Genomic DNA, 116,118 nt, shown 5'->3' with positions numbered 1-116,118 from the left:
AGGCAGGTAGAGTGGTCTAGCCTGGGAACAGATACATCTGACCCATGGATATACAGTTGAGGCCAAAATTATTAGCCCCCCTTATGAAATTATACACAACTCTTGATTTCTCCATGGAAATTACTATTAACAACAAGTGTTTATAGTGTATTTGTTTCCTATGTAACAAAGACTACATGTCCACTAAGTTTGTCTATGAAGATTCTCAGTCATCCAGGTCATAGTTATCCAACGAAGGTTAAAGTCAAGGGCAACTGGACTTGGTTGAAGATACTGGAAGACGTTTCGTCCCTCATCCAAAGGACTTCTTCAGTTCTGACTGACTGGCAGGGAAACTCAGCTATTTAACCTCAGTGGGGTCGTTGGCCCGGGTCATCGATACCGCTGGCCCCCAGGCCATTAATAGTCAGTAGTGTACCCTGAGCCACAACTAACAATAACCTCTTAGAGTAGTTCTTTACTAGGTTGGCACAGGTCTCCTGAGGGAGTTTGGCCCATTCTTCCATTGCAGATTGTTCCAGCTGGTCCAAATTGCGTGGTTTCCGAGCATGGACATTCACTTTGAGCACCCGCCACATATTCTCAATAGGATTGAGGTCTGGGCTCTGTGCGGGCCACTCCAGGACCTTGGTATTGGTATCCTTCAAGAAGTGTTGGACCAATTTCGATGTATGCTTTGGGTCATTGTCTTGTTGGAAGACCCAGCGACAACCTAAGGATAGACTATGAGCAGATTTCTGCGTATATGATGCCATGCACCCGAACAAGGCTCCCTGTGCCTGAGGCTGCAAAACAGCCCCACAGCATGATGCTCACACCACCATGGTTAACTGTGGGAACTGTGTTCATAGGGTTGAAGGCCTCTCCCTTTCTTCACCAAACATAAGCAACATCCATGTGCCCAAACAGTTCCAGTTTAGTCTCATCAGACCAAAGCACAGACTTCCAAAACTCATCTTTACCTTTCAAATGTTCACGGGCAAACCTCAGCCTGAAACATCAACTCCAGAAGAGGCCAGGTCAGCAACAATCATCTTGGCAGATCTCCTTGCTGACATCTCTGACTATTTTCCTCTCCAGAGTTCTTGAAATCTTGCGCTTACGACCACGCCCAGGTTTGTTTCTTACAGAATTTGTCTCCTTGTAGTTGGCAATGACGCAACGTACAGCAGTTCTAGACACTGTGAAATGCTTGGAAATGGCAGTATAGCCTTCCCCCCCTTATCATGAGCCTTCACTATCGTCTTTCTGAGATCAAGACTGATTTCCTTTGTCTTTGGCATGGTGAGCAAAAGTAGTCTTTTCTCTTAATAATGTGTCCAAGTGCTCTGTTCCTTGTAGTCCCTTTATGCTGATTGAATGCTCAGGTGTTGTTTGAAAGCTGATTGGTTAATTAGGTGTGTTTTGAAAGCAAAAATTCACATGGGGGCTAAAATTTTCACTGTATTTGATATAAAGCAAGCCTAAAAATGTATTTTATATTCCAAAATGTACCAAAAGCTACAAAATAGCATTGGTGAAGTGGTTGTTGCAGTGGTGCAAACATTTGGATAAATTTTATTCCTGTGGGGCTAATAATTTTGGCCTCAACTGTACAAGATCTTGTTGAATGATCCAACATACCCCAGAAGTAAAAGCTACAAACTTTTAGGGAGTATGTGCCAGAGCAATTCTCACTGGACTGTATTAAGCCCCAGGAAGTCAGCTGTGATTTGAAGCAAATTTTACATACTGTAGTGGCCAAACCGTATAACTACCACTTCCAGGTCTGGCACGTGATGCAAACTGGCCCAAAAAGTGAAAAAAGCAGCTGTTAAACTCTGGATACAACCCCCGTGAAATGACTCGTTTCACTATCAAAATGTTATCCATTCGGTCCAGTAACTTTGGAAAGTTGTATCCAGATTTGATGACACCCCTTTAGCATTCATAATGAACTGAGAGGTTCCAGACAAATACAGTACACATTTGCGGATCAGTCTGGTGATTATCCTTAATAAAATTCAAAATGAGCTGAGAACATGATGATATTGAGAGATGGTTTAATGTGAGCGGTTTGAGAACAAACCAGCCCAGAGCAGCAGGAGACAAGCCTGTTACATAGAAATAAAAACACTTGATGTTAAACATTCAAAACGAGTATCTTTTCATGTTCAGGTCACCTGTCTGCCTGAACACTGATTTGGCACTTGAATGGTTCCAAATGTGAAGCAAGACAGAAAACAATGTCTGTCTTCATCAGTTGAGACATAAGGGAATCAAAATACTTAAGGAGTTTCTTGTCCAAATCAGCAAAGGAAACCTGCGATGATCTTACCACCAATAGATGAAATAGTTTGTCCTGACGATGGAGCCAAAGGGACCAAACCGTGTAAATACTGTGCACATTCTATAGAAAACTATATCCATTAAATGTCGATTTAATGTCCTTGAATAACAGACTTGTCCATGTTTCAGGTAGTTCTGTATTATTAAGCTCCAGGTTGAACCTATGCTTTTTAGAATTTCACTCAAATTTTGAATTGGATGTTGTTGAGAACAGTTTCTACAAACTGGAAAGTTGTAATCACAGTAACTCCCAGACGATGTTAACGCAGTATTATCCTCTGAGCTGTGGCCATTTTAGGACATGTCAGCTTGTCTGGCTCAGCTCCCAACACCGTCTATCCTGCCTCAGCGTTCCTCAGGCTTAGCTGCACTCTGTCAGGTTCATCTGTACTGAGTTGAACTTAATGCTAAGTGGTAACGTGATAATTATAGCAACTTATCATGCCAACAGTTAGTAGGGCGGGTTATTGTTTGGAAACTTTGGACATTGGTACCAGTACAATACGTGAGTTTCTGCACAAATACCAAAAATAAATTTTTTCTATACTTAAGTTTGTGAAATAAAAACATTTTAACCTATTTTTTTCTTATAAAAAATATGCCATATTGCTCATTGCATCAGTGTTGAATAAAGAACTTATTCTAAATAAATAAGTTGCCTAAATAAGTTATGGTACATAGTTACAAAAGTTTACTTATTTAGAGGTTTGGCACGGGACATGTTTAGCATGGGGATATGCTAAATATTTCGCATTATAATAACACTGGCATGTTGAAATGCTAATGTAAGCATGTTAATGTGGCAACAGTTATGGTCGACATGTTAACGTTAGCACTTTAAATGGTCCAGTTAGCATGCTAACGTCAATGATTGTTAACAAGTTACATGTGAAATGTGATAAACTAAAATGAAGCAGGTTAACATGCTACCACATTTTAACAGATGCTTGAAGTACGTAGAATGATGATGACATCTGGTCATTTCCTCTGTCAGTTTGAGACGGACTGTCCTTAACATCGCTGAGACGCAGCACAGCTTCATTCTCATCTGGCATTTAAAGAGCAACGTTGTGACATTAAGAGAAATCCTCTTCTTTCTCCGTCTTCCAGAGTCAGACGAGAAGACGGATAACAGGTTCATCTCTGTGTCCAATACAGAGAGAGGTCCTGGACATTTGAGCTTAGAAACCATCCTCCCATCTGAATCTGACCTTTTGGGAAATCCTCTCGTCTGACATTTTCCCAGACTGTCCCACAGCTTCTTTCACTGTAATACTTCACAGAACTTCAACACACATTTCAGACGTTCAGACAAACTGGAACTTTTTATCTAAAATACAAATCCAGAACAGACTTCATCCAGATTCATCAACACCGTTTGCCATTTCCTGTTGCCACTGGACGTGACAGGAAACAGTCAGAAGGGGACAGTGAAGCTGACAGGAAGTCCCTCTCTCTGATTAACAGGCCTTCATCTTTAAGTGGGTTTCTGCTGAGCGCAGATGAGTCGGTCAGCAGATGAAGAGGAGTAGCGTCCTTCATCTTCGTCCTTCTCCCCATCTTCCGCTCTGTGTTTCTGTCTGGGTTCTTCCACCAGCACCTTCAGACGGCTCAGGTGATGCAGAGCCCTGAGGTTGGAAACATACATCAAAGACACAGCTTAACATCACAGGTAATTACCTGAGTTACCGCGCCATCCCTACGTCCACGCTACATAGGGAGCTGCAGCTACACAGTAACTCTGTTAATCGTGAAGTGAGAAATCTGATGTGTGATGTGAGCGTCAGTTACCTCTGTAGTGACGGTCCACCAGGAAACGTCTCCAGCTCTGCTTCACCTTCAGGCCTCTGCAACACAAACACATCTCCTTATAACCTGAGACGCGTTCACATTCCCTGCATACAAAACATGTAACAATTCAGAGTTCTCCCTGACCACACAGCTGATGTTGACAGCAGAGTCCTGAGATGTGTTCAGGAACTCGGTCTGAATAATGAATGGATAAAATAAACCCGATTTAGTGTTTGTTAGACCTCAAGCACGAGCTCTATTTTCCAGTAGCACAGAGTGTGTTATGTGTCTGTGCATGGGTGAAAGGGACGCGCTGCTGCTGTTACTGCTTTCCATCACAAGTTTCAGTTTCACAAGTCTTAACATGTACACTTGTTGTTGTAGTTACTGAGCTAACCCTGGACACACTTCTGTTCAGGCTGGTGACCTGCAGAGTGACTTTTCAAACCTGCTTCACTGGAGTCTCAGCCTGCAGCCTGTCAGTCAGTGTTGGAGCTACTGATGCCTGTTGTTGTCGCTGCAGCTCTGCCTCCACTGCCTGCAGTCTGAACAGCATCTGTTTCAGAGCCTCAACTGGACCAGGCTGCTTAAAGTCGCTGTTTCCACGGCCCTGCAGCTTCATTAAAAACACAGAAAAAATGTCGAGCTCTCCTAGAGGTGGTGACATATGGGCCTATTCCACCACAGGAACTCAATGAGTTAAGTTAACAATGAAGGTATGCAATGGACCACTGACAGATGAGGAGTGCAACAGAACAGACTAACGCCTACCTGAGCTCCTCGGTCAGTCACAGCCTCTGTGATGCTCCCTGCTGCTGCTGAGTCCCTGCAGGTTTAACACATTGTCACATAACATTCAGTGTTTTTAGTGGCGGTGCATCCCAACTAACAATGAAGGGAATGTAAATACATCTTACACAGTGAATGAAAGCAGCTCCTCTGTGTTCACTGGGCTGACAGCTTCTTCAACAGCACGAACTACAACAACAGGAACAGTTATTCAAGAAGAACAAGGCTGGACAGTGGAGGAAATATGTGCTGAACCTCTGATGCTGATGCAGTGATGACAGAGATTTCACTTTACGGTCTCTGATTGTGGCAGATGTGCAGCAAATGATTGTGGCAGATGTGCAGCAAATATGGAAAATGAAATGTTTGTCTTTACTGTGTGGTCTAATCAAAATCCTTTTCAGCATTAACATAAAAACATTGATATTTTCAATATCCAACATGCGTATGTGTTCAATAATATTGTAATCTTATCCAACAGAGCTTCACAGTAAAAACATTTCAGATATTTCACAGTGAAGGAAGACTTTTTTACTTGTGCATTACAGTGCACACGGTCGACCCTGAGCCATGGTTCTGCTCGAGGTTTCTGCCTCTTAAAAGGAAGTTTTTCCTTGCCTCTGTCGCCTAGTGCTGCTCTTGGTGGTAATTGTTGGCTTCTGTAAATATCTTCACAGAGTACGGTCTAGACCTGCTCTTTTGAAAAATGCTCTGAGATAACTGTTGTTGTGATTTGGCCCTATATTAATAAAACTGAAATGAATTGAAATTGAAAGTTTAAGGTGGTCCTGCTCAGGGCTGGATGATAGGACCTAAAATCAAAATTATGATTAATTGAACACTTTACCTTGATTATGATTAGGGCTGAACGATTTGGGGAAAAAAAATCTAATTGCGATCTTTCTGCCACGTATTGCGATTCGATTTGCAATTTTTTTTTAGTTTTGCTAAAGTTCAATATTCATTGCCAGTCTATTTTTGCCTAAGCCGCATCAAGCAGCACACAGCAGATGAACCGGGCAGGAAGTCAGACACAGAACGGCATAGAGAATCAGGTCGATTTTCAAAATAAAACACCCCGAGACTCCCGATCGTACATCAACAATAAACACAGTTAAACAGACGAAAAAGACACAATTTAACTACGTAGCCTATTTAACCAAGGTAAAAACACAAAAATAAAGGACAACTGAACAAATAAGCAAAATCTGAACAAGTCAGCAAAATCAGACAGGCAAAACGCTCTTATTCTGAAATGCTCTGTGTGGATATGTAACGTTACAGCAGAGCGTGGAACGGGCACAGAGAGAGATGTTATCTGTAGTTGAAGCACACAAAATGACAAATTAACAGGTTAACAACGTGTAGGCTTAAAAACAAAACCGCAGCACAGCCGCTGCCTGTGTCAGTTCCATTATCCCACATTTTCCACCAGTTTCGTTTGTTGCTGTAAAATGTACACGCTGTGCTCGCACTGATTGAATGGGAACGTAACAGGAGGCACGTGTCTCTTGTGATTGGTGAGCAGATCTGTCAGGATCTGGATGACAACGGAATGAATTTGTAACTGCACGACTGTTTAAAACAGGGTCAGATGCGCTGTATAATTAACCTACATTTTTAACCGCCGTCTTCACGATTAGCTATTCGCGTTCTTTCAAATCGCAATTTCGATTTGATAACGATTAATTGTTCAGCCCTAATATGATTAATGAAAGACTATTTATTCCAGCCCTACATAAAACCAACTTTGATGTCTTTGTCAACAGATTAAAATTTGCTGAGAACAAACTATACCTGAACCCTCACGCTGTCCCGAATAACAACCTGTTTGTGATTTCCTGACGTTAACTGTCTCTAACCATTAGCTTTGCTGCTTACAACTGTGGGAGGAGAAACTGAGAAACCTTGTGTGTTGGGTTCAGTCCTGGTCCCACCTGGATCTGCAGGACTGTCTACTCCTCTAGAACTCTGAGAGAGAGAGTTCAACACCTGATCTGCCTTCTGGATCAAAGACTCGATCCTGTTGTCTGACAGGAATAAAAACACAAAAGCAAAAACATCATTAGGGGTCTCTAACACACATTAGATGTGGTTTTAAATCAATACTTTGTCTTATTACCTCTGAACAGTTGCATGTTGTCAGAGCTGTTTCTATGTGCTGCGAACAGAGAAATCTGTTCAGCAAACTGAAGCCTCAGATCTTCCAGAATCTGCTGGCTGTCAACCTGACAACACACAAACACATAACAAACACACAGAATATTACTAAAATAAATGAGCCTGTGCCACACCATGTGACAAAATAATCTATTTTTAACCGCATCTCACGGTCTTCTTCATTAAATGAAATCTCAGTAATGGATCCCGCTGACTGATTAAACTGAAAGTTCAAAAGGTGTTTGATGTGGTTCTCTCACCTGTGCAGGTGTCTGGTCAGGATCATCATCCTCCAGCTCTGCTACCCAGGACGGAGCTCTGGTTGTGGGAACTGCAGGTGGAAGAACAACATATTATTTCACCAAAAACATGATGATCGTTTGAAGCTGAAAATATTACATATTATTATAAATTAATAATAATAATTATAATAACAATATTGTTAAGAAAGCCATCTGTTTAACGGGATTCATAATGATGATTCATAATAATAAGAGCCCAGCCCCCGTTAGTTACTGCTGCTACACCTGTCTAACTTTTCCATTCTCAAACAGCAAACATTAAGTTTACATGATAACAGTGGTGGATTTACTACTCAAAATTGTAATTGTAATCAAGCTTTAATAGGAAGAAAATAGTCTACACTTCAGCAGATACTGCAAGACTGAATGCTGCACAACAGAGACCTTAATGTGCAACTGAGAGCCGCAGGAAGAACCGGTGGAACAAAATTTATTTAAACCTGAAACAAAGAAACTGTGGGACTCAATCAGAGAAATTACCAACATGGAAGAGGAATCTTGTGGCGCCTACATGAAAATATAAGGGCAAATTAACTTTAAAAATTTTTTTTATGAGGTTTGAAACAGATACTTTTTAAAAAGGTGCTATGTTTAACTGAGACTACTCTCCACCTGTGAAATGAATCCTCATTAAATAAAATAGGGGGCAACATATCAGGTCATAACAGGGACATGCAGTATGTGTGAGCTGTGGACCCTGGACGTGTTGGTGGACGTGTTGTACCGTGGTGCCCCCACAGCTCCGACTCTGTGGGCGGTGGCAGCTCGCTGATGTCACATCGTTGGATCCAGGCTGGGTACTTCAAGTCCGGCACGCTGGTGATTCCAGAACAGTCCATGTCAGTCTTGTTACTGGTGAACCAGCGAGGGAGGTGGAGTGATGAAGACTGCTCTGCACACTCTGTTCTTGCTGCTCTGTGTGCAGACTGATGGAGACGGGGGGGGGGGGCGCAAGGAGGGTCACTACAGCCCTACTCAGAATCACACCCAAAAACACAGAATGTTCCAAAACTTAAAGAGACTAATAAAAATGTGAATGATCACCCTATAGTAGCTGACTGAGGAGATGTCAACTTCTGGTGGCAGCGTGGCTGTCCCTTGTCTTCCTCTGCACCTGGAGAGGAGAAAGTACTGAAATCCTGAATGTGATGTAGACCTACAGGACAGAGATCTTTCAGAAAACATCCCAAATGAGATACAGAAGTGGAAACAGCACAGACCTGGAGCTCCTGAGCGTGCTGGTTGGATGAGGGTGGTAGTGGTCCGGTCGGGGGGCGGGGTGGCTGCTGCTGAGTCTGTCCCATGTTCTGTGTGCAGGTCTGGAGGAGGAAAGGTGGGGCTGGGAGGCTCCAGACTGGGACAGGAGCCCTGGATCAGCAGATGAGATGAGTTAGAGGAAGTGAGACATGCAGACTGACAACAAAGACTGCAGCTAATCAATACTGTGGCGTTTTAGTCTTTGGGTGAAGCTGGGGCTGTGGGTGATGCATCTAAAGACCTTGGATGTAGGCGGAGGTGTGGGTGACGGGCATCGAGCCGTCGTGAGGGATAGCCAGCAGCTCGTCTGTAGTCATGGAGAGTCTGTCTCGGTTGACACGGTGATGGAGTGAGCTGACGGGGAGGTTCAGGAAGTCTAGCTCCCTGTCGGTCAAACTCTCCCTGAGAACTAAGAAACAAAGAAAAACAAAGATAATAATATACAGATCAACTGAGACAGTCTGCTGCTACATTATTTTTAGTTTATTTGGTGAATTAATGATAATATGGTCATTATAATAATAATATAATTATAGACAGAGATGGCTCCACGTGGTTTAGTCATAAATTTTTTTTAAATATTTAATGAATAGGCTTTTAAATTGCTTAAGATTAATTAGGGCAGAACAATAAAACAATAACATTAATAATTGTGATATAATTTTTTTTCAAAAACAATGTAACAAAAGCACAAAAAACTGTTTGATTTTATTCACTTGAATCTTACACGAATTAGGACTTAATTTTTTATTTTTTCAAGAAGTTTATTTTGTTGAGAAAGGACTGAAAAAAGCTTTTTTACTCGTGCATATTTGTTGACAAAGATTTTATTGTAATTGTTTTGAATGTTCTACTACTTTTGAATGTTTTATTTTCACATGATTGCCGTTCATGTTTGTTTTGATAGTTCACATAAAGGTACACAGATCTGAGACCAGCAGCAACACAAGAGGATCCGATCAGACCAGACCAGATATGCCAGAATATAATTGTACCTGAGGGGACCAGATGAGAAAGCGATGTTGCTTTTCAGTGACAGCGCTTTTGTGTGGTGACCTACCATCTTTGTTTCTGAGCATGCTCACTCTGGGTCTGCTCGGCGTGGAGGGTGGACTGTGCGGCAGGACTAGCCTTCCTGTCAACGATTCGCTGTTCTGACGACTCCTCTCAAAGTCTGTGATGTAGGCGTCCAGCGCCGCCGAGGCGGAGTCATAGTTCTGCAATCAATAAATTAATAAGCATGGGTGATTCATTTTTAGTACGCCCAACACCATCAAGATCTTTTGAAGAAAGCAAGACACAAATACAGGAGGCGTCACTTCAGAGCTCTTAGTGAGGAAGCCAGATGGCTTTTCAGTTCAATTCCATGTTGGTCTACAAAAAGAGTGACATCTTTGTTTGTCAGGTGGGATAAATGGCTGCCAAAATTGGCTCATAACAGGACAGAGGATAAAGACAGGCAGATTTCCTCCACAGTGCCCCATCAGTGCTGAAGAAACAGATTCCCAATAGAAAGAGCAGATGCACAGTGAACCTTGTCTCTGTATCTGAAGGTGGTGTTGTGTTCAGGAGCCAGAAGGCTGCTCCTCAGGTGGCCTGAGCTGGACAGCAGGGAGGTCACCGTCGACTCCGGAGACACAAAGTCATTGACCAAGCCGAAGGAATCCATGCTGTCAAAAACAACAAGTTCATTCTGAGGTTATAAATCACAAAGAGAACGCTGGTGTGATGCTGGAGAGAACAAAAACGTTCACAGTGGAGGAAGGTGTGTTTAAAATCTAAATTGATGAATAACAGTGTTATATCCTTTTTTCCACGGGCAGCATTTGGAAATAAAACTCACTAAAACACAGGCAAAGTAGTAAAGAAGAGCTCTTCTTCATTTGCTTGAGAGTTAGGCCAATGTAGTGACCCAGTCATTTGGAAACAACGGTTATCAAATCCTACAAGTGGCATTCCATAAGGTGGTGTAACGTTAGCCACACAGCTACTAGTGAAGAACATTTGTCAGATTTTCCCTTCAGATGTAAGGTTAGCAAATTCAGACAAACTGGCGTTAACCTAGCTAAGTTAACCATCACCTGACAATCAATCAGGATAACGTTGGGTGTGTGTTGTCAAGTGAATTTAGCCCGTTCTTGTCTTAAAAACGAGTCAGGATCGTGCTTACGTTGTTGTAATGTCAGAAAAACTGGCTGACGTTAACTAATTTGGCTTTAGCCTAACGTTACATCTAACGTTAACTAAGTTAGCTAGACAAACAATAACTTACGTCTTAAGTATTTTACGCAACGATAACGTTTGTTTAATGAATGTCGTTATACAATGTTTAAGTTACAAGACTTGTCTCAACTGTCCTGACTTTTCACAACGTTACTGACAAAATCTCAAAAGTTAGTTAAACTCACTAACGTTAACGTTACTGACCTTCAAACTCCACTGCGCTAAACTAACGTTAGCAGGTTAAAAACAAACTCCAAAATGTCTCCTTTTCAGTGCATTCCGTGTCCAGTCCGCAGAGCAGCTGTGCCTGTAATTGCTCGAAACAGAAAATTCAGGTATTCAAGTTCCCCGGTAAAGCTAACTCACTGTTAGCTGGTCTGGAATCAGTTTAGCCTAGATGTGTTCCGCCCATATCTGTGTAATGCCAGAAACATTAAGAACAACCAACATTCAGAAATAATTGAATCTAATCATGACAGTAAAGTGAGGCATATACGTATGGCCAGCCCTAACACATCTTTTAGGATTACGGACGGGCTCAACTTTACCAACCTACTGTTAACTATCGCCCTCCATGGTAACGTTAACTGAATACGACGGGTAACGTTAGGTGATAGATGTGGTAACGTTACCGAAAATAAAAGTTGAAATTGTTTTCAAATGTATTACATTTGCTGTATTGGACTTATGCCGAATTAAAGAATGCATCCTCCTGGATTGGGATAACTATAGGTCCGGTTGTGTTGTGTATTGTGTATTTGCTAAAACGCAACGCAAACTTCTGATTAGCAGTTTTTAAGTGCGCTTCAGCGTGCTAGTGAGCATGTTTCTCTGAACAGTTTCGACAAGTCCCGCTCTACTGTGCTGTGATTGGCTAGTACTCCTCTTCTTCTTGTTTTTACTGTCGACTTGCAACCAGATGGAGCGTTATCGCCACCTACTGTACCTTAGTTACATCTGCCTAAATCCTTGTGTTCAGTCCGGTTTGTTGTAATAAGATGAGATGTGTTTAAGCACCATCTTTCCGGAGTTATTTGAGAAAATAGTTTTAATGTCCATTTGTTTAAGTCCTTCATGTTCCAGTCCATTTCTTAAAGCCAGTCTTTCGTTTGAGTATTTAGTGCACTCAAACAGCAGTTTCTGGTTGACTGCATACCTCACAATTTCCAGATGGATGTTTTCCAGCAAGGTGCAGAGATGCATTTAACTTTGTGAGACCTAGTCTAATTCTGCTAAATTGACACTGTACTCTCCTGCTCTTCCCCAGTGTCTTTTCCTCCCCCACTTTCTGCTCAATCTTGTATAGATGTCTTCCTTTATTTCCATTATCCCATAAACTCTCATATGCTTTGATCTCTACTTTGCTAACTGGTACTGCCACCTCTACCTGATTTACTTTCAACCCATTTTTAGCTAATGTGTCTGCCATCTCGTTCACTTGGATGCCAATGTGTGCTAAGACCCAAAGAAACTGAACATCAATCCCCAGACACCTAACTCTGTATAAAGATAACAATATTTCATACAATATATCCTCCCTACGTTATGACATTGTACATTTGATTTCCTCTATCCACTGTAGTGCAAACAAGATGGCCATCATTTCTGCATACACCAATAAATGATGGGTTAATATTTTAAACACCTTAATTTTTAATTCTGGAATGTAAAAAGCACAGCTTGATTTCCCGTTCTCTGGGTTTTTAGAACCATCCGTAAATAAATGTATGTAGTACCCATATTTCCCATGCAGCATGGTGTTCACATAAGCTTGCATATCTTAAATGTTTTTACTTGAACGAACCTGTTTCAGTAGAGAGATCAACTCGAGGCAATAACGGCTAGTACTCGTCACTTGCACACTTCCTTCTTCTTCTTCTTCTTCTTATGGATTTACGGCAGTTTAGACACTCCTGTGTATTAATGCCCTGCTAAGGAAGTCACTACAACGTTAACGTTATTCCTTCAAATTTATGTAACTCTGTATGATGTAAGAACTGCAATCAAGCGATGGTTCTCATTTTGACCCAATATAGATTTAACTGAAAATGATCAAACTCCCAAATCTGATAATGTTTTGTATAAAATGCTCCTTTCTATATTATATTTGTTACATTTCAGTAAAACATCTCAACTGTTTCAGAGTTCCCATACTCAACACCTGCTCATTAGGATGCTATCCTATAATGTATAAAGACTGATTCAACCAACAATGCGAGTCACAACCTACAGATTTTAAACTGAATCTCTTCTGGATCTATAACAATGCCTGGCTTTTTTTAAAACCTGAGATAGCAAAGAGTAATAATGTCTCCCCTTTATCTAATTTTCCTATAATGTTTGCCATTCCCTTTCAGTACCCTGTTTAATTTTTTCTCTTAGTTTCGCTCTTACCAATGATATATTTATACCTGGGCCTAAGTGTGCCTAAGGTCCAGTTGAGCTTGATACACCACAAAAACCTGCTCTCCCACTCTGTGGTTCCCTAGCACCATCTGTAAAAATTTTCAGATATGATCCAATACCACTGTTCAGATGTTGTTCCACTTCAGGCAACCTCATGTTTATTATTTTCTTGTAAAGAAGTGAAATCAATATCCAGTCCTTGAATTAACCAATAAGGAATAGTTGAATTGTGTAGTGTGCTGTGTTTTCTTGCTCCAGTCTCAGTTCTCTTGTCCACTGACTTATGCATTCAAAAAATTATCTGTTTCTAATCTTTCTGCAAGAATCCATCGCCCCTTGCATAAGGCACCTAGCTGGGAGTGCTAAATTAGATCCACTCAATTTTACCAAATACTGCAGTCTCAACCTAATGTGCCTTAAACATAAAGGCATTTCACTCGTTTCAATAAGCAGAGCAGGAATTGGAGAAATCTGAGATAGCAGTGAGCGCGGCACGCTGCCCTGCTGTCCTGTGATTGGCAAGTACTTGTCGACACTACTCATAGTGAAGATAATGGAACAATAGTACAAATACAAATGTTTTAATTTTTTATATCTACAGACGGAGTGCAACACATTTTAACCCTTTGTTTATGCGACATTTGCATCTCAGCAAATCATGTATTCACAACCATACCTTTTTTCAATGAATCTTACACTCAGTCTTGAACCATGTGTTCCCATTGAGGAAAACAAAGGCTTAGGAAACTTTTTAAAATAACAAAATGATTTAATGGCATTAAGTCACCAGGCCACACCATCATAGAAGAGATGACCCGAGGTAGGAAGAGAAGATCAACTGTATTAACTATATACAAATAACTCCAAAGCTAATGGGTTGAAGGGCACAGTGGTGAAGAGTCCATTATTTTGGGTTGCTGCAACACACCTCTACACCTTAAGACACTCTGTGAGTCTAAGACTTCACCCCTTTTGGGTTGCTGTAGTGATCTTCCTGTCCTCCCAGCAGTGAGTCGACGTCAACCCAAAAGCTTCACCTTTGGGCAAGCGACAGAGGTGGGCTGTGCGGCTGTGCTTTGCCCAGCACAGTTAGTGGCCCGCCGTAGAGCTTGTACTTGCTTTGAAGCCAGGCTGCTTACACCATAGGGGCCAAACATGTGCATCGCTGACTGCAACGAGGAGGGACTTCCCTTCAGCCTGTTGACGGCCTTAAAAAGCTAATTTCAGATTCAGATTCAGATTCATTTTATTAGCCATTTGCAGTATAAAACCACATTGGAATAGAATATGCAAGAAGCTCAAAGTGCAATGTCAACACATAAAAAACATAAGAAAACATAACATAAAACAGACAAGCAATTGCCACAAAAACTCAGTAATAAAACATTATTCAGTAAAATCCATCCATAAGATATAAAATGCTTAATTTAAGGTGCTTTATTTAAAGTGATCACAGCTTGGGGAAAAAAACTGTTGAAATGGCGATCGGTAGAACATTTGACAGAGCGATACCTTCTCCCTGAGGGAAGCATCTCAAAGAAGGACCCTGCAGGATGGCCTGAAGCATCATTAGCAAGTTTTAAAGCTCGATTCAAAAGTCTAGCTTTATATGTAACCTCCAGGAGCGGCAAAGTACAGCCAATGATCCTGCTGGCTGAGCGAACCACTTTGTTCAAAGCCTTCTTCTCTTTCAAGGTGAGATTACCAAACCATACAGTAATACAACTAGTTAGGACACTCTCAATTACACAATAGTAAAAGTTCAAAAGAATCTTAGTGTTTTGAGTGAACTCTCGAAGCCTACGTAAAAAGAAGAGGCGCTGTCTCGCTTTCTTAGCAATTTTAGTCGTGTTAGAGCTCCAGTTCAAATCATGCGAAAGGGTCACACCTAAAAATTCACATTTCTCAGTAATCTGCACATTGGAGTCATGGATAGTAATAGGCACATGATTCCTATTGTGACAAAAATCAATAACAAGTTCACATGTTTTCGAAGTGTTCAAAAGCAAGTTATTTTCCTTGCTCCATTGAACAACATTCTCCACCTCCTCGCGATAATGAGATTCATCGTTTGAACTAATCAGCCCAATGATAGTTGTGTCATCGGCATATTTGATTATCACATTATTAGCATTGGATGCTTCAAGGTCATGAGTATACAATGTGAACAATAGGGGGCTCAAGATACACCCCTGCGGTGAACCAATGCTAACATATAACTCATCTGAAATACAACCATTAATTTTGACCCTTTGTGGTCAACAAGTGAGGAAATTAAAAATCCATTTACAAATGGCATCATCGAGTCCAAGAGATTCCTAATGAGTTTATGGTCTCAATCACTAGTTTCAAGTCTTCGTCATTACAGCATGATGTTCATTTAATAAATTATGGCCCCATTTAGAGGAAAATAGATGCTAAAGCAGCTTACGCTTTAGGGTGTGACTACCTTGATATGACAAGCTACTACCACGGAGACCTGTCAGTCAGGATAGAGGCAAATCATGTCCAATGCACTGTGTACATTTACCAGCCGCGAACTTGTTTTGGATGATGTCTTTGTTTTCATCTAAGAACTCTGACCCTTTCATAAGTTAATTGTAACATTTTGGTCACCTAAAAATGTCTTGTTTAGTGGTTGGGTGTACTGAAAGACTTGAATTACGAATGCACCTTACTAACCAAGCCAGCTATAGCTCCTTGTCCAAATGCCAAATGCCAAACTCGATGCTTCCATACTGTATTCCACAAACCAATGGGTAACGTCACGGTAGCTACGTCAACTTCTTTTATACAGGTCTATAGTCCTAATTAAGGTGACCAGACATACCTAAAAATTTGAATAATCTAAAATCCTGTCCTGTTTGATATTGGTTAAAGCTAGTATAAATACTGAGTGTTGTGAAACATTCTTTTGGTCTTCCAGCTTTCCATTGGCTACAGCAGGGACTGCTGGATATCGTGATATTGTGTCAACAGCATTGTTATAGCCACAAAGTAACAGATGTGCACCCTTTTTATTTTTCACTGTAGATGAAGATAGTGGAAGTTGCATTCGTAAGGACAAGAGGAAGTGTAGCCGCTGAGAAGGAGAGATCTGACATAACCTTGACATTTGACTTTCACATGTTTTACTGTTCGTTGACACTGACCATGCCCACCCCCCAACTCCCTTGTCCTGAATTTCCCTTTGTCTCATCTGGTCACCCTGGGCCTGATGTAATGTTTATTGAAAGCGAAAACCCTTCCACTATAGCATGACTAAACATAAGAAATCTCCGACATCTAAAACTCTTCAGTTAAACATACCAGAGACTGCGAATAGCAAAATGTTGCTGCACCCATGGAAACTGCTAACTCCAATAAATGAGACAGAGTAGAGGAAATGGCAACAAAGCAAAAGATACGTTTGAGGCCACATCATTAGAAACCATACTGAATGCTATAGGACCTGACCTGACAAGAAGACTGGCTGTCCAAACAGGCCAAAAATTGAGCAGGTACGGAATGAAGGCAAGGCAGCGGGTTTTAGGTGACCACTGTTTCATCAACGGTAAATGCATCATGGAAATGTCTGCAGGCTTAATTAAACTTGAAGTCAATGCACACAGTAGAAATATTCTAATTAGGGCACTCCTAAAAACGTTTCTACTAACAAGTTACAGTGTTCCTTATGCATTCTGTGTTCCGGCTGAAATCTGATATGTCTTCCTCTTCTTTTAAGAAAAGGGGAATCAAGAAACTCCTTCAAGAAACACACTCTGATGTGGACTGAACAATGGGGTGACAAAATCCTTTTTAGCCATGGCACAAAGGCATTTAATGACAGACACTGGGTAGCATGTGTTCTTGAGAATCATAGCGTTCTTATTATTTTGGTTAATGTTTATGCATATAACAATGATCATAAAAACAGGAATCTGTTGCATCAAGTGACAACAGCTATTAAAGAACTAAACACAAACTTTCCTACTGATTATATACTAGCTGGGGGTGATTTCAATTTGACCCCTGATGAGTAGATGGATAGATGACCATCTAGACATTTGCTAGAACATAAGAATAAAAGTTTTCTTTACTTGATTTTAAGCCTAATGTAGAATTGATTACTGGTAAATATCACACTCAATTTTAATGCATGCCACAGACACCAATGTTTCAAATAGTCACTTGAGTAATAATAGAATAGTTGATTTGAAACTAACAGAACATAATAAAACTAATAAATCCAAAGATTATAGGAAATTTAATGCTTACTAACAAATAAGGAATACTGTAATAACATAAAAATAACTGTGGTTATTAAAAAATAATTATAGATTGGTTACAGAAATGTGAAAAAATGCAACCGGGGATGGGTCACGGGGTAGCAGCTCCAGCAGGGGACCCCTAACCTCCCTTTCCCGAGTCACATTAACCAACTGTGGTCTCAAACTAATTTCTAGTTAACAATATCATTATTTGAATTAAATACTACACGTAACTAAATCCCCCCATCGTGGGATGCACTTAAAAATTAAATATCTATGGAAAACAAATCTATAAGAAAATTAAAAAATGCCCCATGCCAGAAAATTCTGTTTTATTTTGGAATATTGTCTGATTTAGCTCCTTGTCCAGTTGTCAAAGGTAACATCAGCTATTTGTGTTACTATTTCATATAAAAAATTGTTTGGTTTGAACTATAATGAGTTTGTCATTGTACTTTGTACTTCTTTTTTTTATAAATCAAGATGATTAAAAAAAAAATCACTGCTCAATCCGTTGCACATGCACATACTTCTTACACCATTTGTACCACACGTGTGATCACTGCAGCCAGTGAGTTTTTTTAAAAACCTTTATTAACGTAAGATTATACAAATACACTACAATCCAAATAACAGTACAGGGATTAGCATAAAGACTGAAATTGAAAGTCTCAGCTGCTCAATATGTTCTTGTTTCCACAAGCTAAAAGTTGCAAGGGAAGGTAATTCAAATATACAATTGACGTGAAAAATATAAATAATGCAAATTCCTGCCATTAATACTAAATAAATGTCATGCTGCCACCCTGTCATGAAGGTCTGGAAACATTTTTAAACTTCAGTCTTCATTAGTATAAATAAGGACGAATGGGTGAGCATGTTTCCACACCAGTAACAGGAGGCTTCAAATTAGCAGTATTAGCTAGCAGTACTAACAGTTAACAGTCCCATTGTATGTTGTCATAGTAAGGTCTCAAGGTTGGCAAGTATGGTCTTCAGGCCGGTCTCTAGTTTGGCATTTTGCCCGTAGCAATCTTGGACCATATTTGGATAAGAGGGTGGAGCTTGTGCTACACCTGACAGATTGCCGTGGTAGCGACTTGGCTTGGAAGCCGACTCCTTAGAGTACCAACCGCTGATCAAGACATTTATAAGTGACCAAAATTTTACAATTAACTTTCATGAAGTTAAAACATACAGTGAAAGGGTCAGGTTCATGGCTGGTTACACGTACACAGTACAGTGGATACGATTAGACTCCATCCTGAGTTTATTTTACTCTAATTTACAAAATGAACATCGTGCTGTATTGAAGAAGACTAATTATTTTGCAACCTGTCCTGCAACCTAAACAACAAAATAGGTTATTTTTCTATGCCTCCCCAAACGACACATATGAGTATTCCCCGTACCAGTTCAACGACAGGCAGCCAGTGGTCATATAATGCTAATTTTCAGGTTCATAATCTTATCTAGGGGTTTAGCAGAACAGGTTTATATGGTTTCAGTTTCAAAAAATACCATATTATTGTCATAATGCACATTACTACAGCTCCTCTTTTCACCCTGTATGTTGAAGGCTCTGTTTCAGCTACAGAGTGAGGCATTTCACTTCTATATGATCTTTGTTGGGAGTACAGACACAAAGTAGGGCGGGTCCTGACAAGCAAGTTAGTGTGATCCAAAATAAAGCCCTCATTGCTCCAGAGGCGTGTGACCTCTGACATATATAGCAATTATAAGTTGCTTCTATAAAAGCATCAGCTAAATGAATAAATGTAAATGTAACACGGGCAGAACAACCCGAACCAGCAAGACGTTTCAGAGTGGTAAGGTATTAATTTGGAACATATGTGTCTTTGTTACATAAACTTTTAACTGTGCATTCTCTACAGTAACAACTTTATGTCCATGAACTACCTGGAGAATATGAAACTTTAATTTCATATTTAGCCAAGAAATACAAAGGTAGGTATAGTTAATTACAATGTTGTGTAGCAAACATTAATAGTAGCACACACCTGATGTTCTAAGCGATTGAAGTCATGCATAAGTTGTTTTTATTTTTTTTTTAAAGTGGATAAGATTTTAACTTGGCGAGCATTATGACAGAGATTTCAGGTTTTGGAAGCGAAGGCTGCTACAGTCCAGCTGTTTTCAGGCAGTTCAGGAGCAGTGTATTCTGTGGGAGTGGACTTTGAGCTTTTTCACTTTGCAAACCTATCACATGCACAGAAAGAACACAATAAAGGAAAGGGAAAAAGCCAAAAAGCAGATCACATGACATAAACACTGGTTAACATTGTGAAATTGTCGTAGTTAGGTTAGGTTTTGGAAAACATTCTGGTTTGGGTTAAAGCAAGTACGTTGAAAATATCAAAAGTAAATCACATGACAGAAGTGAGTAATGCTTTTTAAATAATAATATATCAAAATAACTCAACATTTACTTAGTTTCAAATGTCCTGCGGTGCAATTTGGACACATCCCGTTCAGAATAAACTTTGAATAAACTACAGTACAGTGCGAGTCCCTCCGCTCTGCAACAGCGAGGGTGGGGTAGGTTCGCGGGCTTGGGGCTTTTAGGATCTGATGTGGTAGTGAAATGTTGAATAGGAGTTATTGTCATGACGCAGGTTTGATATAAATTAGCAACTAATGTGTTGAAACTGAGTTGTAAGAGTTTTATGAAGTTCTAAGGAAGCGCAGAATATCTACACATCAGCCCTTGTGAACAGGCATTGCACTAGTGTATGTAAAAATGACCAACTACAAGTATCAGATTTGTCACGTAACTCAGTTTTATTATTACAGTTGAATTTAGTAATGTCTTTAGGCATAGTTGTTAGAGAATGTTCAGTTTTGTTATAAACAAACTTCTCTGTCCCTCCAAAACACAGACGAGGAGGGGCAGTGACAACGTAAATGACTCAGGGCCACAAAAGTGCATTTAATGTCTACGTCAGTACATTTGGACAGGCGGTGGTGAAACAACAACATTCTGAAAATGGACACATCAGTTTTTTTTCCCGTGAATGGCGTCGCTTTAAATGTTGAAACGACAAGGAATTATGGGACAGAATTATCTCCTTTAGTTTCTTAAAGGATGGTCCAGTATGCTAGGAGATAAGAAAGGAAGCACTGCAGCACCTTATCTTAGCTTTGAGAGATTTCGTCCAGTTGTAATAATGGCTGCCACTTAGATAGTTCAGTGACATTTCACTCAGTTGAGAACCTTCCTAAGCAAAAAGATGTATTGGACTGCAATCAACGATTCCAACCTTCTGAAATGATGAGCACTTCTGCTATCCAAGGTCCCTTCTCCCAGTGTTCACGGCTGCTGCAGGCCCCTTTAACCCAGAGCCCGTGACGTCAATGGTGGATTGAAATAGAGAGGTGTGAGGAAAGAAAGTAGCGAGTGATCACTCTGCCACAAAATCCAGGCACCAGGAAGATCACAGACACAGAGAGCAGCCTCACAATGAAAAGCAACAAAACATACAGCCTACTCTACATGTTCCATATTACCAAACTGGTTTGCAACCTTTTGAAAAGTCAAGGTTGCTTTAGTGTATTAATTATTTAGATTTTCCATAAATAAAAACACAAGTATCCCATATTATCTAGAAGTTAATATATCCAGACATTTCAATTAATTCATTAGCCTAATTCAATAATTAAATCAATTTTAAGTAATTTTTATTTTATATTTATAAAATCCTAGTAAATCAAAAGTATTTTTGAAAACAAGAACAAACTATTATATTGTTCTTAAAAATGAATTACAAGTAAAGTAATTGTTGTGCTCTGTTTAGCCTGTTTAATGGGCAGATTTAAATCCCAGCTAAGACATGTCCCAAAGGCCAGTTATTTAATGAAGGTGTTTTTTCGACATTAACAAGATACTTATCCGGTTGGCTCAAGAATATTTAACTTGGTATTATAAAAAATGTAGCCTACTATGTTATCCCAACATAACAACATAGACCTACTTAATGTATGAGCTGGAGGGTAGCCTAAGTTTTATTTAGACCACCACTAGTGATTCATCTTTATTAATAGACGATCTCTGAGAGCGAGAGAAAGAGAGAGGGTGTGTGTGCGCGCGCGCGGCGTGTGTGTGCGTGTGTGTATGTGATATCGCAGACGTCACAGACTACCGTTGGTCCAGTTCAGTTAGATGAGCCGTTGGTTCTCTCAGGAGGTAAACTGAACTAAATCCGGACAGTTTAACCCGGGACCCGGGACCAGTTCACAGTCTGAACCGGGAGACCTTTTATTTTTTACTTAGGCCTAACCCGAAGTAAGCACCCTAAACAGCCGGGGCGGAGAGAGGGAGAGCCGCCGTTAACGTAACGTCTGTGACGTCGGCCCGCCCGGGCAGCCGCTCCGCTGGGTTTCCTAACTTACCTCGCCGTTTGACAAGGGGGGTCCTCATCGGCTGTCACTGACTGAACGATTGATCCGATCGGAGCCTAACTGTGGGAAGATAAGAGTGTGATGATGGAGAGGAAGAGGACGGACTGTCCCGCTCTGCCGCCCGGCTGGAAGAAAGAAGAAGTGATCAGGAAGTCCGGACTGAGCGCTGGAAAGAGCGACGTCTACTACTACAGGTACTGATCAGTCCGGTCCCACACTAAACCGGTGATCGATTAGTCAACCTGTGGCTGTTGGTCCCAACTCTGACCGGCATCATCAGTTGTGCTGATAAAAGCTGATCAGACAGTGTGGCTCAGTTAGTGTCAGAGAAGTTACAAAGTAGCGTTCACTCTAATGTCTGTGTAACGTTAGGTGTGTCTGTGGCGCTCACCACGGGCGCCGTTTGTCTTTTTATAACAGCCCTAGAATATTTTAATAATGTCCCATACATATCGAAATAATGTTCCTGCAGCGGTTTGACAGTGGCTCTGTGGTTGTCATCCAGCTGTTTCTTCAGGGTGGTAGACAGGATTTAAAGGACTCAGGTCAAGACCTCCCCGCTCCTGTTATACTGTCTGTAAATTTCATTCCATCAGAAATCATTTATTTCTTCATTGGCCTACGCTGAGATAGAAGAGTGGCTGATGGTGTGCCGCTTGTTTCACCTTGTTTTAGCTTCACTCACATACCTGCCACTTTTCATTAGCATATGGGCCTAGTGATGATATGCCTTTCTTGTTTTAGTGTCATATGTTGTACATATGCCCCCTTAACTATTTGTATGCCTCATAAAAATGGCATGCCACTTATGTTCCACGGACAAGTTTTCATCAGCAGGTATTGTTTAACACTGGTAGCTTATAAAGTAGTACCAGAACGTAAGCACTCAGTAAGCAGATGTCACAGGTTTGATAAGCAGATGCTTTTCTGGTGGCAAAGTTAGTGTGGGTTTCTGTAGCTACATATTAGTGCTGTACAGCTAGGATAGCAAGTGCAGCCTTAGCCAAGTTAAACCATGAAACTATCATATCATATCTAGCATAAAAAATACAACCCCTTTTATTACAGGTATTATAATAGATACATAGCCTTGAAGACAGGGACTGTAGATGTACTAAATGATTCCATGGATGCTCAGTCAAATCAACAAATTGGCGATTGCAGTGATTGTATTTACTTTAAAGCTGTCAGTCCTGGTTGAATTGGCAACATACGTGACTAAGAGCTGTTTAAAATTTCAGCATACCTTCCTTGAGCAATTACTTTGTGAGAAGTACGACAGGAGAGCACCTGGCGTACCTGTTTACAGTCTGTCAAACTAGCTCATGTTTTAAAAGAAGTACGTCAATAACTGCCAACTGATGAAAACTACTGTACAGAGAGGTCATTACAGAATATTAATGCATTGAATGGTTATCACAAATTCATGTAAATTTAAAACATCATAATGTTAATACAGCTAAAGTATTAGGTAATTAATACATTTTGGTTCTTTTTTTGTGATAACATTTGCATTATTAGTGTGTTCCTTTGTTATTATTATTTTTTGAATAAATATAATTATGTACACTCAGTTGCCAGTTTATAAGATAGCCCAGCTAACACTAATGCAGTCTAATGCTATAAATCCTAATTTTTTTAGAGACATGTTAATTCAGCTGTATGGTCATTTTGGAGGATGTTGAATTGCATTGTGCTATGTAGACCGGCGTTTCTATTATTTTGTCCACCCCATTAAATATAATATATGAATATTGTAAGATAACATTCTGCAATCTAAGCAGTCATAAAGTTAACTTGGCATTCTGCACTAATGTAGGCCTATACTTAAAAAGAAAGAGATTATGGACTCAAAGCCTGGACTCTGGAGATCTTGGCCTCAGCTGATTCTGACATTTTTCAATGCATCTCTCACAAGTCCCCCAACTCTATGGAGGTGCAGTACTTATTCACTGGAGCACTCCTTTAATTAAAGAAAAACAATGTGTAAGTTGCAGTGTCAGTTCTGTTTCAGTCTTCCTGCACATTAAATTACTTTACATTTTGTCAAAACGAAACTTTCATTCAGATCGTAGAGGAAGAAGAGCTAGGCAGCAAGGTCTCAGCTGTCTGGCTGTTTCTCTGCCTCAGTAACCATCACATTTCAGTTCCTGATTCCTGATTTTGTATCTTCACTAGCTACTGCTGCGCTAGATGGCAGAGGAAATGATGTCACTCCCAGTGCAGGTCTGTGGTGGGGCTGTGACCCCGCAGAGCCGTCGGATGTCTTCAGAGGCCGCGTTCACTTCCTGTTGATCAGCGGCGGAGGCACGGCTCGATTAGATTAGCAGCTCAGAGTCAGAAACATCTGAGCCCTGTCACGTCCTGAACCTTTAACATGAAGGTGATCAGCACTTCAGAGCTGAGGCTTTACTTTCAGTTTGCTTTGTAATGTGACTCATCAGTTCCAGTAAGGAGACCAGTCAGCGGGCCGACTTACTGGAAGAGCAGCAACAACCTGCTGGGGCCTTATTTTCAGTTCTGATTCACAGGACATTCAGAATATTTTCAGGAACAGTGCAGCCAAAAGAACATGGAGTCCGTGTGAATATTTCCCTCAGTGTAAGCATCAAATGGCTTCCATGAAGAGTTGGATTGTGATGAAACACATAAATGAATCTGTCAGACAAACACACACACATGCACACAACCTCTGATCTTTGCTTTGTAGCAGCTGTCCTACATGTCAAACACAGCTGAATGACTGTGTGTGTGCGTGTGTGTGTGTCTGTGTGAGGACCAGCTACTCTTTTAGACCTTTAGAGGACATTGGTCCATCTGGTCCTCACTTCCTCAGAGGCCTGTTTGAGGCTTACAGCTTGGTTTTAGGGTTCCGGTTAGAATTAGGCCTAGGTTAAGGTTTGGGGCTAGGGGATTTATTATGTCAATGAGGGCCCTCATAAGTACTGAAGTGCAAACGTGTATGTGTGTTAGTGCGGAGCAGTGAATGAGGAAGTGTTTGACAGTTGCTGCTGTTGTCAGATGTGATGTCATAGCTGACTGATCTCAAGAAGAGTACAAAGTAAATTTGAACTTGAATCCTTGGGAGTCTGTGCAGGTGGCCTGGGCACTGTTCAGAGCCAAGAAATTGTCTGGCACATAATTGTTTTTGCACAGATGCAATGTACTGTGTTTATTAGTGAGCTTTAGAGGTTCTAGTAGAAGTGTATTTCCCAAAATGTTGAACTATCCCTTTAACTTGTGTTCAAAGCAAGAGATGTCCTGAGCCAATCAAAGTCAAAAAAAGAAAAAACAGAAATAAAAATAAAAATAAAGAAGACCAAATGCAGATCCTTTCTTTACTGTAGTGGTTCTCAACCTTTTTGGGGTCAGCGCCCCCTATCCATTATCCAGGTCCCTTACTACCCCATCAAATAAGATGTAGGGTAATTGCCCTGAATATTAATGATGATTGTTATTATTGTTGTTGTTAATATTATCATCAAAAAAGCACAGCATTGAATGAAAAACAGATTTGTTAGTTTCCCAGGGAATAAAAAAGCTATGTGAATATAAATTGTATTTACAGGTAAAAAAATGCAACAATTTGACATTTGACTTAAACTAGTTAACAGAAGCCAGTCAGAACTGCTAGCTATTTAACATTCAAATATTCAAATTGTAATTAAACAACAGCCAATCAAAAATGCCAAACAATAGTCATTATTGTTATTATTGTAAGTCATAAGACTTAATTTCCTGAATTCTGGTGAAAATTTGTAATGTTTTTATTTTCATAAATTTGGGCGGCAGGTGACAATTCAAAATATAAAGATAAATAAGTAATAAGTAAAGTAAAGTAAGTAAAGTAATAAACTTTAGTAGCTCCTGTATTTCTCTTCATGTTCAAAACTTTCTGCACACAGAAAAAAGCAGTTGGCCAATATTACGAGACTAATGTCACATACAAAACTAACTGTAAACACAAATCCACACGTGAGCTAAAGCACCTCCGAAAAAGTGCAGCTCACTATCACAAAGCGAGCAAGGTGGCGCCTCAGTTTTAACGTTACATTTTTATATTTAAACATTCTACTAGTTATGTTACCGCTCATTCACATACTGGCTGCAACTCACTCCACTTGATTACTATCACGGCACATCTGGTGCTGGATGCTAAGTTGCTTTCAGGGGAGGTCCGACAGTGGAATATCCTTCTTGTAAATGTGTAACCACTGCGATAACAAGGCGTTCATGATGTATCCCTCAGGAAAAAAATGAGCACTTTTAAGAGAAATACATTTTTTCACAGTTAATACCAAGAAAGAGAGCATCCATTTTCCTAAGTTTACACAGCAATCGCATGTGGGAGAAATTTTATAGGTGATCGTCAGCACGGAGCTGTGCCACAAGAACCTGACAGAAACACAGATGAGAAGAAGAGTTAGGAAACACACCGTCCCGCCCAGTTGCAGTGCCATAAACTGGCAGGTTTTAATGTTGCAGATAACATTTTTTGGCAGGTAGTTGAAATTTTAAATACGTATTGTTGTGAATCTTTTGTGTAAACATGCCTTAAAACAAACGCCTTCCAAGGGCACCTCAACACCCCCCTTTCCAAAATACTGCTTCCAGCGCCCCCCGTCGTCCACTGAACGCCCCCTGGAGGGCAGTACCTCCCCCTTTGAGAAACACTGGTTTACTGTTAAAATGCATTCAATGACCACATCTTTAAGATTTCCTGGGGAAATGATTCTTTACTTTAATTTTGTGCACTTGGAATTACTCTGCAGAAACGGCAAAGACTACAAAGTCTAAATAAAAAATAATATAAATAAAAGATAGTTTTATAAAGTGCTACATACTGTTTCCTTCCTTTCCTGTCACTTTTATGGTCATTATATTAGTGACCAAGTGCCGACAAATGTTGTCAGAGTTCTGGTAGTCGAGTTGATCCTGAGATGTGTATCAAGTGTTTTGGTTGCATCACTGCATTTGGGATGTGAGATGAACTGTCATGCTGAAGTATTTGTCACTAATGAGAACTGTGTGAGTTAGGTTTGGACCAAAAGCATCAGCCCAGAAACTTCTGAAATCATATCTTATCTCTGTTTAGGATGACATTTAGGTGATGATGAATGATTTTTGGTATTACAGAAACATGTTTCTTGACTGCATTTAGGAAAATGTCCAAACTTCAGATCCATCCTAACTAAAGAATTTCCAAAGTTTGGATGACATAGACCTTGTCCTATAGTGGTGCAACAGATCACAAAACACACAGTTCGGATCATACTGTGGTTTTGAGTCACAGATCAGATTATTTTTTGGAACAGCAAAAAAAAAAAAGGTTAGGGTTAATTACTTTAATAATCTGATGTAGCTGTCTCTCTGTCTGTAGTCATGACTCTGTAGTCTTGCGTAATGTCCCGCCCACAGAACTATCTGAGCCTATAAACACTGAAGGCTGCTGTGCCATACACGGGCAAAGAGGCACGAGCTGCTCCAGTGACCCAGTAGAGCTGGTTGTTGAGGGGAAGGTAGCAGATATTACTGAAGCTGCAATAAACATCACAATCTTATCAATCAAGTCACAGCCTACAGGGTTTCAGAGTGACGGCTTTCACGGCTCTTCAGAATGAAACTGAGCATGCAGCTGTCTTAAAAAAGTAACAGTGGCAGTAAAACACTTTTTCACACAAAGCTCGTTAAACCTTATGGATGAACATTATGAACAAAGAAATATTACAAATGAAAGGACACTCAAACCATATGACGCTTTAAAGTTCCCGGACCATGTATTCATGGATATATGTCCACTGCCATGACCATTCATTTTAAATTTGATCAACATGCTACGTCCATTCAAATCTTTATCCTGGGCCAATAATTTGGAAGAAAGCTTCCCAAAATAGTTGGGTTTCCTCTTTCCGATATTAAGGCAATTTTAACTAACTCACTATCAGAGCTAAGATGACATAAAAACTGTCTCTAGAATCTGCACCATTCCCATTCATTGATTTATTTGTGGCGATACAACGCGCCACAATATCAACGCTGACCGCCACATACTATATGCTATTTAACATGAGTTAAATCAGAATTCATTGTGGAGCTGAGCGCAGCACATATATCCGCTCAGTACCACCGCTTGCTCGTGTTCTCTCTCTCTCTCTCCCTCAAACATATTGTAACGGAGCCGTGTGTTTATAGAAAAACTAAAGCATTCAAGTTAACTCTGAGTTAGTCTGTTTTCTTAACACCACGCTGTCAATGTCAGAGACGGATATTAGAATACAGATGGGTTGTCGAGGTTGACACACTGTATATAGCTGCTATCGATTGCACCCTCCTTCTCCCCGTCACAGTGTCACAGTTACACGGTAATTCTGTGGGAAACACTGTACGGTGCATTTACAGATGTTTCTGGAGGTTTCTCTTAAAGTTAATAAGCCTGTTTCTTCCATACATTTCACTGACTTGCTGCAACGTAACACCGCCCCAGGCGATCAGATCGCCAGTCTGTGATCTCAAGTAGCCATGAACAGACGATATGAAAATAGAGATCGCCCAACCCTAGCTAGGATAGACACCAAGTCTTTCCATCAAAAATTAAGTCTATCACATAACCGTCATTGTTACATTACATTTAGCTGACGCTTTTATCCAAAGCGACTTACAATTGCTATACATGTCAGAGTTCGCATGCCTCTTGAGCAACTAGGGGTTAAGTGTCTTGCTCAGGGACACAATGGTGGATGTCACAGTGGGAATTGAACCCAGGTCTTCCACACCAAAGACAAGCATCTTATCTATGCGCTGCCACCACCACCCCGCCGTTATGAATGACAGTGAATAAAATGGTGTAGCGGTGGAATAACTGTATTTGTATGTAAAGAAAATAATTTTACTATAATAAACCCACACTCTACTCCATACACTGGAGACAGACTCATTTTTCAAGTGTCTAATAGGCTAATGTGTAGAAAAGTTGCAATGTTTACAATTGCATTTCCTAAGGGTGGCGCCAATGTTAATGAAAAAAGTGCATGAACGTTCACTGGTTTTCATCAGTCATGACTGGACTGAACATAGTCTAAATGTGTTTATCATATGCATATGTTTAATAAGTGGGATGCATGGCATTTAATGTTAGGCTTACAGTTTATGATAGTCACCTTATAATACCTCCGGGGCATGGTGGATTTCTTAAGGATAGCCAATGACCTCATATGTTTCTACTTCTTTTCTGGCTTACGTCCTCCCTGTCCACTCTTTGTGGATTTATCTTCCTTACTCCTCTTAAGGGGTAACTTTGAAATTTTCAACCATGACAATTTCCCCCCATATTTTTGTGTGGGAAAATAAGGTCCAGAAACAGTCGCTATTCAGCTCTCGTCAAAGTCACCAGATTCCATTTACAAAACGAGTAATTGTACCTCCCTGGTCTCCCCCTGCCTCAATCATTTAGTTTGTGTTATTGTGTGACCTTGGTGTTTTTAACCCTTCAAAACACGAAAGTCACATAGTAACACAATCAAACAAAAGGTTTGTTTGTAACAAAAAGTCATGCAATAACACACACAAACTAACCAACTGAGGCAGAGGCAGCTCCTGTGATCTGCGAGTACAATTGCTATTTTTACCAATGGAGTCTGGTGGCTTTGACGAGAGAGATACAGTGATTGTTTACTCTTTAAGAAAAGGCTATCTCTGTAGGGACCCTTTCCACAATCTACACTTGTAATAACAATGTGAGCCTGTCAGTGGCATAAACAAGCACTTGGCTATAGTTGGGGCCGTAATTTCCTGACTCAATACTGGACCATTTTTAAAAAAACATTGTGCCAATTAGTCACATATAACATGGAAAATTATGGTCTCGGTTGAAAAATACAGATGTTACAGCTCCGGAAAAAAACAGCATGGCGAAATCCAAAAGTTTCGGGCTCAGCGTGTATAGACTCGTGGAGATAGATGGGCTCAAATTTTTCAATTGATGTGCACAAATTATTTGCGTTAGGTCTGAAAAGGCCTTAACTATCACTATAATTCCTTTGGTATCCAGGTGTTTAGTTTAGTTAAGACATTTAGTTTTCTACTGTTCAATTTGGACTGTGTGAAACATGAATAGGAATCTCCACTAAATAATATTACAACCAAAGTCAAATTCTCTAATTCTGTCTCAAATTCAAGATATCATCACTTTTCTGAGTAGTCACAATGCCAATTAAGATAACTTTGAATCCTGACATCTGTAAATTATCTTTTTTTAGATATACACAATTAAGACTTTGATCACTCTCTTCCTTGTTACCTTTTTTCAGTCCTACAGGCAAGAAGTTCAGGAGTAAGCCTCAGTTGTCCCGTTACCTTGGAAACACAGTGGACCTGGGATGTTTCGACTTTCGGACGGGGAAGATGATGCCTGGAAAACTGCAGAAAAACAAACAGAGACTCCGACACGACATGCTCAGCTTGGCCAAGGTAACGCTGATGGATCACACCTGTGGGGGAGGGCTGCGATTGTGATTTGGCTGTTTGTGTGTTATCAGATTATCAGATTAACACAGCTCTTCCTGTAACAGGTCGAGAGTTCAGCAGATCAGTCGACAAACACTCATTTACCGGAGAGTGTGTCGGTGAAGCCCCGCCCACTGCTGAATTTTTTGTCCATCGTCTTCTGCTTTCATCATTCTTGAGTCCAATCTCATAACATTTTTCTTGTGAGTGCTTTGACTCCGCCCTGTTTAATTCTCGTGAGAGTTTTGACTCTGACTTGTCTCAGTCTTGTGGGTATTCTGACTCAAGCTTGATTTATACTCCTGTGTAGGGTCTACGTGCATAGCTACGGCGTAGGCTATACACGTAGCCAGGCATTTATACTTGTGCGTCGGTGGTGTAGCCTTCTCTACACCGTCGATTCGACGCAGGAGTATAAATTGCACTTCAGACGTCTGTGTTCCATGGGTGTTTTGACCCATACTTTTCTCGCTGTTCTGGGTATTTTGACAGGGACTTTTTTTTAGTACTCAGTGTTTTGACTTTGACTTGTCTTAAAGTCATCAACATTTGACTCTGACTTGTTCTGTAGGTGTATTAACTCTGACTTGTTCTGTAGGTGTATTAACTCTGACTTGTTCTGTAGGTGTATTAACTCTGACTTGTTCTGTAGGTGTATTAACTCTGACTTGTCCCTGTGTTGTAGGGTGTTTTGACTCAGACTTATCTTTGTCTTGTAGGAGTTTTGCCTTGGTCTCATTTCAGCTAAGACTTGGCCAGGTCTCATGTTTTTTTTTAAACTCAGACTTGTCTTGGCCTCATTATGAACATGATTTAAGTGGTCCTGACTACAGCCCTGGTAAATCGTGTGTTTGTTCTGTAAATTTGTCCACAGTTCTCTAATCACCATTTTCAGCTGCATTTTCCCCGACATCTCTGAACAAACCCTGTTATGAGCTGACTGGACTCGTTTACATGTTCTGGAATCCATCTAATTAAATTTGAATGATCATCCAACCTGGGTCAGCTGGAACACACACTCTCCTTACACACACACACAGGACCAAATCTCACTCAGAGAGGATAAATACTAAAGTAATACTAACAAATCCCAAAAGCATCAGTACTCTTGCTTGGGTTATTAGCAATTTAAAATATCTTGAGCTCTAGAACTGTGGTTAAACTGATCCGAACTACGATGGAGGTGTCGACCATCCCAGATTTGACAGACTCCTAACAGCCAATAAGAAACCAGGATTTTCATCGGCGGTGGTTTAAGCTATGCTAACAGACAGACCAGTGTTTCTACAATAATAAGCTCCACCCACACAGATCAGACTGCTGTGTGTGTGTGTGTGTGTGTGTGTGTGTGTGTGTGTGTGTGTGTGTAAGAGAGAGACAGAGGGAGAGGTCAAGGGTGTGTGCTCGCATGCCTCTGCTCACGTACGCATGTCTGTGTGTGTTGTTTTGTGTTTGTGCTGCATTTTATGAACTTTGGTAACCTGTGAAAGGAGCTATCAGTGCTGATATTTAGGAGAGCCCCAGATTGTCCTGCTTAACAATAATATATATGGACTTCTTTTTTGGCCCGCAGAATTGTTTGTAAATGTTTACCGTGCAAACAGCTTATTGAATGTCATTATGAGATTCTAAGCAAGTGTTGGAAAAGTAGTAGTTTTGCCGCTACAGCCTTACTCAGTTGGGTATGACAATGAGGTGGTTAATGTTAGCAAATGTCAATGATGAGGACCCTAAGATACGGCTGAAAGCTCAGAAAAGCTAGTAAGTGGCCCTTGAGTTGGAGTTAAGATTAGTTTGCCACACACACTGATCCCAAGGCCAAGAAGGAACTTCCAAGCTCCAACGTTGGTCACTGACTTGATGACTTCATGTGTGATTACTCATGTCAAAGATTTTAACACACAAGTTAAACAAGTAAGTAAACACCTCACCAGGAACCTGTGCTACAACGGTGCTTCACTTTTTACCGGTGCACATCAACTACGGGTGCATTTGCTGAACGGCTAACCTGCTCCGGAGCAGGTTATGTTCAAGATAAGAGCTCAACAAGATCAACACAATTAAAGCACCACCTACTGACCAATCAGCTCTCTTGGACAAAGGTGGAACCATTATGTCCCACACACTGTTTTAAAGGGTGCTTTTACGTTTACAGTGGGTGACGGAGATACTTTTATACCGATATCATCCTACAACAGAGACTGATAAAAATAATCTGTTTATTATAACTTTAGGTTGCACTTGTCTCATTTTATAGAGACTGGTAATGTCGGGCCCCACCATTTGCTCTTAGGGTGCAGGTAAGGAGGTAAGTTGTCAGTATAGGCTAACTGTTGAGATACAGTGTTTAACCATTATTTGAGCACTTTCTATGAGTTTTTTTTCTTTTTGTTGCTTTATGAAGTCATTGTTATAACAATGTTTGGAACAGGACTAATCACCTAATCTCACTAATTGCATTAAATAAATTTATCTGATTTTTTGAAGAAGTTCTTGAAAGCGAGTTTGAACGACCACTTTCACACATTCAGTGCGGGCCCCTTTAAATGAAGCAGCTGTGTTGCTTTTAGTCTGGATGTGTTTAACGTCTTCGTATCTGATATTACAGTCTGCTCTTCGTTTGTAAAATATGCCGCTCTGCTGCCAGTACACTTGTCCATGTTTGCAGCTGAGTGTGGTGACAAGGAGATGTCACACTTCTGCTTAAAGCTTAAAGTGTTATCTTCTCACAGAATTCTGTCCTCCTTGGACTGGACTGGTTTGAATACTGCTTTAAAAGAAATAAGAAGTGTGAGATGAAAAAGATTGATTTCAATACGCCCTTTTCACAGCAGACATTGTGACTTACTTATTATAGTGTGACAGTACAGTTCTTACTAATAACATTTACAATGTTTCGGTTCTATCTAAGTGTGACAATGAACCCACATGAATAAAACCAAGGCCCTGAAACTGAAACAGCTAAATAGACATTCATTTGATTATTTACAACTCTGCATTTCATACCGTCACTATTGTAAAAAAAGGAACATCTCACGTCTGTGTGAGTACTGAGCTGGAGTTAGGATGTGGTTAGCCTAGCTTAGCAAAAAGACAGAAAGTAGGCTGAACAGCTAGCCTGACTGTGTCCAAAGGTTAAAAATACTTACTACCAACCCCTCTTAAGCACACTAATTAAGCTGGTGTATCTTGCTTATTTACTATTGACGAACAACAGAGTGACACAAACTGAACTATTGTATTTACATTTCTGTTTGTGCATGGATTGAACAAATGAGGTACTGACAGGTAAGTTAGAGGTGCTTTAGGAGTGGGGTCAGGCTAGCTAGCTGTTTCCTCCTGCTTCCAGTCTTCATGCTAAGCTAAACGTATCACCTCCTGACACCAGCTCTTGCAGAGCAGTACATACTGAGAAATGTTTTTTAAATATGACCAACCAACAGTATTGACACGGTTTATAACTCTGTGCTGCTGCTCTTCACACATCATTACTGGGGCGTACAGATGCACACACACACGCGCGCGTGCGGACTGACACACCGCACACACAAAAGTACACAAACACACACACACACACTTCCTGTTGTTGTGCCTGTTGTTGTCTCTAAAACCTCAGTTTAAAGTTAACCCTTTAAGCTCAACTGCCACACACATATGCACACACACGCAAGGAAACACACACAGTCCTATTACCTGTTATCACTATACATCGCCTGATGTATAGGAAGGTAAACCAGACCAGAAAGGAGGAAAGGAGAAGATGACCAAACAAGGAATGAAGGGAAGAGCAAGGAAAGGAAGGAAAGGAGGAGGAAGAAAGGAATGAAGGGTGGAAGGGAAGGAATGTAGGAACAAAGGATGAAATTAGGAAAGGAGGAAAAGAGAAAAGGAAGGGAAACATGTGACCAACACGCAGACTCTGTCTCTGTCTCATCCAGGGAGGTAAACCGGACCTGAACACAGCCCTGCCAATCAGACAGACGGCGTCCATCTTTAAACAGCCCGTTACCAAGGTTACGAGTCACCCCGGCAACAAGGTGAAAACAGACCCGCAGAGAGGGGCCGAGCAGCCCAGACAGGTGAGAGCCCGGTGCACACACACATACTGGTGACGCAGAGCCTGAGAGCAGGGTCAGGCTGTTACACAATGGATGATGGGAGGAAACCAGGTTGTCCTGGTGACCAAAGTCACGAGAGGGTGCTGAGGCATCATGGGAAAAGCCCTGTAACACAGTGCTCTGCAGAAGGAATGAAAGATAGTGTGATGACAGGCAGAGGAAGAGAAAATGGCAGGGAAGGAGGGACAGAAGTGTAGAGATGAAAGAGGGAGGAGGAGGATGAAACTGATATGTTTGCGACAACTTGTTTTTCTTTCATTATAGTATACTTTTCTGTGTAGTGATGTAGTAAACAATAGTGTACTATGTAAATTTATATCAGGCATAACAATGCATAACACGCAAGTCATTCAAATTAATTTAAATGCAAACCATGCAGCCACATAGCTAATAAGTTGAGATTATTTTGTAGCACATACACAAACAGCAGTTTGACTTTTGAATAAAAAGTGACAGCCCTGGTCTGTAGTGTATAGTGTGTACTAGGACTGAACGATATTATCCGATGTGATAAAATGAGATTTAGAGTAAAGAAGTCTGCAGAAGCATCAACTTCGCACGTTACGCTGTACCTTGACTTGTTGTTGTACAATGGCAACAAGCTGGACAGAAGCTGACACTACAGAAACTTTTGTGCCACACAAGGAATGAAAGTAGCACCTGCCACCCGTGGGGAACTTGGTGGAGGTGGTGGGTGAAATTGTCGGGCCATCTACGGCTTTGACGGATAGGAAAAATGTATAACAGAAAGCCACGTGTAGTAAGGTAAGCGCATTGTGGCGATCTGTGCCAGCGTCCCACACACAGCCACCAGTCAGCTCAGGAAATATCTGTGAAACGGCGTCTCAAACCAAACTCACAAGTGCAAAAGAGGCCCAGTCTGAGTTACAGCCTGGTTACAGCCAGTGCGCTGCTCACCAGCATCAGAGGCTGTGGGGGAGGAGGGGTGGAACTCCAAGAAGGGAGAATTGCTAAGCTTGTCTATTAAACATGAGAGGCGTCACTCGTTTTTTTTTTTTTTTCACTGGCCAACTTTTGAATTGGACCTCAAACTGAGGATTTTTTGTTTTCTTACTTGGATGCAGAAAGATGGACTCCTGGGAGATCTGAACTGAGATAAGGACGCATTAATTGGTGGTTGAACTGTGGGTTTTGTATTGAGCGCTTACTGTATAACACACTGTGGTGAACTTGTCATAAGGTCATGTTTTTTCTTGACCTTTGGGAACAATACAGGGTGAAAATAATCTGAGCTCAAAGTTCTACATGTGACTGATCTGAAGCTTTTAACTACCTCTTGTGGCCTTGATTCACTGAGTAGAGCTGTCTCAGGTGTCGTCACATCACGTTTCTGGACCTCTGAGCTTAAACTGGATTTATAGTCGACTCAAGGGGTTACCGGGAGTCCCTCTGTAGATACCTATCTCTTAGGTTTTAATGTGTAGTTCCTTCATGCTACACACGCAACATATAAGTAAGTGTATATTAAAATATGGTAACATATGAAATAAAACAACACAGTTATTTATACATATATGTTCATAGTTTTCAGTCATGTGACATGCGCGGTGACTCCCCCATAGAGACGCCGCAAAAGCATTTTATTTGTATCACCTTTCAACTTAAAGAAAGATTTGAACACAAACTGCAAGTGTTGGGCATATCTGATCCATATAATGTTACAGCATCTGATGCCACATTTCTACCGTTAAAAACCGCTCTGACTGCAGTAATGTTTACTTTTACCTTCTGGGGAATCCCTCACCTGACACAGCCCAGGCTTGTCAATGCAAAAAGTAACAAACTCAAAGTAACGGTGTATCATTTCCATATTGGTTGGCAGGCAGCAGAAAATTATGTGTTTTTGCCCTCCAAGGGAGCGATTTTCTTGGAATGTGACGTCACATGAAAACTATGAATACATACATGGAGACACCAAGAACATTCCGCAGTGTATTATTTAAATTTGCATCTGGGGTGAATGTAAACAGCAGCAACCAGATGATAATATGAAAGTTTTATCTTTACAATAAACAGTCTGACACTTAGAGACAGAGTCCATCTTGACTGCGTTTGAGAGTCCACCTCCTCTCATCTTCTCACGTTGACACCTCAGAACAAGGACCACCTGCCAAGTGCTTGATCCGGGATGTTGATGAATCAGGTCTCTGTAAAGATGTGGGCACAACAGTCTCTGAATTCCGTTGCTTGGTCAACATGAGTCCCATTTTGTCCAGACTGGACCTTTAGGAAGCAGAATTAAGTTCAAGCTGGGCCAGCATGGCTCCTCTCCTGGCTTTCTTTCTTCTCCTCTGAGCGATCATCGCACCCGCTGTGGCGCCTGGTCCGGCTGTTTGGGCCGGGTGGATCGTGGTCTGCTGCTCTTTAATCCAAAATCCCCGTCTTCATTTTCCAATGAATATATTTACATCAGAGGTAACATGTTTCGACAATAAAGCCGGAAAAAACAGATACAAAACAAAAGTGTAGCGAAGTTTGAAGGAGCTACCAGCTGCTGCTTCTACAAGCGCTGCCGGTTGCCATAGCACTTGGACAGCATCCTCCTCTCTGACACCACCAACAGAGAGTCCAGCTCCACTTCCACAAAGTCACTGGCCTTGCGGATCAGTTTGTTGAGTCTGTTGGTGTCCGCTACCCTCAACCTGCTGACCCAGCATGCAACAGGAAACTGGATAGCACTGGCCACCACAGACTCATAAAACATCCTCAGCATCATCCTGCAGATGTTGAAGGACCTCAGCCTCCTCAGAAAATAGAGGCGGCTTTGGCCCTTCCTGTAGGGGATGAGTGTTCTTGGCCCAGTCCAGTTTATTGTCCATGTGTACTCCCAGGTACTTGTAATCCTCCACAGTGTCCTCACTGACCCTTTGGATGGAAACAATAGTCATTGGTGCCTTGGCTCTCCTTAGATCCAAAACCAGCTCTTTTGTCTTTGTCACGTTGAGTTACAGATGGTTCGGCTCACACCATGTGACAAATTCTTCCACCACAGCTCTGTACTCAGCCTCGTCAGCCTGCTGATACATCCAACCACAGCAGAGTCATCAGAAACCTTCTGAAGATGGCAGGACTCTGCGTGGTAGTTGTAGTACGTGGTGCAGAGGAAGGGAGACAGGACTGTCCCCTGCGGGGCCCCGGTGTTACTGACCCCGCTTTCAGACACACAGTGTTGCAGACGTACATACTGTGGTCTGCCAGTCAGGTAGTCTAAAATCCAGCAGAGGAGCAGGGGCATCATCCTGCAGCGCTGACAGGTTCTCACCCAGCAGGGCCGGCTGGATGCTGTTAATGGTATTCATTTTGTTTGTCTGTCCAAGCTGCCTTCAACTCCTCTCCTGCCAGTTGGTCTGAAGCCAGTGATGTTCCTCATGCCTCTCCAGACCTCCCTCATGTTGTTCTGCTGGAGTTTCCGCTCCAGCTTCCTCCGGTCCTTCTCCTTAGCCTCCCTGATCTTCACTTTTAGTTCCCACTGAATCGTCTTCACCTCCTCCCTATTACCTTCTCTGAAAGTCCTCCTCCATGCATTGAGGATGTCCTTGAAGTCCTTTGATACCCACGGTTTGTTGTTTGTGTAACGATGGACAGTCTTAGCTGGGACAGTGCAGTCCACACAGAAGTTTATGGAATCTGTGATGCACTCAGTAAGCTCATCTATGTCCTCTACGTGGCCCACAGAGTGAGGCAAAAGAGTGAGGCAGTGTGGGAGGGTGGAAGAGCTGTATGCATCCTTAACGTTAGCATACAGCAAGTCCAGAGTCCTATCCTCTCTAGTATGACAACCCACATACTGGGTGAAGTTGGTTAGTGTGGAGGCCATGGTGACGTGGCCACAACAGTAGCACCTCAAGCGTAGCCGCATGTATTATGGATGTATTCCCCAGAGTAACTGTTTACAATCTTTAATTGTAGACAGAGCAACAGTGGGCTATACCCACATACTTATAGAACCAGATTGGCATCCAGGGAACTTATGAGGTTATTTCACCTCATCTCATCACTGAATGGGAGACTTCTGTGTTGCACTCACTCATTCATTCATACAGAGGATCTTTCTCCTGTTGTCTACACAACACTGTAGTCTAGGGAGTGACCTCGGGAGCTACACATGTAGGTCCAGTGTCACACCTAAATGCAGAAGTGTATGCAGCTTTAGAGTCTCTTCACCATGACATGTACTCGTTTTTTTTTGATGGCGAAGGCATGACCCGCCCTACTCTGCCTCTGATTGGCTTACCCTTTTGTTCTTACCCTGACTCTAAATCCTACCCTACCCTAAAACTCCTTCCTCTTGCCTAAACCTTACCGACCCAACCAACGAGGGCAACAAGTACTAGCCAATCCAAGGCAGAATGGGGCGGGGCATGACTTCACCATCCTAGGCAAATAAAATTGGCCTCTTGTACAGCCTACTAGAGCCTACAGTCCACAGCCGATATAACTGTCGGACGTCTGTCTGTCTGCAGCTGTTTTGGGAGAGGAGGTTGAAAGGTCTGCGGTCATCAGACGTCACAGAAGAAGTCCTGCGGACCATGGACCTGCCCAAAGGACTGCAGAGTAAGTCTCCATTATGAACCAGAACACACAGCACGCTCCAGTTTTGACCTCTGACCTCTGCCCTCTCTCTCTCTGCAGGTGTTGGTCCAGACTCCAGTGATGACACTCTGCTGTCGGCCATCGCCAGCGCTCTGCACATGAGCTCTTCTCCAATAACTGGACAGACGTCTGTGGCTGCTGAGAAGAACCCGGCCATCTGGCTGAACACGTCCCAGCCTCTCTGCAAGGCCTTCACCGTCACTGATGAACACATACGGTGAGAGACATTATTTCTATTGTCCCGTAGTATCAAGGTAATTTATTTATTATTATACAACAAAATTAGTTTGTAGTCTCTTCATGCTACTCACACATAGAATGGAACTTGAGTGTTGTGCGCACTGTATGTCCACGAGCATGCAATGGGTATTGGAATAACTAAATATCTTAGTGTTTTCCCTAGGTTAAGCCTTGAGTAAGCCTTAGGTGCATGTATTTGGTGGGGGACGGGGATTTCCATTAGAAAGATATGCAATTTCACATCATTTTGGCCCATTATTATTATTGCCAGATCTGTGTGCAAAAAGTTAGAAAAGCTAAAAACCTTAATGACAAAACTTGTTGAAGTCCACTGGGGACGAACTACAACCATTAGTACCCACCCAGCCACAGGCTGTTCACCCTGCTGCCTTCTGGGAGGAGATATAGAAGTTTCAGCTGCCGCACCACCAGACTGCAGAGCAGCAAAAAATGATATCTTGATGTTTTCTGGGAGTTTGTCGATAAAGATATTTAGACAATATTTTTCATGTTTCAAAACTGAGTTGTTGTGTTGTCCAAGTCTAAGATTGTACTAGCTTGTTAAAAGGATATTAATTAGGGGTGTAGCGGTACACAAAAATCTCAGTTCGGTATGTACCTCAGTTTTGAAGTCACGGTTCGGTTTATTTTCGGTACAGTGAGGGGAAAAAATGCAAACATTAAATTGCTGCTGGTTTATTATGAACTTTTGTAAACATCCAAATTACTTTACAATTTTTTAAACAAACTTTCAAATTACAGATAATAAATACATTATATAAAATAAAAAAGAATAAGAAATAAAATACTGCTGCAAACTACTAACAAGTTCTCCACTAAATAAATATACCACATATAGCTAATAAAATATAATAAAATATATAATAATATGGATTACAGTGCAGCATTCTTCTTATTCTTTTATTCCATCTATGAGCATTATCAATCCCAGCTTGAAGGCCTACTCGCATAAAAAAAAAAACTTTTCCGAAGTCTAAAGTCTATTTAAATGCTGAAAGGCGTTTGCACTGTGCTCGTTTTTGTTTTTTTCCCTTGTCGCAGTGACATTCTCATTCGTGTGATACCATTAGTGAGTTAGCAAGTTTGACGTGTTGCTAGAAACATACCCGATCACTAGAAATGTCGTCCCACTGCTTTCATCTTATCAACTTGTCCGTTGTTGTATTTCAATAGCAAAGCGAAGTGTTCCCAAACAGAAGACCTTAACAATAAGGGGTCTTAAAGCTGCTGCTTGTGTAGCGCCACAAGGCAGAGATTCATGCATTCGGTGCACATGTGCACCGTTCCAAAAGTCCTGTACTATCGTAGACGGCTGACTCCCAAAGCTTTTCATATTCTTGATATTCCGTGCGATGGTTAGTTCTTGGTCTTCAAAGGCAACCGATTTTCAACATAATTTGCAGATTGACGTTTTTGAGCAACGTCCATCTTTTCAAAGCCAAACCCCCTCCATGCCAGTGAGGCTGATCCATGTCGAGCAATTCAATGTAACGACGTAGACTGCGAAGCCGGTGGTGTCCAATCATGTCTGACTTCAGTCATGAATATTCCGGCAGCTATTGCTTGTTTAACTCTAACACACGTGTACTGCAGGCTGAACGCATCACTCCGTGACTGTTGGGAGGAGTTTTTTGCAGTGAGTGAATCAGCCTACTTGATAATGTCTGCTCACACATAGTTAAAACAACAACTAAGATACCATCGTCTCGTTGTTATTAAATGCATTTTGGGACGGTTTGCTGCTTGTGTTGTGCCTATTTTTGTCAATTTTGGAAATAACTGGAATTAATAAATTTAAATACTGCTACTCCTTTTCTGAGTCATAAATATATATATAATATATAAATAAGTCAAATCTGGACTTTCCTAAGAATCATCATGTTTTTAAGTTTTCTTCAGTATCAAAGTAATCCAGTAATAATTATCTGTACAGTCATGTGTACACTGCAAACAGGAACTGCTAGGAGCTTATTAGCAGCAGTGACAGTGGTATTGTTTGTCTGAGTGTCTCTGTGTGTGTGTCATCATGTTCAACATGTTTATATTTTACATTGATTGTTGTAAAGCACTTTGTTACCTATATTGAAAAGTGCTATACAAATATTACAAATATTTTATTGTTATGGAAGGGGCCAGTGGCCCCCCCACTTAACCGCATGGGGCCACATTTATTTTAAACTCACTTCTCTCATGTCATGTGTGGGTAGTGGGAATAATACGATGTAGAGAGGAGGATGAGCGGGTCATCCGAGAGGAGACAGATGAGGAGTAATGAAGCATGAAAGAGGAGGGGGATGAAGAAAAGCAGCCGCCTCCACACTGAGAAATTTACACCAAAAGTCTGATTCCAAATAGCATCCAGGTATCTGCTGACAGAGAGAAAAGGCTGTTCAGCCAGCCATCAGCTAAAAATGATCATCACCCGCAGATACATCCAGCTCACCTGCTCAAACAGACTTGTAAAGCTAAAGGTCACATACATCGTCATCCAATCAGCTTTTAGATGCATTCCCTTTTTCCAGGCAGTGTGATCTGGTGATAGGAAAGGAAAAAACAGATTCCACAATGATTGCAAAAACCTAAACTTTTTGGTCATGTTGTCAGGATAAAGTCCCTCCCTGTCCAGACTTTGGAACTAGGGGTGTGCCTTATCACATTGTAGGACAAACACTACTTTAATAAGCACTCGTCTGGAGAACCACCCTATTAATAGAGAAATTAAACCAAATTAATTACAGGCTTGAGGCCCCCGTGCAGCAGGAAGTATAGTTGCGATCCCAGGTGATATAACAGTATTTGGTCATCGAGCAGATGAGGTGTCCGTGCCAGTCCGGCAGCCTCGTTGCTGGCACTGTTCTCAGGAAGATGCAGCACTCAAAGTTTCTTCTGTTCTAACCCAGAACACAGAGCAGGCTTCTTTCAGAAAGTTACTGTCTGTGGTTACACCGTTGGTGTAGCGAACCTTAGTGGTACTGAGGCATTCAAAGGCGTGCTTTGAAAATTTAAATTGTGCGCTGACTTCACGTGAGGCACAAAAGAACTTCAGTTTTCAGACAATTAAAAATAATTAAATATATGAAATCATATAGATTAAAACACAATTTCCAACATTGATTGATAGGTGGCATCAGATTAAACAACACAGATGGACACTTTTGACTACAGAGGGGTGAAGTCTGTTTGTAGATCTGGAACTCCACGGGGTTCTAAACAATGCTGCTTGTGAGACATTCAATATGGTTAACAATATAGTGGTATAGTTTAATATGATTTTTAAAAATTCATATCATAAAAATATTCTGACTGAAAGCAAAAGTAAAATTGCTACCGGCTCCATGGTGGAGGAGTTAGTTCCAACAAGGGAAGCGACTTCAGTAGTGCGGAAGTGGTTTGATTTCAAAAGATCAAATGTACAACAAACCACAGTAATATGTAAGAAGTGCAAGAAGACTGTAACAGCCAATTTATTTCACCACCTCAAGTTGAAGCACCTGGTTGATTAGTAACAGTATTGTGAGTCCTAAACTAAACATATGTTTCAGTATTTTGTTATATCGTCAAGAATATCATATTCTCAGAAATACCCTGATATTGTGTATGTATACAGAAGTAAATGTAGTCATTGTATGTGAATTTATGTGAAAGGCGTCACTAATAGCGATGCAACCACACATACAGTAATTATCACCTGACTGTGTAGTTCTTATTGGCTCTATGGAGCATGTCAGCCTCTTTCGGTTCATTGTTTTAGTTGTTTACTCTCACCGCTCTCACAGAGTTGTTTTCAGCTGCAGCAAGCAGCTGTTTTCAGTGAAAAAGATCTAAAAAGCCACAGTCCACTACCTGCTCAGCAGCAAACAGCAGGCAGACACAGAGGCAAGCTGGAGAACATGGTGGAGCATTTAGCAGCTTAAGAGCCAGATATTTCTCTCAGGAGCTGGTAGATACCAAAAACAAAGCTAAAAGAGAGAGAATATTGGACTTCCATTCACCAGGTGGCCAGAAACATGACTCCAAATAATTGTTAATTTGCACCATAGCTGCTGGATGTGTAAATGAGCCATGGTTAGCTAAGAAGTTCCCATATCATGTCAGTCCCCATAGTCCCCCATGTTAAAATGCTCAAATTTAGAGCAGAAAGAAACGACCTGGTTAATAAAATGCTTTTGGTCTCTATAGCTATAATCTCCCTTCATCACAAATGTTTAGGGAGGGTTACATAAATCACCTGTTTCAATCATAGTAAGGCTTAAAGTTATACATAATTAAGGGTGAGCCGCTTTTGTAGTGAGAGGTTTGGCTGCTGAACAGCAACTTGTTAGTATGATTACAATGCTTACAACAGGAGTTTAGAGTTTTCCAAGCAGTCCTTGCTCTCGTCTGCCTCACCACGTGATCATAGGGAATAGCCTTGTTTAAAATCCTCTGACGGATTATCGCCCTCTGCTCTTTTCGTTTTAATTATCATAGAAATGAAACTAAATCAGTGGCAGCTTGAAGGAAGGAAGCTGATCTAAAAACTGATGAATGATTGATGGAGGGAAAGTGAAGTGTTTTTTTAGGGTTTACTAATCTAATAATAAAGCAAAAAACCAGCAGCTTTGATCAGTCAGCTGGCGGAGTCTGACTGTGAAGTTTTCATCTTCCTTTTTCTCAGTTTCATTTTTATTGGCAGCCATGGGATTTGCAGAGGTGCAAATATTCATTTCTCACCCTGTTTTTACAATTATATGATCAAATCAAATAAATGATATATTTAAGGAAGAAGGAGGAGAAGAAGAACAAAAAAACAACGGTGTTTGTGTCCCCTCTGATGAGGAGAAATGAAGGAACAGCTGACGTTTCAGTTTCCTCAGAGTTTAACATCTGATGATCCTGGTTGTGTGTTGTTGCTCTCTTCTTGTGGGTGAATGAATAACAGATCAGTCCTCAGATCAGAGTCCCTGTAAACCAGATGGACAGTAATGGAAACCTGACAGCAGGGGGCACTGTGGAGACACGCACACACAGAGACAGTCCTGTGTGTCCAGTAGTAAACAGAGCAGAGAACAGCTGGCCGAAGCCATTACAGCAGAGTCACTAGAATACATCACTCTCCCTTTACTTTCCTGTTCTTCCATTTCTATTTCCTTCTCTCCTTCTCTAATCTCCCTTTTTCCCTTCTTCTCTCCTTCCCTTTTCTTCTCTCGCATGATTTTTTCGCTCCTTCTTCTTCTATCATTTCCTCCTCTCATCATTCTTTAACAATTTCATACCTCTTTATTTATTGTCCTTCCTTTTTCCTTCTCTCAAATTGTGTCGTTCCCTTCTTCATCATCAGGCCTTTCTTCTCCTCCTCCTCGTTCTTTACCCTGTCTTTCCTCTCTTCAGTCATTTCTTTTTTCCTTACCCTTCCTTACCTTTCCTCCTTATTTTTCTCTTTCATTCACTCCTTTTTCTTTTCTTCCATCATTTACTCCTTCCTTTATTTTTTCATGCAACTTCCTTTCATCCTCATATTTTCCCATCTCTCTCTCACTGCTCCATCCCTCCAGTAATCTGTTATTGTGTTTTTCATTCCTTTGTTTTTTCCATCTTTCCATTTCACCACCCTCCTCCTCTCCCTCCCCGTGTCTCCTCTTCTCTTATATCTCCTCCTTCCCTCCAGCCTTCCTCCCTCCTCTCCTCCTCCTTTTCTTATCTCTCCCCTCCATTAATTTCCAATTCTCCCCCCCCCTCTCTCCAGTTGAATGTGCTCGTCATCCTAAATCGCTCTCATTCCTATCCACTCCCTCCTCCTCTTCATCTTCTCTCGTCCTCTTCCTCATCTGCTACCTCACACTCACACAGCTCTCCTCTCTTTTTTGTTTACCTTCTCATCTCTCACTTCTTTTCTTTCTTTTGATTTTGTTTTTCTTTCAGTTGTTGTCTCTCTTGTCTATCTTTCTAATTTAGTTTTTAATCACACCTTTCCTTTTTTTTACCCTTAAAATGTTTCCCACTTCTTTTTCCTTTAACAGAAGCAAAGCGTGTTGTACAGCATGTCAGTGTCTGATCGTATCTCTCTCTGGCTGTTAATCCAGATTCAGTCTCAGCCGATGGAGCTGATCCCTGTCTCTTCTCTGTGTTTCTTTATGTCTTTTGTTGGTTTTGACATAAGGCGGCGGACATCTTCTATGTGTCTGACTGCAAAGAGAATCAAACACAGGTCTACTTTAAAGAGCTGACCTCTGTGTGTTGGTGTGCAGGGAGCAGGAGCTGAAGGTGTACCAGGCCAGGAGGAGTCTGGAGGAGGCACTGATGGCCGACGGTTTGGCGCGGGCCGCCGAAAACACACGACAGCTGCTGGTGGGGAAGAAGGCCTGAAGACGGACAGGGGAGGTAGGTAAACTGTGGCATTAATAATCATGTTTATGAACGCGGCAGAAAGGAAAACAAAAGAAGTTTGTAGTTTTACAAAAGAACCCAGCAGTTTTTTTATCTTCTATTTTGGGCCTTTACTGCAGCACTTAAACTGAATGCTGACCAGACAGGTGTTCCTCAACATTTGATTTTCTTTTGTTTAGCAATTTTAGTATCTTTAATAATTCATCATTTAATATTTAATATATTAATATTTACATTTTTATATTCCAGTGACTTCTAAGTGGAAGTACCACACAGCTTACCTGCACATTCAAGAAGGGTCTTTAATGATAAAGACCCTTCTTGAATGTGCAGATGAGCTGTAGATAGGATTGGAGGGATGATAGCTAATATTAGCCAGTTGTCATGGTAACGCAGCCTGCTTTCAGGCAGGCAAGATGGGTCCACATCAGTCAGATGGAGAATATGTCAGGGTAAAGAGGGGAAAATGAGAGTCACCGTGAAGTGAAGAGATCGTTTCAAAAGTCCGCAAACATCATCATACGGCAAAAACAAGTTTTGGTTTTATTAACATTATTATCACAGGAACTGACAACACAAGTGACAACACGCCACACACATCTCCTCCACCTCCACACACAGCAGCTTCCTGCTCGGACGGATTTAGTCCCTGGATATTTGGAGTAGAGGGACGTTACTGAAGTATGTTGACATGCTGTACTTCATAGCTCTTAACCTCTGACAGGAGATTATATTTTCACCTTCATGTTAGTGGCATGTTCAGTGATATTTTGACTGCTGACCAACATAAAGATAAACTAATGTACCAAACTACTAAACTATTAAACTATTGAACTCCTAAACTACAAACCTGCTAAACTGCTCAACTATAAACAACTAAACTACTAAAGTACTGAACTTTAGAACTAATAAACAAGGACTAGTGAACTTCTAAGCTACTAAACCACCTCAACTTTAAACTATGTAAACTACTGAACTACAGAATTAATGAACTATTGAACTACTAATTGCTTACAATTATCTAGTAAACTACCCAAGCACAGAACTAGTGAACTACTAAAATGTAAAACTAGTGAACCACTAAATTAGACAACTAAACTACATTTAACTGCTTAATTACTAGAATACGACTGACATGATATGAATGACTCTGCTGTTCAAATGTGAGGAGAGTTCCAGATCGCAGCTTTAAATGTCTTTGAATGCAGAAACAGATCTGCTCTGTCAGAAACCCTGTCTGTCTGTCGTTCTGTCTGTGTGTCCGTCCGTGTGTGTGTGTGTGTGTGTGTGTCTGTTTTCGCGTGCACGCATATTGAGACTTGTTGTGAATGCTGATGGGATTCTCTGCGTCTGATTGAAACTTAGCCATGCAGCAGACTGTGTGTGTGTGTGTGTGTGTGTGTGTGTGTGTGTGTGTGTGATTGATGGGCTGTGGGCTTGTTGTTGGAGTGTGTGTTAATGGTTAATGTGATACGTGTGTGTGAGTGTGTGTGTTGTATTGCAGTTTGTTTGGTTATTGGTTATATCTCACTCTACAGAGGCTGTAAACAAAACTAAATTAAAAAAACATTTACTTTCAGAAGTTTACACATTCATCCATCATCCCTCTATTTCCCAGCTCCTTATCCAGGTCAGGGTCGCCCTGGCAACAGGGCAGCACAGCATAGTAGAGACTGCTTTTGGTGTGAAAAGGTTTAGCTTGAGATCTGAGGTGTTTTTTTCACAAAGGAGTCTCAGAGAAAGGAGCTGAGTCTGATCTGATGACTGCCGACTGGATCAGTTTAACCTAAGTCTGTCTTATGAATACAGACCAACTGTTGCTCAGATGATTTAAGAAGTGCAGTTTGTCAATAAAATGTTTACACACAACGAGGAAGTTCATTTGGCATATTTGAACTAGCCTCGAGTATAGTTGGTAGGGGTGGGGGAAAAAATCGATACAGCATAGTATCGCGATATTTTAGAAGCAATATCTTATCGTAACACAAACGTCAAGTATTGATCTTTTATTATATAAATTGTACATGAGAAGTTTGTATTTTGGCACTAATAAAATTGCTTTTTCAGTCCACTAGAAAAAGAATTTTCCTTTGTGGATACAATCTGAAGTTGGGAAAAAGATAAAATATTGCACTAAATTGCAATATGTTTAAAATCGCAATAATATCGTATTGTGACATAAGTATCGTGATAATATCGTTTCGTGGGGCCTCTGGTGATTCCCACCCCTAATAGTTGGTGCTGCTGGTGGTAATGCCGTGACAATAACAATATAGTGGCAGTGATCTGCATGTGTTCATTCCTCATTCATTCATTCTTGTCAAAGCTACCCGCGGGACTGTCAACACGCTGATGTCAGACACACGTCCGAATAAGTCTAGTATACACTATAGGATTTTTAGCCCGATTTGCCGCTCGGTGAGCTCGGCGACCGTCAGGCTGGGATCAGGTGTAAATCAGCGATCAGAGCAGGCAGCTACTTTTTCTCTGCAAAACAACTTTTTACTCCCCTCCAGCTCCAGTGTGTTTTCTTGACAAAACGTGTTTTGGAGACCAGCGTGGGGTGACAGAGCCGCGGTCAACTCGTGTAGTGTCAGATCAGTCACGTAGTGTGAACGCCACAACGAACCGGAAAAATACAGTGTGCGATTAATTCATATTAGTGGTAAACTGTATAGCAGGGGTCGGCAACCTTTTCTGCGATGAGTGCCAATATGCAAAGATGAAGACATCCAGCGTGCCAGCAGCGTTTGTTAACGCACGTCATTTATTTTTAATTTATGCACTGATAGTCAGATTTTAATTGAACTTTGACCTTGTTAATAATAATAATAGAAATAATAGACATATAATAAACAGGGCTGTCAAGCGATTAAAAAAAATAATCTAACTAATTAACAGTTTTGTAATTAATTACTAGAATGAATCGAAATCAATCACATATATTGATATTTGCTTTGATAAGCATTTAAAATATTCTAATTCATTTTACCATAAACAAACTTATTTAGCTAAACATCTTTATTTCCCATACATTCATAAAGTTTTTTCACTGAAAAAATACTAATTGCGTTTTTGTGGTATTGAAGACCTCCAAGAAACTTTAGGATGACACCTGCCTCCTATGTTTGTATAAGCAAGTCACCACTGCACTGAACAAGACCAGGTCAAGCCTGAGCTGGAAAACTTAAGTCACAGTATAGACCACTGGCATGTCATGTGTACAGTCAGTCAGAAGGCTTCTTGTGCCAACATTTTTTCTTCTAAATTCACATTTTTTCACCTCACCATATTTACCGTCTCTGCTGCACTTGCACTCATACTATCATTATCTATCATTAACCCTAATAATAATGTCAAAATGAATTCATCTTGGTGGTTGCGTGACTGTTTTTTCACTAACTTAATGTAGCGGCATGTCAATATTGTATTGAGTTTGCTTTCTCACGTGCCACCTAAAATGTCTCTGCGTGCCCACGCTGGCACGCATGCCCACGCTGGCACGCGTGCCATAGGTTGCTGACCCCTGTTATATAGTTTGAAACATTTTATAATTAATGTATTAACATTATACAAACCTCTGCAGTGGACAGATGTAGATTAAGCCAGTGTGCCAACATGTGCTCCTTTTTTGCCGCCTTTCCCTGTGAGCAACACGTTCCCCATGTTCTGTTCCCCATGTTCTGTACTAAAGTTATTGTTATAAATATTGTTCAGTAATCTTGGCGTGGTTTGTGTGGGTGGTGCTGGAGACTTGTGTATATGTATCTACTTCAAAAAGTCCCTATGCCACAAGCTCATGCGCCAATCACAGTAGTTTTCTCTCATCATGTGATGAGCAATCAAAGCTCCTAAAATTTTTCATTTGGGAGCACGTGCTCCTTGGCAAAGGTTAGTGTAGAGCCCTGCCTTGGTACGGTATTCCCTGTCGTTAAACTCTCCTCTGTCGGTCTCAGAGGCTGTATGCGGTCCGGCAATGTTCCAGCTCTGGTGCCCATTCCAGACTCATTCAGTTAAAAGGATCGCTAAGTTGGCTGCATGGCTAATTGAGCTAACTAGCAGCAGAAGAGAATGACTTTGACAGGTGAAGAGTAGTCTCAAGACACATTATGCCTTGTGAAAATGTGTGTGTGTGTGTGTGTTTTCAGAGGGATGGTATGTGTGTGTCTGTGCTCTCTGATGTTTTTCCTAAAAGCAGACAGATAAGGAGGCGTTTTTTAAAGCACATTTGTTTTCTGTGGAGGTAAAATCGTCCATTAATGCAGATTTATGCAGATTGGCTGGATGGAAGTCGTTTGGGCGAAAAGAGCCGCTGAGAGTCGAGGAGTGATTACTAATGGGTTTTTATAGCTGGACCAGAGAGAGAGGGCAGCGGCCAGCCTACGTGTGTGTCTGTGTGTGTGTGTGTGTGTGTGTGTGTGTGTGTGTGTGTGTGTGTGTGTCTCCTAGGCTGCTTTCTAGCTGTCTAGCTGTAACAACCATTTTAAATCTTTGCAGAATCTCAGACGGTTCAGTTTGTTTCCTCCTGCTGTGACCCTCATTGGTGCTTCCTGCTAATTTATTTATGTTGGTTTTATGGCTGAGTCGTTTTTTTTCATTCTCTTTCTCTTCTGTGACTCTTTATGGTCTGCTCTTTTATGCTACAGAAGGTGGCAATGGGGGGCAATGCCTTCCCAATCCTGATCCAGAGCAGGAAAAAACACAGTGATAAAATTGCCTAAAATTTTTTATAGTTAATATATGTATATATATGTATATATATATATATGGTTCATCAGCAGCAAGTTCAGCTTAATCTGCGCGTTCTATTGGCTACATCAGCAGCGGAATAAGACAAAATGATGCTTGCTGTAATGTATGTCCACCAAGTTTGACTTAGCAGTAAGTATCATTTCATGAACCCAAGATTCTTTATTATAAATTCGACACGATTACTGTGAGCACCTTCTTTTTTATCAGCATGTGATGGCAGTGCAGGCTGTTCTTTTGGCTTTCCACATGCTGTACCACGTCCATACTGTGTTCTCATGTCTGGCGAGAATTACCTGGGTCATTGTCTGCTGGTAGATTTCAGCCAGAGCCTTTCTCACAGATCTGATTGTGCGATTATCATGCTGTTTCCTTGGCAGGCTTAGCTATCAAAACAAAAAAAAAGGCGCACCAGAGAAAAAAAGCGTTGATATTTTCATGAAACCTTGCCAGCACCTGTCGGCTAGTATAGGGATAACTACCAAAAACAGCACAAACTCTGTTGGAGCATGCAGAAAGTCTCAAGACATAAATTTTGTTAACCAATGTTTGACCCAAGTCAGTGCCAGTGGATGGTGGCAGTAACACACTAATGCTGCTTCTACTCTGCAGAAATAAGGAATCCAACACCATTATTTTATTGTTGCAGTAGTAGAAGTGTTCAGATCCTTTACTAAAAGTTGCAGTACAACAGAGCTAAAATACTCCATTACTTGTAATAATCAAGTATTTTCTTTTTGCAGGTAGCAGTGTGTATTTTTTCAGGTACCAGGGTGTATTTGAGAAAAAATAACCTGCTCTTGATATATCTGTATGTTTTACAGGTTTTTTTACACTAACGCATAACAAACAAACATTTTTGATAAAGATGCAGATATGTAGTGCGCAGGCCATTCTACAGAGCCATATGCCTCAGCAGCTAGCGTGGCTGTAGACTCCTAGTCCAAATTAAAAATATTTTGTTTGGGTGAGGGTTATTTTTTCAACTTATGTATGAATTAAATAATAATTTGCCAAAGTGACACACACAGCTTGGTGAGAAATATTCCTGAAGCTAGACATTAAAAAACACCTTAAAAACAATGTGTTTGCCGTATGATATTCCTTGTTACATTCTTACATTACGAGTGCCAAAGGAGAAATAAAGGGCTCAGTCCTAAAACCTCCACCTTTCTCCACCACTCCTCTGTTTTATAAGTTTAGGTCACGGACAGAGATGAAACCATTACCCGTCTTCTCATCTGACTCTAGGGAAGATAAGGAAGAAGGGGATTTCACTAAATGTTGGACTAGTCCTTTAAATGTGCAGACTGGGGTTTTTATCTGATCAAGACTAAAGATTCACTCTGCTGACTGAGAAAAGACTGTGACCGTTTGATATGGATGGTGTGTGTGTGATTATTAGCTGTGTATCTTGTAATTTCCAGAGGAGCTGATTCAGGCTCCTGCAGCATTTTTCAGCTGCTGGTAATTACTGGGTGTTGAGACACAGAGAATTATCTGCTTCAAAGTCATTCACAAGGCTGATAACTGCTGAATGTGTGTGTGTGTGTGTGTGTGTGCTGTCAGTCAGCTGAATTGCCTCGATTAAGCAGCAGATTATCAGGATTTTCTAATTATTAGGGAGTAATTAAGACTGAGCCGAGGATTATCAGACAGAGACATTAAAATACTGAAACACTGAAGGAAGAAAACATTCAGATACAGACACATTAATACGCTGAAACAGTCAAACAATGAAGCACTAAGACAAAGAGTTCATCATAAATTCTGTTTGGTGGATTGAGCAACAACTGCATTCTCCTAGTGGAAGTCTACGGGATTCCCAATGGCATAGTGAGGGATTGAAAATGGAAAGATTGTGTGGATTCAGCACAGATGAAGTGATCCTAAATGGGAAGCAGGGATTCTAAATGGCCTAACGAAGGGCTCAGAAAAGAAGGATTTTTTCAATGCAGCACAATGAAGGATTCAAAATGGTAACAAGTGGGCATTCAAAGCATTTCATTTTAAAGGAGGGACTCAAATGGCACATGGAAGGACTCAAAGTTAAAAAAGAGGAATTTAAATAGAAAGAAGAGGAACTCAAATTTACAAAATAAAGTTTTAAACGGAACAATTTAAGATTCAAGATGGGAATATGGGAGATTTAAAAATGGAAAGGGGTAAGTATTCAAGTGTAATAACAAAGACTTAAAATGGAAAAGGAAGGATTCAAAATGGCATGACAAAGGATTTACATGGGAAAATGGATTAGATGGCACATTAAGGAATAGAAACAGAAATACATACAGTATAAATAAGGAGGGATTCAAAATTACACAATTAGTTATTAGAAATATGGAAAGGAGGCACTGAAAATGGCACAATGATGGATTCAAAGTGGAAAGACGGGATTCAAAATAATACCATGAAAATGGAAAGTTGGCAAGATTTCCCAGCAGTCTAAAGGAAACCTCCCTTGTTTTTTCTGTCGATTCTAACATTTTCATCATGGCGCCATTTGGTCGAAATCTGGGAGTCAGAATGTGCTGGGCAGCTGAGAGGACAAGGAGGCGCAGCAGGAGACAGAGAACATAGTAACATTTGATATCAATCCTGCTCTCCTGCTGTGTGAACGCCTCACTCTGGTGTTGTATCATTAAAATGATTTCTGTGCAGGTGAAAGGCCTCCACAGACCAGCAGTGTTAATTGTAGCCCCACCCCCCTTGTTAATGCAGCAGGAGGGAGGCGGTGTCGAGGAGGGGTTAATGGAGAAGCTAATGATTAGCATGGAGGATCTCCGCATTAATTGGACATGTTTCTGTCCAGAGGCTGATGTTTACTGTTTCACAGGAGCTGGAAATGGAAATGCAGCAGACACAGCTTGTTCTGTAGATTGTTTTTATTAAGTGGGTTTTATTAAGACAAGCTTAACGAGTCAATTTGGGTTTAATAGAGGAAAGAGCTAGGAGGGGGGGGGGGGTGGGGGGGTTGTTCAGAGGTCTCTGCAGGGAGTCTCACAATTATATTCACACTTTGTCTGTTAGAAGACGACATGAGTGTAGACCTGAGTGCTCATTAACACACTCACACACACACACACACATACACACACACACACATGCAGGTAGTTCTTTACTTATTAGGGCCCTATTTAAAGGGACTATATGTAAGTTTTTCAATGACATTAATCAAATTTTCATTGCCTTATTGTCAATGGGCTCAAAACTCACTTAGAAATGAAGCGCACGCCAGTTTTCTCCGTTGCTTGCATCAGCCACTATTCTGCTTTTAATGTGAGGTCTCCGGGTCGGATTCAGCCCTGTGCGTGCTCCCGAGCCTGCAGTCCACTAACACCATAAAACAACCGGCTCACAGCAAAACACAGGCTCCACTAAGGACAAAAAACAACAATAAAAGTGCTGAAGCCCATCAGACCAAACAGGTTCAGATGATGTCGAGTAAGAACAAAGTGAGCCCAAAACATTTTCTCATTTGTCAAAAATGTCACAATAAGTTTAGACAAAGAAGATGAGACCACAACACATGCCTTGTAAAGTAGAATAGGTTTATTTTACAAAATTCCTCATTTCAAAAAATGTCAACACTTTCCAAAAAGGCCATCACGATCAGTGTTTCTCATTAATAAACAAGACGACCACAGGCTATTTTGTTCCGTCATAGTTTCAAAATGAACCGAAAATATATTAATATTAAAGACTTCAAGCTAGCCGCTAAATTTGGAGTGTACACGTATTAGAGCCTTTATGGTAAATGCAGTTAAAAGGAGCAGAGCGAGCTGACAGGCAGGGTTAGCGACTTTATTAATTTTCATTTTAGTCATTTTCTCACTTTGTAACAAGTGTTAGAGTGTGAGAATGTTACCTAAAGAGAGGCTATTAAGTCTTAATTGTACGCACTATGAGCACAACATACAATATAATTTATCAAATAGCATCGGACTTGGTGGATGTAGCGCCAGGATGGAGGATACACATGTGAATGAAGTCCAGTTTTCAAAATAAGGTTTTAACACAACATATACAGTGTGGAAATAAGATTAATTGGATTATATTTACAGAGTATAAGACATGCTACATGTGTCCATTAAAAGTAAAATAAAATGTTGAGTGAAAGTGTCTCCACACTGAAAACATGCCCACTCCACCAAAACTAAGCCTAACCCTTTCTATATTATCAGCATATGTAAAGTTAGGGTGTCCATACGTCCTCTTTTCCCCGGACATGTCGTCTTTTGGGGACCTAAAAAATTTCTAAATTGCCCAAATGCCCGGGATTCGGCTTCTCCTTTCTACAGTTGGTATTCATTGTGTGTGTTTTTGCATTGCCTTGCCCTTTCTCTTAAGGTCCCTCCGCCACCATTGGTTGGTCATGTAGGCCTACATGTCCTTCACGCAAACATTGATCAAACTGCATCTCAGTTATTACCCTCAACACCACAGCAACAGCTTGCTTTGTCAACAGAGGAACGTGGCACCTGTACAGAGTAAAAAATGCCCAAACGCAGTTCTTGAAGTGGGCCGGTACTCACAGGAACGCAGTAGCCTACCGGCACTTCTACATTTTACTCTTTGACATATACTGGGCCTTTTTTGTTGTGTACCTGCACTTCTCACAAGCTGCTGGTACTCTTTTCTGTCCTCTCCACCAGCGTAGATGGAGTAGGAAGAAGATCAGGTATTTTTTTTATCCAAGCGTGTGCATGAAGTTACTCATCAATATCACTTTTTGTGAATCAACTAATCACAGCCTGGATGGGGCAGGACAAAACGTTAGAACTTAGCATTACCAAATTAGAGACTAACCACCATGTAGAGCATTTTTCTTGCCCAATGATTTTATGAATGAGAACAACGGACCATAATGAAACTGCTATAATTGGAATTAAGATAATACTAGTGGTAAGCTATATAGGATGCTAATATCTGGAATTATAATGAATATGCTAACATTAGCCCTAAACAAACCTGAACAAGACAGAAAACAGTTTTATTTGTGAATCAGTTTAATTGTTAAATCTCAACTAAAAAGCTGTTGAAATGTTACAAATAGGCCTACTATAAACAATCTGCAACATTAACCAAATAAACTGTAATCTATAATTATCTTAGCATTATACTAACATTAAACTTTTTAATTAATGTTATAATATTGTACTAATGCACCAATTTCTACTAGTTACTCCTCCAGGTGGATAGACCCTCTGCAGTGCACATTACCACGGTGCCAACAATTGCTTGAACCCCCCCCCCCCAGCTCCAACCTGCAACCACAATTATTTTGTTCACCTCAATGCATTTTATTTGCGTGAGGTCATATTTTTTTATTTCTTCATACTTTTCTTTTTCTTGAAAGTAAACTTTATTATCAAAACACAACAGAAACCTAAACATTAGTGAGCAAACTTCGTCAGCTGATGAAGACCATGCATACAGTTTAAAGCTCCAGAATAAGCTTGTAAGCAGGACTGAAACCTAAACCTGTTTGAAGAAACCATTTTAGACAGTCAGCTGAGGCAAAAATAGAGTGAACATCAGATTGTTAAAATGATCGGTGTTCATTTTGCCAAATAACTTTTTATCTGTCTGTCTATCTCTCCAGAGTTCCTGTGTTCACCAGCCTCAGGTTTATCATCATCTTCATCTTAATCCAGACAACAAACCAAAAACAGACCACCCACAGACTGAGACAACGCCTGCTCTCATCCATGGCCTCAGTGGGCGATTGCTTCCACCTTCCTCTTAAGGAAACCTTTTTCAGAATGACATCACACTGGACATCTAACAGCACCTGAAGAAACTGAAGTGATTTTCCAGAGCAACAGCAGCAACAATGGCATCAGCAATAACACAAACACCAGCAACAACTACATTATGGCAACTACTATGGCTGCAGAAGCAACAGTTGCAGCAATAGAAACTGCAACATAGGAACATGAGGAGCAACAAGCAATAAGTTGAGTATCTACCAGCTCAAAGCAACAACCGAAGCCTTTAATCCTCTCTGTGCGTTATCATCTGTACAAACCTATCCTTTCAAATTCAGATATTAGTTTTCTTTCTTTTTAATATAAAGCTGATAAAAACTTGTTTTTTAAATACTGAAGAGCTACACCCTCATCAAACCCAAAGTCAGGTTGCAAACTGCTGGACGGCTTTTGCTAACTCTACTAACTCTTATTGTGCTCTTTGATGATTTTGGTTGTTTATGGTGTAACGTTGTCAGTTTTAAAGAAGTCTTCAGGGGATTTGATTAAATAATGAGAATTTACCTGAATATGAAATAGAACCATTGCTTATTTAAGACACATTTTATACCTTGAGAGAACATATATGCACATTTCTTGGACTGGAGTAAATAAATGATTATCTTCACGATTGTTTATTGGTGCTTTTTAAAAGTGTGCAATCAATCCTCTACACACACTGCTGACAGCGCAACCTGTAAAGCAATAGTACAACATTTTATGGAAACACTCATTTGCTCTCTTTCTGAGAGTGAGATGAGAAGATCGACGTCCATCTCGTGTCTGAACATGGAGCTGGAGTCAGTGCATGGTTAGCCTAGCTTAGCATAAAGACTAAAGTACAGGTCAAAAAAGCAAGATGCAACTTGTTGAGTCTCAGAAGTGTGGGTAAATGAATACTAGAAGTTCGGACAGACACTTTAGACATTCCACATAAATAGAGACTTAGTGTGCATTCAGACCAAACCCAAACGCAAATTTAATGCTCGAGTCGCTTTCCTCACGTGGATTTTATTGCTGGACTAGTGCTGAGTGTTCACACACAATGTGATAACGCGAATAAACACGACCCACGATTACTACAGCGGTATGAATGAAATGGAGTTCAGATCGATGGATGTTAATGACAGCTGGAATAAAGTAACAGACACATATTTTCTGAACTTACCAGGTACTTCATCAGTGATGTCCAGAAAATCTCAACGTTGAAAGACTACGGCAACAACAGAAAGTCGCATCTTTCCGCGTCTTTGCATTGACTTTGTATGTAATCGCGCCGCCCCAAACCCTCACTTCGCTTTTGCGCAGTTAGGAAAAATGAAACACCATAAAATTTTTATAAATTTAAATAAGAGTAAATAGAAAATTACACCAAGGCAATAAAACAGGTCTTGAGGTTAGGAGCCACAACCTCAAAGCCTCCTTTAGTTTTCAACTGACCCTGATCACAGGACCTTAGAGACCTGCTGGTGATACAGGGTTGCAGCAGATCTCTAATGTAAGCACGTGTGTGGTCCTGCAGAGCTCTGAACATGATCACAATAACAGTTTGGAGGACTTGGTCAAAGGCTTAGCAGCCGCATTTCAGGCCACTTGTAAATTATGCAGGGATGCTTTGCTGAGGCAGGTGCGGGAGGAGTTACAATAATCTAGACAGAACGAGATAAAAGCATGAATTATCATCTTGACCCCTGCTTGAGACACAACGGGCCTGAGTTTAGTTTCTCATGGAGGATTTAAGAGAAAAGGAAAGAGATCCAAGATCTTCCATAACCTTAAAAACAAGACTTTATCTAGTTTATCTAAATTTTGATGCTTAAATGAGATATACAGCTGAATATCATATGTGTAGCAGTGGAAGAAGATAACTTTAAAGTGTCATTTAAGGGGAAGCACACAAGGCACACCACTAAACAGTTTCCAATGAAGAGGCATAAGCCATTGCCCTGGATATCGATCTCAGCAAGCCACCTTGAAGCACATCCTAAAATCCGAGGGGCGCTGCGGCACAAATTGGGATATGAGAAAGTCCCCCGTTTGCCAACAGCAACTGAGAAGCTCCTAACAGAGAGGAAGGAGGAGAACCACTTCAGGGCTGACCCAGAGATACCCACCCACTGCCTTAGTCTGTCAGTTAGGATACTGTGGTTCACAGTGTCGAAAGCTGCACCAACAGTACCAAAACCGAACACTCTCCTGCATCACCATGCACCAAGGCTTTGATAAGCTAAATCATCAGTATGCTGTAAGTTCCGTCAGATACTTGGCACAAACTGTCCTCATTCCAGATGTTGCACTGTATGTGTGACTGTATGCGTTTGTGTGCACTGCGTGGTGTTTGTGTGCATCTCTGTGCGTTAAAGACGGAGGGAGACAAACCAGCCTGCCAGCTCTGCCCTCATTTGCATCTGCTAATGGCTCTATGATGCCAGTTTCTGATCACTGCAACTACACATTTAAATTCCTGCTTCATTGCCAGATGCTCCTCTGTCTCTCTCTCACACCCAGAGATTCCTGTTTTCACCCTGTCACAGCAGCTCTGTCCGTGCTCTGCATCAGAAAACACCAGCTGAGCTTAAACTGGAGGCATGAAGCTGCTGCTGGCGATGATGCTTTAGTTGGTCATGATAAAACGTACATATTTACACTCACGCATTACATGTCACTCAAAAAAACAATGGACTTTAATCTGTTGTTAGAACTGCCTCCACTCTTCTGGTTTCAGGCTTTCTACCAGATTTTGGTACATGGGATTTGCTCCCATTCAGACATAAGAACACTTCAATCCAAGAAACTTCAAGGAATTAGTAATATATTTCAAATGGTTATACTGTTATTTTTGGTTAAAAGGCTCTTCTCTTCGAGGGAGCAGCAACAAGGATTCTACAAAAATACCAAAAGCTTAATACATTGGAGGAGTTTTGGGTGGTCAAGGGAGCTGTGTTGGTATGGATATATCAGCAGAGTAGCCAGGTTATACTGTGCATTATGTGCATTTGATGTCACGCTTAAACAGGAAAGGGCCCCTACTAAACTCTATCTACATTATACTGTGCATGTAATTTTTATGACAACTGGCCAAACTTCCTCTGCTGAGAAGGGCGTCACAGGGATGAAAGCTAAATGGCCAAAACAGTGAGCTGCAGCACACCTCTCCTCTCCCTTCCAAACACTAGCTACCCTCCAGGCAGTTGTGGTATCCAATATTTGTGCGTTTGACTCATAGAGAGACAGAGTGGCCATCAGGCTGGGTCACTCTCCAAGCTGCTGCAGAGCTTGTAATTGATGCTGAACTCCTTGATGTAATAAACTTTTATGATCAAGAACAGTGTCAAGCGGGTTTCTTCTCAACACATCATCGCAGCATTATTGTTCGGACACTACACAGTCAATAGACATAAAGTTGTTACTGTGATGTAGAGACAGAGCTCAGTTAAAACTTTATGGATGAAAGAGTCTTTTGTTACAGATTAATAACTCACCACTCTGAAACTCTCGCTCCAGTCAATGTTGCTAAGCTGGTAAGGGGAACATATACAGCTGAACCAAAGCCGTGTTTACCGGCTTCTCATGACCCGCCCTACTCTGCTGCTGATTGGCTAGTAGTCCTTAACTAGGAACTGCACATGTGCAACTCCCAACAAAGATCATTTAGAGACCAGATGTATCACTCCATAGCTAAAACGAAGCCTCCAACACAGGATGAAAAGAGGAGCTGCAGCAATGTGCAGTATGACAAAAAAAAATGGTGTTTTTTGAAAATTAAACCATGTAAACCTGTTCTGGTACAACCCCTAAATAAGATTTTTAACCTGGAAATGAGCAGAATATGACCTCTTTAAGGACATTTTTAGAAAGTAAGAATATTTGACTCGTCTCTACTTCAAAAAGCTATTAAGATATGGTTTTAGGTTTAGGGCTAGAATTAGGTTTAGCTTAAAGCCCGAGTGAAATTTCAGAGCATCTTTAGTATCTGTAATGTGACACATTTCCAAATGAATATGTCACCATGGTGATTATGTGAGGGATTTGAACACATGGTTCAGGGATTTGATTCGATCACTCAAAAGGATAGACTCTAAGGGTAAAAAACAGGGCAATTTTTAATTGATCCAGCTAACTTGTTAGCAATCACGGCTGAACGGCTGAACGGCTAACCTGCTCCTGAGCAGGTTTTGTTCCGGATAAGAGATCAACTCTATAACTCTATAAGCACCGCCTATTGACCAATCAGCTCTCTTGGAAAATAACATCACCATTTGTCGGAGATGCCACAGACTGTTTCATAGGCTGCTTTTATGCTTGCTGCAGTGATGTGAAAATGCTTTTATACGGCGAAATCATCCTACTGAGGATTAAAGCACTAAAGCCTTGAACTTGTTGTACTTTTATGATGTGTAAGCCTACTCACTGCTTTGAAATGTGTTTTTATGTTAATTATTTGCTCCCAAGTCTGTTTCACATCTCTGTACCTGTCGCAGCCGTTAAAATAAATTTGTTTAATTTTTCTTATGTGAGGCTGAATATTATGAGCATATAGTTTGGTTCACCTTTTTTATGTGAACGCGCTCATGGCTGGATTGGGAAACCCTGGGCTGACTTACCAAGTCAAAGACATGCTGTGTATGTTGACCTTGCTTCGTGTTACAGGCCCCTACTAGTCTTTTACTTTGTCTGTTTGCTGTTGGCTGCTGAGCAGGTCGTGTACAGGGTTTTTATCGCTGTATCAACTCATGCGATGAGAGTGGTGAGAGTAAACCAAAACACTAAAATTGCCGGCAAAACAAACCAAAACAATGAGCTTAAAGAAGCTAAAATGTATCCTAAAGCTCAGAGGAAGTGCAGAGCATAAATATTTATGCGTTTGTCACTATGAGCGACTCCTTTCACATACACAAAGTCATTTCATCCTAATGTACAAATATTAATTAAAGCAGAACATGTGTGTCTGTGTGTGTTTGTGAATCATAATCATAATATGTATGACATGTGAGTGATCAGCTTGTGTATTAGAGTTCTGTGCATTGTGTGTGGAGGATACAGAAAGGACTACAAGATGCACACACAGCTGTTTTTTTATTGTTGCTGGTTGATGATGAACATGATGCAGTGGAGTTCAAGGGAGACTCGTAACTAATTGGTGAATGCGACAATTCTCCATGAGTAGTAGTAGTGGTCGTGGCATGAGGACCAATGTTTGAGTTTATTTTCTTTTTTACTGCAACATGCACAGATCAGTTTAAACTTTTATGTCCTCGTGCCTCAAAAAGATGAATACAGTTGGACTTGCCCTTGCTCTGGGCCAAAATGAACCTAAATACCTTTTCATTGTGTTAATATTCATGTTAATTGAACAACTGGTTAGTGGAAATCAACATTTTAATCTGCTTTTAGAAGGAGCAAATGAGTAGCAACAGATACAAGTTGAAATCACCACATTTCTCTTGGATCATTAGTAAAGATTTGAATTCACTTGATTTGAAAAAAATAATCTGTAGGTTCAGTGACTCAGATCAGACAACAGTAGAAATGTTTCAATCCACTGCAGCTGAAGGGAGGATTTGATTATGTTGATGACAGCATCCTGTGTGATTAAACACCACATCCTGCTACATAGGAGCTCAGGTCGCGGTTCCTGCAGTGATCGCGCCAGGCCACCCTGAAACCAGACAGAAGGACTTACGTCATCTCTCCACAATTTCTATAGTGAACACATCACATTCTGCATCTGAGTCACATGATCAGATCTTACCAGGCTCCGATGCCGTTGGGATCCCTCACGACACGTTTGGCACAGTTGATTGCCACGCTGACATCGCCGTTCAGAAGCGCTGTGAAAAAAGAAAGAACATCTGGATTTGAGTGGGTCCCTCCCATCTATAGAAATTTTGTTTATTAAAGTTTAAATAAGAGGGCATTAAAGTTTTGTCATAAGGGGGAAGAGGGACTCCACAACATTAGATGTAGTATCAGCTTATAAGGTCTTAGCTAACGTCTTAGCAAAAACGTCTGCCTGCTGCAACTGGAAAGTGGATGAGAGCTGGGAGACTTAACCATACAGTGCATGTGCAGTAAAACCAAAACTACTAATGAAAAGAAGCTGAAAAAAAGGAGCTGCAGAGTTGGTGAGAATTCTTCATGGATTTAAAAATACCAGAGACATGCACATATTAGTCATTTAATTCACTGCTAAGTTTAGAAATACTGTTGTGTATTGCAGATTTAACAACAGGATTGAACTTGCACGACAACATGGGAAGTAATGAAATAAGAGGAATAGGGCTGAACAATATATCGCCGGAGCATCATCATCGCAATGTGCTCTTGCGCAATAGTCACATCACAGAGTAGTGCGATATCAAGCAAGTCAAATTAACTTTTTCCAATATCATGCAGCCCTAAAGAAGAGCATGTCCCTGTGTCGTTATAGTTTTGGGTGTGGTGGTTCATCACTGACCACTGCAATTGATGTTGCATCCATTCGCAGACTGGGTGCGGCCATTGTTACACCACCAGCGGCTGTTGATCTGGAAGATGCCGTAGTCAGTGGATCCATCAGTGTTGTGGTTGGTGGCTGCGGTGTTGTAGCCTGACTCCCACTTGGACAGACAAACCCCTGCAGAGGAAACAGAACAGACCCACATATAGACCACCTGAAAGATCAAAGATCATTTAAGACTACTCTTACATTTTTATTTGCTATTCACACCTTGTCATGGATCGATCGCTGCGTTCCATCTTATCAGTTAAACGCTTTTGTGGCAGCGATTAGCTGATTTTGCTCACGGAGCCTCCAGCTGCAGCTGCGGATGCTTCAGATGTAGTTGGTGTGATCGGCTGGATGTGCAGCCTCTCTTTTCCTCTGTTTGCTTCTTTAGATTCTTTAGTTTCATGACTTGTTTAACTCCTTACACATTTTCTACTTCTTACTGTCATCTTTTTGGAGGTTTGTGACTCACCAATAAAGGAAAAAGCACTTGTGGAGATCTTTCAATTCAGTTTATTGATTGAAAGTTAACAAAAAAATTCTCCGATGTTTACTTTTAACAAACGTATCAAAAATTAACTTAATTTGTTTTCCACAACTCATTTGGTCACTAAACTGTTTGACTCCTCCTCTCTCATTCGAAATACAAAAAAACTCCCAAGCCTACCACCGTGAGGATGACTTAATTAGGATGAGGAAGATCTGATGCAATTTCCCTAACAGCTAATTCATTTCCATATTGTACCAAAATTAATGGATATTTCTGGCTTGTTTTAAAGGTGTAAAAAAAATGTATTGACATTTGTATGGTTACAATGCATGCTTTGGTATGCCATGCTATGCAAATGTAGTGAAACAGCTGGTATGGTCCTTAAGACTGATGTTATGTTGCATTGCTGCTAAGGCATGAAAATGCATGTAAATGAGTAGTCTTTTCTACTTCAGATACAGTGCAGACCGACAGGCTGGTACTCACAGTTGGCTAGGCTAATGCCCCGGTAGCCGTCCATCCCATGACTCTTCAGCACTCGAGCCCACTCACAGCGCTGATAGACTCTAGCGCTGGCCAAAGCCACCAAGAGCAGGAACACTAGACACCTCATAATGGGCTCTCTGCTAGACCAAATGTTTCCACAGATGCTGCTAAATGTCCTTTTATAGTCAAGAAACTCAGGTGAAACTGCGGCGGCTGCTTTGATTCTCTGTAACTTTTTTTTACTTTGAATGTTGTCCAGTTTCAACAAAGCTGTTGAAAGAGGTGGAGTATGAATCCAGGTTTTTGTGTTTGAACTTTGATATGTTTGTTTTCAGGCAGAGTTGTGTTATCAGTGTGATAATACAGACTGATCTAAAGGACAAGGGAAGTCCAGGTGGAGTTTTGGCTCAAAATCATCTGCAGCGATTAAAGGGCATTAAAAACAAACAAATGCTGACGGAAAATTAAACACTCATGTGGCAGCCATGACAAGTTGCTTTTGGTGTCCAACCTAGATTAAAAAGCTGACGTGTGGTGTTCTGTTGAGTTTTCTTAGAAACAAACAAAGTTCTGTTTACTTTCAGTGTTTCTCACCAAAAGACATTGTCTTTGAGGCCTGTCAAAAGTCTGTTCAAAGTTTGTTCACATCTATGTTTACTAGCTAGCAGTCTCCACTGCCTTTGTTGCCACAGCCAGTTTTAATTATAAAGCCTGAAATCACAAATCAAACCTTGCCTAAAGGGGCTTTCTAATCGGTACAGCATGCAACACCCTCTTTCCCTTTGATTTGAATGGGGAAACTTTGGCCCAGAGGGTCAAAGGGCAAGTCCAGTTGTTTTCATCTTTTTGAGGCGTGAGGACATAAAAGTTTATATAACAATATAGTAAAATATAATAATCTAGCTGTTTTTAAAAATGTGCATGTTGTCGTAAAAAAAAGAAAATAAACTTGAACTTTGGGCCTCATGCCAAAACTACCATTACTATTCCATCCAAAAAGCCCTTTAATGGGGAAAAAATGACGAGGAGGGATCCCTCTCCCAGGATGGACAGACAAGAAGTAGATGTTGTGTGTACTGATTAGACTCACAACAGAAAGCCATATATACAATTATCATGAAAAAAGATTATATTGTAAAACTGGAGAAAGAATCCAGAAGGACAGGTGAGCCACTTCAGGTTTCGCCAACCATGTAAGACTAGAGCTTCACCACCTCCTCTCCACCACAGATACAGGGAGGGGGGGTCAGAAATTCAGTAAATATCAAAGAAATTTGCAGTTGGCAGGACAGACATGGACTATATATATATACCATATTACTATGTTAATGAGATTCATTAAGACAGACCCGCTGGAAGTACAGTAAGAACAGGTACGAGGCCTGAAATATGGCAAGTAAGTAATTATTTAAAGTTAAAGCGAATAGATTAGCTTGCAGCTGAGATTTAAAGACCTCAACAGAGTCATGCTGTTTGATGTCAACAGGGAGGTAGGTTATTCCAGAGGAAGGGGGCACGATAGAAAAAGGCCCTGCAGCCAGCTGACTTCTCTATAACTCTGGGTCTCAGACAGGAGGCCAGTATTCTGAGAGAGCATAGGATGGGACATAAGGTTTAAGGAAGTCAGACAGGTATGAAGGGGCGAGCCCATTTACAGTTTTATAAGTCATCTGAAGCACCTTAAAGTCTGATCTAACATTGATAGGGAGCCACTGAAGGGAAGCTAAAATTGGTGAGATATGATCAACTTTTCTGTAAGCTGTAGGCCAGACTATAATTGTTAACAGTGAACGAATCTAGATGAAACAAAGGCCTGAATTAAGATCTAGAAACATAAAATACCTCATTTTAGCTATGTTGCTTTAAGTGGAAAAAGGAGATCTTGGTGATGTCTTTACTGTGTTTCTTGCATGTTAACAACTGTTAATCAGTGCAATAGTGTGAAGCAAACAAGTATGACAAAGAGCAGGCAAGAATCTAAATTCTAATGGTCAGGCAATAAGGTCCAAAACACGCAGGGAAGGCAGACAGAAACAGGCAACCAAGACCATATGCTGTCATGGTTTTGGCGTTAGGCCTATGTGTTATTCTTTCCACTTTTATCTTGTTAAACCTTTCTTCATGGGTCTTTGTGAACTTCCGTTTCCTGTCTGTGTTTTCCAGTTCTCTGTACTGTGTTTATCCTTTTGGCATTTATTAATTCGTTCCCCTTCATCTTGTTTTGGTGTATTTTACTTCCAGTGTGTATGTTTGCATGTCCTCTGTATTTGATTATGTTTGTCCTGTGTTTCCTGTTTTACCTTAATTCTCACCTTAAATGTAAATGCTCCGGATTTGTATAGCGCCTTTCTAGTCTTTTCGACCACTCAAACCACTTTTACACTACATCCACCATTCAAACACATTCATACCCTGGCGGAACAGCCAACAGGGGCAATTCGGAGGTTAAGTATTTTGCCCAAGGACACTTCAACATCCAGCCTGGGGGGGTCGGGATTGAACCACCTTCTGATTAACGGCCAACCTGCTCTACCTCCTGAGCCACAGCCACCCCGGCCTTACCTTTGTGTAGTGCCATATTGTCAGTGTCATTCGGTTCATGTCCTCCTAGTTTGTTGTTTCCCAGTGTTTCCCTTGGACTGTGCCTGTCTTTGGACTTTAGATTTGTTTGGTTGTGAGCCCTGCCTGTCTTATCAGTACTGTGTAGGCGTTTGCCCTTGATGTGGTTTAAATAAATCGCTGAACAGCACGTGCTGTGCCTAGGGAGTCTGCAGTCAGATCCTGTAACTTGTTCCACATTTAGACTAGGTGTGATAGAAACACACAACAACTAACATAGGATGATCTGGCAAGGAGTAACTGGAAAAGTACTGGTTAAGTACTGCAGGGCTGATGAGAGAGTGGAAACAGGTGAACAGGGAATGTTAGGTAAGCAGGTCAGGAAGCAGGCTGGGAATCAGGGGTGCTGAGAAAGTCTTGAGCTCACCCAAGTAAAAAATCCCTCAGCCTAGGTTTAGTGGTTATTTCCCTTCGTGCCACAGTCAGAGCTGCCTCTTTATCCTCTATAACGTTACTATGTGCCCTCCTCCAACTACCTTGCAAGCACAGGAGGGTGTAAGACCACCCATCAGAAAAAAAAAATAGAAAATCTAGAAGATAAAAAACATTTTTGCTGACACAATCATGAATGTACCTTTTTGGTGTAGTATAGTCCTGTCCTTAATCTGCTTTTAGAAGGAGCTGATGATCAGATCTTACCAGGCTCCGATGCCGTTGGGATCCCTCACGACGCGTTTAGCACAGTTGATTGCCACGCTGACATCGCCGTTCAGAAGCGCTGTGAAAAAAGAAAGAACATCTGGATTTGAGTGGGTCCCTCCCATCTATAGAAATTTTGTTTATTAAAGTTTAAATAAGAGGGCATTAAAGTTTTGTCATAAGGGGGAAGAGGGACTCCACAACAAGCTGAAAACACAACATTAGATGTAGTATCAGCTTATAAGGTTTTAGCTAACGTCTTAGCAAAAACGTCTGCCTGCTGCAACTGGAAAGTAAAAAATCCCTCAGCCTAGGTTTAGTGGTTATTTCCCTTCGTGCCACAGTCAGAGCTGCCTCTTTATCCTCTATAACGTTACTATGTGCCCTCCTCCAACTACCTTGCAAGCACAGGAGGGTGTAAGCACCCATCAGAAAAAAAAAAATGAATCATGAATGTACCTTTTTGGTGTAGTATAGTTCGAGAACCACTGTGGGCTCATGTTTTTAAACTTCATGGTTGATAATTATGTGACATCTCAAGCTAACCGCAGCTAACATTATTAAACATATTAGGCTACACACCTCACACCCATACCTGAAACCACACCTGTCTATCTGCTGTTCACTGGCTAATGCTGCTGAACCACTTTCTGAGGTTTACTCCTCGAGAAAAACGTTGTTATTTCTATTGTCCATGTAATGTCTGTTGATGCCTAATCTACCTTGACATAAAGTATGAATAATGAGCCGACTCCAGGAGTTAGTCTTCTTTGTATCTTTTACTGATTCAACATGGTTAACAACAACACAGGCCTCGCAGTTCCCTACGTCATCAGGACGTGCCCTCTAACTCTTAAAGTGACAGAACATTCTAGTACACTTCTATTCATTACATCTCCCCCTCAAATATAATATCCCAATAGCAGCCATGAACTGTGGCTGTAGCCAGCTTTAACTTTAGGGTTCAGTAACTCCCGTAACTCTTAGCTCTGTAGCATGTTCCAGCTTTTACAAAACAGAATGAATGTTTCCTTCTATTACTGGCTCTCAATTCAGATAAAACAAGAAACTTTTAAACCTAAGCCTGATGGGTATATGACATCTGTTTTAACTGCGCTTAAGTCAAACATGTTACGACTTAACTGAATACACTTCAGGCTATTGAAAACAATGCACTTGTCCCACCACCCCCAACAGCACAGAGAATGCCTCACAGTCCATAGTTCGTCTGTCTACAAGTCCATCTACAAGTTACTCACTCTACCAGAGTGAGTAACTTTAAACCCCTGTGTAAGAGTCTCTGGCGTGTCGGCACCCCATCGTCCGTACACTCAGCTGGAGGTACCTGTTCAGAACATTTACCGATGGATGTGACCTCGTCAGGTGTGGCCAGCAGGTGACGCCTGTTCCTTCTGTAACACTCACCTTGTGGTGTCTCCACTATGTAAAATCTGGGAGTGGAGCTCGAGCTGTGAACAACAGCTGGTGTAGTCCATTGTGTGTGTCCACTCAACTTCGTGAGCACTGTGTCCCGTGGGCTCAGCGGTGGTAGACTCCTCACTCCATTTTGGTGGTTGTAGAAGTATGCCTGCTTCTGCTTGGCTGCAGCGTCAGCCTGCCGGTATACGTCCATGTCAGGCCAGCTGGGTTTCAAATTGTCATGCAGCATGGTCAAGGTAGTCCTAAGTCTCCTGCCCATCAACAGCTCTGCTGGACTGGAGCCTGTAGAAGAGAAGGGTGTGGCTCTGTATGTCATGAGGGCAAGGAGGGTGTCTTCCTGTCGAAGAATTCCTTTGGCGATCTGGACAGCCCTCTCTGCATGCCCGTTGCTCTGAGGATAATGTGGGCTTGACGTAACGTGGAGAAAGTCAAATTCCCTACTAAACTTCCTCATCTCTGCTCACTTCTGGGATGCCATAACGTGCAAAAGTAGCTTTCAGCCTATCAACTACCTGACTGCTAGTGGTTGTTGGAAGATGTAGAATCGTGCGTAGTAGTCAGACACTAACAGATAATTTTGACACTACCAGATAATTTCGCTTTTTAAACTCACAAAGGTCTATTGCAACTTTCTGCCATGGTCTTGACGGGAGCTCACTTGATATCAATGGCTCTTTCCTCTGCGTGTTTCTCTTTTCTATGCAGTATGTACAGTGCTGCACTTTGACAGTGATATCACCTGACAATTTGGGCCACCAAACAGCTTGATTAGCTCTTTCTCTGCACTTGACTAGACCCTGGTGCCTGTCATGGATTCTCTCTAAAATCGTCTCTCTCATATCTGTGGGAATGACTATGCGGTTCCCTCTGACTACTAAGCCGTCTAGCTCGGATAGCTCTCCTCTCACCTGGTAGAAGTCTCTGATTGGCTCAGGTACTTTACCTGTGTACTCAGGCTAATGAAGCTCAAAACTGTCTGAAGCTGTGGATCATCAGCTGTGCTTTGTTTTATTTCTTCCATCTTCTGGGGAGTGGCTGGCACCTGATATATGACGGCGTCAACATGTGCTACCACGTCTTCTTGAGTAGCCCCATCTCCACAGTACTGCTCTGGGCCCCTGGAGAGAGCATCAGCCACTGCCAGCGTTTTGCCTGATGCATATTCTGCTATGGCATTGAAACGCATGAGTCTCATCAATAACCTCTGGCACCTGATGGGAACATTGTCCAAGTCCCTTCTGTTCATGAGGGGCACTAGCGGTTTATGATCAGTGATTACTCTGAAGTTGTCGAGTCCGAACAGATATTTATCGAATCTTTCACATGCCCATACACTGGCTAGACACTCTTTTTCTATTTGTGCGTACCTGATCTCTGCATCACTCAGACGTCTGGACACATAGGCCACAGGTTTCCACTGGTCTCCATGCTGCTGAAGTAGGACGCCCCCCAGCCCGTAGCTGCTGGCGTCTGCAGACACTACAGTAGGCTTGTTAGCGTCATAGAAGATTAGAACCGGGGCGGTGGCAAGTAGGGTTTTGAGCTTTTGGAAAGCTGTGTGCTGTGCAGGCCCACACAACCACTCTACTTTTCCTCTTAACAGTTCGTAGAGCGGCTGACCCACGGTGGACAGCTCAGGGACATACCTAGCCAGATAATTCACCATTCCTAAGAACCTCCTGAGTTCCACAACGTTGTGCGACTGGGGAAAGTTTTCTATCCCTGTCACTTTTGTCTGGGTCGGGTCTGACGCCTGTCTCATCGATGACATGTCCAAGGAAGCGAACTTGTGTCTGTTTGAATTTACATTTGTGCTTGTTCAACTTAAGACCTGCTGCCTCTATGACCTTCAGTGCCTTTGCCAAGCGCTGGTCATGGATCTCCTCAGTCTCCGTGGATGAGGATGTCATCCATGTAGATCTCAACCCCCTCAAGCCCTGCCAAGGTTTCAGCCATCTTCCGTTGGAACATCTCTGGAGCGCTTGTGATCCCGAATGGGAGACGGCGAAAGACGTATCTCCCAAATGGGGTGATAAAGGTTGTAAGTCTTTTGCTGTCCTCGTGCAGAGGAATCTGATAGAAGCCACTGGCTGCGTCTAATGAGGTAAAAACCTTCGACCCGGCCAGCCTAGGCATTATTTCCTCGGCAGTGGGCAGGACATACTTTTCACGTTTCACTGCTCGATTCAGCTTCCTGAGGTCAGCGCAGCAACGAACCTCCTTTTTGTTGGGTTTGAGTACTGGCACCATAGCAGCGCACCATTCTGTTGGCTGCGTTACCTTTTCTATGATGCCTTCACTTACCATGCGCTGCAGTTCTTTCTTTACCAGAGGAACGAGTGGCAGGTGTATCCGTCTGGCTGTATGCACTGCGTATGGCTGGGCGTCATCCTGTAGTATTATTCTCACTGGCTCGGTTTTCAGTAACCCACTTGATCCGAAAACTCCACTGATCTCGTGCACCCTCTTCACTAGACCCATGTCTACAGCCTCAGGGCGGCTCAGCAGGCAGTTGCCTCTCCCCCTAATCACATACACAGTGAAGGAATACTGTTTCTCTTTATATTTGGTGGTGGCTTGGAACAGCCCCATGCAGCGGAGGTCCCCCCCTGGGCTTATGAAGTGGGTGTCGGGCGGTGTCAGTCTTATTTTAGGTTTCATCTTTTTGAATGTCCCTAGATCAATAACTGTGGCATCGGCATCCGTGTCTATTTTGAAGGTGATCAGGTTTTTACATATTTCTAGGTTTACAGTCCAGTCATCCCGACTATTAGTCTCTTTGCTAATTAATCCCAGGAAATATGGCTGCTTCTCTTTTTCTGTAACCTCCTTCAAAGCTTTCTGAGTGCTGTGGCTTGCCGCATCTCCCACATTCCTCCATTTTGTGGGTTGCCGGGCGGCCGCTGCTCCCTTGCCTTTGCCAGTGTTGCCCAATCCTTTTCTTCTGCGGGCCGTCACGTCGGCGCACTGCATTCACATTTGCCAGTTGAGCCTCCGGGTGGTTGGTCTGCAGACTAACCTGTTTAGTTTAGTTACTGTCTCTCTCTCCCTGTATGTCCACTTCGGTGACTTTCTCCATCAGTAGTAGGCTAGGCTGTTTAAAGTCACCGAAAGAAACAGGACTTGTCTTCTGGACATTTCCACCGGTGATTCCGTTCACAGAAGCAGCTGAGCTGCATGTAGAGGAGGCATGTTGATGACGTAGCCTATCAAAACAAAACCAACGTGGTAGCTAACGAATAACATCTGACTGGTGTGTTCACTGTCACTTTAGCTGGTCCGCTCTTGTAAAATATCCACAGTGTCGAAACTCGTAACGTAATCACTGTGTTTCTCTGATTTTGTGTTTCCCAACAAAGTAAAGTGTATGTGTGGGAAACACTGAATGAACCGTGTTTTTCTTTTTACAAGTCAGCACTGTGTCTCCCTCCATGTTGTCAGAGACTTTGTGAGTAGACGGCTGGGGGGGACAGGGTGGGGCTGCGCGGTGAGGGAGAGAGAGAGAGGAGCAAACGCTGGCAAGACTTTACGGAAACATTAACTCAACATCAAACTATATTGGTATAAACGGTATTATCTAATTTCATAGCTATTTTGAAATTATATTGGTATTTACTTTACACCGATATAGCGCCCAGCCCTATTAGTGTCACATTTAAATAGTTTTACTCAAATTTAATTCTTTTTCAACAGAAATGTTGAATAATGAAAACTGCTTTTTTAATGACAAGTGTTTTTTTGTTCATAAACTTAAAACTGTATATTTTGTTGGGGCATTTTGAAAGAGTAAAAACATTTAATTTAGGCCATTCTGACAGACCCTCAACACCCTCTTGTTGCAGAGTTTTGACTTCTGTCATCAGGGAGGAGGTACACTTCCCTAGGACAGCCAAATCAAACCAATATCTAAGATCATTTGTTCTGTCATCTGTTTAAATGACTGTAGGACTAGTTGCTGTTCCACGTATAATCTAATACAGGACTAATGGACCGTTTGTCTTCTATTTATTTATTTGTTACTGATGTTTGCATACCATTACGGAGCATTTACAAATTGTCCCTCAGGGAAAATAAAGGCTATCAAATCAAATGTTTATATTGTGAGTTATTTATGCTGAGTGGTCAATGGCACAAGTACATTCTTACTAAGTACTGTAAGTCCTCCTGATGAATTGCTTTAAAATTTTGTTGGGTTTTAAAAATGTACAGACATCCTATTAATTGTTCATGTTTTCTGGTTCTTGTTAGAATTAAATGTTCAAATAGTTTCAATTGTTGCTTCATTTCTTTCTAACTATGGTATTTTAACATTGTGCCGACAAACCCTGAACCTTAATCACAAATCACCTAATTTTAGACACTGAAACATTGAAACATATTTATAGCTGAGAGCGTAATCTTTCATTTGCTGCTGGTTATAACCACCGACCCCGGTCTCCCCTACATACATGTGTGTACTGTATGTGTGAAAATGCTGAATGACAAACACTCTACAAAGTGATGTCAGTGTTCACTGAATCAACCTCTTTATAAAAGTCCTCATGAAATCAACTTTAGATAGAAGAGCAAATGCATTTAAATTCTACTTTCATCGGCTTGTTTTTATCATGTATTATTTGTGAGTCACACTGCTCGTTCTCCCAATGCCATCAACACTTTGCACAAAGTTAAACAAAAAAAAAAACAGGAGCTGCCTGTCACTGCTGATTCCATTCTGAGACATTTTATCATACAGAGCTGTAATCACACTCATAATGGAGTTCCTGAACTCCATTTACTGCACCAACTTTCTCTGTTCTCTGGTTGCACTATGTTGTCAGACTCTTCTTCATCACAACGCCCTCACTCCCTCTCCTCTCCCTCAGTCTCATCTCAAACCTGAAACACAGGCTGAGAGCGCAATTAATCAGCCAGCCAAGCGAAGGCAGTTGGATCAATTAAGCTGCACACAGAGACGAGAGACGAGACTGGATCCATCCATCCACTCCATCTGAGTCAGAGAGAGAGAGAGAGCCTGAGGAGATGTTAAAAACGGTGCAAACAATGATGGAGCAGGGATTCAGGCCCTATAACAGCTGTGAATTTCTAAAACATTTCACAGTTCTGCAAGGAAAAAAAGACGTTTCCTGTTGAGCTGCTGCTGAGTTAATCATCTCATTTAGTTGTCTGTACCAATATAACAAGTCAAGTCAGTTTTATTTTTACAGCCTATAATCAGAGGTGTCTCTCACAGGGCTTTACAGTCCTTAAATCACAGGACACCCTGTACCCTTAGACTCTCAATTCAGATCAAGGAAAACCCTTTGATGGTGAAAAAATGAAGAAACCTCATAAAGTGCAACAGTTAAGGCATCCTTCTTCCAGGCTGGACAGACCTGCAGCAGGTGATAAGGTGACAGAAGTTGTTATCTTTTGTAAGTCTTTGATTTGAGACAGTAGTCTGTTTGACAAGAGTCAATGTTGGTTTCGTTAGCTACGGTCGTTCACACTGCAGGCCTTAATGTTTAATTCAAATTTTGCTAATTTTTCCCCCCAGATCTGATTTTTTTGTTTGACAGTTCACATTATTGTTTAAATGTGGACAATATCAGACTCCCCAGTGTGAACTGTCCATGGCCTGAAAGTGACCCGCATGCGCAGAAGAATAAAACAACGTCACACACAGAACGCTGTCGTGCAGAAGTAAACAAGCCACAGAGGTTAGCTCCAGTTAGCAAGTAGGAGTGGTTACCAAATGGTTCCAGTGACCTGTAAGCATTTGGTAAGGCACAGTCCTGTCAATCAAATGTGTCGTCCTAAAGTGAAGTTACAAACAACACTGTCAGAGTGTCTGTCCCTCCCTCCAGCCACATCCCCACTTCCCAATCACTGCCATTCTCTACCTGTCCACCAGATGCGCTCAGACTTTTCCACCTGTCCCAGTCATTTGACTCTCATTCGCCTGCTCGCCTGTTCCAACTTTCCCTCATCAGCCCTTTCAGACCATATACCAGCCCTATTTCCTTTTTTCCTGTACCTGCCTGCCTGACCTTCTGCCTGATTTACAGACTGATGCCTAACACCTGAACTGAATGGTTTCTTCTCACTTTAGCCTAAAGAAAATTAAAAAATGTTCTTCAATTTTTTTTCTTTGTTTGTGTTGGTAGCAGACAGAGAGATACATCATAATGAGATGTCCTATTATAGAGAGTAATGGAGTTGGTTTAACTTCATCCATTATTTTCTTTAACCAGGACATTAAAGGGCCAGACTGGACTGTGATTGGTTAGTGAGCCAACAGTCCTGTTAATCACAGATTGTGATGTAGTCCAAAACAAACCCTGGTTACACCCAAAAAACTGTCAGCATGTTTGTTCTTAGTCTTTATCTGTGGAGAGAGATTGCGCAAGAGATTGAGAGAGAGTGAGTCCCAGCTGAATGTCTGAGTCATTCTTCAAACTGATCGACCATTGTGTTTGATGGTGTCTTGGCTGCAGAACACCTGAAAGCTGCTTGACTCAAACTACCTGAAAATATTCACTCAATCTGGAGGAATATTAGGGACTTAAAGCAGCAACGGTTGAAGGGTCAGCTACGGCGTTAAAAGAAATGTCTATTTTGCGTAATTAAATAATAATAAAAAATATATATAATATATATATATTGTAATTGCCATTCTCTCTCTCTCTGTATATATATATATATATATTGTAATTGCCATTCTCTCTCTCTCTGTATATATATATATATATATATATGTTTATATATGTATATTATTAAAGGCAGTCAATTTCCTGTTTGTTCATAGAGATATCATGCATTGCTAGCAGCACTTAAGATGATGCTAGGTGACCACACTAAGTAGTAGTAGGTGATTTTGTTAAAAAAATGAACAAATCGCCTACTGGCCTACTGTAGCTAACAAATAGGCTATTCTCAACACTTTTGATTAGAGGTAGGATTAGTTAACAAGACAGGTAGTTAAACTATATTTTGTGGCTGTAGCTATGTAGCTGGGCATATGTTGAAGCTTTTCTAACTGGTTTTCCATATCTATCTAGAGCCCCTGCAGAGGTAAGATGTTCTCCTCACTAGAGAAATCCTAGTGCCGGAGCCTTTCATGTACAAGAAGGCAAATTTATTTGAATTGAACATTTCAACAACAAGGCAATTCAAAGTGCTTTACATAAAACAAAAGCAACATAGGGCAATACAAAAATACCTTTAATTGCAATTAAATAGAAAATAAAAACAGCGTGAGATATTAACCAAAAGCCTCAAATTTGATTTAATAAAATGCAGCTATCTTTAGCCTTGATTTAAAAGATCTGAGTTTCAGCAGACCAGCTGTTTTCTGGGAGTTTGTTCCAGATATATGGTGCATAAAAATTGAACCATGTTTAGTTTTGACTCTGGGGACCTGAGTTGTCTGGATTGTTCATAAAATATCAGAAATGTATTTTGGTTCTAAACCATATAGTGCTTTATACACCAACAGCAGTATTTTAAAATCAATTCTTTGAAGGGGGGTGTGAACAAGGGGATGGTCTGTTAAACTATTGTAGACACCCTGAATAGTTCCCTGGACCTTCAATTTAAAGTATCTTAAAGGTCTTGACGGAGTGGTCTACCCTCACTGCAAACTGGGCCCAAGCAGAGCAGGCCATGAAAAGAGTGGGCCAGACCCAACATAAGGCAAGGCAAGTTTATTTGTATAGCACATTTCAACAACAAGGTAATTCAAAGTGCTCTACATAAAACATAAAAGCAACAGGGAAATATAAAAAAGTTTAAAGCAACATAGGGAAATTGAAAAAAAAACACACATTAAAACAGGACAGTAAAAGTTACAGTGCAGTGTACAATCAGGGTTAAAAGAGTTAAATGAAAAATAAAAACAGGCTGAGGGGTTGAGCAAATAATTGAGTTACAATTATTTTGAAAAGAGAATAAACAGAGAAGTACACTTAATCTACTCTCTCTAGCTAGTCTGCACTCGGGTCCGTAGCAATCTTTGGGTCCACTGAAACTCCAAAAACCCTCGGACACTACAGAGAAACCAGGACATGTCTGTCTGCAGAACATAGGCTGAGCGAGGATGGAGAGGAGTATAGCAGCAAGTGTAGGAGAAGTGACAATGAAACTACTGCATTTTTGAGGGACAGAAGAAGTTGCTAGAGAGCTTGAGATGGTGGTGCAGCAGATAGTTGAGGTGACAAATATGATGCAGCAACAGCAGGACCAAATGCAGTCTACCCAGGCCATGCTCTTTCAGCAGCAGCACTGCTTGCCCTAACTGCAAAACAAACCAAGGAATGTTGAGATCTTTATTTCTTCTGTAATTTGTTAAGATTAACAGACAATGCATCAATCTTTTGATCTATGAATGAAAAAAAGCAAACTTGAGATATAAAATTTTCTGTGTCCAAAATTTAATAATAAAACAAAATATACATATATGTGTGGGCAATGTATCTTTTTTTTTTTTTAGTTGTATGGAATTTAGTAATTTCCTTCAGTGCATTTGTGGGTTAAGGTTATAGCTCTGCCGCAGTTTGGTAGCTGCAGCCTGTGCACTTGAAAGAGAGGGAATAACTCTCCAATAAAAAAAAAAATGTTTGTGTCTGACTGCCATACAGGTAAGTATATACATTTCAGATACAATGTAGAGTTTACCTACACCACTCAACCCAATTTTTTAAAAATCCATGAAAGTAATTTGCAATGTCTCTGAACAACCAGTGTACAGATGCACTCCACTAATGTATTTGTTGAAGGCCATCATCTGGGGAGTGAGATTGACATGCATTTTTTTGGTAACGTGTCACATAAATTATGTATGACTTACCTACTGCACCATGTAGATTGGCAATAAAGCCATTACAAATGGAATTTCAAGCTGTGCACTCTTTTGTGGCCATTGTACATCACTCGCTTGTTCGTTCGGTGATCGTCAGGCTGTGATCGGGGGGAATTCAGTGGTTGATTGGCGGTCGCCAGTCGTCATGTGTGAACTGCACAAGTACACATGAAAAAGGCTCCCCGACACATCATTGCCACATCGCTGACGTCTGCCAAATATCTGGAAGAGTCGACCGACTCCACATCCACATTCAGCCAATCAGAGCAGGCAGCTACTTTTTTACCGCAAAACAGTTTACTCACTTCCACCTCTCTCTGTAGCTCAGACAATCCCTGCTACCTGCGTCTGCTAATCCATTCTTTCACCCAGATTTTTTGTCTTTATAATTGCTGTCTTTATAATAACGAACAACAGCTGTTTCACGGGTTCACATTTCACATGTGTTTTCTTGACAAAACGTGTTTTGGAGACCAGCATCGGGTGACCGAGCCGCTGTCAACTCATGTAGTGTGTGACCCCCTGTCACCGATCAGTCATGTAGTGTGAACGCCACAGCGACTTCAAGACTCCCGTCACAAGACAGCAAAAGTTGTGTAGTGTAAACGGCACGGCCGTCAGCCGATGCTGAAAGTCGTGTAGTCTGCACGAGGCATAACATTAACATTTATTCATGTAGCTGACGCTTTTATCCAAAGCGACTTACAATTGCTATACATGTCAGAGGTCGCACGCCTCTGGCGAGGTCGCACGCCTCTGGAGCAACTAGGGGTGTCTTGAGCAGTGTCTTGCTCAGGGACACAATGGTGGATGTGTCACATTGGGAAACTGAACCCGGTTCTCTCAAACCAAAGGCAGGCATCTTATCCACTGCTCCATCACCACCCCGCATAAATTGCTAACCCACCACCACCGGAGTACAAGTTGGTATTTATGTATATCTAAATACCAAGTTGGCTATTATATGTATATATGGCTATTTATAATACGTGACCTTCTTTGTCTTGTGTTTGCATTGAATGGCCACTAGATGTTGCTGCTGCAATAAACGTAAACATGAGTTCATGTAATCCGGGGAATAGTGGCCAATTACTGGCCCAGCAATTAACCAGGGCCTCTAAAAAAAGAAGACACAAAACTATTAATTACTAAAGGAAATCATCTAATTAAATGCAACATCTTCTCATACATACCACCTCGCCAAGCCACTGGTCAACCCAACAGGACCCAGTGACAGAGAAAGAGTGTCCCAGGGGCCGCCGCTTCTTATTCTGCAGCATAAAAGAAATGTAAGTCAGCAATCAGCAGACAACTAAATAACAGACCGGACAGATAGGCAGACCACGTGACTTATCAAGCGGATTGCACTGCCTGGTCACCAGGGTGCCAAGAACACTGGCATAGTGCCATACAGTGGCAGGGAGGAAAAACACCTCTGACCACATAATGTTTACACTAATTTAAATTTCTTCTTCATAGAAATGATAATGTTGTCAAAAAGCAAGTAAAAAAAAATAGCAAGGATATACTTATTTAGTAGTCCAAATATTTTTTTTATTATAGACCAACTGTCTATATCCCTAATAGTTTTCAGTAGATTATTCTAGCGTTCACTCACACGTATAGAGTTTATTAACTGCATACAATGTGAAGCTCATAGCAAAACAACAAGGTGTTTCTGTAAAGGAGAGGACGCTCCCTGTTTACAGCTGAAGATAAAGGACCTGAAGGAGACTAGATGAGAGCAGGAGAGAAGGATTAGGTAGACAGACAAGTCTGAGTAAAAACAAAGACGAAGAAGAGAAGAGTTAAAGGAGGGGAGGGAAGGAGAGGAAGAATGATGAGTAGGAGAAATGATAAAAGATAAAAGAAGACCAGGGCAAGGGAGAGAAGGAGGTGGGGAGGAGGGCAGGTTGTTAATTTCAGGGCCGGTATCTCACAGGCAGCAGAACCTCCAGGGTCACCAGGCCACCTTCAGGACTTTCATACTGAAATAGACAGCCTGACCCTGGGACACATAGATGGAGGGAGGGATGGGGCTTAAGCTGCTTTCTTCAAACAATTAAATTCTCTGCATTTGCCTGAATTTAATACCACATTTGCATTTATAACCAAACAATATTTCGTAATATGACACAACACAATACAGTCATGTCCAAACACAACATAATAGTGTTGTGAGAGATGTAATGTAACGTAACAAAATAACATAAAATAACAATAACATGATATCATGATATCATACACGATGAAAATAGAGGCGGCTTTGGCCCTTCCTGTAGGGGATGAGTGTTCTTGGCCCAGTCCAGTTTATTGTCCACGTGTACTCCCAGGTACTTGTAATCCTCCACAGTGTCCTCACTGACCCTTTGGATGGAAACAATAGTCATTGGTGCCTTGGCTCTCCTTAGATCCAAAACCAGCTACCAGTGGTAGTTGAAGGGGGGCGTCCACCTGCATCGCTGTCTGCTTCTCACCCAGCAGGGCAGGCTGGAGAAGTCAAAGACCATGACCCTCACAGTGCTCGCCGGCTTGTCCAGGTGGGCGTACATGCGATTCAGCAGGAAAACGATTGTGTCCTTAACTCCCAGTCGGTGCTGGTAGGCGAATTGGAGTGGGTCCAGAAGAGGTCTGAAAATGGGCCACAGATGATCCAGAACCAGTCTCTCCAGGGTCTTCAGAATGTGGGAGGTCAGTGCCACAGGTCTGTAGTCCTTGGAGCCACGAGGACGTGGCGTCTTTGGTACAGGCACGATGCAAGATGTCTTCCACAGCACAGGGACCCTTTGGAGACAGGCTCAGGTTGAAGACATGGTGAAGGACTCTACATAGCTGGGGGGCACAGGCTTTGAGCACCCCGGGATGGACACCATCAGGGCCTGCAGCCTTATTAGAGTGGAGTCTCCTCATCTGTCTTCTTACCTGGTCAGTTGAATAGGGGACTCCCAGGAGGGTAGGGGATAATGAGGAGGAGGAGGGGGGAGTAGTGGGGTTGGAGGTGTTACTGTACTGTGAAGGCGGCAGTGCTGGCGACGCGAAGGCCTTCGCGTTTCTGAGTTGAACATTTCCAACTCGAGCGAATTTTCGCAGGTTCTAATCGCGTTCTGTGTGAACTCAAGCGTCGTGAGGATTAAATTTGCGTTTGGTCTGAAAGCACCATTAGAGGGCAGACAGCAGCTGAGTTAGTGGGGGGGATGGGCAGAAGCCATTGAGTCAAATCTGTTAAAGAACAGATTCAGTCCATTGGCCTTGCCAAACTGCCTTCAACTCCTCTCCTGCCAGTTGGTCTGAAGCCAGTGATGTTCCTCATGCCTCTCCAGACCTCCCTCATGTTGTTCTGCTGGAGTTTCCGCTCCAGCTTCCTCCGGTCCTTCTCCTTAGCCTCCCTGATCTTCACTTTCAGTTCACCCTGAATTGTCTTCACCTCCTCCCTATCGCCATCTCTGAAAGCCCTCCTCCATGCATTGAGGATGTCCTTGACGTCCTTTGATAGCCACGGTTGGTTGTTTGAGTAACAATGGACAGTTTTTGTTAGGAGAGTGCAGTCCACACAGACGTTTATATGTATAGTCTGTGATGCACTCAGAAAGCTCATCTAAGTCCTCTCCATGTGGCTCAAAGAGTGCATCCGAGTCTGTCACCTCGACACATTGCCCTCCTCTGACCATCTCCTCACTGTCCTTGTGGACAGCAAAAATAACAGGGAGTAACCATAAAATAATATAACAGTAACAGTATAACATAAGAATGTAACATAATGTAATGTCATTCAATGTGATGTAAAAGAACATAAGAGAAAACATAAAATAAAGTGTGACATCACATAGCATGGAAAAGTAATAACATCTCAAAAGATGACAATCTAAGGTAATATGCTCTGGCATAATGTGATCCTTTTAATAATGATGAGAGATGTAGCAGAAGATAAGCGCTTAGAGAGAATAAATCAAAACCCTGCAGGCAATAGACGGAGCCTTGAGGAATCTTTCTAAAAACACCTCGACCCTCAAACTAGGCCAAAAATAACAAGAAAAGCAACATCAAAACCAGAAATTAACTAAACAACAAAAAGATAGACATAGAGAACAGTAGAGTTAAGAACTGATCTTTAACGGTATGATCGACAGTGTATAAAAGCAATCACCATGTCGTTCGTGTTACTGTGATGATTTGAATTATTGAATTTAAAGCCATTATGTATACATTTTTTTTCTTTAAAATTATTCAGACTACAAAGATTTGCAATAAAATGTAATTGGCGAAGTCTCTTTGCTGCTTTCAGCCTATTCATCTGAGAGTCTACTGGTAAAATCTGAGTTTATGTGTGAAACACATTTGTGCACAATCGTTGTGATGTTGTTTTAAACAGTGCCAATACAACTTTTTCCAAAACAACTTTTTCCAATGCACGTTTAAATGCCAATGTTTCCTTTTCAGTTCTGTTTTTTTTTCAAAGCCAAATTTTAATTTTGATGCCCAATTTTAAAGTCACAATTGTGGCTCCATACTCACTGAGCTGCTAGTGTGACTGTAGATGTATCCCTCTTTTCACTCTAACATTGTCTTCACACAGTCAAAGTCAGCCTCTTGGAATTACAAGGAGCCCGTTGGTTAAAAAGTTAATCAAAACATCAATTAGACATCTGACCTTCATTTTCTGCTCATTGTTCTGCAGCTGAATGCAGCTCACGGTCACTAAAAGAAAACAACAACTGATGAGTCGAGTCTGTTTGAACATGGACAGACTAAAGAGTTGTCTGAACAGAGGAAATCAAAACTTCCAGGACCTCCAGGCTGCCAGTCATTTAGAAAATCTTGTTTTTTTTATCTGTTCACCAGTGTTCCCACCCATCCTGGAAACCTGGTATACTCTAATGAAGCTCAACGGTCACCAAAAAGTCCTTTTAATATGGTACAATTGCTCAAAATGTTCTGGAACAATGCTCAGAAGCAAGTAGTTAGCAAGCTGTCCTCCTCTGACACCTTATTGTAGGTGACTCTCAGATGAATAGGCTGAAATATATGTGCTTAATATACTGTTTATACTAAGACCCAGGATTTGAAGACATTTGCAGCTGAAACAGATTCTATTATTAGATCACTAATAGTTGAGTATTGCTGGAAAGATAACAAATCACTGGTTTTGCAAGTATTATCTTATAAAATACAAGAAAACATATTCTCACATTGCCAACAGAAAACCAACTGTTTAAATTGTAATAAAGGTGTAAAAATGTTTTTGTGTAAAAATATCTTTATATGAAGTTTTATAAACTAGATTCGGGAACTAAGACCACGCCTTGAACTCATCCAATTTCTGCACACCAAGTACTTAAGCACACCTTTTCCGTTCACCTCCCCTTGACTCAGCTTTCTCATGAGCGTGACAAACAAACAAAATCACTTACCTTCAACAATGGATTCAGAACACGTTCTTAATCCCTTTGGACAGTGACATGTTGGAAGAACATCTTACATTGTATACACCGGAGTCTTCTTCGGCTTCGGCGCTCCAAGCATGCGGCCACGACCAGCCACCGTTCGTCGGCCCGCTCAAGGTCCAGGCGCTCAAGTGATAATTGGAGCTATCGCTACTAGCAACCACCGAGCCAACACTCCGATTGTCCCTCCACTCCAAACATTTCCGAGTGGACAGTCGTCCGGCTCAAACAAAAACTCAACCAGAGAAACATCTCCTTCCACTCGCTACAACACAGATCTTTCCAACACCGAGCTACCCCAGCTAATCGGGTCAACAGCGCTACTTCCAGGGCAACGCCAAGAACTCCGCGATGCATCTCACAGCAAAAGGAGCTGGATACAACCCCGCATCAGCCGTCACACAGGTCGTATCAAACCCTGTTGAACCCCAACCTCTTTCTCTTCACTTCTCAAACATCACTGCAACCTTTGTGGCGCACCATCATATACGGCCTCAGCATGCACCCTCGCCGTCTCTCTGCCTCACGCCCCAGCTGCACACCTTCGAAACCCATCCGTTTCCTGCAGCCAGCACCTCACAGTCACCCCACCGTCAATCATTCCCAAACCAGCCTGCCACCCGTGGCCCTCTCCCATAAGGCGTCGATAAGAGAGGCAGACTAGACCTCTTCCAGGCGTGGAGGATGGTGTAGAATAATTTCAATGATCTAGGCTGCTCTGTTGTTGCAGATTCCTGCACACATGCTATTTCTGTGGCGGAGCCCATGCCGATATCACCAGCGCTTTCAAAGTGCTTCCCATCCATCCCGAGTACTGGCACCTTTTTGCCGTTCTCTTGAAGGGCACTTACTACTTCACAGTTCGTCTAACCTTCGGGTGTAAGAGCAGCCCAAATATATTCGACTCCTATCAGAAAGCACTTTGCTGGATCCTGACCAATAACTACAAACTCTCAATCGTCATCCACCTTTTAGATGACTTTCTCTCAGTGTTACTCCAGGCATCATTGCCATCTGAAAAAATCCACCGTATTTCCTTAATAATCTCCAATTTCCTTCTAGCCCACCGTTGCACCAAACGGCAACTTCTCACTAGGCCACTTTAACTACGCCACCCGGATCATCCCACAAAGTCGGTACTTCCTGTCGCATCTCCTTTCTATAGCACATCTCTCCATGACCACATCACGCTAGACGCCGCATGCAAGATGGAGCTTAAACTGTGGCACCATTTCCTTTTGGTGTTCTCTCTCTCTCTCTCTCTCTCTCTCTCTCTCTCTCTATATATATATATATATATATATCTTGCCTGTCATTCACCTGTCTTGGTGTGAGTTTGGGTGCCGACAACTGCGTGCAGGTCGCGGTTCGTTGCGGGTCTATTTCAAGTAGCCGCCTATTTAAAAGGGGCTCTGTCTCTTCAGCAAGTGTTCCTCTTCTGCCTCTACACACACGCTACGCCAACACATGCACACCGATGACCCAGGGTTAGGGTTACAATTTTGGATTTATTCACGCACTTTTAAAAACATTTATTGGAAGTTTTATTCTTTTATTTACAGCATTAAATGTTGAAATGTATTTTGTAATAGGCTGTATATTAAGTACCCTTATTAGCAAATTTTAACAAAACTTTCTTGGGAATTCTGAGGGACTGGGTGATATAGAGCAGCCTAAGTCCATCCCTCAAAATTCCCATGATGCATGGCGGTGAAGAAAGTTTTGTTAAAATTTGCTAATAAGTCTCCTATTTATTTGAAATACAAATGTTATTTTATTGTTTTTTTTGTTGGTAATTGTCATTCTTGTGGTGGTTTACTATTGAAACCAGGAGTGAAGTGCCTGTTTCATTTGATAAGAATGCTGATGAAGAAGAACCTAACCAGCTAAAGAGTTATTGTGTGAAAGACTTAATTTCATGTAAACAATGATTACACTTAGAAAGACTAACAACATAGAGTTCTAAAAGTAACCAGCGCAAATCAGTAAGTACTCCACCTTTTGTAAGCATCAAGTTCAAACACTAACCAGCTGTGTAAATTCACAAGCTATAATATATTAATATTGTGAATCAAATTAATGTGTGGAGCATGAAGTGGTACTCTGAGGACTGTCTCTATACCACTATGCTATTGGATCACACGGCTTTTTGAAGTATTGTAGATGGTAAAGTGCATTTGCCATAAAAAATTTGTCGACTCCAGGTGCTGGAAGATGAAGTTATGGGCCATGTTTACTGCATCATCTACAGACCTGTTGGCTCTGTAGGTTAACTGCAGGGGGTCCAGGAGTGGGTCTGTAATGGATTTTAGGACTGGGGCTGAGGGGAGGAGTGGAGGGAGGGGTCACGGGGGATGGTGTCCGATTGACTGTCAAAGCAGGAGTAGAACTGGTTCAGCTCTTTTGCCAGGCGAAAATCGTTTATGGAGCAGGAGGCTTTGGGTTTGTAGTTAGTGATCTGTCTGAACCCCCTCCAGATAGAAGTGGCGTCGTTTGCAGAGAACTGGTCCTTTAGCCTCTCTGCGTACAGTCGTTTAGCTTCTCGCACCTCCTTGCTAAACCTGTACTTTAACGCCCTGCACCCAGCCCTGTCACCACTCCTAAATCCCTCCTCCTTTTCCAACCTTAGCTGTCTGAGCTTAGCTGTGAACCAGGGTTTGTCATTGTTATAACTCACCCTGGTCCGTGTTGGAATACAGCTGTCCTCACAGAAGCTGATGTAGGACGTCACAGCCTCTGTAAACTCATCCAGATTGTTGGTAGCAGTCCTAAAACATCCCAGTCAGTGCAGTCCAAACACCCCTGAAGATCCTCTACAGCTTCACTGGTCCATTTTATTGATGTCCTCACTACAGGTTTACAGAGCTTTAATTTTTGCCTGTAAGCAGGAATCAGGACGTGATCATAGTGTCCCAGTAGAGCGCGTGTGACAACGTGATAGGCAGTGTTAACTGTGGTGTAGCAGTGATCCAAAGTGTTCCCCTCTCTGGTTGGACACTTTATAAACTGTCTGTATTCGGGGAGTTCTTGGCTGAGATTTCCTTTATTAAAGTCACCGAGAACAATAACAAGGGAATACGGATTATGTTCATTTGTTTAATAACGTGGTAGTGCGTGGAAGTAACTTTTTTGACAGACTCGAATCTTCAAATCTCGTTCATTCAAATGAACTAATCTTCTTTTGAGTGATTTTGTTCATTTTGTTCATTTAACTAGGCTGGTTATTGGCACTGCAGCCCTCTAGTGGGCGATGTTAAAGTACAGCACAGTTCTCAATGTCAGGGTATGTACTGTGTGCAGGCAGGAACAGGTTTTAGGACCCAAACGCAGGTCACAGAGGCAGAACAGGTATATTTTCCGAGTATTTATTTAAGCCCACAGAACTTACGGCAGAGTCCAGAATTCAACAAAGGATTCTCCAAAAACGATGCAGCAGAAACAGGCAGGCAAACAAGACACACAGCAGTGGATGAACATACCTACATACAACGAACCAGCAAAAGCTAAAGAGAAGCAACAAACATTTAAGCACTGGCTAACAAGGAGGGCGGGAGCACAAACAGGTGATACCAATGACAGTAGACAGACACAGACAGGCAGGGTGATGAACTGACAGAAACAGACAGATACTAACAGATGCTAAACGAAAGACCATACACTAACTGGAACTCGCGGAACTAGCGGACAAGCAGGCAGAGGAATTACTGGGGTAACAGACATAGCACAGGTTACTGAACACGGGCCATATCAAAATAAGATGTAACAGATCGTTTTCCTGGATGGCATCGCCTTGGCCTCCAGCACCACTGTGAGGAATCTTGGAGTTATCTTTGATCAGGACATGTCGTTTAAGTCTCACATTAAGCAAATTTCAAGGACCGCCTTTTTTCACCTACGTAATATTGCGAAAATCAGGAACATCCTGTGTAAAAATTATGCAGAAAAACTAGTCCATGCATTTGTTAGTTCTAGGCTGGATTACTGCAATTCCTTATTATCAGGCTGCTCGAAAAAGTCCATTAAGACTCTTCAGCTGATCCAGAATGCTGCAGCACGTGTTCTGACAGGAACCAGGAAAAGAGATCATATTTCTCCTGTCTTAGCTTCTTTGCATTTGCTTCCAGTAAAATCCAGAATAGAATTTAAAATCATTCTTCTTACCTACAAAGCTCTTAATGGTCAGACACCATCTTATCTTAAAGAGCTCATAGTACCTTACTACCCCACCAGAGCACTGCGCTCCCAGAATGCAGGGTTACTTGTGGTTCCTAGAGTCTCCAAAAGTAGACTAGGAGCCAGAGCGTTCAGCTATCAAGCTCCTCTCCTGTGGAACCAGGTTCCAGTTTGGGTTCAGGAGGCAGACACCATCTCCACATTTAAGAGTAGGCTTAAGACTTTCCTCTTTGATAAAGCTTATAGTTAGGGCTGGCTCAGGGGGAGTCCTGAACCATCCCTTAGTTATGCTGCTATAGGCCTAGACTGCCGGGGGATTTCCCATGATGCACTGAACTCCTCTCTCCTCTACTTTCTCTCCCTCTGTATGCAACCTCATCCCATTATTGCATGTTACTAACACAACTTCTCCCCTTTCTTGTAGTCTTGTGTTTTCTCGTCCCTCTCCTCACTCCTCCTATCACTTCCTGCAGGTTTTCTGGCTCTGGAGCTGTGGAGTCTGGATCTGTGGCTGCGGGTCACCTGCTGCCCCTGTGTTCCTGCTCGACACCCTCTGCTGCAACGACTATTGTTGCTAGTCTTATTGTTATTATTGTTATTATAATCATTAACATTACGATGGTTACCATTAACACTACTATTAAATATCTGTACCATTTTTCATTTAGTCTATAGCAACATCACCTTCACTGTGTGTACCTCTGTGTATATTGTGTAGGCTGCCTCCCTCCCCTCTCTCTCTCCTTACATCTCTCTCTCTCTCTCTCTTTCTCCTTCACCCCAACCGGTCGAGGCAGATGGCCGCCCACCCTGAGCCATGGTTCTGCTCGAGGTTTCTGCCTCTTAAAAGGAAGTTTTTCCTTGCCTGTGTCTCCTAGTGCTGCTCTTGGTGGGAACTGTTGGGCTTCTGTAAATAACATCACAGAGTATGGTCTAGACCTGCTCTTTTATGAAAAGCGCTGTGAGATAACTGTTGTTGTGATTTGGCGCTATATAAATAAAATTGAATTGAATTGAATTGAATCGGAATGATAAAAATAACAAACTAAGTCAGACACAAGCAGACAAGGGCAAAACAACACAGACGTTTACAGACCAGTAATAAACACTAAGGCATGAACTAAGGCACAGGACTGCGAACTAAGACACAGAACAAGAAACTAAGAGAAGAGAAAAGACAGATACTAAGTAACTAAAAGATGCGGATGAATAATAATAATAAAGGCTATGTAGAGACTATCTGATCAAAATCAGATTAATTAAAGAAACTGGCAGAGAACATTAATAGACACCTAGCAAACAGACAGAACTCAAGCTTGATGGTACAGAAACTAATACATGAGACTGGAACAGAACTTAAATCAGGAAAATACCAGGTGACAGATAATAACCAGATAAACAATACATCAGGTAGAGGACGCACACTAAAGGTAGCAAGCAAACTTAAAACTAAGTCTAAACTAACAGCACAGCAAAAGGGATACTAACAAATAAAACTGGGCGGCCAAGGGAGACAAGATAACAGAACAACACAGACCACAAAGACTGCAGGCTATATAACCTAACTGATAAATGAAAAAACTCAGATAACTAAACGGAACAGATGACAGAGACAAAACCAAAACCTCAGAATCAAAACCCAAAAACACAGCACTCAGGTCAGGATCGTGACACTCAAACGCGGAAAGCTGCCTGGCTTGCTTTAATTGACAAAGTATAATGCACAAATTCACCTCTTGATCATTCTATAGCATCATTCTATAAAGCCCCATGGGGCCACAAACAAATTCAAACCATGTAAAAACCATAGGAACATGTTGTCAATATTCAGTTGCCACTACTCCGGCTAAATCTGTCCATTTTCACAATCTTTCCTGAGTATACAACCAGACCAACCATATATATGTATATATAATTATAATCACTTACTCATTACATGTCTAAAGTGCAAAGTCTAACGTCCCTATCCATGAGTAAAATCTATATATTAACATCAGATTTGCGGGGAATATATTGAAGTTCAATTCAATTCAATTTTATTTATATAGCGCCAAATCACAACAGTTATCTCACAGCGCTTTTCATAAAAGAGCAGGTCTAGACCGTACTCTATGATGTTATTTACAGAAGCCCAACAGTTCCCACCAAGAGCAGCACTAGGAGACAGAGGCAAGGAAAAACTTCCTTAATATGAAGTAATATGCTTGACACACTATATGAATAAAACACACTCTTATTAAAATTCAACCAATTTAGTAGTAGGGATAAATCCCCAAAGTTCTTAAAAGAACTCCAGCACAGAGAAAAGAACAAAGAAATAAACCCACATCAGGTCCGGATTCTGCAGACAGAGAGAAACAAACATGAGCACATCGCTGTCAAACACTGCGAGGTTGTCTATGAAGATTCTCAGTCATCCAGGTCATACATTATCCAACGAAGGTTAAAATGAAGGGCAACTGGACTTGGTTGAAGATACTGGAAGACGTTTCGTCCCTCATCCGAAGGACTTCTTCAGTTCTGACTGACTGGCAGGGAAACTCAGCTATTTAACCTCAGTGGGGTCGTTATCTCGGGTCATCGATACCGCTGGTTCGTTAGTGTTCCTTGTTGCTGTGACGACAGTCGTTACAGTCGTTAAGACTACCTGTGGCCAAGACTGAACGACCATCGTTGGTATCTTCACCTGAGGCCAATAGGTTACGTTTGTTGAGTTTCCTGGGAAGTGATGAAAGGACAGCATTGTAAGTGGGGGATAAGTGGTGGCGTAGACCCCCTCCTCTGTTCAATGACGGCTTCTCAACCCTGGTGTAGATGCTTCCTTGACACCTCTTTCAAACCATCCATCTTCTCTGTCTAAAATGTGCACCTGGTGGTCCTCAAACGAGTGTCCTCTGTCCTTCAGATGTAAGTAGACTGCAGAGTCTTGACCTGAGGAGTTGGCCCTTCTGTGTTGAGCCATGCGTTTGTGTAGTGGTTGTTTAGTCTCCCCAATATACAGGTCTGCATTCCTCACTGCATTGGACCGCATACACTAGATTGCTTTTCTTGTGTTTGGGTGTGCGGTCTTTGGGGTGTACCAGCATCTGTCTTACTGTGTTCTTAGGTTTAAAAAACACAGGGATGTTATGTTTGTTAAAAATCCTCCTGAGTTTCTCTGATACTCCAGACACGTATGGAATCACAATGTTGTTGCGTTTGACCTTCTTTTCCTCCTCCCCTGTAGTTTTGTTCTTCTTGGATCTTGTGGCTGTCTTCACAAAGGTCCATTTAGGGTATCCACAGGCTGTAAGTGCCCCCTTCAGGTGGTTCTGTTCCTTCTCTCTGGCTTGGGCGCTTGTTGGTATGTTTTCCGCTCTGTGGTGCAGTGTTCTCATGACCCCTAGCTTGTGCTCCAGTGGGTGGTGTGAATCGAAGAGTAGGTATTGGTCTGTGTGTGTGGGTTTTCTGTAAACACCAATCTGCAGGTTCCTGTCCTCTTCAATGTGTACAGCGCAGTCCAGGAAGGCCAAACTGTTGTTGTGAACATCTTCTCGTGTGAACCTGATGTTACTGTCCACAGAGTTGATGTGTTCTGTGAAGGCTTGCACTTCCTGGCTTTTGATTTTGACCCAGGTGTCGTCCACATATCTGTACCAGTGGCTCGGTGCTGTTCCTCTGAAGGAGTTGAGGGCTTTATTCTCCACTTCTTCCATGTAGATGTTGGCCACAATCGGGGATACCGGTGAGCCCATGGCACAGCCATGCTTCTGTCTGTAGAATCCACCGTTGTACTGGAAGTAGGTGGTCGACAGAGGTCGAGTAATTTGCAGATTTGGTCAGGGCTGAGGCTAGTTCTGTTGTCCAGGGTGTTGTCTCGTAGAAGCCGTTTCCTAACGGTTTCTACTGCCTCTATGGTGGGGATGCAGGTGAACAAAGAAGTCACGTCATAGGATACCATGGTTTCATCTGGATCCAGTTTTAGTCCTCGAACTTTGTTTACAAAGTCAATAGAGTTTTGGACGTGTTTCCCACCAATGGAGCTAAGATGGTGGAAATGTGAGGTTGTTCACCAGTCAAGAGCTGTAAAACAGCATCTTGAAGACTGTCCCAAAGCTCTTATTTGCGCTTCCGAGGAGCGAGGAACTAGGATCGAGGAGCTATCTCTGAGGAGCGATGAGCGAGGATACACCATTGCGGAAGTCTTTTACTGACCGACATGCCTCCTTACTGGGCAGTCGTTATATTGATTGGACACTGCAGTTGACTGGACTGATCTGATGCATCACAACAGATAACATTAAACTCGGTGCATCACTGCAAAGTGCTAGGCTATATTTGATTTGTTATATGATTCACTGTCTAGTTAAAATCTGAGTTCATTGTAGGTCTGAACAACAAAAGCCCCACACACAACTTTCCTCATTTAGGCTATTAGAATGATTTTATTTTTCTTTTATTTCTCCCATCAACTTGTATTATGGAGACAATTAGCAAGAAACATGTTTTATATAATTTATCGTCATTTCTATTCAGTCACATGTGAGGCTCTTTGAGACAATAATAAAACATAGTAAACAGTATTTGGACAAGTCAAGACAACTGTACTAAAGTCTCTAATGAAGCAAGCAAAGGAAAAGAAAGACGCTCATCCAGCCGATCTCAACTACTGCATCTGATGAAAGTATCGACGGCTCTGTGAGTAAAATCAGCTGGTGAAAGTATGAATGAAAGCTGCTGTGCTAAAAAGATTGATATGATGGAACGCAGTGATCGATCGGTGACGATGACGGTGACTTGCATAAATTAAATGTAGGCCTATGCAGTAGGCTACTGTTAAAGTAGGGTTAGGGTTAGAACAGGATCCGGTATCAGAACAGGAAAACCGAAAGCCTAAAACTGAGCATTAGAGTTACATCATTTCAATTTCCCTAAAACATTTAGCCTAATAAATCCCAAGACAACATGATTATATTCTGGGTTTTTCAATACCGAATTCACAATCAGAATCAGTAAATATAAATGCAGATAATATAAGCATTGTGCCAGTAGAAATGATCCTGTGCCTCTGAGCATGACACAGAAACCTATAATTTGTAAAACAGGTAACAGCTACAGAGAGAATCATGCTGCTCTGCACTGTTAACTGAGACTTTATTAGTATTAGAGCAGTGCACATGTGTGCAGACACAAACTCCAATCAATTCTGTTTCCTGTGCTGCCTGCTTACCATAGCTTGTAGTCGAGCTGTCACGTGATAAATGAACGACTCAAATCCAGAGACCCACAGTTGAACTAATCAGTTCTGTTTCCTGTGCTGACGGAGCCCAAAGAGCTGAATGTCCAGAACTATTCGCACATGCGTGAAAATTACTCCCTCAGACTACTTGTTCCTCCTGAGTCATATACAAGATTAGGTCAAATGAATGAAACGTTCTTTGAACGACGCAACACTGCTAGTGCTGCAGCGTGGTTCATTTGGCTAATGTTAACCCAGTATCACAACATCAGCCAGTTCTTAATTCCTTTTCCATGTCTGCTTTTGTCCTTGCTTGGCACCAGCTCTCCTGGCATTTTAGATAAAGCAGCTCCCACTTGTCCTGCCTTAACCCCAGTGTTCCCTCATCAGCTTAGTAGTGCTGCATTCACACATCTGCAGAATGGACAGAACAGATAAATAGCCTAATTACCTACTTTTGTTGTGTTATGTATTTGTAGCAGTTTGTTACCAAATGAAACCAGATACAAACAGTCTGAAGTTCATATGAAATTAGCTCAATAGATTATATTATAGTTAATGTTAGATTTTATCTTGATGTAATTGCCAGCGGCCGTGCTTTGTTGAACTGTCTGCCATTTTTTCACCAAGTGGAAGATATCATAGGTGTCAGAAATTCTTGATATCCATAGGCTGATGTGATGTTTTCCCACATTGGACCTTTGTCCTTCTGGATTTGTTTTTTTTCTGCCTGCCAGCTAATGACCTCAGCCTGTTCATTGGACTCTTGTACCTTCCCTCCCTGTTCTGGTCACCTGAATACTGCCTGCCTGTTTACAAAATGAGGCTTTGGTATAGTGCAGGGTATTACACAAGCATGAATTTAGCCCACTGGCTAGAACCAACCATCGTGGCAGATGATTGGCTGCTTCCTGATGGCTTACCTCTTAAGCGGAGAAGATGGCGGTGGCTGCGCGTGTGTGGGCATCTTGGCACCCTCCTCCTCTCCCAACAGGCCACAGTCTGATTTTGTTTAAGTAGGGGTGGGCTGCCAGTTCTGTTTCTCTTGTTTATTATAGTCAGGGAGGTCAGTTGCTTGTGGTTGGTTTTTGTTTGTTTGATAGGTTAGTGCTGATTTCTAGTTTGAGGGGGTTTGTTTGTTATGTTAGCCTTGGCTCACCCTGAAGTAAACTAGTTTATTACTACTTGTTTTCATCTGTTATAAATAAATTCACCATTCCTTATTTCTTAATTGTCTACGTTGTGTTCATGTGGCTAGACAAGGTACTTCTATTTGCGGGAAGGGACTGGAGAGTAGGGCAAAGAAGAGGTCCAATTTTCTCAACCCTCAAATTCAAAATGATATGAAGATCCTGTCTGTAAACACCGTACAGGAGAAAGCATCAACTGTGCAGAGCTTGCCGTCACTCCAGTATTCCATCATCATGGTTGGCACCCAAGATGTTGCAGGGGTAGAGCAGGAGATGATGTAATTTGAGAACTAGTGTCTGAATTATTCCCTACAGAAGTCAACTGGAACTGTCATGAGGCAAAGAGGTCAGATGAAAATTTTCACCGCACACACAAAAGGGCCACTGTTCCAGTCCCCAGCAACTTCTATAAACTCCAGGATACTGTGAACATGCAACTAACCAAGTGCTTTGAACAGAGTAGCCTGGCTGAATCTGAGAGGGTGCTTCTGACTGGAAAGATGCAAGACATTGTCTGCCAATACCCAGAGCTAGATCGTCATTCACTGGAGGTATAGAAGCCAACGTTAAAGCTTTAGTACAACTACAGAACCCCTCTTGAGGCTGCCAATATACTGAAAAGTCTGCTGCCAGAGGTCTGCACTCTCTTCAGCCAGGTAGAGAAAATAGTGAGACTGCTTTCGGTCTAAGCAGAAAGAAGTTTCAGTTCCATAAGAAGACTGAAGACCTGGCTAATTAGCACAGTGTCGCCGACCCATCTAAACAGCACTGCAATCTGTCACATCCATCAGGAAAAGCTGAATCATTTAGATAGAGCAAGAATTTGCAAACAGTTCATCATGTGTGTGATTAGCTGTGTTAGTAGTGCACAGGATTCCTGTTTGGAGGGTTGTTCAAGCCTGACATGCTGCTAGTATTTATTTCTTCCTTTTTCAACAAATTGATTGTGAAGAGATTGTATTAAATATTCACAATTAGCCTAATCATGTGCAATGCGGCGATTCGTCCACATCAACCTATGGACGCTTATTTTCGTGTCCCCAGTATCTCCAGGAAAATTCCTGCTTTTCTCATTCAGGGGAAACCGCAATCTCACATTTTCTGACGTCTTTTTCAGAGGTGTGCCAAGCAAGCCAGAGACTCTTAAATTTCCTTCAGAAAGTAAAAGCTCTCAATTAACCACGACAAAAAGTACTGCGGCAAAAATGTTGTCACGCTTTTATTTTGTAGGCACAATCACTTGAGAGGAAGTGATTAGGAAGTGAGGTAACTTTTGCTGTCATGACTGAGATCTTTTTCAGCAACAGCCACTATAATTATTTTCTTTTGCCACTATCAAAGTAATCTGGCCACGGGCCAGATTTAATTGCCTACCACTGCTTTACAGCAATGTTCTACTTCAAATCTGTCTTGACTATTACTTGAGAATTATTATTGTCAAGAGAACATAATAAAAACAATCCATTGGCAGTAGCAGCAGCCCCGTAAGAGAAACGGGGCCACACAATATTTGTGTACAGGAAGGGGCAGAGCTTATCAGGTCAGCCAGTGGCATCAGATTTATCTTCATTAAACTTCAGAATAATGTTCAGACAGTCAGCATCTGAACACGCTAAGCTCAGAGGACCAGGTACACCTACTCTGTGTGTGTGTGTGTGTGTGTGTGTAACAACACAGGGACACCACACTCATCCATTTCCTTTCTCTCCCTCTTCCTTTCTGTCTGTCTCATGCTCGGACGCCCTGACAACACCCTATTAGTGTGATTGACACTGACAGACAGGGAGAGACAGAAGAGACTCTGTAACACTGAGTGTGTGCGTGTGTGTGCGTGTGTGTGCGTGTAGATCTTGTTCTTGCTGACAAGCCCACCTGCTGTCAGTCTATGACTTTCACACACAGACCTCCTCATGTATAACACGAGTTACACTGCAGATAATGCTGGTTTCTGATTGGCTAGCAGGTGTTCATATACTAGACCCCGTCTTCACCTGGTATTAACCTGTATCTGTAATAAAGCCTCTGAGTGTGTATTAACACAGGCTATTCCAAGGTGTTTGGGACACCTGTAGAAATTGGTTTCTACATCAGCTTTCAAGGCTGCATTTACTTCAATTGCTGCAGAACAACATGAAGTTGTTAACTCATTACTTGATCCCTGAAAACTGGACATGTCTGAAATTTAGTTTGGCTGGACTTAAACTTTGTCTTTATATCTTTTGGTTATTCTGCAGCAATGGAAGTAAATGAAGCCTTGAAAGTTGATAGAAATACTATTAATAAAGAGTGTGTATGATCCTGTGGCAAACATCAGGATGTCCTGGAGGAAGAGTCCTGCTCACTTATCTGAAAAAAGTATTAAGTTTAGTTATAAATATTTCAACAGAACTGCCGTAAATAGAAGATTATATCAATATGAGAAGAACTGTTCTAATTAAAATAAACCTTCTGTTTCTCCAGAATCCTGGCACTCTGGTTTCTTCCTGTCATCGTGTGCTCCCTTTTTTTTTACTGAGCTGAAACTTAAAGATTTCCCCCAATGTTGCAGATGTCAGCTGTAGCACACTTGAGCACATAAAGGCCCTGAATACACATGCATGATGCTCCAAAGCATGAATTACATCTAGTGTTGAAAACCCATCCTTGAACATTTAGAGCAATCATTGCCTCTAAGACGCTAAAAACAATGGCAGCATCTTAAAGGAGCAGTCCCATCAATCATACATAATTCAATCCTAATTTGTTAATCTACTCATTGCAAAATCTGTCAACATTTACATGCAGTCTACCCATTGTAATTGATTTATTATTATTACCAGTCTTGATATATCAAATAATCTTGCATATTCACTCCCTTGACAACGAACAAGATGATAAATTTAAAGTAATTTTATAATTGAATTCCCACAAAAGTACAGGATTGTCCAGTGAAGAATACAGTACAGTATAACCTCACTCTTCAGCCTCAGTTACCTCGGTATCACAATTGGTCATAACAGGCATGCTTTTAGGTTTTTCAATATCATTTCACATATACTTAAAGTTGTTATAAGCATCTAAGTTTAATGAGGTGGAGGAGAGCTTCATTACACATGTCAAATTGTTTTAAAGGTTTACCCAAAAGTGAAAATTCAGTGGCACAATTCCTTTATTAACATTTTTTGTAGACTTGCCAAGTATGCTTTCTGTGAGATTGTCCTTATTTTCTCAACAAAACACCAGGCCTTCGTTGGGAGAAACATTGCTTTAGCATTTTAATTTTTATGCATTTGACTTGAAAAAAACTGAATGAATATCTTTAACTTAACAAATAACGCAGACAGATTACCTCTGTATTGAGAAATGGTTGTAATAAAAAATGTATCACTGCATGAAATCCTTTATGATCTTGAATGTGTGACACAGCTGTCAGTCACAGTAGTTCATCCAATGTAGCTGCATTGGATATCTAGGGTAGACAACAATCACCATCAAAATAAAGCAATATGCTGGCAAACTCCAATATGAAGGAAGAAATCATTTGCCTGGAAAAAAAAACTCGTATATACACCGATCAACCATAACTATGACCACTGACAGCTATAGTGAATAACACTGATTATCTCGTTACCATGGCACCTGTCTGTGTTAGGGATACATTAGGCAGAAAGTGAACATTTTGTCCTCACATTTGATGTGTTTGAAGCAGGAAAATGTAAGTGTAAGGATTTGAGAGACTTTGACGAAGGCCAAACTTTGATGGCCAGATGACTGGGTCAGAGCAACTCCAAAACTGCAGCTCTTGTGGGGGTGTTCCTGGTCTGCAGTGGTCAGCAACTTTCAAAAGTGGTACAAGGAAGAAAAAGCTAGTGACAGGGCGACCAAGGCTAGTTGCATGTGGGGGAGTGAAGACGAGCAATAAAGGAAAAATACATACAAAACAAATTTTGGAGAAGTGTGTCTTAACCCCTTGACGCCGATTGTCGCAAATTCGCATCACACCTCTTCCTTTCAGACTGCAAGCCAAGATAGTGAATAGATTCCCCCAATGCCTGTTGGTGCATATTTGATCCGTACCTAGGAATCTTTTGCAAGCCCTGGTTTTCTCGTTTATGCCTTTTGTCAATAATTTGCATCATACCTACATCATACCTGAATTTATATCTTTTCTATGTTCTATAGACAAATTAACAATGTTCACTTCATTTAACAACAGCTTGAAAGCAAATGAAAACAAATAATGTTTTTATTGTAAAAAAATTCAGGCATCAAGGGGTTAAAACCAAGAACAGATGCTGTGAGCCTGATGTTGGCCAAGTTCTCATGATCTTTCCATACGATAAATGCTAGGGCTGAAGTGAAGCATCTCTTGAGTTCTGCGAAGGTTGACTCCGCCCCTGGGGTCCAAGTGAAAGAAACTGAGGTGGGGTGCTGTCACTCTGCTGGAGCCACAGATAAAGCAGTGGGAAAAGTTGGCAAAAACAGGGATCTGCTGGAGCCGTACCATTGTCTGGATCTTTTCTGCCTTAAAGTGCCCCTGTTCAGTGATGTACCCCAGGAAAGAAACGGAGCTTACTTACTTACTCACGCTTTTCCGCTTCTGTAAATAGCTAATTCTTATACACCACACGCTCCTCAGGGAGAAAAACAGGTGGTTGTGGATGTATTTTTCCTTGGCTTCTCTTTCCTGGTGAGACACATTCAATTTTAGTAATTTCAGTCAACTTCATTCCAACTTATTACCACAAATTTAAATCAATAAACATCATTCACATAATTCCTACCACTTGTTTGAGTAAAATAACCAGAAATTATGACTTATTTTGGATTATCACAGAATGTGTCAAATATTAGCCAAGTTATTCCCAAGATGCCATCAGGAGCCTTTAGAACAACATGGCTGCCCGTCCAGATGGGATCCCAGCTGAGATCATAAAGGAAGATAGACCAGAGCTCATGTGCCACATCTACGCCCTTCTCCTCAAGGTCTGGGGAAAAAATAAGAAATTACCTCAGAGCTCAGGGATGATCTAGCTGCCAGATCACTAGGCTCTGTGGAGCATACTATCAAGGTGCTGCTGCCATGATAAGTACATCAGAATGTGTCAGTGACTGTGCTTTGCAACAGTGGCTCTGAGTGCGAGCCCTTGACTGTGGAAACGGGTCAAACAGGGATCCTGTACAGAGCCATCTGAAGACCCAAAAGTAACCGGCCCAGTCGAGAGGACAGTCATATTCACCTCGAGTGACCACTGATGATGGGTTTATGTGTATATGTATGTTCGTGTGTGTTGCCTGGAAGCTCTTTCTGTTCCTCCATTTCTCTTATCCTCCATATTTTCCTCTTCTCCCTCTCCCTCTATGGCATATAATCCTCCTTCCCAGTCCAGTCCCAGTAGGAGGTGAACCAGTGTTAACTACCTCTAAAATAACCATCTTCCCTCCATCATAATTGCCATTCTTGACAACTGTAAAGATGATTAAAAGTAGCTTAAGAAGGGCTGTGCCGATCCCTGGGGCATACAGTCTGAGTGTGTGTGTGTGCGTGTGTATGTCTGTGTAGGAGTTAGAAATGCAATTACAGACAGTGAGTGTGCGATGAGAGGTCAGAGCAGCTGCTGAAGCTGTCGTGGTTTTGGGTTTGTGTGTAATTTCCTGTTTTATTTTGTTAAATCCTTCCTCTTCTGTCTATGTTTAATTTATTTCTTCTTGCTTTTGTTCTCTATGTTGTTTTGTCACCGTGTAATTTATTCTTTGCTGTTACTTTGGTATTTTCCTCTCTTTTTTCAGACCACTTCATTTCCTCCCCTAGAGTTTTTCCTGCCTGTGTAATTGCTCCACCCTGATTGTTTCCTCCTGTGCCTTGTTTATCACCTCCCTCTTGTATATCTGAGTCTGTGTCTTCCCATTGTCTAGTGTGGAGCCCTGTATCTGCGGAAACGGTATCTGCTCAGCATGGTGTCCTGCCTTTAGGTCTAAATCCCTGCTTTGCCTGCTCCCTGCTTGACTCAACGTAACAGGAGCATTCAAGCGATACTCAGTGAACACCCCCACGTAACTGCAAATAGTTTTATTTATTGAGATTTTCAGATATCTGTCTCTAAGATTGCTGTTTCCACCCCAATATTACGGAGGTAAATTTAGTCAATGCTGTGTACAGCGTAGAAAGTTCAACAGCACGTCTCTCCAGTGGAGACTCTTCTTCTGTGGGTGGTAAATATTGAAAACTGTTGAACTTGCTACAACATACCATCAGATGTCAGTGCAAAAAGATGTGTGTGTAATTTGGGTGAACTGACCCTTTAAATCACAATTAATGCTGAGAAGTTGAGCTAGAGGGCACTCTAGCTGTATTTTTAATCTGTTTTTATCCCCGTCATCTCTCACTCTCACTCTTATCTGTGTCTTTAAAATGGGGAGGAAAGCCCAAAAATGTGTACTTTTATACTCATTGGCATAATACATTCCCTACCCTAACACTTACCTTACACTCAACCTAACCTCACCTAAACTTAAAGCCAAGTCTAAACCCTGATGACAAGACAGAATGTTCTCACTTTTCCAAAAATGCCCTTTCTTTTTGCAAATGTCCTTATAGCTTTCTAGAATGTTCTCATGCTCAGGAATTTTTTTTATTTATTTTTATTTTAGCACAAAAACATAAAATATATTAGAAAACACACTGTATGAATTATGCAGGAGAGGTAAGAATCCCCCAAGGGCTTATAGTGAAACCTCCCCTCTGGATTTTCAATTGATTCCATCCATCCATTGTCAACCGCTTATCCTGCGTACAGGGTCGCAGGGGGCTGGAGCCAATCCCAGCTGACATCGGGCGAAAGGGGTACATCCTGGACAGGTCGCCAGTCCATCGCAGGGCCACACATAATAATAATAATAATAATAATAATCTTTATTTGTAGAGCACTTTTCAAAAACAAGTTACAAAGTGCTTTAACAGCTGTAAAGACAATAATACCCAAAAAACAATAATACAAAAACAATACAAGATAAAGAAAAGAAAAGTGATAAATATAAAATTAGTAAAATAGAATAAAATAAAAGGGATAAAATAAAGTCAAATAAGATCAGGAAAGGCTCTCCTATAAAAGTATGTTTTAAGAAGGGACTTAAAAGAGTTCACTGACTCAGCTTGCCTGATTTCCTCGGGCAGGCTGTTCCAGAGCCTCAGGGCCCTGACAGCAAACGCTCTGTCCCCTTTAGTTTTCAGTCGAGACTCTGGAACAGACAACAGACCTCTGCCCGAGGATCTCAAGGTACGTGCTGGTGTGTATGGGACTAAAAGTTCAGAAATATAACAAGGCGAAAGGCCATGAAGAGCTTTAAAAGTGATCAATAGAATTTTAAAGTCAATTCTAAAACATACTGGGAGCCAGTGTAATGAAGCTAAAATAGGAGTAATGTGGTCATATTTCTTTGTTATGGTTAAAAGCCTGGCAGCTGAGTTCTGGACAGTCTGGAGTTGATCAATAGATTTTTGGGTTAAACAAGTGAAAAGGCTGTTGCAATAATCCAGGCGTGATGAGATGAAGGCGTGTAAAATGGTCTCGGTGTCCTTAAAAGTTAACATAGATCGAATTTTTGCTATAATTCTAAGTTGATAAAAACGTGATTGAACAAGCTTTGTGGTGTGCTGCTCGAAATTTAAATTACTATCAAACCAAACACCAAGTTCCCCTTCAAGGGAACTCTAACTGCGTCGGTGACGACACTATGGGAATGCCTCTGGGCGTGGCAGGGCTGAACTATGAATGAAACTACTCCAATCCTATTGGTGTTACTAGAACGGTAGTGTGTGACGGTGTAACCGGAGAGGTATGTAAGCACGCTGGCACACAGGACACATTAGCTTCTTTCTATTCAGCAGGCACTCTGGCTATGTTTGGAAGCTCCATCATCTTACCTGAAGTTGAGACGAAGCAGCAGATCATGTCGAAGCGATTCTGACAGTGTGTCTTTCCCTGTCAGCGCTTCATCACGGAAGGTGATACCCATGGGATGTGCATCTCATGCCTGGAGCTGTCGTACGCCCAGGCAGCTCTCGAGGGGGCTGCCTGCGACCATTGCGAGGCCCTGCCCCTGAGGGTGCTGAGGTCTCGAGCGGCTCTCTTTCTAAAGGATGGTCGCATGCGCTCCCCCCTTGGCACAGGCCCCACGGTCGCTGAGGCGTCGCGGCACCTCCGATCCTGGGGATCACAAGACGAGATCGCCGAGGGTGCCGGAACGGCTGAGGCCTTTTTCCGGTCCTCGTCCGCGGAATCCAGGATGCTTACCATCCCCGCCATCATCAGTCACATCCAATCCGAAGATTGGTTCGTCACAATAGATCTGCAAGACACTTATTTCCACATCTCCATCCGTCCCTCTCAGAGGAAGTTCCTGAGGTTCGCCTTCGGGGGAAGTACCGGTTTCTTCCGTTCAGCCTAGCACTCTCTCCCCACACGTTCATCAAATGCATGGATGCAGCTCTGGCCCCGTTGAGGCTCCAGGGCATCCGCATACTGTCCGTAATTTTCTGATGTCTTCATCAGGGCTCTCAAAAACAAAGACATGAAGAGGGACAAGCAATTTCATGTATCTTCTCTTCAACAAAACAGCAGTGATGTTTTTAAAAAATGATGAAGATGGAGAAGAGATCAATGTAGATGAATTTTTTGTAACTTGTATATCTGTGTTTTCTTTATTCAAGCTATTAGTCCGGGACAAATTGCAAAATGCCCTGAATTGAACTGCAATGCTCAGGAAATCACCTGTAGTTCACATGTAGTCACATGTAGTTTTCCTTTACACAGGTAAATTCTACACAGTAATTTGGTCCCAAATGACGTACTTAGATATTTGGAATAATGCTATTATGTTTGTCCATAGTGGCAGACAGACATTTTTTTGATTAACATTATCACTGTTGGTAGAAACACTGCAGCTGTTCATAGAAATATTGCTGCTGTTGATAGAAACATTGTCTCTCTTGGTAGAAACATTGTTGCCAAAAATTGTCGCTGTTGATAGAAACACTGTCGCTCTTGGTAGAAACATGGATGTATTGGTAGAAACATTGTCACTGTTGATAGAAACATTGTTGCTGTTGGTAGAAATATGTTTGCTGTTGATAGAAACATTGTCGCTCTTGGTAGAAACATGGTTGCTGTTGACAGAAACATGGATGTGTTGATAGAAAAATTGTCACTCTTGGTAGAAACATGGATGTGTTGGTAGAAACATTGTCACTGTTGATAGAAACATTGTTGCTGTTGACAGAAACATTGTCGTTGTTGGTAGAAATATGTTTGCTGTTGATAGAAACATTGTTGCTGTTGACAGAAGCATTGTCGCTCTTGGTAGAAACATGGTTGCTGTTGATAGAAACATGGATGTGTTGATAAAAACATTGTCGCTCTTGGTAGAAACATGGATGTTTTGGTAGAAACACTGTCGCTCTTGGTAGAAATATGTTTGCTGTTGACAGAAGCATTGTCGCTCTTGGTAGAAACATGGTTGCTGTTGGTAGAAACATGGATGTGTTGATAGAAACACTGTCGCTCTTGGTAGAAACATGGATGTGTTGGTAGAAATATGTTTGCTGTTGACAGAAACATTGTCGCTGTTGGTAGAAATATGTTTGCTGTTGATAGAAACATTGTCGCTCTTGGTAGAAACATGGTTGCTGTTGACAGAAACAGGGATGTGTTGATAGAAAAATTGTCACTCTTGGTAGAAACATGGATGTGTTGGTAGAAACATTGTCGCTGTTAATAGAACCATTGTTGCTAAGCATTGACGCTGTTGATAGAAACATTGTCGCTGTTGATAAAAACATTGTTGCTGTTGACAGAACCATTGTCGTTGTTGGTAGAAATATGTTTGCTGTTGATAGAAATATTGTTGCTGTTGACAGAAACATTGTCGCTCTTGGTAGAAACATTGTCAATGTTGACAGAAACATTGTCGCTGTTGGTAGAAATATGTTTGCTGTTGATAGAAACATTGTCGCTGTTAATAGAACCATTGTTGCTAAACACTGACCCTGTTGATAGAAATATTGTCGCTGTTGATAAAAACATTGTCGCTGTTGATAGAAAACATTGTCACTGTTGAAAGAAACATTGTCGCTGTTGATAGAAACATTGTCACTGATAGGAACATTGTCAATGTTGGTAGAAACATTGTTGCTGCTGATAGAAACATTGTCACTGTGATAGGAACACTGTCATTGTTGGTAGAAACATTGTTGCTTTTGATAGAAACATTATCACTGTTGATAGAAACATTGTCGCTCTTGGTAGAAACATTGTCACTGTGATAGGAAAACTGTCATTGTTGGTAGAAACATTGTCACTGTGATAGGAAAACTGTCATTGTTGGTAGAAACATTGTTGCTGCTGATAGAAACATTGTCACTGTGATAGGAACACTGTCATTGTTGATAGAAACATTATCACTGTTGATAGAAACATTGTCGCTCTTGGTAGAAACATTGTCACTGTGATAGAAAAATTGTTGCTATTGATAGAAAATATTGTCACTGTTGGAAGAAACATTGTCACTGTGATAGGAACATTGTCATTGCTGGTAGAAACATTGTTGCGCGTTACACACGGTAGCTCAATCTTAATCAAGCTTAATCTTGAGAAGCTGCAAAGCTGCAGTCTCTATTCATTCAACTTACACTGTAAATTTTCCAGCTAAACTGAGGCTATTTTAAGAACCTTTTCTCTCTCTCTCTCTCTCGCCTGTCATTCACTGGTCTTGTGTGAGTTTTTCGTGTATGCCATGCTCCTGACAACTAAATGCACGTCGTGGTTCCTCGCGGGTCTATTTCAAGTAGCCGGCTATTTAAAAACGATAAAATATTCTTTGTGTGGTTCATCAACGATGATAAATTATCCGAAAGTCCCGCAAGGTGCGGACTACTCTAGTGAAGCCGGGGCTCAGTCTCTTCAGCAAGTGTTCCTCTTCAGCCACCACACACACACTACGCCTACACATGCACACTGACGACACAGGGTTAGGGATACAATTTTGGATTTATTTGCGCACTTTTAAAAACATTTATTGAAAGTTTTATTCTTTTTACATGTTTATTTACAGCATTAACCGTTGAAATGTATATTGTAGTAGGCTATATATTAACTTATTAGGAGAAAACTGGTAGTTCTATGTAAAATCAGACCCCCATATTGCCAAAATGGCATGATCCTTGTTTCGCTGCGAAGCTTTGACTGTGAGATTGACAGTCAAATCAGGCTCCGCCCATCAAAGCATCGAATCTTTGACTATTGGGGGTCAGCCCTAATAGAAACATTGTCGCTATTGTTAGAAACAGTGTTGCTGTGGATAGAAACTTTGTTGCTGTTGGTAGAAACATGGTCGCTGTTGTTAGAAACTTTGTTGCTGTTGGTAGAAACATTGTCGATATTCATAGAAACATTGTCGCGGTTGGTAGAAACATTGTCGATATTCATAGAAACATTGTCGCTGTTGATAGAAACATTGTCGCTGTTGATAGAATAGAAACATTGTTGCCATTGTACCTGTTGCTTTTCAACATTACTAAACACAACCTTTAATTATATCTATCTACTTTTGTTGTCATGTAAGAATTTTGGCTCCCAACAGCAATGTCTGCTTTTCACTGACTGCTTCTATCATGGGGGGTTGATGCAGTTTGTGTGTGTGTGTACGTGTGTGTGTGTGTGTGTGTGTGTACAGATTGATCGCTCCTGTCATAGCAGGATTGCTGCAGAGTGCTGAACACAGGCTGCTAATTGATAGAGCTCCTCTGGGCCTCGTTCACTCCAACAGCAGACAGAAGAGACAGAAAAAAACAGCAAGGAAACAGAATGAAGGAAACAAGGAGAGCCCAGTAAAAACTAATCTGCATGGACAGATAATATATCATCACCACGGGTATCATCATCATCATCAAGTTCACTTCATGTAAATGTTGCTACTGCAGAAAGAGGTGTTTCTTTGTCAGTAGAAATTACATTTGTTGGTAGAAACAGCATTTCATGGCTAAAAACGCCCCACACTGTACTGAAACATTCATCGATGTAAATAGAGAAATTACCGTTGCCAGGAGAAACATGATCGCTATGATTATCAATACCGCTGCTTGCTGTGACCACAAACTCTTAACTTGGTTGGTAAAAAATCAACAACCCATCAATATCATCATCATCATTAGTAAAAGTCTTCTCACTGGCTAAAAAAAATCAACAGTGTGAGTAGAAAGCATTAATTGTGAGGTAGAAACATCACCGCTTTGAGTAGAACTATAAACAACAAATGAATCATCACCAGTATCACTGAGACATCAAGCGGTGCAGCTATCGATTATTTTGGGAATAATCAGATAAGAAAAACTTTTGCTTTTTAAAAAGAGCAATAGTAAATCCAAAATCAATAAATAAGACAAGTCTCTCAAACTAACTTTTTAAAAATAAACATTTTTTTGCTTAAAGCCCCAGTACAGTCAGTTTTAACTGCCGTTTTTGGTTAAAGTTCTTTCTCAAACAGAGAATGGGGGTGTGGTTCATAGTCGGACGTAATCAATTACCATGGCAACCAGGAACTGACCGGCTGTTTCTGGCTGTTCGCTAAAGATATGCTGTGTTAACATCACTGCACTGTAAAGTTTAGTACACTGTACTGGCAGGAGTATTACTTACCCATGATAGAAACTAATGTGTGAGTGTCAGCTGTTCAATCACACAGTAGATGGCCCTGTCACGCACTGCACATGATAACGTTGTATGATGCGCTTACTTTGCCGTGGGGTACCAGCTCAACCTGCCTTGCCTCGACTCGGTTTGGCCATGCTCCATTTTCCATTGCAGATAGTACCCAGAGATGGTACCCCTCAATGTAGCTGGTCGTCATAGCGACTTTCAAGCACATTTTTGTTCTGAAATCAAATTGAACCAGGCACCAACCAGCACCACTGAAGACTTGACCACTAATCATTTTTAACCACAACACAGTGTGCTGTGTTCATGGATGTTCTGAACGTGGTTTACCATCACATCTCAGTTAGAGTGGAAGAAGCTGCAATTGAGTACAGATGTTTAATAATGGCTGGCCTCCACAGATTCAGGTCCTTCCTTTCTTTAAAGAAGAAAATGTAATAATAACAAAAGCCGACCTAAACGGAACAACGAAGCTTATAATGTTCTGTCTCTGCTGATGTTCAGTCTGAGATGTGTTAAATAATATGTATGTATAATGTGTCTTCCTAAGTTTCAGTGCGCTCAGTGCTCAGGACCTCCATATTGAGCTGCTAGTTGACAAAAACAAGCAGAGAAGCCACACACTTGAGGTGCCAATGCTCATTATTGAAAATTGAAAACAGTTTTGATACAGTGTATAGGTTTTCATCATCAGAGTAGCTATGACCTATGATTGTGCAGCTGCTCTTGTCACATCTTTGCCTCTTGCTTGGCCAAAGCCATGAGTGCTCCCTTTATAAAACTAATTACACATGTACAAAACTCAGTACACATTTAGAAATATTACCTTATACACTGAAACTCCACACAGAGCCCATGGCTGGATTCAAACCTGCCTCACAAATTGAAATTAATTAATTATTAGTATGTAATACTCACACACAGGTAACGTCATGTTAATTAATAAACATTTTTACTTCGTCAAGTAACATTAGTTCGATAGTGTGAATAAATCATTTGAGTTTGCAACTCACCATGTCATCTGTCCTCCAACACCGCACGCACAGATGCCATAATTAAAATGAACACCACACTAAACCAAGAGGAGGAAACTAAAAAATAAAATGAAGACCCTATGTTAGCTAACTTTCTGCAATAACTATGCTAGCTAACTACACCTGGCTAACTACAACTTTGTTAACTTAGATAACTAAACTGGAAAGACAACAATCAGACAGACAGACACTGAGAGACATAGGCTACCTAAGTTCTAAGTAAAATATATGATAAATTGGTTAGCTAGCTCACAACGATGTTTACCGGTTTGATGCTCTGACTTAACGAGGCGTGACAGTTTTTTAACGAGGCATGACAGTGCGCCTGCGCAAGCTTGGAGAATGACGTATGACTTATGGAATTACTATAATCATACGTCATCACCCAGTTTTAGCAGCTAAGCAATTCTTGCAACTTTGAGCACAAAATAAAGCTATTTGTTCTCGTGTGTGAGTGACTATTATATGTAATAACGTGAATGAAGCTTGCGATACACCATTTTATTGTCTTGAGCGAAACTTAGCTAACTTAGGGAAATCATAATTAGCCCACCTATTGATTTTCATTCTTTACTAGCCTTCACTTCAACTAACCATCATACTGATTCACGTTAAATGCTAATGTTAACGTTACCTTGCGTCGGGGCACATCTGTGGATTCGATGGGTGGACTGGATGCTGTCTGCGGGGATACTGAAGCATTGCCACTGTGCTGTTGTGGTAAGCTAGCTCAGTTTTCGAGCCGGAAGCCTTTGGTGAACACACTGTTTGGTGCTGGGTGAAACACTGTAAATCAGGAGACATCGGGCTCCTGAAAATTCTTGGCTTGTGAAACTTAGAAGCACTTTCGGGGAAAAAAATAAACAACAAAAGCAGTATGAAAGGGGTCTGTCATTGCTTTATTATTATAAATAGACATTACATCTTCACCCCCCCTGCCTTCTCCCACCCATGTCCCCCCTCTCTCTCCACTCCCTACTTCACATCTTTTTCAGTCTGTTCAATATTTGATGAGCAGATGATTTGACACATGCTGATGAAGCACAGCACCCGATCTCCCTCACGCCCCAACCCCCACCCTTCTCTTTCAGTATTCTACTACCCCTCATCATCCTCTTCAGTCACTTCCTGACTGCAGGCCAATGAGGTCAACCGACCTGTCCCTCCATGGCAACCGTCATTAATGTCTGCCATGTCAGCTGAGCTGGGACACAAGATGGCCGCTCAACTGTAAACCAGATACCAACCTCTGTTCTGCTCTGCACACTCACACACACGCCATGGCAACGGCATTCCATGAAAATTTAAAAGCTTCACAATTCAGCTTGCGGAAGGTCTTAAACACACAAGGCATTAAACACTTAATTTCCTGAATTCTGGAGACATTTTCTGCACCAATTTATGGTGGAAATGCCTTTATTTTTATAAAGGGAAGGACAAAATATAATAGAATGTAAAGCAGTAATCAGTCGCTTATTATTATTTTTAGTTTATATCTATATATCGGTTATTTTCATGCATTTGTCGAATTATTATTTTTGGCCCACAACACAAGAAAACAGCTCGAGCAGAGGGGGAGGGAGTGGGTGCTCTAAGAGATGTGATTGGGCCAGCCCAATGTCAGTATACGCCTGATGCTTTATGGGCCGATCGTTGGCCCATTTTTTAAAAACAGTTAGGCCTATATAAATAAATAGTTTGACTTGTAGCCTACTCGATGAGAGGAGCGCACTGCCCTTCATCAGAGGAAGAAAACCAAAACTGAAAACACTTGTGATCAGACAGAAATATCACCAAAATTCCACATAAATGTTCACTTAAGCACCTCTGAAAAAGTGCAGATCACATCCGCTTTAGAGTGAATGAAGCATCCTGGAGCAAAGTGCCTCTGAGCGAGTGGGAGAGAGACAGCAGGACACAGAGGACAGGTGTTACTGTCGTCAGGTGTGTCATGATATTCTCTCACTACTTTGCGGCGTTACCGTTTGTGTAACAAATACACTGACTTGACACTGACCGACAACATTTATATTTAAATGTATTGATTACAATTTTGCTAGGGACAATTCAGAAGTCGCGGATAAGCCCTGAATCTGTGAGCAATGTGCGCTCTTTCTCTGACTCCCTCTCTCTCCTCTCTCTCTCTCTCCTCTCGTGCTCATTCTAAACGCAGGCAGGCTGAGTAACAGTGGGGGGTCACGTTACGTGTACGTGTACAAAATGTAGCAATATTATTGCGCGTAGCCTCCGCTTTTTGAAGACCTGCGAGACAGGCTGCATCATGAAGACTATTGCATATTAACATGGAAAATATTTTTGTTGCCGTTTTTGAGTTAAACATAAAGCCCCGGAAAGTACCTGGCGACGCTGATGGTAGGGGGCACTATCGAGCCTGTATCAGATATCAAGAGGCATAAACTAGGGCTAGTATGCAACTCAATGTTGCCAAAAAATATAGGAAGTAAATATAAGTCCTATATGAATAAAAACAGGAACACACAAACTATTTTCCTGTGTAGATGGAAATGAATAAATTATGTTTTGCCTTTCTGTTGTGAAAACTGGTATGCTTGGCTCAGTGTCTGATTACAGGTTATGGAGGTAATTTTCTGCAGGATCCATACAGTAAATGTCAGAGCTGGGCTCTGTATTGAGTGGACGAGGTAATGAGCTGCTGGCCTTCAAATTGATCAGCTCCTTAACAGGTTTGATGGTCAAACAGTCCAGCTCCATCACAGTTTCTCCACCAGGCTGTCCAGGTCCTGAGAGGCTCCACCTTGTGTCTGCTCCTCGTGTTGTCAGGTTGACAGCCCCCTTTCTTGACCTTTGCCAAAGCTTTAATGAACCCTTTCTCTCCGCTTCTGTCTTGTATGTTTTCAGTGATTTTCTACTGTGTTCTGTCCACTAAAGCAGAAACATGATTACACGAACAAACCTCTGAGGATGATGGTCACCCGTCTGCTCAGAGCAGTAGCGAGATTTTAAGAACATTCATGGTCTCCAGAGGAAGAATCCTAATGATTTTGATGAGTGCCTGAACTTTACAGTAGTTCAACTAGGGATTTAAGAATCATTTTGATGATACATTCTACCAAACACTTAGTGATATTCATAACATAAATATAAACTCTCAAAATAATGCAAAAGTAGTCATGTTTCTATCCAGCTGTTTTTATAGGTAATTCCAAACTGTGCATGAAAACATCTGGCTGAATCAGACCTCTGTCTGTCTTTCTGACCCTCGCTCTTGGCATAATCTGTTGGTATAACATAACATAAACATGTTTCAATACATGCTGCAACACAGAGAAAGTCACCACATTAGCAGCGGGACAAAAGAAACACTTGTGGCCAACAGAAAAGCGGGTAAAACAATAGAACCAAACGCCACTTACAGACCCTGAAGCTCAGTGCTACCATCTGCTGTTAGTTCCGCCGCAGTGTTGCATCATGTTGTCTGCTCTTACTAAAACACTGCGCTCCTAGCAGACAATATAGGAACTGCAGATTTTAAAGAAAATGAAGTTCATAAATTTTATGATTTTTTTCATATTGCAGATTTATCCCCCGGGCTGGACTGAACCCCCTGGCGGGCAGTAAGTTTGACACCCCTGCTGTAGCGAGAGGAACTCCTGACATATCAACACGATTTATTCTTACACTGAAAAACTCTGACAGGGCAAACTTCAGGGTGTGTTAAAGCACTGAATAACCTGTAGATTAATCATTACTGTGACAGATGAAACGACAGACACAACTTGTAATTCAAAAAACTGTCCCGCTTCAGAAATTTACTTGCCGTGCTCGAAAACAGTTTTCCGAAGATGGCCAGGGGAAACATATTTGGCAGCTCCATGAAGGGTTGCATGCTAAAGGTGCTGTCACAGCTTGGACTGCAAATGCAGTCAGGGCTCTGAGAAAATCGGCTAGTTACTTTCGCCCAGGTTTACCCCTACTGATGCATACAAGCAGGAAGGGTGACAAAAGCAGGTGGGACACCAGGACAGACAGGAAACAAAGCAAGAAACAAATACCAGAGACTGATGATTATAAAATAAAACAGGAAACCAATGGTTAAACCAAACCCTGACAAACAGATACTGACATATTTCAGTTTGAACTAAAGTGGTGGGTCGACCCACCGATCAGCCAGGTCACTAATTTGCAGTAAAACAACAATTTTGACTAACGCTAAAATGTAAAATCAGTAGACTTCCCATTATGTGTTTCAGTCTGTTGTTGTCTGCTCTCTAAACATTCAGCTGCATTCCCGGTGGAAAAACTGATTTTACAGAGATGAGCACAAAACACTATAAACAACACATGACAATAAACAAAAGTAATCCAGAAAGCAGTGGACGTAATGAGGAACATACACTTTCTAAGTTTCAACTCAATATGTTGTCCCAAATGGGAGAATTGTCCTGGTGAATTCAACACAGTATTATCATTACAGTAAGACAAATTGATGCTGTTCTGAAACAGACGCGTTAATGGGGCCTCTCTCAAGACACATGATATTGTACATATTAAGAATAACAAAGCAGAAATATGTGAAATTTTAAATGAACATCTGTACACACACACACACACACACACACACACAAAACAAAGACAAAATATAATTTTTTCTGCACTTGTGATGATGTGACCAGGGATCACAGATGTTTTAATATCTGTCACAGTCAAACTGATCTGTAGATGATAGATCCTTACTGATCCACTGGGTAACTGATGATGGGTGGGTTGCCAATCAGGAAGCTTCTGTCACCGATGTCTGGGTGAATTGTTGCAGTTGACTGAAACAGTAATGTATTTTTGCAACAATCTTACTCTATAGTATGCAGTACAAACCCATAAATATGTTTATTTTAATTTTTAGACTTGATGTGTTCACCAGCTAGCCTCTGTGTCTGTCTGCTTTTGGATGCTGAGCAGGTTGTGTGCAGTGGCTTTTCCACTGAAAACAGCTGCCTGCTGCAGCTGAAAATGCTGGAAGAGTAACCAAAAAAGGAAATTTGTGGGCCAGGAAATCAAAAGAATGAGCCAAAAGATGCTATGCTAGATGTGAGAGGACACTGTTGTGTCCATTACATACCTACACTATTTCAGTTTTAGCACTCCTCCAAATTATTCATTAAATTACAAGTGTGCTGATGCTGTTTGAGTGGTGAACATTTGTAAGGGGGTGGGCGTTGGGCGATATGAGTCTGAAGGGAAAGAGGGGAGAGAATAGCCACTTTCATTCGGAGATCCTGCGAAGGACAATAAAGTATACTACTACTACTACTACGACTCAGCAGTATTACGCACAATGGCAGTATTTCAAACTGGGAGCCATTCATGGAAGAAAATGCTGTGTTAAGTTACTTCTAATGCAAATATGAACATTTCCTTCTGCTGCAGTTTCACATCAGGGGTGGAGGCAGAAATTGTAAACATTTGGGGCATAACTTAAACCTAGGGGGGGTCTAGGCGTATGTTCCCCGGGGCTATTTTTTTCCACATTTACGGCAGCTAATGCACAATTTTGTAAAAATCATGATAGTTGCCCAGCGGAAAGAATCGTCCTGTAGAACCTACTATTGCATTCAAGACCTTTCCAAATGAGGTCTGGTGAACCAGTAGTGATGTTTTATTCCCACCATGATTGATTGGTTTGCCAGAGTGGAAGAGGGAGAAACTGTAACAACAGCACCAACTCAGTTGGCAGAGCCTATATGTCAAAGCATGTGAACACAGTGTTGTGTAATTCTCTCACTGTCAGAATGGGGAGACAACAGTTGTGCACCGCAGGTTTTAACCTGTTATTCTATTGTAAAGCACTTTGTAACCACAGTTTTGAAAGGTAAAGTAAAGTAAAATTTTAATTACTAAAATGCGGGAGTCAGACAGGGTTATGAGAAAGATTAAAAGTCTCAAAAAACTGAGCTATCTGCTGAGTTTGGAGGTAATGATGGTGAGAACTGGTGTGGCAGAGGTAAATGGAGGTAAGCGTGACTTGCAGGGTGGGAGGAGGCAGTAAGTACCGACGGCGAAACTGGTGCAATGCAATGCGGCCCAGCTAATTGCCAATTGGATTGTGATCAGATGATGTCATATTTTCATTCATACTGTGTAGGCCTATAATGAGTTGCTGTGTTTTTCTTGATTGTTATTTCTGATGTGGTTATTGACAGTGTTGGGCAGTAGCGTCGCTACTAGTAGCTCCGTTACTAGTTTAACTACATTTTACAGTAGCTTGGTGGTAGCGTCGCCATTTTCTGAATCAAATAGCTTTTCAGTAACAAAGCTCGTCTATTTGCCGAGTAGAGTGGTAGCTTCCACACACACTACATTTCCCCAAGCATTTCTAAAGGATCAGTAAGTGATGGTAGTCAATGGCAAGAGACAGTTTATCTTTTAATCCCGTTAGAATTGAACCCTGAATTACACATATGATGTTGGTCAATTTAAAATATAATTTTAAGTCAGGAAAGTCGCATTTTGTTGTAAAACAGTAAAGTTACATGTCGTTTTGTGTGAAACCGCTCAATGAACTACATCTCTCGTCTTGCACAATATACGTCACCAAAATGTTAGCGCGGTAAAGCTAGCTAATGTTCATTGCTTTCTTGCTACTACCTAGATAATGTAGCTATGTTCCACGCAGAAATGTATCTCACCTGATGTGTTTAATCCAACGACTCCTGGCTCTTTTATCAAATCATCCTCTCATGTAAGTGTTTTGATGTTGGCTTCAGTAACGTTAGCTTCAGTCATTGACAGAGACAGTTACAACGTCACATACGCGACTTTTGGGTTTGTGGTCTTTGTAATTATGTATTTTCACAGTCTTATATGTCAACAATTTAACATCAAACTACGACCTTCTTTAATTTAAAATGTATCTTTTAAATCGACAAAGATCATATGTTTAATTCAGGGCACAATTTAAACGGGATCAAAATATTTGTTGTCTCCTGCCATTGACTACTGTACATTATTTTTCCAAAATAAGGTCCCATGGTGGTCCCCCGGGAAGGGGAGGGTCTTAGGCTCTCTATTGTGATAGTTAATACCTCTTGTGAGAAGGATCAGGGTCCAGCCTAGACAGCTCTTCCTCTAGGGAGGAGGAAACATTGATATGTAGTGGCAGAAACTTGTTTCCATGAGATGAGACATTTCTCTCTCTCTCTCTCTCTCTCTCTCTCTGACCTATTGCCACGAATGTTTAGGTTGTTTAGGTTGCAATGTTGCCAGAGCACAAATTCACAAATTCACATATAAACAATGAAAAAATATATTATTAATAAACAATGTAATGACATTATAAAAATTAAAGAAAGCGGAATAAAAAAAACAAGAACACAATATAGGCCTTTGTTACATTAACATATGTCTTGCTTTTTGACAAACAGTGGAATTCTTCAAAGGAACAATTATTAAAATAAGAAACAGTATTATGTATTACATGACACACATATACACCTATACACATGACAATGTGATAATTAAGTTACTTTATACAAACAACAATGGTTCTTTGTTGCATGAGGAAATACATTTAGCTGTAATGATATAGCAATAGGTAGGAGAGTTTCTGTGTTTCTGATTTAGCACACACACTGGAGCAAGTTTTTAGTCTTTCTTCTTTTGCTACTGTGGAATGAAGTTGGTTCAACATAAATTTGGCCTACACTGTGTGTGCGTGCGTGTGTGTGTGTACATATATATTACCTAACTATAAAATATAAAAAAAATTTGAAGTAGCTTAGATGTACCTAAGCTACTTTTTCCACATTGCTGTAGCTTAGCTTGCTACATTTCACAGGGGGGTAGCTTCTGTGTAGTGAAGCTTCATTTAATGTAGCTAGTAGCTTAGCTCACTACATTTTCCAAGTAGCTTGCCCAACACTGGTTATTGACATACTGTGTCAGCTACTTTGTGTTGATTTGTTACTGTAGGCTGGCTAAAGCTATTTTATATTTGATAGTCAGACAGCAGGTTTGAGTCGAGGGCAGGCTATAAGATTTGTGTTTCGCAGTTCTGCTGCTGTCCGTGGTGCTTATCAAAGGCTGCAGGTTTGCAATTGCATGGAGTCGTCATATGTCTTTATGCTTGAGTGTACGCAAATGTGCTTTTTGAGGCGAAGGACACAAAAAAAACTATGTTATGCAGTTGATAAGCCGGTAAAATAGGTAAGACAGTGTAAATCTGGTGTTTCAGAGGTAAGTAAAGCCCCCACCCCTAAATTAAAAGCACCACAATAAGGTTCTGCATTGATATGGGATTAATATCCTGCCTTGATTCAAAACTGAAAATAAAGTTCTGAAAGGTTGAAAGTAAGTGTTTGAATACTCAAAATCTTACAAAAAAAAGTATTGCAAGATCGAAAACTAAGATTTGCAAGCTTGCAAAATGTAAAAAAAATAACAAAATCTCTGCAAACATTATGTTGTTTCTGAGTTTCAAATTTGTCCGTGTTCTCCCAGCGTTTGTTTTCCAGGTTTGAAACCTTGTAAATGGTGATCTGAAAACTGGTGTGCAAATGTGTGAAAAAGTTTTGACACTCTGAAAATTGAGGTTCAAAAGGGCAAAACTTGATTACATTACATTACATTTGCACTCCTATTGCAGACTATTTTTTCAGAACTGAGTTTACAACAGCCACTTGGCGGAGATACGCCTACACAGTTGCGAGCTTGCTACTCACGTGATTTGTGGCAACGTTGTCACGCAGCTCTGCTCTGAAACTCAGACTGAAGCTTCGCAACCTTGCAACGTAAAAAAAAAAGGCCTGGAGGCAGGGCCTTCTGCTCTTGGCCAATCCTTGGCTGTCTGTTGAAGTACAGTCCAATCACAAGTCATATTCACTGGATAGACGTATTGACAGACTGCTCCGCCAATGACAGAAGCGGACTGGACACGTATTCAGGAAGCACAGCTCCCTGGACGGGCTGGCTGTCTCGGTTCAAGCGGTGCATGGATGTGGAGAAGAAATCTGCAACGGGTAGTAGCTCAGGGCGGTTTGTTCATCAGCGCGATGTCACCTGTGGTTTTGTGTTGGGAGATGCAGTAACTGAACCAGCGGTGAGTAAGAAATAG

The 116,118-nt window shown here is 41.3% G+C and overlaps 4 protein-coding genes and 1 long non-coding RNA gene across 12 annotated transcripts in view; 2 read left to right on the top strand and 3 right to left on the bottom strand.

Annotated features, from left to right (window-relative positions):
- Nucleotides 1-2,025: 2,025 nt before the first annotated feature.
- On the bottom strand, nt 2,026-11,626 carry cunh18orf54 (chromosome unknown C18orf54 homolog). Of its 2 annotated transcripts, none has more exons than XM_038734096.1 (15): nt 11,055-11,626; nt 10,162-10,297; nt 9,688-9,844; nt 8,869-9,036; nt 8,591-8,738; nt 8,415-8,484; nt 8,095-8,296; nt 7,329-7,399; nt 7,031-7,136; nt 6,816-6,938; nt 5,037-5,097; nt 4,891-4,945; nt 4,568-4,735; nt 4,120-4,175; nt 2,026-3,956 (listed from the first exon to the last, which is right to left on the bottom strand). In XM_038734096.1, the coding sequence occupies exons 2-15, from the start codon at nt 10,294-10,296 to the stop codon at nt 3,806-3,808; spliced, it is 1,671 nt and encodes a 556-aa protein (XP_038590024.1). In that variant the 5' UTR covers nt 10,297; nt 11,055-11,626; the 3' UTR covers nt 2,026-3,805. The 2 variants fall into 2 exon arrangements, with proteins under 2 accessions (XP_038590024.1, XP_038590025.1); XM_038734097.1 differs by having other exon boundaries at nt 6,846-6,938; nt 11,055-11,624.
- A 9,979-nt stretch (nt 11,627-21,605) lies between these two features.
- mbd2 (methyl-CpG binding domain protein 2) lies at nt 21,606-56,913 on the top strand. 2 transcript variants are annotated; one of them, XM_038733209.1, is made up of 7 exons: nt 21,615-22,119; nt 30,232-30,391; nt 34,366-34,506; nt 39,030-39,120; nt 39,199-39,376; nt 45,648-45,780; nt 56,141-56,913. In XM_038733209.1, exons 1-6 carry the CDS (start codon nt 22,007-22,009, stop codon nt 45,763-45,765), a joined length of 801 nt encoding a protein of 266 aa, XP_038589137.1. In that variant the 5' UTR covers nt 21,615-22,006; the 3' UTR covers nt 45,766-45,780; nt 56,141-56,913. The 2 variants fall into 2 exon arrangements, with proteins under 2 accessions (XP_038589138.1, XP_038589137.1); XM_038733210.1 differs by lacking the exon at nt 34,366-34,506 and having other exon boundaries at nt 21,606-22,119.
- Nucleotides 56,914-61,342: 4,429 nt separating this feature from the next.
- Nucleotides 61,343-63,915, bottom strand: LOC119914057 (lysozyme C-like). Its single transcript, XM_038733041.1, has 4 exons — nt 63,749-63,915; nt 62,743-62,901; nt 62,038-62,116; nt 61,343-61,944 (listed from the first exon to the last, which is right to left on the bottom strand). The coding sequence occupies exons 1-4, from the start codon at nt 63,873-63,875 to the stop codon at nt 61,878-61,880; spliced, it is 432 nt and encodes a 143-aa protein (XP_038588969.1). The 5' UTR covers nt 63,876-63,915; the 3' UTR covers nt 61,343-61,877.
- A 1,043-nt stretch (nt 63,916-64,958) lies between these two features.
- Nucleotides 64,959-93,150, bottom strand: LOC119914056 (uncharacterized protein K02A2.6-like). Of its 6 annotated transcripts, none has more exons than XR_005446720.1 (3): nt 93,041-93,150; nt 78,479-78,556; nt 64,959-67,085 (listed from the first exon to the last, which is right to left on the bottom strand). XR_005446720.1 is itself a non-coding variant. In XM_038733040.1 (2 exons), the coding sequence occupies exon 1, from the start codon at nt 71,417-71,419 to the stop codon at nt 70,331-70,333; it is 1,089 nt and encodes a 362-aa protein (XP_038588968.1). In that variant the 5' UTR covers nt 71,420-76,241; the 3' UTR covers nt 64,959-67,085; nt 68,432-70,330. The 6 variants fall into 6 exon arrangements, 1 of the variants encoding a protein (XP_038588968.1); XR_005446717.1 differs by lacking the exon at nt 93,041-93,150 and adding an exon at nt 92,109-92,550; XR_005446718.1 differs by lacking the exons at nt 64,959-67,085; nt 93,041-93,150 and adding exons at nt 76,380-76,721; nt 92,109-92,553.
- Nucleotides 93,151-115,907: 22,757 nt separating this feature from the next.
- LOC119914031 overlaps nt 115,908-116,118 on the top strand; it is a 6,197-nt gene continuing 5,986 nt past the window's right edge. The window contains exon 1 of the long non-coding RNA XR_005446708.1: nt 115,908-116,103. This is a non-coding gene — a long non-coding RNA (uncharacterized LOC119914031). The remainder of the gene's footprint in view (nt 116,104-116,118) is intronic.

Source organism: Micropterus salmoides, unplaced genomic scaffold (genome assembly GCF_014851395.1).
Source record: "Micropterus salmoides isolate LMB-PRFRI ecotype aquatic unplaced genomic scaffold, ASM1485139v1 Ms_hic_scaffold_20, whole genome shotgun sequence".
Taxonomy (NCBI): domain Eukaryota; kingdom Metazoa; phylum Chordata; class Actinopteri; order Centrarchiformes; family Centrarchidae; genus Micropterus; species Micropterus salmoides.
This window is presented reverse-complemented; position numbering and strand designations above follow the sequence as displayed.

Coding starts and splice junctions, on each gene's coding strand:
- cunh18orf54 (XM_038734096.1), bottom strand. CDS start 10,296: ATGGATTCCTTCGGCTTGGTCAATGACTTTGTGTCTCCGGAGTCGACG. Junction 9,037..9,687: donor CATGCTCAGAAACAAAGATG/GTAGGTCACCAC, acceptor TTTGTTTCTTAG/TTCTCAGGGAGAGTTTGACC. Junction 4,736..4,890: donor TGACTGACCGAGGAGCTCAG/GTAGGCGTTAGT, acceptor TTTTTAATGAAG/CTGCAGGGCCGTGGAAACAG.
- mbd2 (XM_038733209.1), top strand. CDS start 22,007: ATGATGGAGAGGAAGAGGACGGACTGTCCCGCTCTGCCGCCCGGCTGG. Junction 30,392..34,365: donor ACATGCTCAGCTTGGCCAAG/GTAACGCTGATG, acceptor TGTCTCATCCAG/GGAGGTAAACCGGACCTGAA. Junction 39,377..45,647: donor GTCACTGATGAACACATACG/GTGAGAGACATT, acceptor GTTGGTGTGCAG/GGAGCAGGAGCTGAAGGTGT.
- LOC119914056 (XM_038733040.1), bottom strand. CDS start 71,419: ATGCAGTGCGCCGACGTGACGGCCCGCAGAAGAAAAGGATTGGGCAAC.
- LOC119914057 (XM_038733041.1), bottom strand. CDS start 63,875: ATGAGGTGTCTAGTGTTCCTGCTCTTGGTGGCTTTGGCCAGCGCTAGA. Junction 62,902..63,748: donor GGGCATTAGCCTAGCCAACT/GTGAGTACCAGC, acceptor TTTCCTCTGCAG/GGGTTTGTCTGTCCAAGTGG. Junction 61,945..62,037: donor CCCAACGGCATCGGAGCCTG/GTAAGATCTGAT, acceptor GTCTGGTTTCAG/GGTGGCCTGGCGCGATCACT.